This window comes from Cannabis sativa, chromosome 6 (assembly GCF_029168945.1).
Source record: "Cannabis sativa cultivar Pink pepper isolate KNU-18-1 chromosome 6, ASM2916894v1, whole genome shotgun sequence".
Taxonomy (NCBI): domain Eukaryota; kingdom Viridiplantae; phylum Streptophyta; class Magnoliopsida; order Rosales; family Cannabaceae; genus Cannabis; species Cannabis sativa.
Window position 1 is genome coordinate 23,430,777 of NC_083606.1, and position 144,179 is coordinate 23,574,955.

Genomic DNA, 144,179 nt, shown 5'->3' on the forward strand with positions numbered 1-144,179 from the left:
GCCAGTTGTTGGAAATATTTTACCAGGATCTTAGATTTACTAACAAGTATGTTGTTTAACATCTTAAATATGAACTTCTAACACGATTATAAATAAACACATATAAAGTATGAGAAACCTTACAGTGGTTGCAGCGGAATATGATGTCTCCTTCCACTCAGATCTCTAACCCTTGTATCCTTTCTGTCGCAGAGTATCACCAAGATTTGAGTCTGAATGTCCTTCTGTTGAATCTGGATTCTTCACGATCTTCCACACTATGATTGAGGTACCACTTGATGTGTGTGGGCACTCACTCTATCACTCAAGGGGTTCGGTTCAATAGTGAAGAAGAGAGAGGAAGGGTGGCGGCTAGGTTTAGGTAGAAGGCACTCAGGTATTTCTCTGAAGGAATTAAGATGCATCATCTTTTTCTAAAGCCATCACTACCTATTTATAGTATGCCACCTAGGGTTAGGTTAGAATTATTTGGCATTAAAATAATGAAAAAATAAATGATAAAAGCCTACAATAGTGGCCGCCCTGGGCTTTGGATATTGGGCACCACTTTTGTAATTTTGCTGTTTTATCATTTCTACATCTCATTTTATCAAAAATGCCAATTTTCAAATTCAACCATTTAAATGCCAATTTCAAGTATTTAATAACTAAAATTAATTATTAAATAATATTGTCATTTAATATATTTATTAATTAGACTAACCAATGTCTCTTAATTAATAAATGTACCCTAGAAACTCTTTCTTTACAATTTTGCCCTTGCTTAGTGAAAAATTCACAAACTAGACATAGTCTAATTTTAGAATTATAATTGATTAATCAAAATCAATTAACTGAGTCTTACAAGTAGTATTGTCTCAACTAGTATGGGGACCATGGACCTATATATCTGAGCTTCCAATAAGCAGACAAAGAACTTACCAAGTAAATTCACTGACTTATTAATTCTTTGTCGCATCCACGCATAGAACTCAAAATTCCACTCTCAGTCATATAGAATGCTCTATATGTTCCACCATATAGACACTATTAATTATCCATTGTTATAATCCTAATTTGATCAATGATCCTCTATATAGATGATCTACATTGTATATGGATTAAATTACCGTTACACCCTTCAATGTATTTTATCCTTAAAACACTTAGCTCCGTATAAATGATATTTCAGCGAAGTGAAATGAATACTCAACCATTTATCTCTGTTTAGCCAAGCTCGAAGAAAATTATCATTTTACTTTCTATTTGCCAGATAGAAGCCATAGATTCCATCTTTATGTTTAGCGCTCCCACTTAATTGCACTACCATGTTCCCAAAATGTACGTATCACCCTGACCCAAAAGTAGGCTTAACTAACAAATCAAAGAACATGTGTAATACTCCTGAGATTGAACCTAATCATATCAGGATTAAGATCATTTGATCAAGGATCAACTAGGTGATATTGAATTGAATAGATATTTCGGTAAGTTTAATATATCTGAATCAAAGTTCAATATCGGTCCCTTCTGATGCATACTCCATGCATCCAATCCAAGCTTTACTTTAACCAATGCTCTGGAAAGAACATAGAATTTATCCAAGATGCAAGTAAACTATGTTGTAGATTGTCATATCAGTTAAACCCCGTGTTCTAATAAATCTAGGAATATATCTTTAATCACATAATCTTGATTACTTTCCACTGTGCTGACGACACAATAAACAAGAATATAAATGTGAAAAGGGTTTGGATGAACTTATAAATCAAATAGACAAGTAATTGATAACATGAACCAAATAACACACAAATGAATGAAAAATACTTTTGTTTCTTTAATGATATTGAATAATAGAGATTACATTGAAATGGAGTTTTATTTAGGGCATAAAGCCCGACAAGAAGGTGAGGCAGCCTCAGTCAGGGCGGCGCAAGGGATGAACGCTCAAAATCAACCTGAACCTGAACATGTATGTTTCCTTCAATTGGTGGCAGCATAATATTATGGCTCCTTCCATTTAGATCTCTAGCTCTTGTTGCTTTCTATCGTAGAGTATAACAAAATCTGAACCTAGATATTCTTTAGGTTTTGAAATTCTTCACAATCTTCCACACTATGATTGAGTACTGACTTGATATGAGTGGGCAAGATACTCTTCACTATAGGGGTTTCAAATTTATGAGAGAGAAGAGAGAGAGAGAGAGAGAGAGAGAGAGAGAGAGAGAGAGAGAGAGAGAGAGAGAGAGAGAGAGAGAAAGAATTTGAAATAGAGAGAAGGCTCTTTCTATTTGACAAATTAGACTAAGGAGCTTATCAGATTATGAGCCTATCACTATTTATTTAGAGGATTTCATCTAGAGTTATGATTTAAATTATATGGAACTAAAAAAAATTAAATAATAGCTAAATAATCCCTTAAGTGGCCGACCATGTAATGTGCCCCATTAGTTTTAATTTTAGGGGAATTTTTAGTTATATACGTAAATTTAAAATTATTAACAAATATAACATTAGACATTTAAATGATAAAATAAAAGTTAGTTGCACCGTATATAAATAACTATATACAACTATATGCAGTTTTTTCTCTTACTGGCAGAAAATTAATATCAAATTGAGTGCTATTTTTTTTTATGCATTGAATGAGGAATTTTTATTTTGACTTTTTTTTTATTTTTTTACAATACCTTTATTTTTTTTCTATAATTATATATAAAAAAATAACAATTATCTTATTAATTGTTTGATCATTTAAAATTTTAATATGTAGAAAATATATTTAAAATCAAAAATAATATTTTACTTTATTTTATATATTGTTAACAAATAAAAAATTAACAGATGTTATTAAAAAAATATGACATTTAGATACTAATTAGTTTATATTTGTGTTACTTTTTAAGGTGGTCATTTTTAGATGTGTGGAAAGCATATATTTTTCTGTTGGTATCAAAAAATAACTATACTTAAAAGCTACACTTTATTTTTTTTTTTATTTTATTAACATACAAGTAAGTAAATTTAGTTTTCAAAAGAAAAGAAAGTAACTAAATTTTAAACTTAAACAAAATTTAGTATATTGTTAATTTTATAGTAGATTACTATAAATGTCTTATCATTTCATATTTAAAAGTAGCCAAATAGTATCTAAATAAATTTATTTTAACGTGTAATATTTTGATAATTATTTTTTAAAAAAAATTATAAAGAAACAAAATCGTATCTTAAGCATCATAGAATTAGTAATATTACAAAAAAATATTATTTTATGTAACATTATATTATTTTGTTATTTAAGATACTTTTACGTTACTTTTAATTAAAGTAATAAAGTTTATTACCTTCAAAACTTAGTTGCAAATTTAATGATAATGTACAATAAAATATAAGTACTTACTATATAACTTATATTAATAAAATTAGTGGATGTAATATAATGTTTAAGATACTATTTGATTACTTATAGATACATATTAAATGAATTTAGTGTAATTATATCATTTAGTATACTTTTGATATAAAATAACCAAAAAGAGTAGACTGATCTATGATACTAATTTGTATATTAATTTTTTCTTAATTATAAATTTAAGTTACGTTTTGTTAACATTTGTTTTTTAAAAAAATTATAATAATTTATTTTAAAATATATTTTTTAGTAACTCATGAAATTGAATAGTATATTAAATTTTGTTTGAGTTAATGAAAAGAAATTAAAAAGTAATATTTATTATTTTCATATAAAAGCCTATTGAAATGGTTTGATATTAATAAATTTTTTAAAATATGAATAATAAAGTTTTTGTAAGTAATACATTAAAATAAAATTACAAATCTAACTTTGTTGATTTTACAATTTTTATAATTGAATAGAAAAAAAAAATAACAATTTTTTTTATTTGTATATCAAAATTATCATTTTATATAATAGATTATAACTAATAATTTTTTAGCTGGTCAAACTAGAAAATGTTTTTATAATTTTTTCATAAAAATAAAATAAAGAGAGATATCTAAATGTTATTTTAATTAGAAAAAAAGTTGAAAAATAATAAAGAGAAATAAAATAATAATAATAAATAAAGAAGATTGTCATGTCAGAAAAAGAAAAGATGAGGATTTTTTTTTTTAAAAAAAAAAAAGAGTAATTGACACTTGATAGTTAGCAAAAGAAAATATTAGTGACTTCGGTATACGTGCGTAGTAATTTAAATAAAAAAGTCGGCATTAATAGTGTATTAAATTATTAGAGTGCATTTTCATAAATATTTAAAAAAGTAGGTACATTGAGGTAATTTTCTCTTAATTTTACTATTTATTTAACAACTTATCTTTTTTTAACAATGCCATATTTTAATTTAAACCTTTAAATGTTAAATCTATTTATTTAATAATTAAAATTAATTATCAAATAAAATTATCACTTAACTTATTTATTAATTAGATCTTATTAAGTCTTTTAATTAACAAATAAACTCTAAACACTCTTTTCTCTCAATTAAGCTCTTGTTTAGTGAAAATTCATAAATAAGACATAGTCTAATTTATAATTTGAATTAGTTAATTAAAATCAATTAACTGAGTCTACAAGCTAATATTATCTCAACTAGTGTGAGGACCATGGACTTATATAATCAAGCTTCCAATAAGTAGATCTAAAATTTACCAAGTAAATTTCCCAACTTATTCCAAGCTCCACTATAGATTTAGAATTGCACTCTTAATTATATAGAACACTATATATATTCCAAATCTAGAAACGCTATTAATTATCTATTGTTATAATCTTAATAATCAAATATCCTCTATAGGTGACTTGCATCGAGTAGGGATAAATTTGTCGTTCTACCCTTCAATATATTTTATTCTTAAAATACTTAATTTCTTATAAATGATATTTCTGTAAACTAATATAATCACTGAAATAAGAGCTCTTCTATTTATCTCTATTAAGCCAAGCTCGAAGGAAATCATCATTTCACTTCTATGTCAATATAGAAGCTATAGATTCTATATCTATGATTAGTACTCCCACTCAATTTCATTACCATGTCTCGAAGATGTAAGTATTGGGTCAATCTAATTGGTTAGCTTTAATAAACAAGTCACAAAAACATAAATAATATAGTTAAGCTCAAACTTAATATTCTCAGGATTAAGATCTATTGATCTAAGATCAACTAAGTGATATTGACTTAGAAAGATATAACAGTAAGTTTATGATATCTTATCCAAGTTCAATATCGGTCTAGTCCGATGTATACTCCATACATGCGATACTAGCATACTTTACCAATGCACTGAAAATGACATACTACTTATCCAAGGTGTAAGTAAAATTTATCTATAATTATTACATTAGTGTAAATTTAGTGTACTAATAAATCATCTGACTATACTTTGAAGCATATAATCACAATTACTTTCCACTATGATGACATCACGGTAATTGTGAATTACCATATGTTCTAGATTTATCATAAATTATATATTAACCCATAATTATAAAAATAACATGTTAACTTAAATGACTTCTAATCTTCTATTGATAGAAAATAAGATTATATTGAAATGGCTTTTATTTAAGGCATAAAATACCAACAGTATAAACACTAGATGAATGATTATTAGTAGAGGAAGAGTGATAGTCACCTTCGTTTACCTCAGTTTGCAGTTGCACACGACTCTGCGGGTTATGTTGTTTGGGTTCCTCCTCTTGCGGTCTCTCTTCCCTTTGATCAGGTTGCCGACTTGTATTAAGAGTGGTGGGGCCTCTACTACGTGTAGAGTCGCGAAGAGGTTGATTTAAATTAAGACTTCCTGGCCATTCTCATCAACACGTTCCATGTGATTATGAGTATTGTCAGGATGTTCATTACCATGACTAGTATTATCAGTTTCCTGAGTTTCATCTCGATGCCGATTCAAGACTCGTGGCGGACATTAGGTTTGGATCTTGTCTCTTCCTACAATCTCTACCTACAATGCTCGCATTTGTTCCTGCTTGGTTGTTGTATACTGTGAGGTTGTGAGATGAATGATGCCTTCAGATAAAACGACAGGTGTGATCGGTGGAAAATACCCCACTATGGCTCAGGTCTCGAAGTTTCTCCTGCATGTCTAGCGGTTTCAGGGAATAGATTGAGGGGGGTAACATGGGTTTGCCCCACTCCTCCTATGATGACTTAAATGGGGGTTGTTCCTCTTTAAGGCGTTGTTCCTCCACCGAGGATCGTTCCCCCGCCATGAATAGGAACATTAAGAGTCCCAACATTGAGAGATCCAAAATTATTCTTCACAATTGTTTTATTCGTAGCCATGTTAATTCTCCTCTAGAATTCTTCAAGTATATGTGTTTCCCATAGACGGCGCCAATTGTTACCGGGAGAATTTTGACAACACCAAACTCATGTGAGTATTCAATATAAATAAGAACACTCAATTAAAAATGTGCGAGTACTCACTTAGAAAAGTGAGGACTCAAACTATTGGCTACTAAATAGAAGAAATACAAGCATAAAGGAAAGAGAACACAAGAGAATTATAGTGGTTCTGTCAGAGATTGATCTGCTTAATCCACTGTTGCAAAAATTTTAGGTTGGTCTTATCTGATTTTTATCACTCCTTTATATAGAAAGAAAGTGTCCTTTAGATTTACATAACTAATTAGCTTCAGAACCATTTTTACATTAAATAATAAATATTAATTAAAGTAAATGCTCAAAGAATAAATGAAGACCGTCTTAATTCATTCTTGTATTAAGTGTAGCAACGTATGCGACTTGATAAGTTGCGAGTTACCCGTTCATATTCCAACACACGAGCTCGCAGGTTCTAGGGTGTTTGTATTCACACAGTGGCCTTCAAGACTTTTGTTTGGATATCTACGTTTGCCTTTGGTTGCATACACAAACATCCTATGCATTGACAATGTGGAACTTGCGAGTTCTTGACAAGTCGTCGAACAATTTAGTCATTCAGACCAATACTATGTAAAGAAGCAATCTTTATAGGTCGCATGAGAGTTTTACTTGGTCGTTGCATATAATCAGTATATACGCGATCAATATCAAATCTTCTTGGTCTTGCTTACTGTTGACTATGCAATACATAATATGCGACTAGACCCTGTTACAGTTGTATCATCTCACGAGTTCTGATCAAGCAAGGCTAGCCCTATGAGAGTCATCAATTAATAAGTCATCTTTTTCATCAGGAACAGGATCCACATGTCAATTTTATATGAGGTTGCTTTCGTATTTCTAAGCGAGAAATTCATACTATAACAATTTATATGCAATTTTTTTTTTGACGTGGAATTTATATACAATTTAAATGTGTCAAACTTATTATTTATTTTTTATTCATATTTTCATTTATCTTTAAGAAAAAAAAAGAACTTTACATATATATACTTGTAAAAATAATTACAAATACATTACTCTCTCTTTAATGTGATGACAAATGTCATATTTTCAGTAAGAGTTATTTTTACATAATAATTAGTTATGATATTCTAATGTTATTACAATTGTGTCATTACTACTTCTAATATAATTATTCTACTAACTTATAAAAGAATTAACCACTTTAAGAATAAAAATGAAAAAAAAAAAACATATACATATATTTTAAAATAAAACAAAATAATAATTAATATTTAGATAAAAATTGTAATTTTTTTTCCTTTTAAGAAATTATGCAATATAAAAATTAATACAACTTAAATTTTTTTTTTTTTCTGAAAAAGTAATAATTTTTTTTATGATTATTATAATTATATTATTTATCAATATAAATACACCAATAAACCATCTAATATATTTATATATGTAATTAAATATTTTTATTTATTTCTTTTGTGGTATTTATATGTATTTTTTTTTCTTTTTCATATACAATATTACATATATATACTAGTAGAATAGACACATACCATATGGTGTACTCATTCTAATATTAATATTTTCTTATTATAATTTAATATATAGTAAAAATAAGTATATATATAAGATAAATAATAGTTCAAATATTTATCTATATACATAGTCTACTGTAAAACGTACAGCAAATTAAAAAAAAACTGAGCTACTAAAATAATTTTTTTCCTATCATTGACCTTTTTTTTCTAAAAAAAAATACATCATTGACCTAGTAAATTAATATTTTTTGAGCAATAGTATATTAATTTATGATTGTACACATATTTGGTACCGTATGTCTTATTTAAATACAAATTTGGTACCTTGTATTATCAATAATACTTATTAAGTAGTCTGTATTTTAAAAACATACATATTTAGTACCCTAACCTCAAAATTTATTGATAAAATTTTATTAATACAATCAAACTGTCTTTAATTTTACAAAGTTTGGATTCAAATTTAATTATTTAGTTATATATAAATGAGAATTGTTTGGTCAAATTTAAAAAACGATATTGATGAAATTTTACTTTAGGATACTAAATATGTATAATTTCAAAATATAAGGTACCAAATAAGTATTATTGAAATATATTTTCAAAGAAAAAATAGGGTACTAAATGAGTATAATCTCTTAATGTATTGAATCTCGTTTTATGCTATACTAAATAAAAAAAATAATTAAAAAATACTGTATTAGAAGCGGAGTGAATTTTCACTTGTATAAGAAGAATAAAAAATAACTAAAATAGAGTGATCAATCTAAAAACTACTACTGTATAATAAAAGAACTAATAAAATATAAAATAGTACAAAAAGATTAATAATAATAGTATTAAGTCATTGAATTTTTTTTTAATTGTATTATATTTTGTATACATTAAACTTATTATAGTTTTTACTTTTAAAAAAAAAAAACTTGCAATTAATCTATGTATAATTTAAATATATGTATTGTATTATTTAAATTTTTTTAATGTGGTTATTTTTTTCTTCTAAATATATATATTTTTTTGCTTGTAATTAAGTAAAAATAAAAAGTTAATGAAATAATTAAATTATAATAAATAACTAGTTATTATAAAATAATTTAGTTAGAATGATATAATTGTAATAACATTAGAATATCATAACTAAATATTCACTTAAAATTTTACATTTGTCATTACATTAAAGAGAGAGTTTATAACTTAGCAATGCTTGGTAAACAAGCATGGAGGTTGATTTCTAATGAAGGTTCTATAGTTTCAAGAGTTTATAAAGCAAGATACTATCCCCAAGAATCTTTTTTCTCTGCCTCCCTTGGATGTAATCCTAGCTTTATTTGGAAGAGTCTTTTTGAAACCAAAGATCTTATTAAAGCTGGAACTATTATTCATATAGGGAATGGGTTGCACACAAGTATCACTTCTGATCCATGGCTGCCTGATTTAAACAACCCGAAGGTTACCTCTGCACACCCAGCTTTATTTGGCCAAAAAGTGACTAGTCTTATGTGTGTAGGTGAAACTAGCTGGGACTCTGAGATACTTAATGATATGTTCGATGATAGGGATAAAGCTTTAATTTTGGGCATCCCTCTTAGTCAGGCTAGCCGTGAGGATTGTTGGAGTTGGTTGCTAGAAAAATCAGGTATTTATTCTGTCAAAAGTGCCTACAGAGTTTTACAACAATCAAAGAACAATGGCCAACAAAACTCTGCTCTTTGGAAGGATTTTTGGAAAATAGAAGTTCCTTCTAAAGGTCTCCACTTCGGCTGGAAGGCTATCACTGGTTGTCTCCCTACAAAAGTCCAACTCCAAATCAAGCATGTACCGGTCGACAATCTTTGCCCCTTCTGCAATGTTGCAGCTGAGACTATCATTCACATATTGGTGTATTGCCCGTATGCCAATTCTTGCTGGATCAGATCAAGCATCAGTATTTCTACTGATACGTTTGTCTCTTTTAGCTCCTGGTTCGAAGCACAAGTTGCTGGCAAAAATGGCAGCTTGTTGAAGGAGATTTTAATGATCGCGTGGGCTATATGGAACGCAAGAAACAAACTGGTCTGGGATAAAAAGAGTATGCTAGCTGCTGATGTTGTTTTGTCTGCAAGATCTACCCTTAATCAATGGAGTTTTGCTCATCAAAGAAGAATGGATCCTCTGCTTATGTTCAATGAACATAATGTCGAGGTTGAGCATTGGATTACACCCGCGAACGATACGATTAAGGTCAATGTGGACGGAGCAATCTTTGAAGCTACAAATTCTTTTGGGTTTGGTTACATTGCTTGAAGAAGCGATGGTTCTCTTCTTGAGGCAGCTTCGGTTGGAAAGATTGGCCGAGTTGCTCCTGAAGTTGCTGAAGTTGCTGGCATCAAAGAGGCCCTTAGTTGGATCAAAAGCAAAGATTGGCACAAAGTTTCTCTTGAGTCTGACTGTTTAGTAGCGGTTCAAGCTATACACAGTTCGGCTTCCCTCCCATCTGCTTTTGGACAACTGGTTGCTGATTGTCAACAGCTCTTAGCTGCTTTGAATAATGTTAAAGTTTATTTTGTAAAACATTCTGCTAACAAGGCCGCGCATTTCCATGCGAGAAGCTCTTGTTATCCGTCAGTTCGTGTTTTTTATGACTACAACTCACCTGCTGAGTTAGTAGAGATTGTTAAGAATGATTCATATCTCTAATAAAATGATCCATTTCCATTCAAAAAAAAAAAAAGAGAGAGTGCAAAAGAGAATGGGATAGAGGGTCTCCTTAACACTCCTTAATTACTAATTAGTAGGTTTTTTTTTTTAAATGCCACTTGTAATAAAATATATAATAATAAATTGTATATCTTTCATAATAAATAATAATAAAAAATATTACATATCAAAAACCTCAAAATTACTTTAGATGCCAATTAAAATCAAATTATATATACAAACTATACCAATAAATATCATAATATAATACAACCTAATCAAATATAAAAAAGATATATATTATTAAACAATATTTTGAATAGTTTAATTATATATTCCTATATGGCATAAAGAATACTTCTAATTATGAAAAAATTTAAAATTTAAAATTTGTTTGTTTAATAATTATTTTAGAAATATAAGTAAATAAGTAATAAAAAAAGGAAATAGACAGTATTTAATATACACAAAAAAACGTATTCAATTAAAATAGCATGGGTACTAGTAAGATAGAGAGTAACCACTTGAGGCTAGCTCAAGTGGCCATAAGTGGGTATGTGAGTGTTGGAGGTTCTGGGTTCGAGTCCCAGATAAAACATGTTGTAATATATAAACGCTTAAATAAAAAAAAAATAGAGAATAAATTATTAATATGTGTTATTTATGTAATTTATTACAAAAATTTAGGTATATTGAACCTTTTATGACAAATAAGTAATTAATTTTTATCTTATGTCTGTAGATGTAAATAAACAAAAATAAAAATTACATGGTATACTGGATTTTGCTATTTTTTACAAAAATACCGCTACACGGCAGAATTTACTTTTTTACTGTGTATTTTTATAAGTTTTATTTGCAGTATACTGTATTTAATTTTGTTTTTTTTTATTTGTTTGAATGTTGTTTTCCATAATTTATTTTTTTTTAACTTGTGTGGTTCTTTTATGTTTTTCTAAGTGAAAATATAATATATATATATATATATATTTATATATATATATATAGATATGGGTGACTATTCAATGGTTACATTTTTATTGTAACCGTATGGTTACATTTTTTTTTAACCTGTAATAGCAGGTTACTAATAGGTAAACTTTCCTTTTTTAGATTTAATTAATTATAATTAACTATTTTTTTAAAATAATTAATTAAATAGTAGACATTCCTTTTTTAGAATTATTTAATTATAATTAACTATTTTCTTAAAATAATTAATTAAATATTTAACAAGACCTCTTTTAGCAATTAATATTTATATTTAAATCCTTACTTGAATTATTTTAATAATTAAGCCATTTAATTATAATATTTACAATAAAATTAATTTTTTTTACAAAGATTAAACTTCTTTTGACACAAATTAAAATTCTCTTCTTATAATAAATTTTCAAATGATTAATTATTTTTAAATGATATTTAATTATTTTGTAACAATTATATGAACTAAGTATGAGACCTCAAGCTAATCAATCGATAACAAGCGCAGCCATTTTTTTTCTAAAAAATCCTTCAACTTATTTCTTTTTTTACTTTTTAAATATTTAAATAAAAAAATTAAATAATTAAGTGTAATAATTTAAAATTAAGATTACAAGTATAATAAAATTTAAATTATGAAATTATATGTATAAAATTTTAAATTATAAAAAGTTTTGCTATAAAATTTTAAATAATTTAAGTATAAAAAAATTAATTGCTAAAAGATCCTTATATAGTAATAAATTACAAAAAATTAATTAATAATTATAATTAATTTAATTTTAAAATATAATTAATCTTAATTAAAATTTTATATAAGGAAATAAATGATTAGGTCACTTTCAGGTTACAAGTTATCTATTATTTATTTTTATTTAATTTCTAAATTAATCACAACCATTTAATAGTAATCCAATGGTTTAAAAAAATGTAACCATGATGGTTACAATAAAAATGTAACCATTGAAACCTCTTCCATATAGATATATCTGTTTATTGTTTTTCTAAGTGGTTATATCTGCTTATTGTTTTACATTTGATTTTGTGTTGTTTTAGTATTTTTTTGTTTTGAGTTTTTTAAGATTAGACCTGCAAATATAACTGTTATTGCATTGGGTATTGAGGCTGTGCAGAATTTTTTTTTACTTTTTTTTAAACATGTTTTCCTTTCTTTTGTTTGATTTGTTTTACAGTTGTTTTACAGTTATTTTTCCATGATTATTTATTTAACGTGGATTTCATTGTTTTTTTCTCAATCTCACCGGAATTAATGATTGTTTTCCAATTGTTCTGGTGTTCCTGTGGTAGTTCTGTTTGTAGGTGTGGAAGATAGAGACCTTATTTTGTTTTTTTTTTTGGTATTTAAAGTATTAAAGAAAAAAAAAATTGGCCAAGACAGTAAATTTTTTTTTTGCCGTGTGGCAGTATTTTTGTAAAAATAGGAGAAAATGTTAGTATTTTTGTAAGTTTCTCAACAAAAAAAATGGCTTATTTTTTTTTTGTTTTTTGGTTGATTGAAAGCTCTTAATTTGTTGGGATTCTTCTCGGGGTAAGTTGAAAAATACCACTTTTACTAATCAATTAATCAAATTTACCTCTAATTTTATATTTAATTGAAATATACCTCTTTTATATGTATTGTACCCAAAATACCCTAACATAAGAAAGTTATATAAAGAATATCTTGAAGTGACAGGAGCCAATTTGGTACAATGTTTAAAAAAAGAGGTAAAAATGATAGACTTTAAAAAAGAGGGTAAGAATAAAAGACGACAATATAAAAAGGGTATAGAGTGTAATTTTCTCATTCTTCTATGTTTGTCATTAGTTTTTTTTTGGGAAACTATAGTAAATCGCCCCAAATCATAGGAGTATGTTAGTTTATGTCCTCATTTTAAAAAAAAATAGCAAATGACCCTAAATCATAACACTATGTTAGTAAATGTTCTCATTTCAAAATCATTATTTTTGTTTTATTTTTTTTAGAATTAGAAGCAAATTATTTAAACATTATGGTATATCTATATTAGTTTTGTTAAAATCTTTTTTATTTAAAAGTTATGTCAGTTTTTTTAATTTTTTATGAGTTGTTTTGGGTTGTTGGTACATAGATTTTGTTGTACGGTATATTTCTATTTTGTTGTATAGTATATAATTATTTTTAGATGATATTTATTTTTTATTATGATATGTATAATAGTGGTATATAATTTTATTAGCATAATAAAAATATTTTAATGTATGTATATAATTTTATTGTCATGCTACATATATTTAATTATTATTTTTATATTTTTTTGATTTTATAATTATTTATTTTAAATAATATTTAATTAGTTTTTATTTTATTATATCCAATGGTCATGGTATATATATATATATTTTAATTATGGTATATAATTTGGTTAGTATAGTATAGTATATATTAGTAATCTATATTTTTATTATTATTATTATTTGTATATATGTTTTGGTGAGTGGTATATGTAATTTTTGTTATACGGTATATAATTTTTTTTAAATAATATTTAAGTTCTATTTTTTATTGTACTTTTGTTGACATGATATATAATTTTATTAGCATCCTATATATTTTTATTTTTATTTGTTGTTATTATTATATATATATATATATATATTTCTATTGTAAGATATATATTTTATGTTATATAGTATATACGTTTTATTGTATAGTATATCATTTTATTTTAGTTTTTATTTTAGTATACATAAATGTGATATATAATTTTGTTAATATGATATATATAATTATTTTTTAATAATATTATATTACTTTGTTTTATTTTTTTATTGTAGGTATATACGTTTTCTTGTATGGTATATAGTTTTTGTTGTTTGTCATATATCATTTATTTAATATGATACTTAGTTTCTATTTTATTATATATAATTTTTTTGGTATGTATTCATATTTTTATATTAGTATATATAATTTTGTTAGCATAATATATATATTTTTTGAATATTAATTTAGTATTATTATAATTTCTTTGTGGTATATAATTTTATTACTAAGGTATATTAATTTTCAGTACTATGATATATCTAATATTCCTGTATATATTTGTATGATCTAATATATTTATTTATTTTTGTTATAATATAATAATATGCAATACTAAAAAAATTGCATAATTTAATTTTATTATCATATATATTTTTTTTAAAAAAAATATGTGATAAATACATTTTTATAATTTTTATTAGCTAATTTATTAGATTTGACCATTTTCTTAATTTTTCTAAAAAGTAGACATTTACTAATTTAGTTTCTAAATTTACGGTCATTTTGCATCTTAACCCTTTTTTTTTTTGTTTTTTTTTTTTTAAAAAAATGATGTTTGTCATCTTCAAACATTTGAAAAAATAACAACGCTAATGCGAGACCACGCACATATATGGGATTTATGTGTGTACACGCACATATTTTTAGGTCGTCTTTATATTTCGAAACCTTGTTTAAGAAAAAACTCTTGACTCAAACTAAATTAAATTTTTAAAAAACAACTAAATTAAATTTTAATATGGCGTTTAGTGGGAGGAATAATGATAAATAGAAATAGAATTACAATGAAATTAAATTTATAATATATAAAAAATTAATAAAAAAAGTATTAATTTTTATCCTTAGAATTTCATTTCAAAATGGAATAGTCATTCTACTAAAATAATAGAAAAATTATTCCATTAAAATGATATTTCAATACTTGAAAATACAACAAAAAAAAAAAAAATGAAATAAAAATTATTTCCTATCTATTTCATTCCGAACTCCACTTGAATGGTTTATGTTTTCAAATAAATAGTACCTTTTAAAATAGAAGTAGTAATGATAATCCCCATCTCGTTAAAGGTAATGAAATATAATGGAGTGGAAATTAAATAATTTTTATTTAATTCTTTTATTTAGTTGCATTTTAAAGTATTAGAATGTCATTCCAATGAAATAATTTTTCTATCATATTGGTAGAATGACTATTTTATTTTTAAATGAAAGGAATTATCATTCCAATGCAAGATCAAAAAAACTAAATTATTTTTGTATCAATTTTTTTTTCACATTTTCAATTTAATTCGATTGAATTCCTATTCACATTCCCATTCTTATTCTTATATTTTTATTCCTCCCAACTAACATAGGTTTCATATTCCTTCTAAGTTTACTCCCTCCAACTCTATTCTCTCCAACTCAAACTCACATAACAAACACCAAATTAAGTGATGTTTGGTTAAAAAATAAAATAAAAACATAACTAAAATAAGAATATATCATTCAAATACTATAAAATGAAACCAAAAAATAGAATGAAATAAAAGTTGCCTCCTTTATTTTCCATTTCATTTCATTACCTCAAATAAAATGTCATTTTATTGTCAAATATTTAAACAGGTTAATAAAAAACTATGGTCAACTCTATGAGTTCCATTAGTATATTTTATCTTTTTCTTAATATATATAAAACATGTATCAGGTAATTATAATGACATTATAAATAAAAAATAAGAGTTGACAAAATCAATTAGAATATATCAATCTAAAGATGCTTCAAAGGATTAAACATGGACTAGTTCATGGACAGCTCTCTTAACAATTGGTTTCCCACTTACAAAACTTGTGGTATGAGGCAAGTCATAGCAATGATTCTTCTCGTGTCCAAACCATGGTAATGCAAACAAGTCCTTCAAATGATCCTTTTAGTGTCCTTGGTTTTCATTTTCTCCTTTCTAAATATCATCAATTAAGTCAATGTCTAATATGCCCAAGTTTATTGATTTTATAAGGCCTTCAAATGGAGTCCATTGCAATGTTGGTTTTAGTGTGCTTTTTGTTATCATCAATCTTTCAAATCACAAATGGAGCAGACAAAATTACTGCAACTCAATCAATTAAAGAAGGAAGCTCTATAGTCTCAGCTGGTGGAAGCTTTGAGCTTGGATTCTTTAGCCCCAAAAACTCAAAAAACAGGTATTTAGGAATATGGTATAAGAAAATAGCTTCTGGGACAGTGGTTTGGGTTGCCAACAAAGACACCCCTCTCAATGATTCATCTGGAATCTTTCAACTTTCTGGTAATGGAATTCTATCCCTTCTCTATGATGGCAACAAAACTGTATGGTCTTCTAATTCGACGAAACAAGGAACTAACCCTGTTGCTCAGCTTTTAGATACAGGAAATTTTGTAGTGAGAAATGATGATGAAAAAAAAGTAGGGAAATATATATGGCAAAGCTTTGACTATCCAGGGAATACACTTCTTCCAGGCATGAAGTATGGAATTAGCATGGTAACAGGCATAAATCGAGGATTGACTTCATGGAAGAGTGATAATGATCCTTCTGATGGTGAGTTCACAAACATACTTGATCCCAATGGTGTACCACAGTTTTATCTGAGAAAAGGATCAGTAATAAGGTTCAGGTCTGGACCATGGAATGGCCTTAGATTCAGTGGTATGCCCAACTTGAAACCAAATCCCATATACACATATGACTTTGTTTGCAATGAGAAGGAGATTTATTACACATACAAACTTATCAGCAACTCAGTTGTATCAAGGCTTGTGTTGGATCTCAATGGACATCTTCAAAGGTTCACTTGGATTGACAGAACAAAGGGTTGGAATTTCTACTTGAGTGCACAGATGGATGATTGTGATAGGTATGCAACATGTGGTCCCTATGGTACTTGCAATATCAACAACTCACCTGCCTGTGGCTGCTTGGAGGGATTCGTGCCTAAGTCCAAGGAAGACTATAACTCTGGAGATTGGTCGCATGGATGTGAAAGAAAAACATCATTGGGCTGCATTGAAGGAGAGGGTTTTAGAAAATATTCCAGCATTAAATTGCCTGACACAGTCTTTTCCTGGTACAACATGACCATGGACCTCAAAGAATGTGAGCAGAAATGCTTGAAAAATTGCTCTTGTACAGCTTATGCTAATATGGACATAAGAAATGGAGGAAGTGGTTGCATACTTTGGTTCAAAGAACTGATAGATATTAGACAATATGCTGATTCTGGTCAAGACATTTATATTAGAATGGCTTCCTCTGACTTGGGTATGTCTTAATTCTAAATTTCAATATATAATGATTAGTATCTGATTTATTAAATCAAAATGAGAACTAAACCAATATATTATGATTTCTATGTTGCTTATTTCTTTGCTGACACTACTTTTTATTTTTTGAACAATGACAGAAGAATATAGAAGTTCAAAGGGAAAAACAGAAATTATGTATATAGCATTACCAGTAGTAGCTCTAGTAGTGGCTCTCATAGGTCTGTCCATATTATGGTACTATCTCTTGAAGAAGAGACAAACTCCGGAGCTTAAGAGAGATGGTAAGTCAATGGGAGAAGTGCAAAACTACTGATACCAAAATGCATTGTTCATTTATTGACATTGCTTTTTTTATTATTATTATTATTGTCGTTGCCTTCTTTTTCACCCTATTTAGTCAGAGTTCACCATACATAAGTAGCTTAGTCATGTGTGTAGTCCATTAAAATTATTAGCTTCTTATCTCGTTGTTGATTATTTGTATTTAAGGCACTTCAATTTCAATGCATAACCGAGAACAGGACTTCATTGATGAAAACCCAGATGGAGAGTTAGATCTACCATTTTTTAGTTTTGATGTAATAGCAGAAGCTACTAACGATTTTTCTATTGACAATAAGCTTGGACAAGGTGGTTTCGGACCAGTCTACAAGGTATTACACTAAGCAATTATTACTAAGTTTTTCCTTCTTAATCTCCACATAATAGATAAACAAAAAAGTAAATATGTACAAACATACCATTCTACTAAGAAAAATATTTATGATTGATAAGATGGTAATGACACTTAGGGAACATTGAAAGATGGGCAAGAAATTGCTGTGAAGAGACTCTCAAAAAGTTCAAGACAAGGATTGGATGAGCTGAAGAATGAAGTTTTCTGCATTGCCAAACTTCAACACCGCAACCTCGTGAGGCTATTAGGATGTTGCATTGAAGCTGAGGATTTGATGCTGATATATGAATACATGCACAATAAAAGCTTGAATTGCTTCATATTTGGTTAGTACACTTGTTTTAATTATAATTAATGCTCATACACAACTGTTTATGTCAATTTATCATTCTAAAGAAAAATACAACTTTCAATATTACTTTTCTGATTTACATGGACATCTAAAGACCAACTAACATACTTGTGTTATGTGTAAATATCTTGGTAGATGAAAAACAAAGTACACTTCTAGATTGGGCAAAACGTTTCCACATCATCAATGGTATTGCTCGGGGTTTACTTTATCTTCATGAAGATTCTAGATTGAGAATTGTTCATAGAGATCTCAAAGCGAGTAATGTCTTACTCGACCATGAAATGAATCCCAAAATTTCAGATTTTGGCATGGCAAGAGGATTTGGTGGAGATGAAACTGAAGCAAATACGAAAAGAGTAGTTGGAACATAGTAAGTATCTCTAAACAACTCATATTGTAGAGTACCTACTATTACCAATTTTCTCAAATGCTTTGAACTTAATTTTCCACAGTGGTTACATGTCGCCAGAGTACACAATCGACGGCATCTTCTCTTTGAAATCTGATGTCTTTAGTTTCGGCGTGTTGGTTCTTGAGATAGTGAGTGGAAGGAAAAACAGAGGATTTCGCCACCCCAAACACAAGCTCAACCTATTAGGACATGTAAGTATCCTAGTGTTATTTTTTCTCCAGTTAGTCAGAGTATAGAGACTGATGGATCTAAGAATCCAATTGATCATGCCAGACATTCGTTGCGACTGACTATAGCAGCTTTCCATAATGTATGAAAGCAAAAAATATTGATAGATTGAATTACTTACATTATATAAACTTTCCTCTCAGGCATGGATATTATACAAAGAAGGGAAAAGTTTGGAACTTGTTATTGATAGATTGCATGAGGAGTCATGTAACATACCCCAAGTATTGAGATCAATTCAGGTGGCTTTGTTATGTGTTCAAAATAATCCACAAGATAGGCCAAATATGTCATATGTGGTTTTGATGCTGAGTAGTGACATTCCATTGGAAGAACCGAAAGAGCCTGGTTTCTTCACTAATAGGGATCTAATTGATTCAGATTCTATGTCGACTATTCGTGAAAAATCTACTACACTCAACAGACTAACTATTACAATGCTAGAAGCTCGATAAAAAAAGATTTAGTTCAAGTCATTGGAATTGTTGATTGTAAATTTTATTCTACAGCTTACATAAATCGAAAGATGAATTATTGATTGATAAAAAATTTTACATGTTGCACCGTTCTTTTTCATCTTGGCTCAAATTATTTACAAAAATTAGGTTATTTATTACACTTTATTCAAATTAATATTAATAATTATGTATATGGCTTTCAAAAGAAAAAAAATTAAAATAAAATTTTTGCTTCCGAACTTTTTACCCTACCAAATTTTGGCACTCACTTATGTTTAATTTTGCTTATATGGCAGTATTATTTTAAATAAAAAATTATGTGGCAAGACATGTCAATATTAATTTTGAGTGATGTGGATATTTCAATGTAACCTAAATAATTTTTTTTTTATTTTTTTTTACATTAATGAATTAAAACAACAAATAAAATAAAATTATTATAAAAAGATAACTGTAAATAATTAAACCTTAGCTATCCTTTCCTATTCTCTCTTGTTCATGCACGGTTGTGTTCTTCACGCCTAGTGATTTTTTTTTTTTTTTTTTGCAGAAAAAAAAAATTGGGTAAATAAAATCTGGGCTTCACGCACGACGATCATCACGCTTGTGTCATTAACCTATGAGTATCAATAAACAGTAAAAGCAAATCATATAACAATCTTGATGATCCGGAGAAACAGCAAGGTGGAGGAAGCCACCAAGGAGTTAGAATCCGACATGAGGGCTCAGTATCCAAGGTTGTTCAGGTTAGATTTCAGGGACAGAATCCTTTAAGGGGGGGGGGAATAATTGTAAAGACCGCTTAACTTTAATTTAGAAATTAGCATATAAATAAGGTTTAATTATGAAACTTGCATATTAGTTATGATTTATTATTTTATGCAGATTTATTTGAATTCAGGATGCATTATATATGTCATATATGAAATTTTGTGTTTTTACATTTTTGTGCCCAGTAACATCAGTATGCGACGTTTGGCCATTAAAATCACATTTTTGTATTTAGTAGTAGTGGGGTAATATAGTTAGACATTTAGAATGTCGGGATTATAAGGAGTAATGGTCTTTGACCATTTTTTCCTTAAAGCCACTCTACCCTTTAGTTATGTTAGTAGAGGTATTTTAGTCATTTTGACTTAGAGTTTAGGTGGTTGTATGTTAGGGTGGCAGCTTGCCACTATTTGATAAACAGATTTAATTTATCTTTTCTTTGAGTGTGATATTAAACAAAATAAAAAATTGAGAAGAAAAACCTATCTTTGACTTCTTCTTCCTCATCCCTTCCAACCAGCAAGAACCAACAACAAATTAGAGTTTTATTAAGCTTATTTTGAGGAATATCTGCTGTATTCAAGTGATAGAGATCTAAGGTAAAACCCTAGAACATATTTTTGTCATTTTCATAATTTTTCTTTTGTTCAAACATGTAATTTTTGATTAGTTGTTGTTTAGGATTTACATGCTTTGTTGTTATTTTATAGTTATTTATGTTGATTTAAGTTTGTTTTGGAGGCTGTTGTTGTGTTTAAGCAAGGTACTTTGCTCTCTAATGGTGGATTTGGATTCTGGTTATGTTATGTTGTTTGGTTGCATGTTTTCTTTTTATTATGATGTATATAGATGATCGAAAAGTTGTGGTGTGGTTTGGAGTCAAATTGAGTTGTGTAGAAGATTTTGAGTTTTTCTTGCACTGAATCGGTCGACCGGTTTAGGGGGACCTGTAGGAACCGGTCGACTGGTTAATCCCCAGGAAGTCATGCAGAATTGGAATTCCGGTTGGGAACCGGTCTACCAGTTGGGGCAGTTTTGGGAACCCTAGTTTTTCTCATTTTTACGATAATTAGGGTTTTGCCATGTTATTTAATGATAGGAAAACTTTTAGTTTCAAGTTTAAGTCCCCGAAAAGTGATTTAGCGTGTCACTCACTAGTTTTACGAATAATGTGATTTAGGGGCCTGTAATTCGTCGAGCAGCTGTTCCACTCAGGTTGGTCGACACACCTGAATTCGAAAAGAAGGTAAGATTAGTATAATGATATGCATATGTATTTACATATTTAGTGTGCATGTTAGTTAATAAGCCTATTAGATTACATCAGAAATGTATGTTGGCTTATGTACTATTCGACAGTATCACATTGGTATGCCTAGAGTATGACTAGCGTACTAAGTATAGACTGATATTATGGTCGATAGTACTGTACTACTTGACAGTAACACATCAGTACGGCTAGAGTATGACTAGCATACCGAGTAGGTTGGTATTATGGTCAATAGTACTATCGTACGAACGTTCTAGACTCAGTACCGTGTTGGACACGGGAATAGGGTTATGATTGGGGGTATGGGCATCTGATCATAATCTGGGTTATTGTTATGTTATTATTTAAGCTTTTCGTACTTAGTCTATTGACTCACAGTTGCTATTTACATGTGTAGGTAAGGGCAAGGCTAAGGCTGAGCAGCCGTGAGAGCGAGCAAATGGAGATTGTACATGTCGTGGCGGTTAGGCCTGGAGCATACGGTCTTTGGGACATCAGGGATTATTTTGTATAGTCGCTAGGCGACAAACTTTTATATATGCGTAGTGAAACTTTTGTAAATACTTTTGTAAACGAGATCCCGAATTTATATAGGTATATTATTTTAATATTTATAATTAATGAAGCAAAATTTTAATTAATCACCATTTTCAATAAACTCGGTTATTAGCAACGAGCTGCACAGTTAGTTAAAAATTACGTTAACATGCCTAAACTAATAGGGTGTTACAGAAAAACTCACACCTTGATTTTCTAAATCTTTCACAACACACAAGAATTAACGTGGGCTGATTAGGATACACTAAATAATGATATCTATATCTATAACTAAAATTCCCACTCAATTATGCTATCGAGTTCCCAATACGTAAGTATGGGCTACACTTTAGAGTAAGTTGGTAACAAATAAGTCAAAGAAGTCGATTAACAGAATTAGTTTAAGGTTTAATCATGTCAGGATTCAGATCCAATTGATTTATGAGAAACTCAGTGATGTTAACTAAGAATAGATATAACAATAAGATTATGTTATTCGTTAAACTGTTAATATCAATCTAGTTCGATTTAAACTTATAAATCTGATTCAAGTCTATTTTACCGATATCTTGAAAAAAATATACCACTTTGCCTTAGTGTAAATACACTACTACATCGCTCATTACCACATTAGAATAAATTAAGTGCACTGATAAATCTCAAGACGTAAATATTAGAATTGTGCAGTCATAATTATTTTTCACTATGATGACATCACAAAATTGTGAATATTTTCTGAATTTAATAAAATTTAAATAATAAACATATAATCACGTGAAACAAAACGTGTGCCAAGCAATTGACAAAGTCATAAAATATTTTCTATTTTCTTTATTAAATAAATAAATAAGGTTATATAAGATGATTTTTATTTAGGGCATAAAATCTATTATTTATAATTTGAACTCCACAATTAAGCGTGCTTAAATGAGAATAATACTATGACAAGTAACCTCATTAAATTAATTACCAATATATATTTCGGAGAGAACATTATACTCGTAATGATACTCAAAGATTGAAACCTATTTACAACGATTTAAATTATTCAAAGAAAACAGAAACTGGGAGGGTTGTTGTTGATTCGATCCAATCCATATTTTTTTAAGTCAAACAACATCCAATTCGTATTTTTTTGGTCAAACAACATTCAATTTGCAGTAAGTGTAAATTTTATAATTTGGATCCAATCAATCTGCATAAGAGTTTAAATCAAATACAATCTAATCCACAATTGTGCGGATTTGATCGATTATTTTATATCTGTTACTTTTTTTAATGATAAATTATTTTATATTCCATTAAAATGCTAAAAAACAAAGAAAGAAAAAGAAAAACACAACAGTAGCACAATTAAAATTTAACAAACATTAAAAAATAAACTATTGTTTCTTAATCTCCAAAATCATCTATTTCCATCTCCATCTACACAATTATGTCTTTCTATCTCCATTTAAATACAAAACAAACCAATATATATATATATATATATATATTTATTCTATATAAAGTGTGCCTATATAATAGAATTCTTGGTTTATGGGAAATTTATGGGTGACTTTTTATTTATATTAAAAATAAAATAGTTTATTATTAAAAATAAAATGGTTTATGAGAAATTCATGGGTCACTTTTTATTTATATATAATAAAATAAAAATAAAATAAATCTCATTAAATCAAAAAAAAAAAAAATAGGATTATAAATTTTGTCGAATTCATACGATTTTTTTTCTATTAATATATAACGTACGTACGTGTGTACGTACACTCTTAGAATATTGAATATATATTAATTAATTATAGCTAACCTTTTAAAACTACTAACTAATTAATTAGATTGAACTAAATTATATATTACTATATATTATAGTGAAACCATATTTTTATTTGTACTCGTGAAAAAATCTTAGTACATACCTACCTGTGGATATATATATGCACAAATAATCATCATACATATTACATATATATATACATTAATATTATTAATTTTGAATAAAAAAATCCAAATTCATCTACAACATCTATATATGAATGGATATTCAAATAAAATAAAGAAAAATAATTTATTTATATATAGTACTTTTTTATTTGTTATTGGTACCTAAGGTGGATCAACTGATATATAGTGTAAATCTATGTATATATATGTATCGTTATTGATAATGTTAAAAATATTATTTATAGGAAGATGAGGTTTGATTTGTGGGACTATATATATATTTGCTCATATAGCAAAAAAATCATACTCATATAGACATATTATTTTGTAATTTAGATCTTCTTAGTCATTATTTAGTTCACTTAAACCTTTTCAGATTATGGTAACTGAAGTTTTGTTTTTTTTAGGTACTCTATTAAAAAAAATTATTATTACATGTATTATTTATTTTTGACTATGAGGAGGTGGATTTCTTTATTGGAAAACATATAGCGTGACAAATTATTGTTCATATATTGAATAATTATTTTTGATTAATGGGATTCATATATGTAACTGTGTATATTGAATTCTTTATTGTTAGTTTATTTTTTAGTATTAGATTTAAATTAAGTTTAGTATATTTTTAATTGAGTTTTAATCCTGTTTGGAGCATTTTTACGCTTGTTATCTTTTATTTGTGCAGATTTAAAATAGAAGAAGATAAGAAAAGTATGAGAGAAAAAGATGGAAAAAAGATAAAAATATCATGATATTTAAAATAGAGAAAATTGTGCAAGAAAATAAAGTTGAAATTTCAAGCCTGAATTCGACGATGTTCTCATTAGATTTTAGAAAAAGTCAGAACATAAAAGTTCTAGATCTCTCTTTTATCTTTGCAGAACATCTTTAATCGTCCAATTCTTAGAAATATTGAGAGAGTTATGGCCAAAATACTATCAGTGGACGCAGCAGAAAAAAATATCTCGTTTGAGGTCTCCCAAAAATTTAAATCCGAATGGGAATTTAAACATGTGCGTTTTTTTCTATATTTTTAGGCCTTCAATGCCTATATAAAGGGAAGAAGGGAGTTGATTTCATCAAGCAATTTCAGAGAGAAAAAAAGGAGAGAATTCAGATACAGAGTGGAGAGATCAACTGCAAAATTGGAGGCATACTTCTCAGGGTTTTCAGCATTCTTCTCTTCTTCTCTTCTCTATTTTTATCTCTTTTCTTAAAATTAATATGTGTAGTTGTGCTACAATAAACATGAGTCACTAAACACTTTATTAGGGTTAGATGGGTATTGTTTGACATTGTTTATGGTTTTAATATGATTTATTTTTCCCCTAATTTCTATGTATTCTATTTTATTTGTGCTTAATTACTTTTAATTGCCTGATCACCAATTATTTGTCTATGATTTTGATGCGAGATCTGAGTGTCAAATATGCTATAGTAAAATAGAACTGAATTTCGATATAGGACGAGAGTACCTATATGGTTTAGATAGCTTATAAGGTTTCTGTGTTTAATGCCTATTGCATGTTAAATTTATCACGAGAGTAGAAAGTTTGCATGTAATTGAGATTTATATATCTGAGAAGACTATAAATTATCTTAGTAAACCTGCTATTGCATAGAAATTAATATTAGGAAAATAATCATATTAGGCCATATTCAATAGAAATAATTGAAATCGAAGCTCTAGTTTTTATTAACTTTCAATTTTCTTTAATCATTGCTTCTTACTAGTTTTCTTATTTTTCATTCTTTTCTATTCTTTTATTTAACCAAATAGAAGTAAAAGTTTAATTTTAACGTACTTAACTACACTCCTTGTGGGATCGACCTCACTCCTGGTGAGTCTACTACTTGAAACGGTACGTACACTTGCGTGTGCAAAATATCGCAACAAGTTTTTGGCGTTGTTGCCGGGGAGTGATAGTTAATATTATTAAAAATTTAATTTTGTTCTAATTTGGTTTTTCTTTTTAGTTTTAGTATAATTTTTTTTTGTTTCAAATTTTTATCTTTTTAGTACTAATTTAGTTTTATTTTATTTTACTAATGTTTTATTGATGAGCTTGACCTCCAAGATAAATTCAGATGCTATATCTTGAGGATTTTGCCCAACAACACAATGTACCATTCTATTCTGCTTGGAGGAGATTTAAAGAGTATGGAGAGAGATGTTATCCCACTTTCTCAAGTGGGTGTTTTATGTGGCTCTTTTATAATGGACTTAATAATGAAACAAGAAGTTGGGTTGATTATGGAGCAGAGGCAACTGGAGCACCTCTATTAATGAGAGGCTATGATGTAATAAATCTATTGAATAATATGGCAGATTTTGATTACGACTGGTATTAGGATCCATCGCTTCAGGGTTGGAGTCACCAATACCCACCTTATTGCCCAAATTCATCCCAATAATCTGAAAAAGAGGAGCAACTACTAGCACTTATGCAATCACTTCCAGGAGAGATTAATCGCTTAACAAACATGGTGAGATCCTTATGTGATAATTCAGTGGCTCATGATTCAGAATGTAATAACTCCAATAATTAAAATTATGAGAGTTATTGCTACAATGAAAAAGGGTCATTAGTTGAATACAAGGAAGATAATGAGCCTACAATTGAAGATCAAGATCCTTGTGAAGAAGAACTCATTGAATATGAAATCACAAGTGAGGGTATGAATAGCCACGTAGAGAGTGAGCAACAAGAAGAAAGTTTGTTAGATGAAAGAGTAGATACTGTGACATTGGAGGATGAGGAAGCACATGACATCATTGATTCGACTTCATCAATGATATTGACTAATAAACCACCAATGAATCCATATATTTCATCAACACCATATTACATCCTCTGCGAGCTATGAAAGGCTTCTCCCCAAGCACATTATCCAAAGTCTTATGTTGTTAGTGCGGACTTTGGTTCAAAGTCATCGCTTGCCAAGCTTGAAGGCAAGTACAACAACAATTTTCAAGTTGTCTTGCATGATGCTTATTATGGGCGTCAACCGCTTATTGATGTGGCACCCAGGTAAATTTCCTTTCCTTTTTCTTTAATGTCACATTGGGGACAATGTGTCACTTTAGTTTGGGGGGAGGAGTGACTTAATTTTTGTTTTGAGTTTTTAAGTTTTATGTCTTTTAATTTTTAGTTTTTACTTTTTATTGTTGTGAGTCAATTTGCTTAATGTGAGTCAATTTGAAAGTAGGTAGATAGCATGATTTGAAAAGTTTATTTATTCTTTTTTTTGAAAAATCTGCGTGCTTGGTGATATTACATTCTTGACTAATTTTAATTTTATACTTGAAAGAACATAGAATCATATTAGGTAATTTTCTAGTAATTGAATTGATTTATGTATGCTAATTGTGAAATGTGGAAAGTTGTTTGAAATAAATTCTAGAACTTGCTTGCTTGCTATTTGAGGCGAAATAATAAATTATGCATGACTAAGAAAGTGATTTAGGCAATTTTTTTGGATCGATTGTGCCTTTCTAGCCATCCCTGTAATTTTATCATATTTACCCTTTTTGAGCCTTAACCTATTCTTTGTTCTACACATATTGAGCCTAAAAAGATAAACCCATAAATATCTAAAATTTCAAACCTAATCATACCATAAGTAAATCTTTAGTTTGGGGGAATTTAGATGGGAAGTTTGTTGTATGTGTGTGAAAAAAAATGTGAAAATTGAGAGAATATATAAAAAAAAAAATTGATTGGCAACAAATTGAAAAAAAGAAAAAAAAAAATGAAAAAAAATCTGACAATCAATGTCAAATCTAGAAAAAAGTGATAAATGTAAAGTTGTTGCAATCTTGTTGAAAAAAATAATAATAATATCTCTCACACAATTAGGAAAAGAGGTATTGAGATTGTGTGAAAAATATTTTGGGAGACATGATTGGAGAAGCTTATGGTATAGTAAAGCCTAAATGACCATTTCCACTACCTTTACCCTAAGCCTAACATTACAAGCATAGAAAGACCTTCTGATTCTTGGTTGTGAATTAATTTATATTAGTGGAGAATAGTAAGTATTGCAAGCATATGGAATTTTGGGTTAGTGGATTGATGATTGTAATTGGTATGCATAAAGTGGTTTAATTGTTAGTTAATTGCATTCTATGGTTTCATGAGCTAAATGAAAATAAATTGAAATCTGTCAAGGATGTAATTGAACTGAAATTCTGGATTGTATGTATAAGTGAAATTCTTCATAATCATGTTATTGAGGCTACTTGAAATTTACTCATGTGTTGGAGATTGACTTGTTTAATATTTATTTAGTGTCTTACTCGAGGACGAGTAAAAGCTTAGTTTGGGGGAATTTGTTAGGTTATTTTTAGTATTAATTTTAGATTAAGTTTAGTATATTTTTAATTGAGTTTTAATCATATTTGAAGAATTTTTACGCTTGTTATCTTTTATTCGTGCAGATTTAAAATAGAAGAAGATTAGAAAAATACCAGAGAAAAAGATGGAAAAAAGATAAAAATATCATGATATTTAAAATAGAGAAAATTGTGCAAGAAAATAAAGCTGAAACTTTAAGCCTGAATTCGACGATGTTTTGATTAGATTTTGGAAAAAGTCAAAACATGAAAGTTCTAGATCTCTCTTTTATCTTTACCGAACATCTTGAATCGTCTAATTCCGAGCAATATTGAGCGAGTTGTGGCCAAAATACTATCAGTGGATGCAACAGAAAAAAATATCTCCTTTGAGGTTTCCCAAAAATTTAAATCCGAATGGGAATTTAAACATGTGAGTTTTTTTTCCATCTTTTTAGGCCTTCAATGCCTATATAAAGGGAAGAAGGGAGTTGATTTCATCAAGCAATTTTAGAGAGGAAAACAAGGAGAGAATTCAGATACAGAGTGGAGAGATCAACTGCAAAATTAGAGGCATACTTCTCAGGGTTTTCAGCATTCTTTTCTTCTTCTCTTCTCTATTTTTATCTCTTTTCTTAAAGTTAATATGTGTAATTGTGCTACAATGAACATGATGAACTAAACACTTTATTATGGTTAGATGGATATTGTTTGACATTATTTATGGTTTTAATATAATTTATTTTCCCCCTAATTTCTATGTATTCTATTTTATTTGTGCTTAATTACTTTTAATTGCCTGATCACCAATTATCTATCTATGATTTTGATGCGAGATCTGAGAAGTGAGTGTCAAATATGCTATAGTAAAATAGAACTGAATTTCGATATAGGATGAGAGTACCTATATGGTTTAGATAGCTTATAAGGTTTCTGTGTTTAATGCCTGTTGCATGTTAAATTTATCACGAGAGTAGAAAGTTTGAATGTAATTGACATTTATATATCTGAGAAGACTATACATTACCTTAGTAAACATGCTATTGCATAGAAATTAATATTAAGAAAATAATCATATTAGGCCATATTCAATAGAAATAATTGAAATCGAAGCCCTAGTTTTTATTAACATTCAATTTTCTTTAATCATGGCTTCTTACTAGTTTTCTTATTTTTCATTCTTTTCTATTCTTTTATTTAACCAAATAGAAGTAAAAGTTTAATTTTAACGTACTTAACTACACTCCCTGTGGGATCGACCTCACTCCTGGTGAGTCTATTACTTGAAACGGTACGTACACTTGCGTGTGCAAAATATCGCAACATTTATTCAAATAATTATTTTTTATTTTTCCGTGATTATTTATTGTTCATATATTTAGAACCCTATTTGATTAAAGTTAATATTATAAGATTAATTAATTTGTGTTTTCTTCCTATACACATAATAATAATCTCACCTAATAACTAATAATATTTTTTCTTTAATTTTTAATTGTATCACTTTCAAATAACATAGAAAAAAACTAGCATAAAATTTAATATACGTGCCTCGCACGTAATTTTTTGCTAGTATATATATATATACTCATGTCATATAACAAAAAATAAAACAGTCATTACAATATATATTTAGATTTACAATAAAATAATATGTAACTATTACTAAAATAAATAACTAATATATATGTATATGTATTTATCTAAATTTATGTGTATGTGTCTAACCGAATATGAATTATTTTTCTCGGTATCTTCTATCATAAAACATACAAAATACACAAATTCAATTAGGCTAATTAGGATTTTTGCCCCCTGAACTTTGACATGTACCAAATTATGCCCCCTGAACTTTTAAGGCCACTGAAAATGCCCCCTGAACTATTGAGATTGTTCGATTTAATGATTTTTGTCTAATTTTATTTAATTTTACTATTTCAATGATTGTTTATGTACTAAACCATGTTCTCCAGACTTTGATATCTACCAAATCATGCCCTTCAAACTTTGACATGTACTAAATTATGCCACCTAAACTTTCATCCATGTTAGACTTTTTTACTAAAATTAGAAAAAAGTCCTTAAATCTAACAATCTCAATAGTTCAGGGGGCATTTTCAATGACCTTAAAAGTTCAAGGGGCATGATTTGGTACATGTCAAAGTTCAGGGGGCAAAAATCCTAATTAGCCATTCAATTATTACTAGAAACAATTTTAGTATGTTATTTAAATATTACAAGTTTGTGTATGTTTTTGTTTTTTATAATATTACTATAATATTATATATATTATAATATTTTATGAAAGTATTTATAATTAAGTGTTAATTGGATTAGATGGATTACTTTTTGAAATAAAATAGCATTTAATTCACAGAAGGTGCGAATTTCAAAATTTTCAATTCCATCTAATTGGCACAAGCGAAGATATTTATATTTTGGAGATTGAATTGAATTATGTGAATGGAATTAGATTGGACACTTGTGAATAACCATAGGCTGTCATGTTCAATAATTGTGATCAACTTATGGTCAGGTATAATGAAATCTATAATTTGAAATGCATTCATAGATTGCACTACAACAATCATAAGATATTTAATTCACGTAGATATATCAACTACTTAATCTTGCAATATAGGCCATTGATTATTATGTATCCAGTGAATGGGAACTGAGCTTCTAAGCTTTTTATTCCATTGTGAAAGGAACTGATGTAGTCAAAGTCAACATAAGTGGCTAGATATTGAGCTTCAATCAAGTTCAATTTCAATTAGTCGATGAAAAATTTGGTTGTAATTGATAAACAAGACAAAAGAGTTTTGCCAGAAAAGCTATAAGATATAAGAAAAAAGTAAGATGACTTTGACTTGATGGTGACCACAACAATTTTGTGGCTACAAATTAAATTCAATTAGTTGAGAGTTGTACATTTTCGTTTCACCTTCACGCTAACATCCCATACCACAACTAATCTTGTAAAGTGTATTGATTTTTATGAAAAGAGGGATGAAGGAGTGTTTCCATTTTTGTTCATATCATCATCTTTTCTGTATATTTTTGCTATTTAGAGTGTCTTCTGCTGGTGATAGCTTAAGATTGTTGGAGCCCATCAGTGATGGCAGAACCTTGGTTTCTCAAAAGGGAAACTTTGAGCTTGGTTTCTTCAGTCCAGGTAGTTCCAAAAATCGTTACTTGGGAATTTGGTACAAGAACATTCCAATTCAAACAGTTGTTTGGGTGGCAAACAGGTGCAATCCAATAAATGACACGTCAGGATTGCTAACTCTAAATAGCACTGGAAATCTTCTTCTGCTGGGACACAACAAAACGATCGTTTGGTCATCATCCTCAAGCTCATCAAAACAAATCCAAAAGCCATACCTTCAACTTTTGGAGTCTGGAAATCTGGTCATAAGAGATGAGAAAAACAAAAGCGAAGAAGCATATTTATGGCAAAGCTTTGACTATCCTTCTGATACATTGTTACCGGGAATGAAAACAGGGTTCAACGTGCGAACAGGCCATAAGTGGGTTATATCAGCATGGAAAAATGCAGATGACCCTTGTCCTACCGATCTAACTTGTGGGATAGAGCCTCATGCCTACCCAGAACTATCCATTAGAAAAGGAGCCAAAGAGTACTATCGACATGGCCCCTGGAATGGCCTTCATTTCAGTGGCACACTTCATTTAAGGCCTAACCCAAATTCAGAATATGAATTTGTGCACAATGATGAAGTTTTCTTCAGGTATCATCTAAAGAATCCCTCTGTCATCTCAAGAATGGTCCTAAATCCTACAACTAGCACTCGCGAACGACTTCAATGGAACGATGCAGAGAAGACTTGGAGTCTTTTGTCCACAGCTCCCACAGACTACTGTGATAGCTATGGGCTGTGCGGGGTCAATGGACAGTGTGTAATAAGCTCTAACCCCGTCTGTCAATGTCTTAAAGGTTTTAGGCCTAAGTTTCCGGAGAGATGGTATTCACTTGTTTGGGTTGACGGGTGTGTAAGGAATGCTCCACTGAGCTGCCATGACAAAAACACAGATGGGTTTATCAAATTTCCAAACATAAAAGTTCCAGATACTAGGCATACTTGGGTCAACTGGACTATGGATTTGAAGGATTGTCGGGCGAAATGCTTGAGTAACTGTTCATGTATGGCTTATTCTAACACAGATATCCGTGGAGATGGTAGTGGTTGTGCTATGTGGTTTGGTGACTTAATTGATATTAAACAAATTTCTGGGGGTGGCCAAGATGTATACATACGAATGCCAGCTTCAGAGTTAAGTAAGTATAGACTTTAGCCTTATATATTATATACGATTAAGTGAGATATTTACATTTATTTGTTGTGTTTGTCTTACAATTTAGCTTTAATTTTCTTCTCTGTTTCGGGACAATGACAATAAATAAAAAAATTAGAAGCAAAAGGTGATAGTAGATTGAAAGCATTGATCGCTGCAAGTGTTATTGGAGCAGTTTGTGGGATGATAATAGCTGGATATTTCATTCGGAGAAGCTTATTTACAGGTAATTATTGCTCAACCTGTATATTTATATTTATACTAGTTTTAATAGTGTGACAATAACACTTTTTACCCTTTTATTTTTCATGTACTAACTAAGAAGATGAAATTAATCTACTTTAGTATAAAACATTTACATATAAATTTAATTTACTTAATTTGCTATGTAAATATCAATTATCTTAGATTAAAATTTTAAGTATAATTTATTCGAAAAGAAAAATTAAGTATGTTATGTAAATAAAAAAATTACAAAATAATCAGAGTACGTTTATCAATTAATTGTCAAAATTTTATGAAATTTTCTTAGAAAAAAAAAAAAAACAAAATTTAGAAAAAAATTACAAAAATAAAATCAAAATAAATATTTAAATTAATATAAAATAATGTGTGAAAAAAAATTTAAATGTATTAAGAGTAATTTTTAAAAGTTATTTTAAGTTTATTTATTTTTAAATAATAATGTGTACTTCTCATTTTATGGGGTGTAAATAAAACTCCTCTTCAATAAAACGTATAACCTTTTAATGGATTTCCATCTATATCCCTTTTTTTTTTATTGTTATTATGCTTCTTTTATTTATTTTTTTTTTTTAGGGTAAGGGTCTTTATTTATTCTTTTGCTCACAAAATGATAAATAAATAGGGAAATTTTAAAAAAATTTGTAAAAATTGTACTAAAAACATGATAAAAGTAGGAATACATATTTTTCCTATAGTGATAGGACTCTCTGGGGACCCGCCCCAAATAGGAAGGAAATTTCCAATCTAAAGGGAAACGGGGCGGGGACGGAAATTATTTTTTGTCTCCGAATGTTAAACGAGGAGGGGACGGGGATGACACTTCCTGCTCAAACAGGGACCCGTAGTATTTTATTATATATTTCTAATAATATTTTATAATTTATAATTTATGTTTATATTTTTTTAGTATATTAGTATCCTTTTTATGAATTTTATGTTGTGTTTTGAATAATAATCAGTTTATTAAATAGTAATTAATGTGTAATATTTTAATTTTTATGTAGTTTAATATGTTTATATATTGAAATTTTTATTATAAACTTTATTTTTTTATTACGGGATCTCCCACTCCGTCCCCGTTCCTATTAGGGGATTTTCCGCCCCATACTTGATGAAAAATAAGCAAGGATTAGGATTAAAATCCTTAACGGGGATGGGGACAGGAGGAGCACTCCCCACTAATTTCCCGTACGTGTATCCCTAACTACAATAGATCCTCTAAAACCATCTTTCATTTTAAAGTTTCTTTAAAATACAATATTCGTGCTCTACATTTATAGAACACTATTTATTTCTCTAAATATATATATTTTTTTAGATTTTAATAATTATTTTTTTTATGAGGATATGCGTATATATTAATATTATATATTTGAAATAAATAAAATATAATAAAATTTTAAAAAATAAGATTTTGGTGATGTATTTTAAAGAAGGGGGTGTATGGTGTAATGTAAAAGTATATTGTAAAATAATAAAAAAAAAAAAGGTTTTAATGATGTATTTTAAAAAATAGAATAAAGAAACTCTTGGGAGTGTTCTATATGTAATAGTAACAAACAATCTTCTACTATTATATTTATTTCCAATCTCATTCTTGTACTTTTATACTTATTACTTTCACTTAGCTTAACTAATTAATATGAACTTTAATTTACTTTAAGAAAATTGACATTTAGCTTTATTTAATGTAACATCAATCAATGTATGCTTATAATTTCTTAAGTAATTTATTGTTATTTTTAAGTTGATAAAAAGTTTCATCAAATCTCACGAACATATTTATATTATAATTATTTTTTTGGACAAATATTTAAATTATAATTATATATAATTAGGTACAATATATATATATATATATATATATATTCAAAATACTGAAAATTTCTGAATACAAATACATCCATCAAGTTAAAAATATATTTTTTAAAATATATATGACAAATTATTTTATAAGCATCAAAATTCTTTTTAAAAATTTATAAAAATGGGAAGTACATGCCTTGCATGTACATTCCTACTAGTAATCATAAAAACTAAAGAGTAAATAACTAAACAAATAGTTTCTTTTTCTTTCAATAAATGACTTCAACTATCAAAAAAAAAAAAAAAACTAAACAAATAATAATTGAATACATTAAACATGTTAAATTATGGTTGCTTAGATACTTTTTAGGATATACTAGATTAAAGTTACGTGCCTCGCCACGTAAAATTTATTTTTAGTTAAATTTTAGTGATTTTTTTTTTTAAAAAAAAAAAAAATTGGTAACTAATAGTTACATCTTGCTTAAGATGGAGGTAGTCTAGCTGTTCTCTTTTAACATATTACATAACATCACACACCAAATAGGCTAAAAAGCAAGTCCACAATGACTCTATTCTGAATTCATTTTGTCAAGTCAATATATGCAAAAGCCTAAACTCAATAAATTTAAGTACATGAATAAGATTTATTTTTTACCACATTCAATTAATTGAATGTCCAAGAATATGTGGGCAATCAAGAGAGCTACAAATTTATGATAAAATAATGTGCACTGTTTCTATGAACTCTCAAGTCTCACTAAAGAAAAACACATCATACTAAACACAGTGAAGAAAGAAATGAATCTCAAAAGGCACAAACTGAAACAAACACTACAGAGGAATTTCGACATATTTTCAACTGAGATTCCAAATGTTGAATATGCCAAAAAATTCATAAATGTTCCTAAAGACAATTTGAAACAACATAGCAGAATCCTACTGGGGTTTGAGGAGCAGAGTAAGTATAGGAATCACATTTGGTTTGAGGAGCAGATTTCTACATCTGGGCATAAACCAAAAGCCCTTCATTTGGAAAATTATTGCAAATAAACTCATTAATGATGGTGTTCTAAAGAACGATGTTTGGGCGAGGCAAAGTATCAAAGTATCTACTCTTCTCTCAAAGCCAACACCACCTACCGCAACCTCCAAAATCGATATTTAATCCCAAATTCAAATGTAAAATTAGATTATATTATTCAAGCATCATGAAGATTCTAGACTCAAACACATATTAACATTGTTCTAATTAGATAAAATTAAAGAAATAGAAAATAAAAATTACATCGCATGTAAATTAGATATGAACAGTAAGTAACCCACCTTGAACTTCTCCCCTGCCTAGACGTTGTATTGTCATCAATACAGACTTTACCTGAAATTTGAGTAATCAATTTGAAAGCAATTTCTTGCTTCTCCAAACTCTCCACAGTTTCTTTCTCATTGAACACGAAATTCCCACTCATTTGATCTGAAATTTGACTTGAACTTATAGGTGAACTTTGTGATGAAATCAATTTTCATCAATTTCTCAGCATTGGAAGCCGAAATCGAAGGATAGTTCTGAGACAGGGCAATCAAAAAGCCCTATAAAACTACAACAATCGCCTGTCAACTCAGCTATCTCAGTTGCAAAATTCAGCGACGATTCTGCCGCTTTGCATACATATCCCAAAAACTCAGCAAAGAACGAAGCAATTGCATCAGTACCAAATGCTTGCGGCCAAAACGATTTACCGAATAAGTCCGAATAGAACAAAAGAACTCCAAAAACACTGCTATAGGATGGAGAGACCATTGGATTATTGGGGCTTCAGGGATTGAAATTTGGGTTTAGGAGAAGAAAGAAGAATCACAATAAATATGGGGATGAAGAATCGCGATGGAGAATTGTTGGGATTGAAAATTACAGGTTTTGTTAGAGAAGAAATAGGAATCGCAGTAAGTATTTTGGATTGAATGAGATTAATTAAAAGAAGATGGTCTCCGTTAAAGTTAACGGAATAAAAAACAACAAATCGTTAAACCAAGAATTGCCGTTAGATAGACACTTTTAATATATAAAGATATTTGGATTATTCTTAGCAAAATGGATAAAATTTGACTAACTATATGATTAATATTTCATACAAAATAGATTCAAATTAATCATAAAACACCTTAGAATAAAAAAGTAATCATAAAAGTAAAAAAAATAAGCTAATTTAAACTAATTAATTATATATTAAAAATTACACATATCAAATTATGATTGCTAAAAAATTTAGGCTATACAATTTTGTTAGTCCTAAAAAATGACATAATTTAACTTTTTTTTTTTTTTGAAAAAGCAAGTAATATAATTTGACAAACTATATAGTTATTATATTCTACAAAAAGGGAATAAAAACCAAAAGTTAGTAATTTACTTTTTCAAATCTCTTCAAAAACTTTAAAGAAAATGAGAAAATAATAAAATTAATAAAAGATACGAAGTAACATTAAAATGAACGGAAAAGAAAAAATTAAAAAAAAAATAAACAAAAAACCATTAATTAAAATGAATATTAGAACAGAAAAAATGGAAAATGTTTTATTTCTGTATTGAATTAAATTAAACTTACAATAGGAGAACCTACAATATAGGCAGAACAAAGGACTTGAACCAAGAAACCTAAACCAACGAACTAACTAACTGAATATCTAACATAACAAACTTTAATAGGCCCCTTCAAGATAGAGTGTAAAAAATTTTGACACTCATCTTGGATACATTTTCATTGAAGTGAGTTGGAAATAGGAGTTTGGTTAATATATCGGCTAAGTTGGTTTTAGAAGGGACATGGTTCATTTTGATGCTACCATTGGTGACTTTTTCTCTAACAATGTGGCAATCAATTTCCACATGTTTTGTTCTTTCGTGCTGCATTGGATTTTTTGCATTGTGTATAGCAGCTGAATTGTCACAGAAGATAGTTGATTATAGCAGGGGTTGGATGTTAAAGTCTTTGATGATGTTGTGGAGCCAAGTAAGTTCACAGGTTTTATTGGCCATGGCCCAGTACTCTACCTCAGCTGATGATCGAGACACCGTGGGTTGTTTCTTTGATTTCTAGGAGATTAGAGATTGGCCAAGAAAGACGCAATATGCTGACATTGATCTTTGAGTGTCGAGGCAGGCTCCCTAATCAGGATCAGCAAAAGCCTAAAAGTGAGGGGTAGAGCAGGTTGCATAGAAAAAAGTCCTTGGCCAGGGGTGTGATACGAACCACACCAACTTGTGATGAAACCCGACACCAAATATGGAATAGCCACCAAGAACAAACGATGTTGGAATGGAACCTCGACCCAATGCTTAGCGAAGCACGAACCTTGGTATAAGGAAGACGCCACAAACGGGAATGGAAATCCGTTTGATAAGTCAAGTTGAACGCCACAAGGATACCTCCTTGATAAGTTCACAAGTTTCTTCAAGAACTCTAGAAGATAAAACTCACAATTTGCATATATCATAATCTGGTTTTCACAATGGAAAGGTAGTCCCTTTTATAGGACGAAAATGACACCTACAAGACCTTTAGACTTCAACATTAACACACCTAAGACCTTTGGTCTTTCCAATAAAAGCATACTAAATAAGACTCTTGGTCTTCATAATGAAAGCTCCATAATGAAGACCCTTTTGACTCCACTCTTGTAACTCCCACACAAAAGAACTTGTAACTGCCACTCTTGTAACTCCCACACAAAAGAACTTGACACATATAAATGTGACAACTACAACCATATTGTAACGCCCTAATGCTAAGGCACGCTACAGTGCTTTTTCAATTATTGTGCAATCTTTGCTAATCAAAGAAATTTCTCAAAAATACGTGTAAAATTAAAACTTTTACTTTAATTATTAAACTTTATAATATAATATAAAAGTTACAAATTCCGGGATCCCAATTTCAAACTTTGTAAAATTCACTGTTTAAACTTTACATTTCAAAATACATAATTTTCAGGTCGCACAGCGACTTTCAAAATACAACTCCCAGATGTCCCGAGACCGAACACTCCAGGTCGCGCTGCTTGACATGTACAATCTCACCCGAGCTCAGGTTCACTCCTGTTCAGCCTTCGCCTTTCCTTTACCTACGCATGGAAGCAGAAACTGTGAGTCAACAGACTCAGTAAGAAATGCATATAACATACCATATAATTTCCGACCTGTAAATAGGCGCCCATACACCTATTTACAGAGCTTAACAGATGAGTATGAACGTTCTAACTAGGATACGACCATGTACCATGTACCACATGCACTCAGTATACCTTCGTATTAGTGTAGGTAAGGTATGACCGCACCTTGAGTACTATCTAGTGTTGTACCACAAACACCTTGTACCTTCCCGTACAAGTGCTGGTAACACTGTGATGTACTTTCAAACATCCTACACCTTACCAATGCACTTTGTACCTCAACCATACAAGTGTTGGTAGTGTAAGAATCACAACAAATGAGCATGTATACATATTAACACATACATACATTCAGATAATCACATCATACATTATACACAGTTCTTACCTGTTTTCCGAATTCAAGTGTCTTTGGCCCAGGCTGAACGGAATTTCTGTGCTAGATGGATGCCCTAATCACATTTGAAACCGGGTAAGTCACATGATTTAAACCCTAATCCCGGGAAACCCAAAACAAAAACCCTAGGTTCTGTTATACTCTTAATGGGTTATTCTAACTCTGGAAATGGGGAAACACCCAACCGAGGCATCGAAATGGCAAAAATTGAGAAAATGAAAGGCCCGGGGAACCACCTCGCCAAAAGCAAGCTGGCCGGTTTTGTGGCCGCAAACCGGCTAGCCGGTTTGCACCAGTATTCCCCAAACTTTTCATTTGTTGCTCAATCTTCCACCAATTGCCATGAAACCTTCCAGAGCTCCTATACAATGCATAAGCAACAAAATCCAGGCAGTATTTCGCAGAACAAACCATCCAAAATCAATTTGCCATTAATGAACAAAGCTTTGCACTCAAAACTTAAAATTGCATACAACCTAATCCAACAATCAAAACCAGCCACAAGAAGCTAAAACCAACTCAATTAAACCCTATGATTCGAACCTTAAGCAAGCCTAAACCTAACAGCCACTAAATCTCAAAATTACAAGTTCAAACTAACTTTTAAAGTTTCAAAACATAACATTATAGTTCTAGGGTTACCTTTGATTGCTCCTCCTTCAATCCCTAGCTTAAATTCAGAGAATTTGGAAGGAAAAATTGATCCTTGCTCTGGTTTTGTCTCAGCCGAAAAAGAGAAAGAGAGAGTGTTCAAGAGAAATGCAATTTTCCTTTTAATTTTGACTTTTTCTTCAAATAAAAAGAATTAACCTAATCTAATAGCTTGCTGAATAAAATGGATAGGTGTTCCCACCCTATGCAGCCACCAAATCACTTAGCAACAAATTACCAATTTGCCCTTTAAGTTAACCATTTAGGTGCTTCAAAAGCTAGGGGTAAAATGGTCAATTTCCATAACCCCGCTCAATCCCGATAAAATATTTTTCCTAAAATATTTCCCCCTATGAAATAAGGTTTTAAACTTACCCATGTGATCAATCTAGCCATCCATCGCATTTTCCGTTGTCGCCGAGCAAAAATTACAAAAATAACATATTACACATATAAGCTAGATAATACCCCTAGAGTTTAATAAAATCTCCGGAATTGCGAAATTATAACTCTAATATTTATTTCTAAATATTGGGGTCCACAAATAAATTAATTCACAAATAATAATAAAATAATAAAAATTAGTGCTAATTGCCCTTACTAATCCAAATTACTAGAGCGGTCATTACAATTATCCCCCCGTTAATAGGATTTCGTCCCCGAAATCTAACCTGAATAGCTCTGGATGTTGAGTCCTCATATCTGACTCCAATTCCCAGGTGGCTTCTTCCACCTTACTGTTCCTCCAGAGCACCTTAACCAGTGCAATAGTCTTGTTCCGAAGAACTTTTTCTTTTCTATCCAAAATCTGAACAAGTTGCTCTTCATAGGATAAGTCTGGTTGTAGTTCAAGGGCTTCATAACTCAAGATATGAGTCGGGTCTGACACGTATTTCCTTAACATAGAGATGTGAAATACGTCATGAACAGCTGATAAAGCTGGTGGTAAGGCTAGCCGATACGGTACCTGCCCGACCTTCTCGAGTATCTGAAATGGCCCAATGAACCTAGGGCTTAACTTACCCTTCTTCCCGAAGCGCCTAATACCCTTCATTGGTGAAACTCGCAGGAAAACATGTTCCCCTGCCTGAAATGTAACATCTCTGCGCTTCGGATCAGCATAACTTTTCTGCCTGCTTTGAGAAGCAAGCATCCGAGCCTTGATCTTATCAATAGCTTCATTGGTTCTCTGCACTAACTCTGGACCCAGGTACTTCCTTTCTCCTGTCTCGTCCCAATGGATAGGAGAATGACATTTTCTACCATATAACATCTCATAGGGAGCCATCCCTATTGTACTTTGGTAGCTGTTGTTGTAGGAGAATTCAATTAAAGGCAAGTACTTACTCCATGAACCCTCAAAGTCCATGACACAGGCTCGCAGTAGGTCTTCTAAAATCTGGATAGTTCTTTCTGACTGGCCATCAGTCTGAGGGTGAAAGGCTGTACTAAATTTTAACTTGGTACTCATAGCCTTCTGAAGACTCACCCAAAACTTCGATGTGAACTTTGGATCCCTATCTGATACAATAGATTTAGGGGCTCCATGGAGACGAACTATCTCCTTCACATACAATTCAGCATACTGATCCACTGAATAGGTGACTTTCACTGGTAGAGAGTGAGCCGACTTTGTGAATCTGTCCACGATAACCCAAACAGAATCATACATTCCCGTAGTTCTAGGCAAACCAGTTTCAAAGTCCATTGCGATGTCCTCCCACTTCCATTCTGGAAGGACTAAAGGTTGCAATAACCCTGCCGACCTACGATGTTCGGCCTTAATCTGGGCGGGGTTAAACACTTGGACACGTAGTCCACCACATCTCTTTTCATCCCATACCACCAGAAGTAGGGTTTCAAATCCTGATACATCTTGGTGGTTCCCGGATGTAACGAATAAGGCGTGGTGTGAGCTTCATCCAGTATTTCTTTCTTAAGCTCATCAACACAAGGAACACAAACTCGAGCCTTATATAACAACATTCCACTGCTTGAGACTGAAAAGCCTCTAGGCCGACCAGCCACTACTTCATCTCGAACTCTAACTAGCTCGGGATCTTCTAGTTGTGCCTTTCTGATTCTCTCCAACAGATCAGATTGGAGGGTTAAATTATGTAATTTCCCGACCACGAACTCAATTCCTGCACTAACCATTTCCGAGGCTAGTTGAGGAGCTATCATAACCGTAGTACACACTTGACCGAGACCTTTTCTGCTTAGAGCATCGGCCACAACATTGGCTTTCCCGGGGTGATACAGTATTTCACAATCGTAGTCTTTAACTAACTCCAACCACCTTCTCTGCCTCATATTCAAATCTTTTTGGGTGAAAAAGTATTTAAGACTTTTATGATCAGTATAAATTTCACACTTTTCACCGTAAAGATAATGTCGCCATATCTTTAAAGCAAAAAGCACAGCAGCGAGCTCTAAATCATGAGTTGGGTAACGCTGCTCATAATCCTTCAGTTGACGAGAGGCATAAGCTATGACTCTATCAGCTTGCATCAGAACACATCCCAGACCCTGTCTGGATGCATCACAATAAACAACAAATTTCTCTTGATCTGATGGCAAAGCTAACACCGGAGCTGTTATCAAACGCTGCTTCAATTCCTGAAAGCTTGATTCACACTTATCTGACCACACAAATCTCTGATTTTTCTTGGTCAATTCAGTTAGGGGCATAGAAAGTTTAGAAAATCCTTCGACGAAACGTCGATAATACCCTGCTAACCCGAGAAAACTTCGAACTTCTGTCACAGACTTGGGCCTCGGCCAATTCTTCACTGATTCTATCTTGTTTGGATCGACCATAATTCTATTTTTCCCAACAATGTGACCCAGAAAGGACACCTCGGACAACCAGAATTCACACTTTTTGAACTTGGCATACAGCTTGTGATCCCTAAGTCGCTGTAACACCATTCGAAGATGATGCTCGTGCTCCTCTTCTGACTGAGAGTATACAAGGATGTCATCGATAAACACTATAACACAGTTATCGAGGAAATCCTTGAACACCCTATTCATGAGATCCATAAAGGCCGCAGGAGCATTAGTCAATCCGAATGACATTACCAGAAACTCATAGTGCCCATATGTAACACCCTAACTATCTTAGGCGTATTACGTGATTTTTAAACGTACTGTGCAGCTCGTTGCTAATCAACGAGGTTTATGGAAAAACGTGATTAATTAAAATTTTGCTTTTTCATTAAACTTATAAACCATTTTACCAAAAAGTCTCGGGATCCCGATTTATAAAAATATTTACAAACGTTTTCACTGTTCAACTTTTACATCAAAATAAAGTCGTCTAACGACAATTACAAAATCTCAGCCGTGCTGTCCCGAGGATCGTACGCTCCAGGCCTAACCGCCCCGACATGTACAATCCCATAAGCTCGCTCACGGTCCATCAGCAACTGCCTTGCCTTTACCTACACATGCAACGCAAACTGTGAGTCGACAGACTCAGTAAGAAAAGCATAATAATATCATACATAAAACTGACTGCCGTGTCCAACACGATACTGAGTCCCGCTACTGCCATGTCCAACATGGTACTGAGCACTACTGCCATGTCCAACATGGTGCGAGTTTTGAACGTTCGGGGGACGGTACTATTGACACGTAACAACTCGATCGGTCGAGCCGGTCATACTCCGCCGGTCATACTCAAGCACATGTACCGACGTGTTACTATATCCTCTGATCGGGCGAACCGGTCATACTCATTCTTGGTCATACTCCGGCTGTCCCGACGGGATACGTCAATAGCACGGAACCACCAACCAAGTGTCGGCTGATCGGTCAAGCCGGTCATACTCATTTCTTGGTCATACTCCGGCTATGTACCGACGTGACAGGGTTGGATGGTTCGAAGCCTAATACATATCTAATGTAATCTAACAGGCTTCCTACATGCACGCTAAACATGTAATCTACATATGCATACTGTTATACTAATCTTACCTGGATTCCGATTTCAGGTGTGTCGGTCAACCTGACTGAAAAGCCGAACGGCGGACATCGGCTCCTAAACCATAAAAATCACAACGCTATAAGTGACACGCTAAATCACTTCCCGGGGACTAAAACTCGAAACTAAAAGTTTCCCTATCGATAAAAAGCATGGCAATACCCCTAAAAACCCAAAAACGAGGAAAACTCGGGTTCTGAAAAATCCCCCATCCGGAAGTCCGGTTGCCCAACCGAATTCCGGTTCAAAATTCGGGACCCCATCCGAATCGGATGCTCAACCGAATTCCGGTTCCTCGCGAGCGACAAGCAAAAATTCACATATCTTGACCAATTCGAACCCAATTGATCCCAAACTTTCCAGACCTCCTCTATAGGTCCCAAATAACAATTCTAGAGCATCAAACCTACCCAGAAATCCCACATGCAAAATTCACCATTAAAGCTCAAGCTTTGAGTTTCAAACTCAAGCTTGAGCAAAACCAACTAACTAAGCAATCCACTAGCTTAATTCACCTTAAACTAGCATAGAATTACCCCAGAAAACAAACCACAACATCCAGTAATTACACAGAAACTAAGCATAGCATTTTCTCACAAAAATCATCAATTTTCACATATAATTTAAAAGCTTGAACAATCTAGCTACTCATGCATCACACAACTCATTTAACATCAAAAATCATGCTTTGAACAACATAAATCAACAACAAAACACAGCAGCAAGAACATTTCACAATCACATGCAATTTAATCCATTTTCATCATTTTTCTTCAAGAATTTAAAGAGAAAGTGCCTAGGAAACACATACCACACAAGAGATCAAACAAGTTGCAAGTTAGGGCTAGAATCACCAAAGAAAATCCAGCTTTTGAACCTCCAAGCCTCAGCCGAAAGAGAGGAAAAAGAGAGAGAGAGTTTTTTCTATTTTCTTTAAAATTAACTAAGTGTTTGAAATGAGAGAAAAAAGGAATTATTCACATATTATTCATTTACTTTCAGCCAAGAAAAGAATAAATAAAATCAACATATAATTCCATTTACAAGTCACAAAAGACAAAAAGTCATTGGGGCAAAAAGACCATTTTGCCCCTCCTTTCTAAAATCACATAAAAATCACTAAAGGGGTATTTTTGGGACATTCTAAATTCCCGGCCATTCCCGACATTCCCAATGTCTAAAACCCGTCCCCAAAATACTAACATACTAAGTTGTGATTTCTACTGAGCCAAACGCCGCGTTCCAAAATACCGGACACCGGAAATGCGAAATAAAAACTACCGATAACATACTCATGCATATCTGAATTCCATAAATATCCATAATAAATTATTTAAATGGCTATAAATAATTTCCTGATTAACATAAATAACTGCTAATTTCCAAATTAACTAAGCGGGCTTTACACCATATCTGGTTCTAAAAGCAGTCTTCGGTATGTCCTCCTCCCGAATTCTGAGTTGATGATAACCATATCGTAAATCAATCTTCGAAAACACTGTCTTTCCCTGAAGCTGATCGAATAGATCATCGATCCTGGGCAACGGGTACTTGTTCTTAATCGTCAGCTTGTTTAGTTCCCGATAATCAATACACATTCTGAGGGAACCATCTTTCTTTTTCACAAAAAGAACCGGAGCTCCCCAGGGCGATACACTGGGTCGAATAAATCCAATGTCAAGCATCCCCTGAAGTTGTAACTTAAGCTCCTTGAGTTCCGCTGGAGCCATCCTATATGGAGCTTTAGAAACAGGTTCGACTCCAGGTGTCAAATCAATTACAAAGTCAATCTCTCGTTGTGGCAGCAATCCCGGCAACTCCTCGGGAAACACATCAAGAAAATCTTTCACTACCCGGACTACCTCAGGCCCAAATGTTACAGGTCTGCTGGAGTCAAATACCACCGCTAGAAATCCTACACAACCATTGCATAGTAAATCCCTAGCTCTCAGCACAGAAATAACCGGGATCCAAGACCCCTGAACCGATCCAACATAAACAAATGGATCTTCACCTTCCGGCTGAAAAGTCACCATTTTACGCCTACAATCTATACTGGCCGAATACTTGGATAAGAAATCCATTCCCAGTATAATATCAAACTCAGTTAGTCTCAATTCTATAAGGTCAGTACTCAATTCTCTATCTTCGATCCTAATCGGCATAGACCTAACACGCCTATTAGAGATAACCAATTCCCCGCTAGGCATTAGGGTTCCAAACCCTCTTTCTAAAATATCACAAGGTCTACCCATAAGATCAATTACTCTTGTAGCCACATATGAGCGTGTAGCTCCCGAGTCAAATAATACTGTAAACAATAAGTCGTTGATGAGAAGCTGACCTGTCACAACAGACGGACTGGCTGCAGCATCAGCTTGGGTGATGGCAAACACTCGAGCAGCAACCGGTTTCACCTCAGCTTTCGGCTCCTCTTTCCTTGCCTGGGGGCAATCTTTCTTGAAATGCCCCACCATGCCACACAGGAAGCATGTCTTCCGGTTACACTCTCCCGGATGATGTTTCTTGCACCGTGGACACTCAGGGTAAGAGTAACCCTGGCGTCCTCCTCTACCTTGGTTCCCACGGAACCGCTTGCTTTGCCCCGAGCCACCGTGGAAATTTGGAACAACTTTTCTTTTCTGCTCAGTGGTGGAGTCACCACCATCCCTACCATAAACAGGAGTAGGAATAGTGGGGGTTCCACCAACACTCGGAGTCACCCGGGGCTCCTGAAGAAATTTTACTGCACCCTCGGCTCTCAAAGCCTTCTCAACCATATCTGCATACGTGGTTGCTTCAGTAGTGGTAATAACCAGATCATGCCGGATCTTTGCACTCAAACCCGCTAAATATTTTTCTTTCTTACTGAAGTCAGTGGGCACAATTCCTGCTGCCAACTTAGCCAACCGATCAAACTTCGTTGTAATACTTGGAGTTAAATAACTCCTTAAATTCTTCCCAGGTCCTCAGCGTGACGTCCCGAGTGAGGGTTATCAACTCCCACCACACGAGAGCATCTTCCTGAAACTGGAAAGTGGCGCAGGTCACCCGGTCATTTCCAACCACTCCCATAAAATTAAGGATGCGCTCAATCATTGAAAGCCACTGCTCGACCTTCATCACATCAGGGCCTCCCAGAAACACTAAAGGTGCCTGTTTTTGAAATCTTTCGTACAACGGTTCCATACGGTTGCCAACAACAGGTTGTTCTGCTGGCACCGCAGGAACTGCAACAGCCTGAACCACTTGAGGAGGCACGGCAGGAGGACCCTGCTGCCTCAACCTTTGGATCTCTTCATCTTGCTGGCGGATTCTATCTTACATCTCAGCAAATCTTTGCTCCCAATCAGGAGGAGCTTGAGGTGGATTTACAGGGCGACAACCCTGAGCTCTACCACGGCCACGGCCGCGACCACGAGGGTTCCCCTGACCGCCTCCGGTCTCAACCATACCACCCTGACTTCTTGTATTTCGCGGGGCGTCCATTTAATAGGACTTAGCCTGCGAATCCATAAGCCAGGAAGGTTAGACAGCGATCAAAATTAACACCGCTCTTAATAACTTAAAGACAACACACTTTCTCTTTTTTTTTTTTAAGAAATATATTTAATTTAAATCTAATATGCTTCCTAACATGCTTTCACATCACACTTATTTAAAATACTAAACAAGTACGGGCTTACTGAACCGTGAACCGAGCTTTCTCTGATGAAGATTGTACATGTCATAGCAAGCTTCGGTAGACAAACCTGGCGGCTCTGATACCAAAATTGTAACGCCCTAATGCTAAGGCACGCTACAGTGCTTTTTCAATTATTGTGCAATCTTTGCTAATCAAAGAAATTTCTCAAAAATACGTGTAAAATTAAAACTTTTACTTTAATTATTAAACTTTATAATATAATATAAAAGTTACAAATTCCGGGATCCCGATTTCAAACTTTGTAAAATTCACTATTTAAACTTTACATTTCAAAATACATAATTTTCAGGTCGCACAGCGACTTTCAAAATACAACTCCCAGATGTCCCGAGACCGAACACTACAGGTCGCGCTGCTTGACATGTACAATCTCACCCGAGCTCAGGTTCACTCCTGTTCAGCCTTCGCCTTTCCTTTGCCCTTTAAGTTAACCATTTAGGTGCTTCAAAAGCTAGGGGTAAAATGGTCAATTTCCATAACCCCGCTCAATCCCGATAAAATATTTTTCCTAAAATATTTCCCCCTATGAAATAAGGTTGTAAACTTACCCATGTGATCAATCTAGCCATCCATCGCATTTTCCGTTGTCGCCGAGCAAAAATTACAAAAATAACATATTACACATATAAGCTAGATAATACCCCTTGAGTTTAATAAAATCTCCGGAATTGAGAAATTATAACTCTAATATTTATTTCTAAATATTGGGGTCCACAAATAAATTAATTCACAAATAATAATAAAATAATAAAAATTAGTGCTAATTTCCCTTACTAATCCAAATTACTAGAGCGGTCATTACACATATGATAAAAACGTGACACATAAAATAAATAAAACGTGACACATATAATGAAGCTTCAAATTCAGTCCACTTTGATGAGTATGACCAATCTTTGTTCTCCTTCCGTGTTGACCACGGTCTCTTCTTGATTTAAGACTTTGTGTACTAGGCTGTTAAGCTCTTCCTTGAATCTCTTAGCTCATGCCCTAGTCACTGGACCCACTGGAATTGGACTTGATACTTGGTCCTTGATGTCCTCATCATTCCCCCCTTCTTTAGAAGGATTTGTCCTCAAATCTTCACCTGTATCAAATGGACTTAAATCAGAAACATTAAATGTAGCACTAACATTATATTCAGCTGGAAAATCGAGTTTGTAGGCATTGTCATTGATCCGTTCAAGTACTTGAAATGGACCATCTCCGCGAGGCAGCAATTTAGAACGCCTTTGTGTTGGAAATCTCTCTTTCCTCATGTGTAACCATACCCAATCACACAGTTCAAAAACACCTTGTGACGACCCTTGTTAGCCTGCTTAAGGTATTGTTCAGTCCTCCTTTCTATGTTGAGTCGGGCCCTCTCATGGAATTTCTTCACAAATTCTGCCTTCTTCTCGCCATCTAAATTCAAATGCTCAGAAACAGGTAAAGGTGATAAATCCAAAGGAGTTAGAGGATTAAAACCATACACAATTTCAAATGGTGAAAATTTAGTAGCAGAATGCATTGCACGATTATAGGCAAACTCAACATGTGGCAAACAATCTTCCCAAGTCTTAATGTTTTTACTTATGATTGCCCTTAACAAGGTGGATAGGGTCCTATTAACTACTTCTGTTTGACCATCTGTTTGAGGGGGACAAGTAGTAGAAAATAACAATTTTGTCCCAAGTTTTCCCCATAATGTTTTCCAAAAGTAACTGAGGAACTTAGCATCCCTATCTGATACAATTTTTCTAGGCATACCATGTAATCTCACAATTTCCCTAAAGAACAAATATGCAACATTAGATGCATCATCAGTTTTATGACAAGGGATAAAATGAGCCATTTTAGAAAATCGGTCTACTACCACAAAGATTGAATCCCTCCCACGCTTACTTCTTGGTAGACCTAACAAAAAATCCATAGAAATGTCAACCCATGGTGAACTAGGGATAGGTAGGGGTGTGTAAAGGCCATTTGGCTGCACTCTTGATTTAGCTTGCCTACAAGTGACACACCTACCACAAATTCGCTCAACGTCCCATTTCATATGGGGCCAAAAGAAATGCTCTTGCAACATAGCTAGAGTTTTAGCAACTCCAAAATGTCCCATCAACCCTCCCCCGTGGGACTCTCTAACAAGCAAATCTCTCACAGAACAATTAGGCACACACAATCTATGTTCCCTAAATAGAAAATCCTCATGCCTATAAAACTTTCCTTCAAAGAAATTGCTCACAAAGAGCATAAATTTCCCCAAAATCATGGTCGGCGAATACAACTCTTTTATATGTTCAAACCCAAGCAATTTAGCATCAAGAGTAGAGATTAGAGCATATACGCGAGAAAGGGCATCGACAACCACATTCTCCTTACCTTGTTTATCTTAGGAATGACATAAGGAAAGGTCTCAATGAACTCAACCCATCGTGCATGTCTCTTGTTGAGTTTGTGTTGGCTTTTCAAATGTTTCAAGGATTCATGATCCGTGCGAATCACAAACTCCTTTGGCCACAAATAGTCCTGCCATGTTTCTAAGGCACGCACTAGTGCATACAATTCTTTGTCATAAGTGGGGTAATTGAGGGCAGCCCCACTTAGCTTTTCACTAAAGTATGCAAGCGGTCTCCAATCCTGCATAAGAACAGCGCCAATACCAAGCCCAGAAGCATCACATTCAATTTCAAAAGTGTTAGAAAAGTTAGGCAAAGTAAGTAAAGGAGCATGCGTAAGCTTGTATTTCAGCAGCTGAAATGCCTCCTCTTGAGCTTCACCCCATTTGAATGACACATTTTTTTTATTACTTCTGTAAGTGGAGCGGCAATTGTGGTAAAATTTTGCACAAACCACCTGTAGAAGCTAGCAAGTCCATGAAAACTTCTAACATTACCTATCGATGTAGGGGTCGGCCACTCTTGGATGGCTTTGATCTTTTCCTCATCCACCTGAATACCTGTAGCACTTACAACAAAACCTAGGAATACAAGCTTATCGGTGCAGAATGTACACTTGCTAAGGTTAGCGTATAAACTTTGTTTCCTAAGGACTTCCAAAACAGATTGCAAATGCAACACATGGTCATGCAAATTCTTACTGTAAATAAGAATATCATCAAAATACACAACCACAAATTTGCCAATGAAAGCACGCAATACATGATTCATTAAGCGCATGAAAGTACTAGGTGCATTAGTTAATCCAAAAGGCATGACTAACCACTCATACAAACCATGTTTAGTTTTAAAAGCAGTTTTCCATTCATCCCCTTCTTTCATACGTATCTGATGATACCCACTTTTGAGATCAATTTTTGAAAACACACAAGAACCATGCAATTCATCTAGCATGTCATCTAAACGAGGAATGGGATGTCGATACTTTACCGTTATATTGTTGATGGCTCGACAGTCAACACACATCCTCCATGTTCCATCCTTCTTTGGAACTAGAATCACTAGAACAGCGCAAGGACTCATGCTTTCTCTCACATGTCCTTTCTCCATCAATTCTTCAATTTTCCTTTGCAATTCCTTTGTTTCATCAGGATTGCTTCTGTAGGCTGGTCGGTTTGGGATGGAAGCACCTGGAACAAAATCAATTTGATGTTCTATTCCTCTAATAGGTGGTAACCCATGTGGTACCTGCTCAGGAAATACATCATCGAATTCCTGCAAAAGAGACACAATGGTACTTGGCAGCGAAGAATCAAGTTGGTTAGCATTTAAAAGAGCCTCCTTATACACTAGTAAAATCATGGGGTACATTTTGTGCACAATGCTCTCTTAATCTCACTTTTGTTTGCATAAAAGTGTTGTTTTCTCTCACTTGATTCCACACTTTTCTCTCTTTTTCTCTCATTCTGTTTCCTCTCACTCATCTTTCCACTCTCTTTTTGCTCACTCAATTTCTTTTTGTCACTCAATTTTTGCAACCTCGCTTGATCTTCATACACTTGTTTTGGTGTCAAAGGCGCTAGAGTGATTGCCCGTTGACGGAAAGTAAATGAGTACTTGTTGGTGAAGCCATCATGTTGTACTCGTCGATCAAATTGCCAAGGCCTTCGTAGAAGGAGGTGTCCAACTTGCATTGGAACGACGTCACACAGCACCTCATCTTCATACTTGCCAATGCGAAATGAAACAAGTACTTGTTTTGTAACCTTCACTTCACCACTATCATTCAACCATTGCAACTTGTATGGAGAAGGATGCTTAAGCGTTGTAAGCCCAAGCTTGTCAACCATAGAAGCACTTGCAACGTTAGTACAACTACCTCCATCAATAATGACACTACATACCTTGTCCCTCACATGACATCGAGTGTGAAAGATGTTCTCCCGCTGCACTTCTTCTGCCTCTTCGTTTGCTTGAAAATTCAGGACTCGCCTTGTAACTAGTGCAAGCATCTCTCCAGATTCTGGGCCATATTCATTGTCAGAAGCATCTTCCAATGGTGGCATGTCAGCAAGATCATCTTCATCTTCAGAATCTATTTCTCCACTTTCCCGAATCACCATAACTCTTTGGTTTGGACACTGGCTGGCTATATGTCCCCGCCCCTGGCATTTGAAACACCTTATCTCACTAGAATGAGACTTAGTTTGAGTTGTTTTACCTTGAGGTGGCGTGGCTGTATTGGATGGTTTTGGTGTAGATGATGAACTGGGCTGGTCATCCTTCTTTGGATAGTTCGACCTCCAAGGTGTTGTACTTGGCTTGTGTGTGCTCGGCCTTGATCTCGAACTTGAACTACCCTTCTTGAGCTGTCTCTCAACTTTGATTGCCATGTGAACCAAATCTTCTAACTCCACATAATGGTGTAGCTCGATTGGGTCAGCAATCTCTCGGTTCAACCCATTTAAAAACCTCGCCATTGTTGCCTCCCGATCCTCTTCAACATTGGCTCTAATCATAGCCATCTCCATCTCCTTGTAATACTCATCAACACTTCTGTAGCCTTGACGAAGGCCTTGCAACTTAAGATAGAGATCACGATAATAATGAGGTGGTACAAACCGTCGCCTCATTACCCTCTTCATTGCCTCCCATGTTTCAATAGGGCGATCTCCACTCCGTCTCCTGTTAGTGCACAACTGATCCCACCAAACAATAGCATAATCAGTAAACTCAATGGCAGCAAGTTTTACCTTCTTCATGTTTGAATAGTTGTGACAATCAAAGACTAACTCCATTTTCTTCTCCCACTCTAGGTATGCTTCAGGATCACTCTTCCCTTGAAAGGCTGGGATTCTCATCTTTATATTCCCCAAATAATTGTCTACTTGGTTCCTATCTTCTCTATTCCCACCATACCTCCTATTGGTACCCGTCGACATCCTATCAACCTCTTCATCAGAAACTACTCCTTCAAAATCTCCTTCATTTTCATTCCCCCTTTGGTGTACTCTTCTCCCCCTTGGTCTCCGTTGTGCTCCTTCTTCCACCCTATTCAACCGCTCATGTATTTGCTCACACTCCTCCCTCAACAATCTCCTCATCTCCCCCATAATGGCTTGAAGTTGTAGATTTGGAACTGTAGGTGGTGGATTGTTATCACCCGTGTTTTGTGACATGATTAAAAATTCTGCACAACAATAAAGTTAGACAAGTATAGAAAGGACCTCACTACACTCCCTCACGTGTTCCACTCAAAGAAAAGTGGTCACTCAAAGTCACTCGTGTTTCACTCAATGATGGCTTTTACCCTCAAATAAGCTCACACTTCTGCCTTTTTCCACTCTTTATCTTCTTTAAGCTCTTTGAAAACTAGTGAAATGGAGGTTCAAGCAGTCAATTCTACCCAATAAAGTAAACGAAAACCGATGAAAAAGTGGCGAAAAGTGGTGATTTTTTTTATTTTTTTTTTGGTGATTTTGGAACACTAGGGTGGGGTTTAGGCAAAAGGGCCTTTAGACTATAAGGAACAAGAATATAAAAAAAGTGGTGATTTTTTTTTTTGGGTGATTTTTTTTTTTTTTGAAAACCAAAAGCCAACCTGAATTCAAGTACGACTTAATACCAAAACGCTTCAATAACAATGCTTCCAAAACTCTTTGACACTAGAGTAAACAATGGGAACAAGGGAAAACAAATGAGTTGAAATGAAGACAGGTTAGGACTTAGCAATATCAAACAGATTCGAATTTCAAGGAATTTCACAAGGACAAGAAAAAAAAATAAGGAAAAGATTGAACAAGGAAACGAGTGTGACAAAGAAATTAACAACAATGGTTACGGATTTTAAGAAAGAGAACAAGAACAAGACTAACAACAAAAAAAATAATAAAGAACACGAATAGAGTTTTTTTTTTTTGAAATATTGAGACACTAAAAGAATAAAAAGGATAAGCCAAACCGGATGAACCTTTGCTCTGATACCAACTGATACGAACCACACCAACTTGTGATGAAACCCGACACTAAATATGGAACAGCCACCAAGAACAAACGATGTTGGAATGGAACCTCGACCCAATGCTTAGCGAAGCACGAACCTTGGTATAAGGAAGACGCCACAAACGGGGATGGAAATCCGTTTGATAAGTCAAGTTGAACGCCACAAGGATACCTCCTTGATAAGTTCACAAGTTTCTTCAAGAACTCTAGAAGATAAAACTCACAATTTGCATATATCATAATCTGGTTTTTACAATGGAAAGGTAGTCCCTTTTATAGGACGAAAATGACACCTACAAGACCTTTGGACTTCAACATTAACACACCTAAGACCTTTGGTCTTTCCAATAAAAGCATACTAAATAAGACTCTTGGTCTTCATAATGAAAGATCCATAATGAAGACCCTTTTGACTCCACTCTTGTAACTCCCACACAAAAGAACTTGTAACTTCCACTCTTGTAACTCCCACACAAAAGAACTTGACACATATAAATGTGACAACTACAACCATATGATAAAAACGTGACACATAAAATTAAATAAAACGTGACACATATAATGAAGCTTCAAATTCAGTCCACTTTGATGAGTATGACCAATCTTTGTTCTCCTTCCGTGTTGACCACGGTCTCTTCTTGATTTAAGACTTTGTGTACTAGGCTGTTAAGCTCTTCCTTGAATCTCTTAGCTCGTGCCCTAGTCACTGGACCCACTGGAATTGGACTTGATACTTGGTCCTTGATGTCCTCCTCAGGGTGCTTTTGAGATAGTGTAAGATTCGTGTTGCAGCATTCATGTGAGGTTCTCTTGGAGATTGAAGGAATTGGGTGAGTTTGTTGACTGCAAAGCTGATGTCAGGTCTTGTGATGGTGTGATAGAGAAGTTTACCAAAAGCTGGCCATTATTATTGCTGAATTTTATGTTAGGTTCCATAGCTGTTGATGCAGGTTTAGATTCGAGACAGCCTGATTCTTTTAATAGTTTGAGAGTGAATGGTCATTGAGTGACTGATATGCCTTTGGGGCATCGAGCAATTGGAAGCCCAAGGAAGAAATGGAGGCTGCCAAGATCTTTGAGTTTGAACTGTGCATCAAAAGTTGAGATGAAATTGTTTAATGTTGTAGTGTTGTAGGTAGCAACTATTATATCATCAACATAAATGAGAATATCAAGGAAATTTTTGGATTGTTGTCTAATGAACAAGGAATGGTCATTGTGGGTCTGTGTGAAACCTTGTTGCAGTAGGGTATTGTTTAACTTTGTAAACCATTGTCTAGAGGCTTGTTTCAAGCCATATAGGCTTTTCTTTAATTTGCATACATCATTTTTTGGGATCGCTCCTTTTGGAGTATAGCATTGAGGTAGTTTCATGTAAACATCCCCATGTAATTCACACTGGAGAAAGTATTATTGATGTCCATGTGTGTAGGTGCAAATATTTTATGGCAGTAAAGGCAAGAAGTATTTTGAGCGTGTTAAATTTTGCCACAGGGGCATAGGTCTCAAAGTAGTCGATACCAAGTTCTTGTGTGTACCCTTTGGCTACTTATCGAGCCTTGCATCTTTGTAAGGAGCCATCAAGGTTGTATTTCTTTCTGTAGACCCATTTGTTGCTAATGGCATGTTGACCATCAACTAACGTGACTACTATCCATGTGTTATTTTGCTCTGGAGCATCAATCTCATTATCCATTATTGTGTTCCAAATTTCGTGAAGTTTGGCTTCAGCATATGAGGTTGGTTCAGGGATTTAAGCTGTGGCAAAGACAGCTTTTTGAAATTGTGGACTCAACCTGTTATAGGAAATAAAATTTGTAATGGGATAGACTGTGCTCGAAGTGGTAGGAGCACAGGTGTAATCTTGTAGATGAGCATGTTTTGTGATGAGTTTGCAAGATTTAGAGGTTTTTGGGGGCTGGTATGTAGCAGAGGGGTTTAAACCTGGGATGTTAGGTTGTTGTGTGTCTGTTTGAGTAGTAGGAGTAGAATTTGAGGGGAAAAATTGTCAATGTTGGTATTAAAATATTGACTAATAGAATATAACATCTCTAGAATGAAATATGTGATTGGTTTGGATGTCAAGAAGAGTGTAAGATTTCATATTTTCTAGATAGCCAATAAAGGTGCAGGGTCTTGCTCGTGGAGAGAATTTATTGATGTGAGTGACATGTGATCCATAAGCAAGGAAACCAAAGCTTCTTAAATGGGAGTAATTTTGTAAGGTAGTACGCAATATTTCATAAGATGTTTTGTCATTTAGAGTGATTGAAGGGGTTCTGTTAAGCAGGTAAACATGTCTTGATCATGTAACTCCAATATATGATGGGGAGATTAGATTAGAAGGCTAATGCTCGACCAACATTGAGGATATGTTAGTGTTTGCGTTCTACTAATACATTTTGTTGAGGTCTTCCTACACAAGAGTTGTAGTGAATAACACCTTTACTATTGTAAAAGTTGGTTCAGGTGAGTTCTTTTGCATTGTCATTTTGGATAGACTTGATGTTTGTTGAGGTCTTCATATTTGGCCCTTAGTAGGTAAATCTAAGTATATCTTGAGTGATCATCCACTATTTTGAGAAAGTATTTGTATCCTTCAATAGAGGATGTTGGATATGGTCTAATTATGTCGAGGTGAATAAGGTCAAAAATAGCCTTAGAGAAATTATTATTTGATTGAAATGGTAGTTTCTTTTATTTTGCCAAGTGACATGTTGGGCAGTGAAATGGAGTGGAAATATCATGAGGAAAATGTATTTGTTTATTGATTTTATTTGAAATCAGTATAGAAGGATGACCAAGGCAATTATGCCATTGGTGTTTGTCTCTTTGTACATTGCAAGAAATTGAAAATTGAGAAGCCAAACTGGTTTCCTGCTGTAGGTAATATAATTTGCCTTATCTTTTAGCTATCCCAATCTTCAAGGTCTGAGAAGGGGCTTGAATATAACTTTCATCAGCAGTAAACAACATGTAATTAGAGTTTATTATGACAGTGCCAACCTTTTCGATCTTAACAGATGTCCCATTCGGTAAATTAACATTTTTAGCATGTGCATTAGTAGTCAAAGATTGAAAACATGCTAAGTTAGAGCTAACATGGTGAGTTGCACCAAAGTCAATTATCTAAGAATTGAAAGAAAGAGGGTTAATACCAGTGAAGTTGTTTACACCTGGTGCATCGATGGAGGTGGAAGCATCTGTTGTTAGTTGTAGTTGTTGAGTCAACATTGAGATGAGTTGTTGACATTGAGATGCTATTAACTGTGACTGAGAAATGTCAGTATTGGATGTTGAAATTTGCATGTTTTGGTGGTTTTGATAAGATGAAATAATGTCTGGTTTTCTTGTGTTTCTTGACTCAACATGTTTTCAATTTCCATATCTAGGGGAAAGCCATGTAGGAAATAACATTTATCTTTGTAGTGTCCAAGTTTTTGGAAATGTTAACACATTGGTCATGGCTTTTTGCTTCTTGATGTTTGATTTGCTGCAGGAGCAACATCAGTATTGGATGGTGCTGGTGTAGATGTGGTTGCAGTAGAGAAAGTTGGGATAGTGCGATGGACAATGGTTCTTTGTCTTTCTTGGTGTATGGCCATGGAAAAGACTTTGTTGAGAGGTGGACAAGGATGAAGGAGAAGGATTTTGTCACGAATAGCAAGGTAACTTTCATTGAGACCTTTGAGAAATCGGAGAACCTGATCATGATTGAGATGACCATGGTTTTGGATGGTTGTAGCACATGTGCAGGGAAATCTTGGTCTCAGTTGGTTGATTTTATCCCAAATTGGTGTGAGTTTAGTAAAGTAGGATCTCACAGAATCATCACCTTGATGAAGATAGGTCAAGGTTTCATTGAGTTCGAAAATCCATGGCCCATTTCCTTGATTGAATTAGTTGTGGAGGACAGTCCACATCTCAGCAGCAGTGTCCAAATACATTATGCTGCTTTTAATCTCAGGGGAAATAGAATGTAAAATTCAAGACATAACCATTTTGATACATCTAATCCAAGAAAAATAAAGAAGTTCATTAGGAGGAGGTTGAAGAATAGTATCTTCAAGCAATGGTGTCTTGTTACGGGCTCCAATTGAAGTCTTGAACTCACGGCACTAAGGTTGGAAATTTTGACCAGTGAGAATTTGAATTGCAAGAACAAAACCAGGGTGATCAGCATTGCTCGGGTAATATGGACTACAAATGTCTTCATAGGCAGGTCGATCGACCTGTGGTTGCTGGCATTGTGGAGCTGCAGAAGGAGTTCGATTGTTGTTGTTGTCAGCAGAAGTCTGAGATGGAGGAGGATCGAATGGAGTAGTGGCATCAACCACGGGATCAGTGGTTGTAGCAGAGATGGTTGCTTGTGTCCTCACTTGTCAAAAGCTTGGAAAGCTTGAAGATTTAGTCAATTTCGTCTGATACCATATTAGAACAGAGAAAATGGAAAATGTTTTATTTCTGTATTGAATTGAATTGAACTTACAATAGGGGAAGCAACTATGTATAGGCAATAAAAGACCATAACAAAGGACTTGAACCAAGAAACCTAAACTAACTAACTAACTAACTAACCGAATAACTAACATAACAAACTTTAATAATGAAGAAAAAGAAAACCTAGTTTAACTTGTCATATTCATTTTTCTGTTGGATAGATATACATAGATAGATTTACATGTATACTCACACACACATAATATCAGCCAAAAGTAAAAGACTAAGTAAAGGAAAAGATGATCAAGAAGAAGACATGGAGCTTCCTCAGTTCGATTTGTTGACCATAATTACGGCCACAGATAATTTTTCAGAGAATAATAAGCTAGGAGAAGGTGGTTTTGGCTCAGTATACAAAGTAAGCTTTTCATTATGTTCATAGAAAAAATACATTCTAAGAGTGATTTAGCAATTTCTAATAGTGTTCATTGTGTTGGCAGGGAAAACTAAAAGACAAACAAGAAATTGCAGTGAAGAGACTTTCAACGAGTTCGGGGCAAGGAGTCAAAGAGTTTAAAAATGAAGTAATACTGATTGCTAAACTTCAACATAGAAATCTTGTTAAACTTCTTGGTTTCTGCATTCAAGGAGAAGAGAAGCTGCTGGTTTATGAATACTTGTCCAACAATAGCCTTGACTCTTTCATCTTTGGTTAGACTAAATAAATTCTATTTGATAAATATGTCAAAAAAATGGTATTGTTACATATTTTATACTAACACGGCCTCTTGTTTTTTTTTTTTTTTTTTTGATTCAGGTGAAATGGAAGCTAAAAAATTGAAATGGCCTAAGCGCTTCCAAATTATATGTGGTATTGCTCGTGGACTATTATATCTCCATCAAGATTCGAGGTTGAGAATAATACACAGAGATCTCAAAGCAAGTAATATTTTACTTGATCATGAGATGAATCCTAAAATTTCCGATTTTGGCATGGCTAGAACTTTTGGAGGGGAACAAGTAGAAGGAAATACAAATAGAGTTGTGGGAACATAGTAAGTATTAAATAAAATTTTTACATACATAAATACAACTTTTGCTAATTAACAAATCTTGGTGATACGTAATCGTGTTTTTGTAAGCACTGACATTGAATATTTTACTATTATAAATGCAGTGGTTATATGGCACCTGAGTATGCCTTTAATGGCTTATTCTCTACTAAGTCCGATATTTTTAGCTTTGGTATTATAGTTTTGGAGACTATAAGTGGACAAAGAAGTAGAATATTTCGTCCTCAGAAGGATAGCCTTACACTTACTGGACATGTAAGTATTGAATCAGCCAAATCAATTTTTTATTTAATGATTAAGCATTTCAATCATGAAAATCTATTGATGTTAGATATATACATAATATTGAGATATGGTTTGAATAATATTGGATCTATAGGCATGGAAGTTGATGATGGAAGGCAGAGAAGTTGAGTTGCTTGATGAGTGTTTAAGGGATTCACAAAATTCAAGTGAAGTTTTGCGTTGCATCCATGTTGGTCTCTTATGTGTACAACAAAATCCAATGGATAGACCAAGCATGCCATCTGTTGTTATGATGTTGGGTAGTGACAGTGTGTTGCCACAACCTAAAAAACCAGGCTATTTCATGGAGACAGATCTGCCCATAAATGGTCATTCTGAATTATTTCTAACAAATTATGTCACAATATCAATCCTACATGCTAGATGATTATTCTATCAATTAATCAACAAACAATATGCTCACATTGCGATGTTAATTTGTTGACTTTTTACCAAAAAATTACATGTGCGTAATTGATTGGGAGAGCAAATTGTGCTTTTATACCTGTCATTACTCATAATCCAAACCTTCTAAATGTATTCAGTAACAGATCAAGGGCTCGTAATTTGGTAGGCTATATTAAGTCGCATATTATATTATATTAAATTGAGTTATATGTTATACTTTTATATTATAGTGTGTTAAATTTCAATTTACACTAAAATATACTTTTATATTTTGATTCAAAAAAAATATGATATATTTAATTATTTATATGGCCATCAAAATTGCCACGTGTTATTTTATATTAAAATATATAAAATATAATTCAATATAGTACTATACAATATTGTGTAATACGACATATCACACAAACCCCAAATGCAATGTTTTTCGTGTCATGAGCTGAGTTATCAAACATAATTTCTTGTCATTTATTTAACTAAATCACTACAAGAGTTATCACTTTTGCTAGCACATTTAATGAAATTAGTCGATAAAAGTTGTCAGCAAATGGTACTTGTTGACGCTAATAATTGGCCAACACTCGCTCGTTAGATTGGCAAGATAAAATAAGAGGTGAGTAGAGTAAATAGGAAGACACACAAAATTTACAGTACTTCACTCAACATGTCGCGATGGTAATGGAGCTATGTCTGCTTTGAATTTTTATTTCTGACGAGAATTACAAGAAAATTGACTAAGTGTGAAACTTTTAATTTCTAGAGAGAGAAACTAGAGGGAGATACTTTGCCCTTATGGGTATTTTTCTAAATGTAAAAATGAGCTAGAGCTAATTTATCAAATGAGCCCCAAATGTAATATTTTTTGTGTCATGAGATGATTTATCAAACATAAGTACTTGTCATTTATTTAGTTAATATCTACGACTACGAGAATTCCCACTTTTGCCGACACATTTAGTGAAATTTGTTAGCAAAAGTTACCGACAAAGGGTACTTTCTTAGATTGGCAAGATGAAGTAAGAGATGAGTAGAGTAAATGGAGAGACACACAAAAATTATAGTAAATCAGTCCCCATGTCCCGATGGTAATGGAGCTACATCTACTTTGATTTTTTATTTCTCACGAGAACTATAAGAGAATTAAGTAAGTGTTGAAGTTTTAATTTCTAGAGAGAAAAACTAGACAGAGATGCTCTAACCTTATGGGTACTTTTATGAATGTCAAAAGTAAGCTAGAAGAGCTCTCTTTTTATAGGGAAGCGGGTCCTATTAAAATAATAATAAAATATGCAAAAAATGTGAAAAGAATACATTTATGCTATTTTTGGCCTTTGATGATGATCTAACAGTGAAATTTACTCTAGATGTTGGTTGTTAATTTTCGAATCTTGAATCGTGTCCGCATGACATTTTTCGGGTAAGTTGTAGTTTAAGTTTGTAACAGTATTCACGAAAAAGTTTGGACTTCATATCTTTAGAATTGTGATTGGAGTGTAAAACACGACTTAATAGAGCATTGAAATATATTCAAAATGCAAGTTGAATCACATCAATAAAATTAATATTGAGTGAGTTATGACGATTTTACTGAAGGTTGCTCTGATACCAACGCCCAGGTTGACAACCTAGCACCCAAGTTGACATCCAGGGTCCAGGTTGACATATGACGTCAACCTGGATGCTAAGTGAGTGAGAAAACGTGATGGGGATGTGTATTTTTTTTATGCGTAAGTGATATTTTGAACTTACTTAGTTAATTTCTTTATTTTGGTGAAGTCGTTCACTAGTACTCGGAGATGTTGATATTTTGCGAAATCAAGAAACTCGAAACTACCCAATTTGCAAATTAGTCACCTTTGTAGAAAAGTGAAAATATGAAGGTGTGAATTTTACTTGTATGAGTTCATAACTATCGTTTACTATGAAAAACTTGACAAACACTCAAGATGGAATTAGAATCGGATAAGAAAACTCAGCGCATCAGGTCATACATAAACCTGGGCGCTGGGTGCTATCTTAGAGCTTCCTAGATGTCGTTTTGATACTTTCAAGGTTCGTAAAAATTGAGGACTCCCATCTCATTTTTGACCATGCTGAAAAGAATTCTCGGAGCATAATTTGTGTTTGAGTGATCGAATCTAGTGCACTAGGTTGATTGTCAACCTGAGCGTTGGGCCCAAAACCAAGTCAACCTGGCGCTGGGCTCAAATTTCTGCCCTTTGGGATTCTTATTTTGTCCCTGAGTTTACATGTATATTTTTTTTTATGACACAAAAAATTCCTAAAACACTTTTTTGGACAATTGTTTAGAAACTGCTCAGGTTCACAAAATATCAAATGGGTGTTGGGCCAAGCACAAGGTGTGAAACTAGGTGATGGGTCCATTTTCATGCCACCAAAAGGTTTAGTTTGATTTCCTAACACACCTGTATCATAATTTTTGACAAAAACAGAAAATATGCTTAAAAGACTTCCTCTAAATTACTAATGGAAGTGGCCCATGTTGACAAAATGTCAACTTGGGTGTTGGATCCCCCTTCTGGCCTCCTATAGGTTGGTTTGTTTCTTCCCTGAAAGTACTTATTTCCTCGTTTTTGATGAAGAAAATTAAAATACTTTGGATAGTTCTTCAATTTAATGCTTAGAAGTTCTTCATGTTGATAAAATGTCAACCTGGGCACTGGGTTTTAGGCCACCTGATGATTTGGGTGCTAAAAAACAGAAATACTTTGAATTTAATTATAATGCCTGAAATATGTTCATGACATATCTAATTTATTTTTTAGTACAAAGTTTTTTCTATTGTCACTAAGACGATCCTAGAAACTAAAACACTAGTTAGGTTGCCAACTTCGACACTAGGTGAAACCCTAGGCGCCCGGGTTGACTTTTGATGTGCTGTTTCAGGTATTTTTAGCTCACAGATCTTGGAATTGGATTCTTCATGTCTTCGTTACTCAGAATACTAAAAGATTGTGAATTGAAAAAAAAAAATTGATCTAAATACCTATTCCAGAGCTCAAAGTTAATCTTAGCTCAGGGCTAGAGACCCTTTCGTACTATGACTTGAGTTCCTTCACTCCGAGAATGTTTTCCTTCTTGCCACGTGTCAAACATTGATTTCCACATCACCGCAGCTACTTTTGGTGTAAGCATTAGCTACCCAAGTCAACTTTACACTTGTGTGAGGTTGACTTGATGAGGTGAACTAAGCCTGTTTGAGTCATTGGAGAAAATATTAAGAATTGGAGTCAAAAAGCTTTATTTAGACCTATTGAAGCCCACTCGCACGTCTACCAAGCTCCTCATCAGTGCCGTCCATTTGTTGATCTTGTGTCCTAGAGATGTGCGTGCCCCTCACCACCAGAAAAAGGTGCATGGCACCTTCAATACTCTGCTAGCCGCCTGTAGCTTCCTTTACTTGCCTGGGACCTGCTAGCAGCACCTCTTCCCCCCACGCTATCCACCACATCATGCCACGTGTTTGCTTTTTCTCCACAGTTGTCATTCTAGGAGCTCCACAAGCTGGCACTTGTCATCATCTCCTTCCAACCGCCTTTTCCAAGATCTTTGATGCTGCCAAGTGTTCTAAATGCATAAAAAATGAGCTCAAAATGCCAATTTCAAAAATACACTATAATTTTCCATTCTCTTGCATTTATTTGACTCATTTTCCCATCTCACACTTTTTTCTTAGCCAATAAATTGAACATTATCTAGTTTACTTTTCTACCCTTCTCATATCCCACCTACCTCGTTTATGTTAGAAATTTCTAGAAAATATTAAAATAATTAATTTATTGACTATTTTAATTCACTCACTTTGACTATAAATATTTTGAAGATATCATCCCACCACATTCTACACCACCTACACATAACTTACTCCACTACCTACTTTTATTTTCTCTCTTTGTTAGAATGCATTTTTTTTAAAGCGGATCCTCTGTCTAGGATTTCTGTCCATTTTGTTGTCCACCCAATTAAAATAGTCCAAATCATTAATGAATTAATATCACCATTTTAACATCTATCTTTCCATTAACAGTACCGTTAACAGTATAAGTATTAATATATATACATATAATTTGCTTAATAAATGAGGAGCTTTTCTCAATGACATATTAGTCCAGTGGGACCTAGCTATGAAATTTTTAAATTTGATTCAAGTGAAAAATACTTTCTTATGATTTTGTTATTATTTTTGTTTGGCAGATTATTATTATTATTATTATTATTATTATTATTATTATTATTATTATTATTATTATTATTATTATTATTATTATTATTATTATTATTATTATTATTATCAGATTTCTTATTTTTTTTCTTTTTTACTTTATCCAACAAAATCGTTTTTCATATGTAAAAACAAGTTACATGATTTCAAATTAAATTGTATTATATATTTAATTGATGAAAAAATTAATCCTATTATAAGTATATATTGAAATATATATATATATCTATTAAATACATAATAATAATAATAATATATTTGAACCCAAATCCATATTCTTTTTCGAATTTTACTATAATTTTTTACTTCAAAAACTAAGCTATGAAAAGAAATACATAAAATAATATACTAGACTAAAATGCAAACATTTCTCTCTAGTCATTTTAGATATCATGCACATATATCTAGTGTTCTTCATTTTTAAATTGATGAAGTTCAAATATATAATTTTTTTGTAGAGAATAAATTTGCTAGATATCATAAAACAACCAATTTTACATATTTAATTATATGCATAAGTGATTAAAAAATTGAACTATCTTATTTAAAAAAAATCATCAAATCGTTCAATGAGTATACATTACCATGAGTAGAAGTAAGAACAATTCTTACTGAAAAAATAATAATAAAAAGGCTAATTAGGATTTTTGCCCCCTGAACTTTGACATGTACCAAATCATATCCCCTGAACTTTTAAGGCCATTGAAAATGCCCCCTGAACTATTGAGATTGTTAGATTTAAGGACTTTGGTCTAATTTTATTTAATTTTACTATTTCAATGATTGTTTATGTACTAAATTATGTTCTCCAGACTTTGATATCAACCAAATCATGCCCTTCGAACTTTGACATGTATTAAATTATGTCCCCTGAACTTTCATCCATGTTAGACTTTTTTACTAAAATTAGAAAAAAGTCCTTAAATCCAACAATCTCAATAGTTCAGGGGGCCTTTTCAATGACCTTAAAAGTTCAGGGGGCATGATTTGGTACATGTCAAAGTTCAGCGGGCAAAATTACTAATTAGCCTAATAAAAAATATGACTGATTATTGTACTAAAAATATGAAAAAAAAATAGTATTTATAACATAAATATCTAATTTAACTCCTAGATGCAGATAAATACTTAAATTTATTTTTTACAGTAATAATATCAATAAAAAATGAGACATGAATAATAACTTGACACTTAAATATTTACAAGTTAATTTATTTTAAAAATAAAAAAGTAAAACAAAATATAGAAAGTTAATTTATCTTTTTTAAAAAAAGAGAGAATATGAAAAGTCTTAGTTTCATTCTTTCATAATAGAAAGAAAAGTGGGCCCTAAATTAATGTGTATATTTGATACTCAGCATTTATTATTAAATATGTAATATATATTAGCAAAGAAGTTAACAGAATGAATATCTAGAAATTAAGTTAGAGTTTTGCTGTTAATTCATTAATGACATGGAGTATTTTAATTGGGTGGACAGCAAAATGGACAGGAATCCTAGACAGAGGATCCGCTTCCATTTTTTTTTTTTTTTTTGTAATTTTTATTCTAAAAAAGTTATGAGCTTCTAAATGTCTTGAGGTTGTTAAGATGGAAGATGAAGCAATATGTAACTAAATAATACTTATGGTGTGTTGATTTTCCATTTTATGCTTTAAAGCTAATGAAATTTTTATCTTCAAATATGTCTTTCATCTTTAATATCATGTATTTTAGATTGTTAGCACATATTTTCTTTATTGTGTAAAAATTATAATTTACTTTGATTAAGTGTAACGCCCTAATGCTAAGGCACGCTATAGTGCTTTTTCAATTATAGTGCAATCTTTCTTACCAAAGAATTTTCTCGAAAAACGTGTCAAATTTAAACTTTTATAATAATAATTAAACTTTATAATATATTAAAATAGTTACAAATGTCGGGATCCCGTTTTCAAAATTTTTAAAAGTTAATACTCCAAAATACATTTATTACAGGTCGCACAACGACTACCAAAATACAATCCCCAGATGTCCCGAGACCGAACACTCCAGGTCGCGCTGCTTGACATGTACAATCTCATCCGAGCTCAGGTTCACTCCTGTTCAGCTTTCGCCTTTCCTTTACCTACACATGGAAGCAGAACTCTGAGTCGACAGACTCAGTAAGAAATGCATATAACATATCACATAATTTCCAACCTGTAGTTAGGCACCCATACACCTATTTACAGGGCTTCACAGATGAGCATGAACGTTCAATACTAGGGTACAGCCACTATACCACACACACAACGTACCTCACTGTACGAGTGTTGGTAGGGTTTGTTTCGTACCATGAGTACCACTGAGTGATATACCACACACCTCAACACTTTCCCGTACTCGTGTTGGTATCACTGTATTGTACTCATAAACAACACTCACTATATCAATGCACTCTGTATCATAACCATACAAGTGTTGGTAGTGCAAATAACAATCTAAGCATGCATATACACACACATATACATACATTCAGATAATCATATCACACATTATATTCAGTTCTTACCTGATTTTCGAATTCAAGTGTGCTGGCCGACCTGAACGGAAATCTTGTGCTAGATGGGTGCCCTAATCACATTTTGAAACCGGGTAAGTTACATGATTAAAACCCTAATCCCGAAAAACCAAAAACCAAAACCCTAGGTTCTGTTATACTCTCAATAGGTTATTCTACCTTTAGAAATGTGGAAACATCCAACCAAGGCATCGCAAAGGCAAAAATTGAGAAAGTGAAAGGCCCAGGGAACCCTGACAAAACCGGCTAGCCGGTTTTTGTGGCTCTGCAAACCGGCTAGCCGGTTTGCACCAGAGTTCCCAAAGCCTCTCATTACTTGCTCAACTCTCCACCAAATGCAATGAAACCTTCCAGAGTACCTAATAAGGGTATACACAAAATTCCAGCTAGAAAATCACAGAACAAACCATTGAAACTCAAGTTGCCATTAATGATCAAAGCTTTGAACTCAAAGCTTAATCTTGCATAAAACCAACAACACACACTAAAACCAGCTGCTAGGAGTTAAAATTAACGCAAAAGAACCCTAAAATTCGAACCCTAAACCTACCTAAACCTAACAGCCACTATATCACAATTTCACTATTTCAAACTAACTTAAAACTTGAAAATACACAAACTCAAGGGTTCTAGGGTTTACCTTATTTTGATTCTCCTTGAAATCTTGGTGGAAATCACAAATTCAGCAAGAAATCCCCTGGTTCCTAGCTGGTTCAAAGAGAGAGGTGAAGAAAAGAGAGCTTCTCTTGAATTTTTTGGTGTTTTCTTTTGTTTTTTCCTATTTTCTTCCAATGTGAGAAATGCATTACCTATCCATTGATTCAGCCCACAAAGAGGGCAGCTGTTACACCCTCACACAACCACAACATCCTCAAAAAGGAAAAGACTAAAATGCCCTTAATGTAAAATTCTAGGTTATTTTTAAAGCTAGGGGTAAAATGGTCAAAATCCAAAACCCCGCTCAATCCCTTATTTTCTCTAAAATATTTTTCACTAAGAAATAAGGTTCTAAACTTACCCATGTGATCAAACTAGCCATCCATCGCATTTTCCGTTGTCGCCGAGCAAAAATTACAAAAATAACATATTTCACATATAAGCTAAATAATACCCCTAGAGTTTAATAAAATCTCCGGAATTGAGAAATTATAACTCTAATATTTATTTCTAAATATTGGGGTCCACAATTAAATAAATTCATAAATAATAATAAAATAATAAAAATTAGTGCTAATTGCCTTTACTAATCCAATTTACTTAAAGCGGTCATTACATTAAGTGTGGTTCATAAGATTGTTCACACCTTATTCTTAGAATATAAAAATTATATTTTTTCCTAAAACATAATATCTTTGATTTGTTGTAGTTTCTTTAACTTATTTCACAACTAAATTTTTGAAATTATACCCTTATAAGTGAAGAAAATTCCTATCTTTTGAAAATAACATGTGCTTAAATGAAAAATATATTTTGAAAATAATAATTTGATTGGGCTGACTATCAAGAAAACTCGGGAGTCAATATACTATTAAATATTATTAATATATATTGTGGATTCTAAAGTCTTAATAATTTTTTCTCTACCATTTATTCATAAATTCCTTTTACCTTATTTATTTTAGAATCTTATTTATTTTCTTTTCTTTTATGAAACAAATCTCATCAAATATTTAGAGCCAGGTCAGAGTTTAACTACTTTTGAGCTTAAGAAGTCTCTCTTAGATGTAAATCAACTCTTTTGGATTCGACCTCATACTTACATGAACAATGTATTCCATATCCTATTATGCACTTGCGAGTATAAATATTAAGAGCACATATCACCATTGGGTGTACAATAAGTTTTTAGTACCGTTGTCGAGGAGTTGTAAGAATAGAAACATATTTATCTCAAGGTTAGTAAAATTCTTCACTAGTTATTTTATTTTTATTTTACTCTATTATCTAATAAAAAAAATTTAACAGATAATTTTGGGTCAGTCCTACAACCTATTATTTATTTATATTTTTATTAAAAAATTGGGTCAGTTTTAAGCCTAAATATATATATATATATACTATATTTATATATTATATTATTGTCATTCTTTAGTTGGTGGCATGAGTTGCTCCTATCAGCTTGTTTTCATTATCTGCTGATATAGTTGATGGAATTCGTGCCTCCTATTCTCTTTAATTTTTGTTTTTACTATTATTATTATCACTTATATTATATTTTTTTGTTCTTTTTTCATTGTTAAAAAAAGAATTCATTCTAAGTATGTTCTATGGTTGCGGTTCTAATTGATCATCGACATTAGAAATTTTCTCTTGTGATTTTGTTTTTAGTTGTGTGAAATTTGCATGCATCATTGGCAACGAGATTCAAAGATTCATTTGGTTAAAAGAAGACTGTATTTGCTTGAAATTGAAAGTGTTATTGGGAATATTTTACCAAGATCTAGATTTACCAACAAGTATATTGAATTAACATCCTAAATATGAATTCTCTACAACAATGAAATAAATCCATTTCAATATAATCAGATTTACTAATTAATAAAGATCAAAAATCGCTTTTATGTTGCATGGTTCAAATGATTTATTTCATGATTATGGTTAATATATAAATTCTAATAAGTCTAGAACATATGTATTTGTTAATTAATATAGTGTCTTCAGCACAGTGGAATATAATCATGATTATATGTTCAAAAATTTAATTCCCTGATTTGTCAGTTCACTGAATTTAGACTGGCATAATAATCAGCGATAGGTATACTTACACCTTGGATAAGTGTATGTCCTTTCTAGGGCATTGGCAAAGTTTACCAGTATCGGATGTATAGAGTATACATTGGAAGGGACCGATATTGATCTTAGATTAGATATCATAAACTTACCGTTATACCTTTCTAAGCAATATCAATGGTTGATCCTAGGTCTATGGATCTTAATCCTGACTAAGAGCGTTATTTGTGCTCTTTGATTTGTTAGTTAAGTCTACTTTTTGGTCTGGGTGATACGTACATTTTGGGAACATGATAGTACAATTGAGTGGGAGCGCTAATCATAGATGTGGAATCTATAGCCTCTATAGGTATTTAGAAGTGAAATGATGATCTCCTTCAAGATTGGGTAAATAGAGATAAATGATTGAGGCCTCATTTCAGTAATTATATTAGTTTACTGAAGTATCATTTATAGGTAGCTAAGTGTTTCAAGGATAAAATACATTGAAGGGTAGAACGGTAAATTTATCCCTATTCAGTGTAGATCATCTATAGAGGATCCTTGACTATTAGGATTATAACAATGGATAATCATCACGTATCTATATCGTGGTACATATAGAGCGTTCGATATAACTGAGAGTGTGTTCAATTCCAAATCTATAGTGGAGAAATGCAGAATTAATAAGTTGAGAAGTTACTTGGTGAATTCTAGATCTACTTATTGAAAGCTCGGTTATATAGACCCATGATCCCCTCACTAGTTGTGATAATACTACTTGCTGACTCAGTTAATTGATTTTAATTAATCAATTATAATTCTAATATTAGACTATGTCTTATTTATGATTTTTCACTAAGCAAGGGCTGAATTGTGAAGAAAAGAGATTTTGTGGTCAATTTGTTAATTAAGAGACTTTGTATGGTCTAATTAATAAATTACATAAATGGTAATTTTATTTAATAATTAATTATAATTATTAAATAAATAGTTTTGGCATTTATAGGTTTGAATTGGAAAATATGGTATTATTGAAAAGAAGAATTAGTGGTTGAAATAAAGTGGCAAAATTGTAACTACAAAGTGGTCCCTTTGTTTGTACGGCCATGGATTATTTTGCCCAATATTTTATTCTTTTTTCATCCATATAATTCAACCCTAAGCCCTAGTTGAAAAAATATAAAAGGAACATGATACTCTCACTCATAAATTTTTTTGTTAACCTGACTATTCAACCAAACCTTGATGAGAGAGTTCCTTCTTTAGTGTTTTCTCACCTCCTTCATTGTTCTTCTTACTTCAGCCTATAGTGAGTGAGTGTCATGCCCACACATAGCAAGTCAAGTACTCAATCATAGTGAGTAATGTTAATCAACATACTTGTTAGTAAATCTAGATCCTGGTAAAATATTTCCAACAACTTGCCTCAGAGCCACGGTAATGATTTACTTTCATGTAATATGAATTTAAAACGATGAATATTGTTTGCATGTTGATTTGGATGTGTTCATGTTTGTTTATGTGATTATTTGATGATTGTATGTGTATTACGAAATTTTTCCATGAACATAATTTTATTTTATTTCTGAAGTTATTTTATTTGGATTCCTTGTGAAAAATTAAGCAATTTTTATTTTTACGGAACTCAATTCCGATGAAAAACGAAGGAGATATGTTGATTTAAAAATCGGGGTCCATTGGCTGTTGAGGGTGGTGCTCATGCGCACCAGACCCTCGGACAAGGTGGTGCATGCGGGCGGAAATCAGACATGTTTTGTCTGAAGTGCTCATCAACCTCGTTCAGACATCCAGGGACGCGCACGTGAGGACCCTGCAAATGGCGTGTGGTGATGCTGCACCTGCCGAGAAAATCTGCCCATGACACCCTATTTTTTCATCCTACGCGCTTGGAACAGGCTGCAGCCTGTTTCTTGACAGCAAGGGTGATTTCACCCAAAATGCGATTTTTTTGGGTGTTTTCACCAACTTTCGTATTTTTTGATTTTCGAACAATAAATATGAAAAATAAAATATTATTTTAATATATTCAAACTTAAATATCAATTTTGCAAATTAATAATATTTATTTTTAATAAATTATTATTAATTTTTTATATTTTGAGGTTTAAATTTAAAAATTGATTATTTTATTTTTTAAATTATGGTTAAATTCAAAAATTTGTTAATTTCTTTAATATTTATAAGATTAGAACCTAGATATTTTTGTAGAAATTTGAATAATGTTTAATTTGAGATATGTTGACATATAATTAGAGTAATTATTATTTATTTATTATTTTATTCTTAAAATAATAGTTGCCTAACCAAATCTATTTTAAAATTGGTTTATTTTATTATTTTAATTTTATGAAATTATAAGATTAGAAAATGATATTAAAAATAACTATTTTGTTATTTTCAAATCATTTATCTTATTAGATATTTAATTTAATTTGATAAAAATAATTCAAATAAATCTAGATATTTTAAAATAAGATTCATTTTTGAATTTTAAATTTTGATGATATATTTAAGGTTGCTTTTAACAACTCTAAATTTTCAAAATTTACTTGGTTAGTTTAAAATAATAATTTAATTATATTAATATCTTATTTCACATTTGTTACATGAACATTGTTTGTTTATTTAAATTGTTTATTCAATTTTTTTTAACAAACCTATTATTTATTTGATCTAAATTGCTATGATTAACTTGTTGACAGATCCAATGATCTGATTTTAATCATAGGAATTGTCAATAGATCTTATAAATAATTTGTAACAGGTAAATTTTGTAATTTCTTTCATCTATGTAAACCTAGTAACATGATAAGGCCCATATCTAAATCAATTTGACATGTGTGAGCCTATATGTTTGCTTTTGGGCTTAGATGCATATAGGAAGCCCATTTATTTTTGGAATAATTACATAAGGCACAATTTTTTGTAAAATATTTACATTTTTATGTTCATAGAATGTTTTTTTTACATTTTTACAGTTTTTCAAAAAATAACACGAAAACAACATAAAATAAACAAGAAAACAACATAAGAGTAACATCAAAATAACATCAAAATAACAACAAAAAATAACATACATATAACAAAAAATTAACAAGAAATGAACAAAATTTCAACATAAAAAGACCGTATTTTATGTAAATAAAATCAAAAAAATCGTAAAAATGTTTAAAATTCCGTAAAACCGTATTTTTGTTGTTTTTGTGCATGTGTGAAATTAACCCTTTATTTTTAGATATATAAATGGACTAGGTTGCTATAATAAAATGGGAAGTTTTATAAATATGGGAATTGAGGGTATAGTTTATTTTTTTATGGCATAAATAAATAACACTATACGGTTATGGGTTTTTTAATTTTTTGACATTTATATGGGTTTCTTTTCATGTCATATTTTTGTAAAGAAAAAGTAGAAATTCCATATTTGTAAAACAACAATAAGATTTGCCGCAAAAATCATCGGCACCGAGAAAGTCGCCGAAAAAGTCACTGGCACCGAAAAAGTTACCGGAAAAATCACGGTCACCAGAAAAGTCATCGGAAAAGTCGCCGGAAACTCAACAGAAAAGTCAACGTTGCCGAATAAATCAACAGAAAAGTCAACGTCGCTGGAAAAGTCACCAAAGTAAATGTCTCAAATATAACTAAAAATATAATCGGTTATATGAATAAAAATTAATAACTCAAACCAGTTATAATTAAAATATAACTGGTTCCAAAACAGAATTAAAATGAATAAAAATAAATAACACGAAATAACTCAAACCGGTTATAACTAAAATAAAACTGGTTATATAACATAATCAATACAAACAAGTAACATGCAATAACTCAAACCGATTACAATTAAAAACAAAGAAGAAATCAGTTCCTAAAACACTGAAATATAAATTAAAAACAAAACTAGTTCCACAATGAAATAGTTCATAATACATAATACCTCATAAAACCGGTTATAATTTTTTTTTTCAAAAAATGTGGGGATCAAATGTCTCGGATATAATAAAAATAGAACCAGTTCTATAACATAATAAATAAAAATAAATAACACACAATAACTCAAACCGGTTATAATTAAAATATAACCAGTTCTCTCACACAATGAATAAAAACAAAAAACACAAAATAACTCAAACCAGTTATAATTAAAATAGAACCGGTTCTATAATAGTGTTATAATGAATAAAAATCAGTAACACGAAATAACTCAAAACCGATGATAACTATAATAGAACTGGTTATAAAATATAATGAATACAAACAAGTAACACAATAATCTAAACCGATTACAATGAAAAAAGAAAGGGGAAATTAGTTCCTAAAACACTGAAACATAAATTAAAAACAAAACTAGTTCTACAATAAAAAACCTCTTAACACATAATAACTCATAAAACCAATTATAATTTTTTTTAAAAGGTGAGGATCAATTTGAAAAAATACCGAGGACTAAATATGAAAAGAACCAAGTCCATAACAAAATAAACAACACAAATAATAACACACAATAACTAGGTTCAAAAAGCTTTTCCTAAAATTTCTCTCTCTTTTCGGTTTCACCGGTGCTATGGCAAAAAGGGGGAAAATGGCCGGAAAAGGGAATTTGAAGGGGAAGAAGTCGGGGCCTACATCTTTGGATAGGGTTATTAAGACCAGATCTATCGATGCAGTGCTTGGTGTACAGGAATTGGAGATCTCGGAGGAGGATTTACAGGAGGAACAAATCGTGAATCCAATGGAACAGTGCAAAGTGTCAATGGAACAGGGGTCTGAACGGTATGTGGAAAAGATTTACTCACCAGAGGAAACCGAAGCTATTTTTCAGAGAAGAAGTGAGATCAGACATGATTTTTCAGACTGGTTGAGTGTAGCTAATCGTACTACTCAAGATGTTCACTCAGGGAAAAAAGTTTCTCCCCGATCTCGCGATCTGGTATTGTGCGAAACCTGGATAATAGTTTTGCTAGTTCGGCCAAGCAACCTGAGGTCAAAAATGTTTCCAAAGTTAAGATAGATTTTGCAGATATAGAGGATGAAGTTCACTATTGGCAGCCATCTCTGGTGTGCTATGTAATTGGGGCTAATCCTCCAGTATCGATTCTTGATGGCTTTGCTAGAAGATTATGGAAGGACATGGTGGTGAAGGTGGGGCTGCTTGCTAAAGGCATCTTCATAATTAGGTTTCAGAATTTGGAACAAAGAGATAAAGTGTTGCAGCAAGGGTATGTATTTTTTGATAGGAAACCAATGGTTATGAAACCATGGAATGCTATAGATGATTTTACTAAGGAAGAGGTGAATTCGGTGCCAACTTGGGTGCAGTTGCAAGGGTTGGACATCAAGTATTGGGGAGAAACTTCTCTTTTCAAGATTGTAGCACAAGTTCGTGAACCTTTGCAAGTCGATGAGATCACAAAGCACAGAGACAGATTGCAGTATCCGAGAGTCTTAATTCAGGTCAGTTTGGCACAAAACTTTCCTGATAAAATAACTTTCATTGATGAACATGATCATGAGGTAGAGTTAAGGGTTAAGTATGAGTGGATACCTCTGGTTTGCTATAACTGTTCAGGGATTGGGCATAGTACAGATAATTGTAGGAATGTGGAGAGTAAAAATGATCAAGGGAAGCAAGTTTGGGTTCCAAAAAAGACACAGGGTACTCAACTGATTGAAACAGATCCTGAAGGATTTCAAAGAGTTATGAAAGGAAAGAAAGTGTGCATTGAAAAAGTGCCAGGGGGTACTGAAGTAAATAATAGGTTTAAGTACCTGGATAGTGAGAATGAGATGGTTGTAAATGACAATATGAGAGAGGGGGGGAGATCCCTCTACTTCCAATGGATAGATTACTATGTTGGAATGTTAGGGGGATTAACAACCATCAGAAACACAATGAAATCAAGAATCTGATTTATTCAAAAAAAGTTGGGTTTGTTAGCCTCCTAGAAACTAAAGTTAAGAATAAGAGTATGGGTGATTTGTATACAAGTTTATTTCAAGGTTGGTGCTTCACAAACAATAACCCTTGGCTAGGTAAAGGGAGAATAATTGTTGCTTGGCAACCGAATGTTTATACTGTAGACATTGGGCTTTGCACAAGTCAACTTGTTCATTGTACTGTTCTTCCAAAACAGAGAGTGGGAAAGTTACAGGTTACTTGTGTCTATGGTTTTAATGATGAGAAAAGAAGAAAAGAGTTATGGTCTGAACTGGAAAAGTTAGCTATTAATATTGGTGAACCATGGCTGGTTTGGGGAGATTTCAATGAGATACTTTATGCAAATGAAAGAGTTGGTAAGAAAGCCCAAGCTACACCTTCTCAAAGACTTAAGGATTGTATTTTGCAATGCAACCATGAAGATTTGAAGTATTCTGGGGCGTTTTTCACTTGGAATAATAAGCAGAAACCGGATGAGAGGGTTTATTCAAAAATTGATAGAGCAATGATTAATCCAAGTTGGATGAATTCCTTCTCAAGTTCAGAGGCAGTTTTCTTACCCGAAATGTCCTTTGATCATTCTCCTATCTTGGTGTCCATTTACAAGGATAGTAACTCAGGAAAGAAGCCTTTCAGATATTTCAATATGTGGAAACTTGCTCCACAATTTGAAAAGTTGGTGGCTGATTCTTGGAGTTCTGGTGTGCAAGGGTCGAAAATGTATCAAGTGGTCATTAAGTTGAGAAGATTGAAGGAAGTTTTAAAGAAGTTAAATAGAGAGGGCTTCTCAGACATTCACAAGGAAGACATGGTAGCTAGTTCAGCCCTTGCAGAGATACAAACAAGATTGAGTAAAGATCCGATGAACAAGGAATTGATAGAGGAGGAAATAAGAGCTAATCAGCATTACACAGAGGTGCATAAAGCTTTTTCTCTTTTTATTTCTCAAAAGGCTAAACTTAATTGGGCTAAATATGGAGATGAGAATTCAGCAGTCTTTCATGCTTCATTGAAAACTAGAAGACTTCAAAACAAGATATTCTCCATTGAAGATGAGAGTGGGATCTGGAGAGACAATCCAGAAGGTGTTCAAAAAGCTTTTCTAGACTATTATATGGGATTGCTAGGGATGAAATTGACTAACAGAAGACAGGTTCATCAGTCAATTGTTAACTTGGGACCTAAACTCAATGACATACATAAATGAATTTTATCTGCTCCATACTCTGCTGAGGAAGTGAAGGAGGCTGTATTCTCTATCCCTGGAGACAAGGCCCCTGGACCAGATGGTTTTGGTAGTGCGTTTTATCAGGATTCGTGGCAAACAGTTGGTAGAGACACTGAGGAAGCAGTATTATCCTTTTTGAATTCTGGGAAGATTCTTAAAGAAATAAATGCTACTACCATCACTCTCATTCCCAAATCAGTTTGTCCCAAGAGTGTAGCTTATTTCAGGCCTATCTCCTGCTGTAATGTTCTATATAAGGTTGCTACCAAGGTTATCTGCAATAGGCTTAGGAAAATCCTTCCTGATCTTATTGCAGAAAACCAAGGAGGATTTGTTCATGGGAGATACATAGCACATAACATATTGGTTTGCCAGGATTTAGTCAGATTATATGGAAGGAAAAATTGCAAGCCTAGTTGCATGATCAAGATTGATCTAAGGAAGGCATATGATACTATTGATTGGGACTTTTTGGAGGAGATGTTAACTGCTTTGGAGTTTCCTATGCAATTCATACACTTAATTATGAATTGCATTAGGACTCCTAAGTTTTCTCTTCTCCTTAATGGCTCCATGTGTGGGTTTTTTGAAGCAAAAAGAGGGTTACGACAAGGAGATCCCATGTCCCCTCTTCTTTGTGTTCTTGGCATGGAATATTTGTCTCGGATATTTAGGAAGATTGGGGAATGGCCAAGTTTCAAGTTCCATAATAGATGTTCATCTCTCAAATTGAACCACCTCTGCTTTGCTGATGATTTGTTGGTCTTTTGCCATGGGGATTTCATTTCAACAATGCTTATGCTTAAAGGTCTAAAGCTATTCTCTTCAACATCCGGTTTGGAACCAAATGTTCAGAAGACTTCAGTGTATTGCTCTGGGATGCCTGAATTGGAGGTGCAAAGGATTTTAGAAGCATCAAAGTTTTCTAGAAGTACTTTGCCTTTCAGATATTTGGGGATACCGATTTGCTCGAAAAGGCTATCAAGAGTGGAATGCCAAGAGCTTCTAGAGAAAATGACTGGAAGAATAAGAAGGTGGAGCTCTAGAAACTTGTCTTACATGGGGAGAGCAACATTGATAAACTCTGTTCTTTTGGCTATCCATGCTTATTGGGCTCAAATTTTGATATTGCCAAAGAAGTTGTTGAAAGATATAGAAGCGGTTTGCAGGTCTTTTTTATGGAAAGGCACACATGAATGCTCGGGTCCAGGATTAGTAGCTTGGGAAAGCATTTGTCAAACTAAATCTGAAGGTGGTCTCGGGTTTAGAAACATCAGAAATTGGAACGTAGCAGCCATGGGAAGGTATGTTTGGGATATTGCAAGTAAAAAAGACTGTTTGTTTGTGAAATGGATTAATAATGTATATCTGAAAACTGTTAGTTGGTGGGATTATGAACCACCTTCTGATTGTTGTTGGTCATGGAGGAAGATTGTTGGGGTGAAAAACAAATTAAAGCAAAAGATCGATGCTACTGGTTTTGTGCAGCAGAGGTACAAAATCCAGTTGACATATCGACTTCTTTTTGACAATAGGGAACGCATTTCTTGGTCCAAAAGTGTTTGGGATAGATTCATTATTCCTAAACATAGATTTATTTTGTGGCTTGTGTTCTGGGGAAGATTAAACACTAAGGAGAGGATAGGGAAATATAATACAACCATTGATTTAACATGTTTGCTTTGTGGACAAGAAGAGGAATCAAGCAAGCACTTATTCTTTGAATGTGCATATAGCCGAAGGTGCTTACAGGGTATAATCTCTTGGCTGCAATTGAGTTTGACAGCAACTAATTTGCAGCAGATAGCAACATATATCAGCAAGAGTAAGGTTATGCCGACTGCTAGGAGGAGCATTTTAAGGGCTGTTATGGCTGGAATGGTGTACCATATCTGGAAAGCCAGAAATGATGTGTTATGGCATCAAAAATTATGGCATACCAAGGTGGTTATACAGAGAATACAACAGGCTTGTACTCTGAGAATTCTTGGAGTGTCAAGGAAGATCAAAACAGAGGAGAAGGAATGGTTGATAGGAAGCTAATGGGTTCGACTGGGGCTTTGTAATTGGTCTGAAAGTTTGGTTTGTATTTGTAATTAGTTGTAAAGCTATTTTTTGAGACATGACAGTAAACATCAAAGCAGGGAGAATATAGTGAATGTAAATTGTAATAGTTTGGTTGAGCAATACAATGATCTTATTCATCAAAAAAAAAAAAAAATAACACACAATAACTAAAAATATAACCGGTTATATGAATAAAAATTAATAACTCAAACCGGTTATAATTGAAATATAACCAGTTCTGTAACATAATAAATAAATATAAATAACTCAAACCAGTTATAATTAAAATAGAACCGGTTCTATAACAATGTTATAATGAATAAAAATAAATAACACGAAAGAACTCAAACTGGTTATAACTAAAAATAGAACCGGTTATATAACATAATGAATACAAACAAGTCACACGTAATAACTCAAACCGATTACAATTAAAAACAAAGAAGAAATCAGTTCCTAAAATACTGAAACATAAATAAAAAATAAAACTAGTTCAACAACAAATTATTTCATATCACATAATACCTCATAAAACCGGTTATAATTTTTTTTTAATAAAAGTGGGGATCAAATGTCTCAGATATAATAAAAATAAAACCGGTTCTATAACATAATAAATAAAAATAAATAACACAAAATAACTCATACAGGTTATAATTAAAATACAATCGGTTCTGTTACATAATGAATAAAAAATAAATAACACAAAATAACTCAAACCGGTTATAACTAAAATAGAACCGGTTATATAACATAATGAATACAAACAAATAACACGAAATAACTCAAAACCGATTACAATTAAAAAACGAAGAGGAAATCAGTTCCTAAAACACTAAAACATAAATTAAAAACAAAACTAGTACATAATATCTCAAAAAACCAGTTATAATTTTTGAAAAAAATGTGCAGTTCAATTCCAAAAAATATTGAAACATAAATATGAAAAGAACTGTTTCCATAAAAAAAAAAATAAACACAAATAATAACACACAATAACTCAAATATAATATAAAAAATCAGTTACATTTATCAACTAGTTAAAAATTTGAGACAAAAAAACTGGTTTCGTAAAGCAAGTAAGATAAAAACCGACACACAAAAACCAGTTAAATAAAATAAATAAATAAATAATCCAATACGTTGAATTAACTAAATAAAAATCAATTCCCAAAATAACTAAATTAAAAACTCGTTTCTAAACTAAATAATTCAAGAATTATTTTTTGAATTGACTAAATAAAAAAATAGATGAGATAAATTAAAATAGGCTTAGTTCCAAAAAAAAAAAATAGTAACTAAAAACAAATAATACACAATCTCAAACACCGGTTATAATTTAAAAATAAGAGAGAATTAGTTCAAAAATAAAAATACAGAGACATAAAATAAAGTAGAACCGGTTACACAACAAAAAAAAAAGTAAAAAAAAATAACACACAATAATTCAAAAACCGGTTCTTAATTAAAACATAAGAAAAAATCAGTTCAAAAAATACTGATAAATAAATTAAATGGAACTGGATCCACAATAAAATGATGAGGTGACCCAACCACACCTAGAACCTAATACTGATACATAAATTAAAGCAAAACCAGTTCCACAATAACATGAGCAAAATCAAATAACACGACTCAGAGCAGCTGGACCATATCAAAAATTGCCCAAGGAGGACACTCAAAATGTTAGGAAAGTTTTTGCGGAAAAAACTGATATGAGGACGAAGAGAATGGCACAAAAAGCAGGAGCACTAATATTCAATGTTCTTAACCACGATTTTGTCACATGAATTTTTTTTCTTTTTTTATTTTATTTTCAAGAAACAGAACATAGTATTACATCAAAGGGGTAGAAGAAAAAAAAGCATGCTATCTTTGAAATAGAGAGAGGTTGTGAAACCTCAAGAATAACAATAAACAATAAACAATAAGAGTCGTATATTTCTTCTCCAGCCATATAAACAATAAACAAAGAAAAAAAGTAAAAAACAGAGAGAGAGAGTACTAACAAGAAACAATGAAAATAAAATAATGCTGAAAAAGATTATTTTTGTCAGATTTCGGGCCATAATAAATTGAATCTTCACTTATCACCAAACTGTGTACATGCACACTCCTCCAACCACTGAGCAGAGATTAAAATGTTACTCATTACAGCAATTGCAAGTTTATAAAAAAATTTGACAAATTACCTGAATTTTCTTTGGTGAATTTTCAACAATATTCCAGCTTGACACAATATCAACTTCACACTCTTCATGCATGTCTTCATCAGCTTTTGTAGGGATTCCACCATAATTATGCTATCACAACAAAAGCAAACAAAACTGTTGATTTTACCAGAAGAATGGTATACCCTAATCATAGGAAGATCACAGTATCGAAAAAAATGAAAAAATCAAATGGTTATACTAGAACATTAATAGTTGTTGACAAGGAGAAGTGCAGACCTAATCCATAAAAAGCAAGGAATGCCATAACTGCAATGGTTCAAGTTCAATCCACTCAAATAGGTCTCTGTGGTGAAGAAGAAAAAAAATTACAACCAAGATTGACGAAAATTTATAATCTACATTAATAATTTATGAGTAAGACAAACCTAGTTTGCAGGGTCTTTAGTAAGCTATCACAGTAAGCTTTGGCAGCTGTGATATCAAGTTTGCCGGTGTCTATGATAATCTTGGAAAAATTTGCAAATACGATACTAGCACCCAAAGAAACAATAAACAAAGAAAAAAAGTTAAAAACAGAGAGAGAGAGAGTACTAACAAGAAACAATGAAGCAAGACTACTGGTTCCATGAACCAATAATCTCTCAGATGACTTTTTTGTGATACCAATTACTGGTGGGAGCTGCTTCTTCTTCTTAGGCCGATCATTGAAGAAAGCCATAATCACCACCAACAAAAAAAAGCTAATGTAGAAAAAAAAATAAACCCCTTTTAAATATTAAACTTAGAAAATTAATCATGCCGTAGATTAGACGAACTCCTTCGTCGATCCCTGACCGGAGGTCTGGTCTTCCACGAATCTCGGCGAAGATTAGTGGAAGGTGGCTGAGGTGGAATTCGTGGTTTGGGTCTCAGGCGAGGCGAGGAAGGAAGAGAACGAGAGACACAGAGGCAACAGTGGTTCAAAATTGGGAAACTATAAAATATGGTATTTTAAAACTTAATTACAAAACTATGGCATAAAAATGTAAAAGGAACAAAAAATCCATAACCCCACTACATTAAAAAAATATGCCATAAAAAAGTAAAGTCCTTAATTTTTCTCATATTTAGTGTAATTTCTACATAATAAAATGTCACATTTGATAGTTTTATTTAGGCCCAATTAGTATTGTGCTTGTTTAACAATTATTTAATGAAAGGTTAAATTCCTTTATTTTGAGCCTTGTGTGAGAGTTAGGGGGCCAATAGTAGTGGGTACGACATACTGAACCCAAGCGTCCCTCACATGAACAACCCCAATTGTGAAAACTCATTTTCCTTGTTTAAATAATTGTATTAGGCTAATTATACTAGTTTGACCTAATTAAAATTGAATTAGCAACACAATTAATTTTAAAGTAAATGAAATTAATTTCTCATTGAATTATTTTAAAATTAATTTAGATAAATACACTTAATTTAATGAAATATTCTAGATAGTGATTTCTAGGTTCTAATTTATATTTTCTAATATTTAATTAAGTAGAAAAATATATTACGTTGAAAATTATTTTTTTTAATTAATTTTGCACCAACTTAAATTAGAATATTTTTCTTAGAACTTAAATAGAATTAACATATAAGTTGATTCTATTCAAGATACTTAATTATTTGTTTCTATTTCATAAAATTTAATTAATTAGAAAATATATTTAAGTTGAAAATTAATTTTTTAATTAACTTTGGACCAACTTAAATTGAAATATTTTCTTAAATATTAAATTAGAATTAATGATTAAATTGATTTTATTCAAGACACTTAATTATTTATATTTTCATGAATTTAATTAAATAGAAAATTATATTTAAGTTTGAAATTTTTCAATTTCAGATAAACTTAAATTAGAATAATTTTCAGAGTATATTTTATTTTATTTTAATAATGATTTCCACTTAATTTCGAATTGCATTTATATATTTTAAATGCAGATATTTTGAATTTTTTGAATTTTTAAAATTAAATTAAAGATGAAAATTAATTTTAATTAATTTTAGATCAACTTAAATCAAGTAATTTTCATTAATGATTTAATTAAAATAAATAGACTATAATATATTATTTTTTAGTTAGAAAAATAGTAATTAGTTTATGAATGATCTAGATAGATATTTTCTAGGTAGATTTTTTGGTATTTTTCTAGATATATTTAATTAAATAAGAAAATTAATATTTAAGTCGATTAAGTTCAAGATACTTAAATATTTGATATTTTTGTTTAGAGATTTAATTAAATAGGAAAATTATATTTATGTTGACAATTAATTTATTTAATTTTAGACCAACATAAATTAGAATAATTTTTCCATTTTTATTTTATTTTATGTTATTGTAATGAAGAATTTCGAAATGTATTATTTTTAATACATTAGATTTCGAATTCTATCATATATATATTTATAGAAAATTAAATTTGAGTTGAAAATTAATTTTAATTAATTTTGGACCAACTTAAATTAAATAATTTTCATAATATTTATTGGAAAATTAATACTAAGGATGAAAAATTATTTATTTTTATTTTTCAGATCTTCCTAAAAAATAATTTTATAAATATTAAACTAAAATTTATATTTTGAGTTAAAAAAATTAGTAATTTTACTTAAATAAATATATATTAAAATAAATAGATTAAAATAAGTATCAAATGAAAATACAACTCTTTTAAAATAATGAGCTTTAGTTATAAGGATATTCGATCCCCATTGTTGGTCCAACATGGTTAAATATTTTCAATATAACGTCGAGACGCTAGACTTCGTCCCCCTAATGGATGGTTATTCGTTGAAGCATTTCCGTAACGATCTCTTATGATAAGTATTTTGTAAGTTTTCGTCTCTATTAGACTCTCCGCTACGGTGACTACTTAGATATAAATTTATGAAGTATGAAACAATGGTAGAAGCTCATAAAATAAGAATAACCTTGACTCTCACCTACCGGGATAACGTTGGATTCTTATTTTGATCGAATAAAAGGTTGCTAGAATGGTTTCCATTTTAGATGAGCTGACAACTCTATTCAATGAATGATACTTTGGCTCTCGCCTACTGGGACACTGTATCAGTTTGTTGGAGACCTTGAAAATTATTTAAGATGTGCTTGTTTTGTATTTTCACATGTCTTTGTTACTTATATGATAAGTTCTGAATTGTGTGTGAATTTATATTGAACCATGTTGTTTTCTGTTATTAATTGTAGTTGTAAATTTCGTGTAAAAATAAGAATAACTTCGACTCTCACCAACCGAGACATTGTTTGAATTTTATTTTAATTGAAATTATCCTAATTTTTCCTCTTAGCTTATTCATTCTGAATCTACTTAAATAGTATATCGTTGGATGAATGGTTTATAAATCATTTGCTAATAATGTCATTCTGTTTTCTCTTATGAAATCGAATGGCGCATATGATTATATTCTTGACATTCTATCCCGAAATGATATAAATCATCGATCTTAGAAATCTCCTACTTGTGTATGCTTACTTTAGGCATATTAAACTTAGAGTTAGATTAGTAGTGGTGGTCCAAGCTAGAATAAAACTCATTGCATATTTGGTATAAATTTAAGTTTTTGACTTTAAATTTTATATTCCAAATAGAATTTTTTTATTTCTTTTTCTAGAATACAATACAGTTCAACTTTCACAAGCTATTAATATCTATTTTCTATGAATGGACCCGAACTGTATGTTAATGTATGGAATATGAGTTTAGTATTCTGCGACCAGGATCCACTTGGACTATTCTAAGAACTCTTTAATGTAACTAGACCTAAGTCATCAAAAGACCACAACCACATTTTAGTATCTAGAATACAATACAGTTCAACTTTCACAAGCTATTAATATCTATTTTTTATCAATGGATCCGAACTGTATGTTAATGTATGGAATATGAGTTTAGTATTCTGCGACCAGGATCCACTTGGACTATTCTAAGAACTCTTTAATGTAACTAGACCTAAGTCATCAAAAGACCACAACCACATTTTAGTATCTATGACATTTGTATCTTGTTCATAGTGGTTTGACAAGATCATTCTCTGCAAAGAGTCAAGATGCCTATATCCACTTGAAAGTAAGATCATCTATATTCGAATATGGATGTACATTCAGGGGTGGATATGAGTCATCGTTAAATTCTTAAAACAATCACTCTAGATTTTACCTTATGTAAAGAAATTTGAAATGTTTGAGAAATTTCATGAATTTCTAGCAATGTTGAAAACCATTAAGGTAAGTGGTTAACGATCTTGCGAACTGATAGGGGTGGAGAAATATTTGGATATGCAGTTCAAAGATCATTAAGTTCATTTCTTGAATTGTATCTAAACTTACCTCCCTAGAAATTCGATTTGCTTATTGATGATAGTATAAGGTCTATGATTAGTTACTAGCAGTTGCCTAATTCCTTCTAGGGAAATACCCTAGTGATAGGAAAATTTCAGAATGATGAAATGGTTGTGTACTTAGTGTAAACCATTACTAGATTCATGGATGACCTAATCGTGATCATAAGAAAAGCTAGAACTGTTAACTAAGTTTTGCATGTTTGATAGCTATTCTAAGTGATTAGGGGTGGACCATCCCATGTTCATTAAGATAAGAACGTGTTTGTTTCAACAAATACTACTTTTCTAAGAAAATGACTAAGTCTGAAAAAAAAAGTAGCAAAGTAGAGTAGATATTTTTTTTTCTTGATTCTAAAAGTGTTCTATCATCTTATTTTGTATAAGATGGTCCCACTGTCTCTGTTGTCTTGATACAATCAAAGAGGACAATACCCCTTATGTTCTTAGACAAAAGTCACGGTACCTTATTGTAGTGGGAGGATTTCAAGGAACTCACCCTGTTATGACTTGGAAGACACCGGTGATTAAATCCATTGTTAGTTTAAACAAGTAATAGATTGTAAGAATAAGGAACTAAGAAGTAAAGCCAAGAGAACTATGGTTAAAACCATTCATATGGAACAACCAAAAGTTTTCTATTACAAGGAAAATAAAGGAAATTGTGTAACGCCCTAATCTATAGGGACGCCACGTCTGTGATTTTATAAACTAGTTTAATACTAATATAATAATTAATTATTAAAAACCGTGATAATATTAAAAACTTGACTAAAATAAAACACTAAAAATGAACATTATAACGGCATAAAAAGTGTGTTCCGGGAATCCCTATTATAAAAAGTTTTGCTAAAGAAATATATACGACAACCATTTAAACATAAAATCAAAATACACAGCAGATACAGCCAGTCCAAAACAACTCCTGGAAACTCGGCACGCAGGCCGATGAGGTCAATATGTATATTGCTGGAGAAGACTGCCACCTCATGGTTGATCTAGCTTTTCTTTGCCTTTACCTGCACTACATAGCACCCGTGAGTCACAAGGACTCAGCAGAAAAGTAATAATAACATTCATTTAGTTTATTATTCGAGTATTGTCATTTATACACAATAAGAATCAAACCATCACACTTTGTTCATAAGATGAAATCCAAATCACTACTGGCATCTGCCACGAATAAACATCAGTATACAGATATTTGGTAATACAAAACTATTATACCAATAATGGAATTCATACTCCTTTAATCATATAAATAATATATATGTTACCTCATAAAGCAACCATCTTCATTTAATCACGCTGCCTAATCAGGCAAATCGATGCTTTAATCTGATAATCTTGTATTGTATCGCCTAATCAGGTGAGCCCGTGCCACAATCTGGCACCAATATCGCATCGTCTAATCAGACGATCCCATACCTACACTATGTCATTCACTCCCGTACTTATGCCCAGTACGTCGTTAGGAAAATCGCATCTCCTAATCAGGTGAGCTCGTACCTATGCTCGGTACTCATCATATATCACTGATGCCCGTACTTACACCTTGTACGTCGCCAGGAAAATCGCATCACCTAATCAGGTGAGCTCGTACTTATGCTCGGTACTCATCATATATCACTGACATCCGTACTTACGCCCAGTACGTCGCCAGGAAAATCGCATCACCTAATCAGGTGAGCCCATATATGACATGCATAATAACATCACATTATCAATATTCAACTAATTAGTCTTTTCATTATATAACAATATTAACTATACCTCAATATTAATCAATTCATAACAATACTAATTGTATTACATACAACGTACTATGCAGTACAATATACTTTTCTTACCTTTGATCCAGGTTCATATACTTCGGCCAATCCAAGTGGAGAACTATCCCCGATGATCTCGACCCTATGTCACAACAATGATAATCTAATAAATACATTAAAATAAAACTTAGATTTTGGGTCTAAATTATACACCGTATTGTAGAGCTTGTCGCAAGCTTCAAAACGGTATATAGAATGTCCAAAACGGACACTCGAGTCAAAAGTTATGAGAAAAATACGATTTCTGATCTCTTAGGAATTTCTAAAAACTATAAAACTCGAAAATCCCAATTTTCGCACTCACCGAAACACTACCAAAACTTATCCAAATCACTCAAAACTTGATAGGGCGCATATATAACATAAATATTACCATCCTTATGTAACAGAAATAAAAATCGACCCCTTAAATGAAAAATGCCATTAACGTTTGGACTAAGCTTTAAAAAGTTTCAAACTCGATTTCTAACTCAATATCAATTCAAATTCAACAAGAAAATATCGGAACTAGTCCCATGAGTACCCAAGAACAATTCTATAAGGTCAGAACCTTCATAATTATTCTAATTTACAAAACCCCTATGCGAAACCAATTGTTTTTAAACTTAAAATGAAATTAAACCATACCTTAACCTTTCCCTTTCAAGGATTTGCTATCCTGCTACTACCGGAACTTAGATAGCTAAGTTTTGAATTGAAAATCAAAGAAAATGGATATAGGAGGAGAAGGTAATGTCGAAGAAGAGAATGAGGGTTTCGTTTGTTCAGTTTCACTGATAACTTAATATATATATATATAAATAAACTTATTAACGTATAACGTTAACTTATATAGATATAAATAATATTATAATATTATTATTATAATAATATAATATTAATAAAAATTTTATTATTAATAGTTATGTTATTATTCTTTAGCTACTAAGAAATCTCTATTTCTAAGGTATTCGACTAATTTTGAGTACCTTAAAATACCACGATATTTTTAAAATCAACTTATCCTAATAATCCCTTCAATATTTCTAACTAAAACTGTTGTGATATTTTTGGCCTCCAATCGGGTCTCTAAGGTCGCCGAACATGAAAATATTTTTATTTCACAAATAACTCATATTATATCCACGTATTTTAAATAAATCTTCGTAATTAACAAATTACGCTTATATATCCACTTATTGAGTCTTCAGGGTCTCCGAACCTGAAAATATTTTTATTCCACATATAACTCATATTATATTCACATATGCTATATAAATCTCCATAATTAACAAATTACGTTTATTTACTCACTTATAGCAAAATTTAATTTTTATACTCAAATAGATTAGTAAGATCATAATCCCACTAATTACCTGCTGTTGAGTGGGAGTAAATGAGTAGGTATCAGATTAATTCAGGAAAGGAACATCGGAAGACAGTTAAGTAAATCTTAAGATCAAGAAGAGGAACTATATGTTAGTCGATAAGGGTGGTATTTAATACTCTTAGACCAAACCAAATCAAATTTATAGACTTGCCTTAGTGCTAGAAAGTCGTTTGATGAGATGGTGATTACTCTAGGGGTGGAGTAGTAATTTTAGAGTCGTGTAAAAACCAATCTGAAGTCTCTAAGTCTACCAGAGAGACTGGATGTTAAGGTTGCAGGAAAGATACTTATTCAGTCTAAGGAAAGTTCTATGCATTTTTGGCATTGTACCAACATTTATTAACTACTAGTGTTATTTCCTGACTAACATAGAAGTAGTTTCCCAAAAGTAAAGAATCCAGTATCCCTAGAGGAGTAGACATATAGAGAGGAATTTCACAATTTCAAGGAGTTTGTGATTAAGAAAATGTAATGGTGGAGGAAAGGTTGTATACAACCTATCAAATCCTATTACAGAGACAATACTACATACTACACTTGATCTGGATATCAAGGTGTTGAGATTATTTGAAATGCACTTTTTGTTTTATATTAGTGCAAGTGAGAGTTTGTTGGGTTTTGTGCCCTAAATAAAACTCATTTCAATATAATCAAATTTACTAATTAATAAAGATCAGAAATCACTTTTATGTTGCATGGTTCACATGATTTAATTCATGATTATGTTTAAAGTATAAATTCTATAAAGTCCAGAACTTATGTATTTGTTCATGATTATAGTGTCATCAGTACAGTGGAATATAATCATGATTATATGTTCAAAAGTTTAATTTCCTGATTTGTCAGTTCACTGGATCTAGACTGGCATGATAATCAGCGATAGATATACTTACACCTTGGATAAGTTTTATGTCCTTTCTAGGGCATTGGCAAAGTTTACCAGTATCGGGTGTATGGAGTATACATTTGAAGGGACCGATATTGATCTTAGATAAGATATCATAAACTTATCGTTATATCTTTCTAAGCAATATCTATGGTTGATCTTAGGTCTATGGATCTTAATCCTGACTTGGTTAGGTTCGATCTTAAGAGTTTTATTTGTGTTCTTTGATTTGTTAGTTAAGCCTACTTTTTGGTCTGGGTGATACGTATATTTTGAGAACATGATAGTACAATTGAGTGGGAGCGCTAATCATAGATATGGAATCTATAGCTTCTATAGGTATTTAGAAGTGAAACCATGATCTCCTTCGTGCTTGGCTGAATAGAGATAAATTATTGAGGCCTCATTTCAGTAATTATATTAGTTTACTAAAGTATCATTTATAGGTAGCTAAGTGTTTTAAGGATAAAATACATTGAGGGTAGAACAGTAAATTTATCCCTATTCAGTGTAGGTCATCTATAGAGGATCCTTGACTATTAGGATTATAACAATGGATAATCATAACGTAACTATATCGTGGTACATATAGAGCGTTCTATATAACTGAGAGTGTATTCAATTCCAAATCTATAGTGGAGCAAGGTGGAATTAATAAGTTGAGAATTTACTTGGTGAATTCTAGATCTACTTATTGAAAGCTCGGTTATATAGGCCCATGGTCCCCTCACTAATTTAGATAATACTGCTTGCAGACTCAGTTAATTGATTTTAATTAATCAATTATAATTCTATAATTAGACTATGTCTTGTTTATGAATTTTCACTAAGCAAGGGCTTAATTGTGAAGAAAACAGGTTTTGGGGTCAATTTGTTAATTAAGAGGCTTTGTATGGTCTAATTAATAAATTACATAAATGGTAATTTTATTTAGTAATTAATTATAATTATTAAATAAATAGTTTTTGCATTTAAAGGTTTGAATTGGAAAATATGGTATTATTGAAAAGAAGAATAAGTGGTTGAGATAAAGTGGCAAAATTGTAACTAGAAAGTGGTCCCTTTGTTTGTACGACCATGAAGTATTTTGCCCAATATTTTATTCTTTTTTAATCCATATAATTCAACCCTATGCCCTAGTTGAAACAATATAAAAGGAACATGATACTCTCACTCATAAATTGTTTTGTTAACTGTACTATTCAACCAAACCTTGATGAGAGAGTTCCTTCCTTGTGTTTTCTCACCTCCTTCATTGTTCTTCTTACTTCAGCCTATAGTGAGTGAGTGCCATGCCCACACATAGCAATTCAAGTACTCAATCATAGTGAGTAAGACAATGGTAACCAAATGCGAAGGAGAGAAAGAGATCCAAGTTCAGATCTTGATAATGCTCTGCTACATAAATGAATCAATGGCTAGAGATCTTGAACGGAAGGAGTCATTAAATTCCGCTGGAATCAGTGTAAGGTTTTCTTAAACCTTTATGTGTTTATTTCTTTGTTTTAGAGAATTCATATTTAGGATGTTAATCAACATACTTGTTAGTAAATCTACATCCTGGTAAAATATTCCCAACAATACTATCATCAATATGCAAATCGAATTTCTGGGGAGGTAAGTTTGGATACAATTAAAAAAAAATAATCTTAATGATCTTTGAACTGCATATCCACCAAATATTTCTCCACCTCTATCAGTTCGCAAGATTTTTAACCACTTACCTTAATGGTTTTCACCATTGCTAGAAATACATAAAATTTCTCAAACATTTCAAATTTCTTTGCATAAGGTTAATTTAGAGTTATTATCTTAAGAACATAACAAAAACTCATACCCACACCTGAATGTACATCCATATTCGAATAAAGATGATCTTACTTTCAAGTAGATATAGGGATATTACTCTTTACAAAGAATGATCTTGTCAAAACCACTATGAACAAGATACAAATGCCATAGACATATTAGAATTCGTTTATGGTCTTTTGATGACTTAAGTCTAGTTACAATAAAGAGTTCTTAGAATACTCCAAGTTGATCCTGGCCACAGAATACTAATTCATATTTCATAGATTAACATACAGTTTGGATTCATTGATAGAAAATGGATATTAAAACTTGTAAAAGTTGAAGTGTATTCTGTTCTGGAAACTGAAATAACAATTTCTATTTGGAATCTAAAATTTCAAGTCAAAGACTTAAATTTATACCAAATATACAATGAGTTTTATTCTACCTTGGACCACCACTACTAATCTAACTCTATGTTTAATTTGCCTAAAGTAAGCATATACAAGTATGAGATTCTAAGATCAAGGATTTATATCATTTCAGGATAGAATGTCGGGAATATTATCATATGCGCCAGTCAATTTCATAAGAGAATACAGAATGACATCATAAGTAAATGATATATAAACCATTCATCCAATGATATACTATTTAAGAAAATTTGAAATGAATAAGCTAAGATGAATAATTAAAGGATAATTTCGATTTAAAATAAGAATCCAACGATGAAAGTCAAAGTTATTCTTATTTTTACACGAAATTTACAACTACAATTAATAACAGAAAATAACATGATTTAATATAAATTCACACACAATTTAGAAATTATTAAGTATTAGCAAATAACAAAGACATGTGAAAATACAAAAGTATCATATCTTAAATAATTTCCAAGGTTTCCAACAAACTGATACATTGTCCCGGTAGGCGAGAGTCAAAGTAATCATTCATTGAATAGAGTTGTCAGCTCATCTAAAATAGACACCATTCTAGCAACCTTTTATTTGATCAAAATAAGAATCCAACGTTGTTCTGGTAGGCGAGAGTCAAGGTCATTCTTAAATTATGAGCATCCACCATTGTTTATGTTGGGAATATTTTACCAGGATCTAGATTTACTACCAAGTATGTTTCGTTAACATCCTAAATATGAATTATCTAAAACAATGAAATAAACACATAAGGGTTTAAGAAAACCTTACATTGATTGTAGCGGAATATAATGACTCCTTTTGTTCAAGATCTCTAGCCCTTGATTCCTTTCTGTAGCAGAGCATTATCAAGATCTGAACCTGGATGTCTTTCTCTCCTTCGGGTTATGCTACCACCGTCTTACTCACTATGATTGAGTACTTGACTTCCTATGTGTGGGCATGGAACTCATTCACTATGGGTTCAAATAGGTGAAGAACAATGAAGGAAATTTGAATCACTAAGAAAGAACTCTCTCATCTAGGTTTGGTTGAATAGTCAAGTTGACAAAAGTTCAAGTGGACGAGATGAGAGCATCATGTTCCTTTTATAGTGTTTCAACTAGGGCTTAGGGTTGAATTATAGGAATTAAAAAAGAATAAAATATTGGGAAAAAATCACTTCTTGGCCGTGCATATTAAGGGACCAATTTCTAGTTAGATTTTTGCCACTTATTTATCTTTTCAATAATACCATATTTTCCAATTCAAACCTATAAATGCCAAAACTATTTATTTAATAATTATAATTAATTACTAAATAAAATTTTCATTTATGTAATTTATTAATTAGACCATACAAAGTCTCTTAATTAATAAATTGACCCCAAAGCCTCTTTTCTTCACAATTAAGCCCTTGCTTAGTGAAAATTCATAAATAAGACTTAGTATAATTTTAGAATTATAATTGACTAATTAAAATCAATTAACTGAGTCTGGAAGCAGTATTATCTCAACTAGTGAGGGGACCATGGGCCTATATAACCGAGCTTTTAATAAGTAGATTTAGAATTCACCAAGTAAATTCTCAACTAATTAATTCCTCATTGAACCACTATAGAACTTGGAATTGAATACATTCTCAGTTATATAGAACGCTCTATATGTACAACGATATTGATACGTTATGATTAACCATTGTTACAATCCTAATAGTCAAGGATCCTCTATATATGACCTGCACTGAATAGGGACAAATTTACCGTTCTACCCTTCATGTATTTTATCATTAAGACACTTAGCTACATATAAATGATATTTCAGTAAACTAATATAAAAATTGAAATGAGATCTCAATCATTTATCTCTATTCAGCTAAGCTCGAAGGAAATTCTCATTTCACTTCTAAAATTATAGAAGCTATAGATTCCATATCTATGTTTAGTGCTCCCACTCAATTGTACTATCATGTTCCCAAAATGTACGTATCACCCAGACCAAAAGGTAGGCTTAACTAACAAATCAAAGAACACAAATAACACTCTTGAGATCGAACCTAACCATGTTAAGATTAAGATTCATAAACCTAAGATCAACCGTTGATATTGACTTAGAATGATATAACGGTAAGTTTATGATATCGTATTTAAGATCAATATCGGTTTCTTCCAATGTATATACTCCATACATCCAATACTTGTAATGTAATATCCCGAAAAATAAAATGATATTTAAATAGACATATTTTATTAAAGATGTAATTATTTTGGTAATGAAGTAAGATTACGATATTACTTAGGGTAATTAGTGAGGATTTATTAAATGATTATATAAAGCGTAATTGATTAATTACGGAGGTTATATTGGGATATGTGGGTATCAAGGATACCATTTTTGAAATAAAAATAATTTTTTCGGGCCCAATGATTGTGGAATTTAATGACGTGGTCAGAAAAGTCACGACATTAATGGGAGAATTATTTTGACGATATTCCGGACTAGGTTAGAATTTTTAGAATGTCAGTTTAATTGATTAGTAAAATTACCAAAATGCCCCTAGGTTATTTTAAAAGTTGTTGGAGGTGTAGATTAGTCTTTTATTAATTGTTGGATTTTTGCCCTTTTGACTTTTAGGGCTGTCTATTATAAATAAAAAGAAAGAAAAAAAAAAGAAATTAAGATATATATAAACTCATAACTATGAAATAAGTAACCAAAACACTCCATTCTTCTCCTCTCCTTCGTGCAAGCCAACCAGCCAGCAAGAGAGGCTCTCCTCACCATTTTCTTTTGCCTTTGGAGCATATTATTCAACCTAAGATCAACCTAGAGTGATTGAGGTAAGTTTACACCTTATAGGTTGTGAATTTTATGAATTTTTGTTGGTTTTATGGTAGGGTTTTGCATTTCTGTGGCTGTAGGGATTAGACTAAGATTGGGGTGTGTTTAGGGTAGGTTTTTGAGTATGTTAGAAATGGTTTTAAGTGGTTTCTATGGCTGCTTGATTGAGTTTGGTTTGTTGAAGCCAAAGTTGAGTTTTCTTCTTTTTAATGTGTGAATTTGATTCAATGATTGAATTATTGTGTTTTGAAGCTTGGAATATGTTGTATTATGGTTATTATATTGATCTGTGAAGTTTGGGAACAATTGGTTTCGTTTGGTGCAAGTTTTGGGACTTTGAAGAGCTTAAAATTTCGAGTTTCTACTGTAGTGACCTGGAATTCCTAATGGTACAAGGCTGCACCAACCGGAATTCTGGATGGTTAATTTTCAGGAATCCCCGATTTTTCATATTTTAGCCATAACTTTTCACTCGGGCATCCGTTTTAGACATTCTATATACAATTACGAAGCTTATGAAAAGCTCTATAGTGTGAGACATAGATTAGAGCCAAAAAAATGTATTTGATTTTAGGGTGTTTTCACCATAAGATTCGGTTGAAAACTCTTGGTTATTTTACGTGGGTTCTAGATAGTGTTTTGGACTAGATCATTATTGATTTACTTTTGTCGTGACATAGGACCCGAGATTATCAAGCATCTTTCCACACAGGTCAGCCCGCACACTTGAGTTCTGAATTGAGGTAAGAAAAGTGGTAAGCACCGTATGTGGCTAAATGTTAGCGGTTGAATGATTATAGCCTTGAATATTATCAAGATTCTAATTAAATGTTTGTTGAGTCTCGGTTGTGACCGAGGGTTGGAAGCAGTTATTATCATTATGAGTAATTACTCCTGAAACTGCGAATAAGTTTCTTACTTATCGTTTGTATCATCGGGCAACGATAGTGACATATTCAGCTTGTGGTTAACGAGTGGTAAAGGGGTACTTTATAAAGTACCAGGACTGTGTGTTTATGATATTGTGTAAATGTGAAAGCATGTTGATATGAGATTGAATTGATGAATATTACTGGTTATTATTTTATGACTCACGGGTACTTTATGGTATAGGTAAAGGGAAGAAAAAGGTTGAACAACCATGAGTTCTAAGTCGTAGCACCAATGTACATATCAACCGCAGTGGCACGGCCTAGTGAACAGGATACTCTATTACTTATCTTTTATCATAACGCAGTTTTTATATGCTTGATTTTAATTATCAAAAATTTTATTACCCATACTTTTGGTATAAATATATAGTATTTAAATAATAATTTTATAAAAACACACACACGTGGCGTCCCTGTCAGACAGGGCGTTACAACATGGTATCAGAGTGCCAAGGTTTTTAGATCTTGAAGACTGGTTTGAAATGTACATTGGCTGCGAGGACTCGTTCGACTCGTGGTTCGGTAAGCTTTTAATTAATAAATAATTTTTTTAATTATCTGATTGCTTGATTATTTAAATTGTGTTAATAATGGAATTGTGTGGGAAGGATTATGATACATGAAATACTTATCAGTATTGTTATTACCCGAAATGTGACCGTAGGTGTATAGATTATGCACTTGAGGCAGACTGGTAGAGGTAACTGCGAGCTAGCTGGGCTTTGGGTTGCTGGTGATGGCGAGAACCCTCCACCACAACCAAACTAGGAAGAGTTATATGCCGCGATGCAAGAGACTATCCGACAGTAGGGTGACAAAATCTGAGAACTGAGAAAGCACTGAGCTCAACCTTCTCTAAACTCTAATCCTGATCCTCTGGCATCTTTGGTAGTGCCACCGGATGTCGAGAATTGTTTGGAACCGTTGTATGAGCAGTTCAGGAAGCAAAAACCGCCAGTCTTTGAGGGTGGTGCTGATCCACTCAAGGCAGAGCAGTGGATGAGTATGATAACATCCATTTTTTATTTTACGCGGGTCAAGGATAATGACCGGGTCAAGTGTGCTATTTATATGCTACGAGATGATGCCCGTATCTTGTGGGAGATTGTGTCTCAGGGTCATGACATGAATTGTAAAGACCGCTTAGCTTAAATTTGGAAATTAGCAGTTAATTAGGTTTTAATTATGGAATTTATTTATTAATTCTATATTATTAATTTATGATGTTTTATTTGAATTCAGAATGCATTTTATATGTCATATATAAAAATTTCATATTTTTGCATGTTCAGTGCCCGACAACATTGGAACGCGGTGTTTGGCTATTTGAATCACATCTTAGTATTTTTTGTATAGCGGGGCGTTATAGTTAGACATTGGGAATGTCGAGGATAGTCGGGAATATAGAATTTTCCCCAAAATACCCTTAGTACCCTTTTATGTTGTTTTAGTGTGGGAGGGGCAAAATGGTCATTTTCTTCCTATGTATTTTGTAGTGGACTTAGTTACATTTAGTAATCTGAATTTTATTTAATTCTTGGCTGATTATTTTAGATAAAACCAACCTTTTGTTAATTCATTTTATGAAAAATCAAAATTTAGACAAAAAAATTACATTTCCTCTCAAACTCTCTCTCTCTCTTTCGAATCCACCTAGAGGCAGCTAGGGTTTGTCAATTTTCTTCTTCATTTCAAGCTTAATTCAGCAAGGTGTTGGTGGTTTCAAGCTTTGGGTAAGATTCTAGTAACTCCCTCATAGTTTTCTTGAGTTTGAAGTTTTGAATTTTGCATGTTTTTAGGATTGAGTTATGTAGCTGCTATTTGTGTGTGGGTTTGTTTTCAGAAGCTTGTTTATGTTTGGTTATGTTGATTTGAGCATGTTTTAGTGATTGTTGAGTAGTTTAACAAAGTTTTGAGTTTAGAACTCAAACTTGGAGCTTTAATGGCAAGTTTTGATTCAGAGCTTGTAGGGGTGTTTTGTTGTTTTGAATATGTTTTTTATGATCTAAATAGTAGGTCTCGAGTGTTTGGTAGAGATTGGGGTTGATTTGAATGAGTTTGGAAATTTTTGGTTATTCCTGCACTGAACCGAAATTTCGATTCAGATGGGCTTGTAGGAAACGAAATTCCGGTTGGGGAAATTTTGGGAACCCTAGTTTTTCCTATTTTTGTGTTATTTAGGGTATTGCCATGTTATTTATCGATAGGGAAACTTTTAGTTTCAAGTTTAAGTCCTCGGAAAGTAATTTAGCGTGTCACTTACCAGTGCTGTTATTGATGTGATTTAGGAGCCTGTAATTCGCCGAGCAGATGTTCCACTCAAATTGGCCGGCACACTTGAATTCGAAATCAAGGTAAGATTAGTATAATGTCATGCATATGTTTATACATGTTTAGCGTGCATGTTAGTTGCCGTCAGAATGACATATCAGATATATGTTAGGCAAATCTATAGCCGTCAGATTAGCATATCAGGGCAACAGTGAGGTGTACATAGAGTTGCACCGAGATGCCATCAGATATATGCTAGGCTATAAGATAGTATGATTTAACTACTACCACATTAGTACGATTAGAGTACTGAGTATAGGCTAGATTCACAGGTAGTCATACTTTGTCAAGAACGTTCCTAATTCAGTTGGGTTATGGTTAGGTGTATGGGCACCTGATTATAACCCGGGATATTAGTATGTTTATTATGTTATGCTTTTCTTACTGAGTTTGTCGATTCACAGTGCTATTGCTATGTGTAGGTAAGGGCAAGGCTAAAGCTGAGGAGCCGTGAGAGCGAGCAGGTGAAGATTGTACATGTCGAGGTGGTTAGGTCTGGAGTGTACGATCCTCGGGACACCAGGGCTTTTGTTGTTTTGCCGCTAGGCGACAAGTATTTTTTAATTATGTAATAAACTTTTGTAATAGTATTTTGTAAACAGGATCTCAGAAGTTTATCAAAGTTATATGTTATATTTTAATTAAATAAGAAAATTTTTTATTATTCACGTTTTTCCAATTACCTCGTTGATTAGCAATGAGCTACACAGTACGTTAAAAATCACGCTAACACACCTATGCTAGTTAGGGTGTTACAATTTGGTATCAGAGCCGCCAAGTTGTCTTCCAAAGATCGTCACGACATGTACAATCATCATCAGCAGTTAGCTCGTTCCACGGTTCAGTAAGCTTTTATTGCTTTAGTAGTTTATTTTAATAGTATGATTTAAGAAAAGTCTATTAGGAAGCATGTTAGTAGCCTGATAGTAGAATAGGCGCATGTTTTTAGTTTCCAAATAAGCGACATTAGTAAGTTCTCTTTGATCATGATCTGACCGGACTAGCTCTTGGTCACGCAGGCTATTCAGATTAGATGGACACCAGGCGAAATACCGAGAGCTAGGGAAACTCGGTAGGATCAAATGAAGGTAAGGGAGCTCTGATTCCCCTAAATGTTTGTGGCCGTGGTAGAGGTCTCAGGGGCAGGGCACGTGGTCGGGGTGATGCTAACCCACCATAGGTTGCCCAAGCTGCCCAAGCTGCTCAGGATGCCCAGAATTGGGAAAACAGGTTTGCAGAAATACAAACTAGAATCAATGAACAAGATGAAGTGATTCGGCAGTTAACACAGAAGGGTGCTCCTGCAGTGCCTGTTCTAAAAATGCCAGTGGCACCTGCCCCTACTGTGCTAGCCGAATTGGTGGTTGCAATGAACCGGATGGAACCCCTGTATGAAAGGTTCCGTAAACAATCACCTCCAGTTTTCCTGGGAGGCCCTTATGTTATGAAAGTTGAGCAATGGCTAACTGTGATCACAAGGATCTTGAATTTTACGGGCGTCACGGGTAATGATAGAGTGGTTTGTGCCACTTTTCAATTTCAAGAAGACGCTTTAGTTTGGTGGGACATGGTGTCCATGATTCATGACGTTACCGCAATGACCTGGGAGAAGTTCCAGGAACTGTTTAATGCCAAGTATTATAATGAGGCAGTCAAAAGTGCCAAGAGAAAATAATTCACCCATTTGACCCAGAAAGAAAACATGAGTGTTACTGAGTATACGACTCAGTTTGATCGCTTGGCAAGGTTGGCCTCGGGAATCGTGCCAACCAATTTCAGTAAAAAGGAGAAGTACCTAGATGGGTTAAATGCGAAGATTAGACATGATCTAATGATTACTACGGACGACAAAACCACTTATGCGGAAATGGTGGATAAGGCACTACGAGCTGAGGGCACAGTTGGATGCATGATAGAGTCTGGTGGGACTCTAGTTGTTGGCGGGGCTCCTACCCCTCCTGCATCAGGTTTTAGCAGGGGAGGTAGTGATTTGGCCATGGACAAAAAAAGAAAGGCATCCACTGCAACCAGTGGCTCGGGTGAGAACAAGAGGTTTTTGGGGAACCAGGATCGAGGCAATCGCTAGAGTGTAAAAGGCATCATCTGAGGGAGTGTTTAAGGCAGGGGTGCTTTCAATGTGGCATGCCAGAGCATTACAGAAGCCAGTCCTTAAGTGGTAACAAGTCAGCTCTCGATCAACAACTCTTATTTCTCTGTGCTTTTTGACTCTGGGGCCACTCATTCTTATGTGGCAGCCAGAATCTTTAGTAAATTGGATAGATCGCACGATAGTTATGAATCACGGTTTGGAACTCTATTACCTGGCAGAGAGTTAGTTATCTCCAAAAGGTGGATTAGGTTTATGTCGATCAGGATTGACGATACGGAGTTAAGTGCTGACCTAATAGAAATGAGGTTAGCAGATTTTGATATGATACTGGGAACGGATTTCTTGTCCAAATATTCAGCCAGTATTGACTGTAAGAGGAAGATGATAATCTTCCAACCAGAAGGTGAAGAACCGTTTGTTTTTGTCGGTTCGGTTCAGGGATCGCGGATCCCGGTAATTTCGGTCTTAGCAGCCAAAGAATTATTGTGTGATGGATGTCTAGGGTTTCTGGCCGTGGTATTGGATACCACTCGGCTTGACTCTGTTCGACCAGAAGACATCAAGGTGGTTCGGGAATTTTTAGATGTTTTTCCTGATGAACTTCCGGGTTTGCCACCTCAGCGAGAAATTCATTTTGTAATTGATTTGGCACCAATAGAAGAACCAATTTCTAAAGCCCCTTATAGAATGGCTCCAACTGAGCTTAAAGAATTGAAAATTAAACTCCAGGAGTTACTTGACATAGGGTTTTCTCGGCCTAGTGTGTCACCCTGGGGAGCTCCGGTATTGTTTGTCAAGAAGAAAGATGGGTCTCTATGAATGTGCATCGACTATCGGTAATTAAATAAGCTAACAATCAAGAATAAATATCCATTACCTAGGATCGATTATCTTTTTGATGAACTTTAGGGGAAGACGGTCTTTTCAAAGATTGTTCTCCGATCAGGCTATCATCAGTTGAGAATCCGAGAGGAGGACATTCCAAAGACGGCTTTCCGTACTAGGTATGGACATTATGAATTTGTAGTTATGTCGTTTAGACTAACCAATGCTCCCGCAACTTTCATGGATCTGATGAATAGGGTGTTCTAGGATTTCCTCGATATCATTGTGATTGTGTTTATCGATGACATCCTTGTGTACTCTCAATCAGAAGAGGAGCATGAGCAACATCTCCGCATGGTTCTGCAACAACTTTGGGAACACAAGCTTTATGCCAAGTTCAAAAAGTGTGAATTTTGGCTATCTCAGGTATCCTTTCTTGGGCACATTGAAAGCAAGGATGGGATTAAGGTTGATCCAGGAAAGATAGAATCCGCCAAGGATTGGCCAAGACCAAAAACAGTGACAGAAGTTAGAAGCTTCTTGGGTCTGGCTGGTTATTATCGTTTGTTTGTGGAAGGGTCCTCTAAAATTTCAACACCCTTAACCGAGCTTACTAAAAAGAATCAGCGTTTTGTATGGCAGACAAGTGCGAGGCTAGTTTTCAGGAGCTGAACTAGAGGTTGATTATAGCTCCAGTGTTAGCCTTGCCTTCCGACAAAGAAAAGTTCGTGGTTTATTGTGATGCATCCAGACAGGGTCTGGGATGCGTGCTAATGCAAGCCGATCGGGTTATCGCTTATGCCTCCCGTCAGTTGAAAGATTATGAGCAGTGATATCCGACTCATGACCTAGAATTGGCCGCGGTAGTGTTTGCTTTGAAAATTTGGCGGCATTATCTCTATGGAGAAAGATGTGAAATTTATACCGACCATAAAAGTCTCAAATATTTCTTTACCCAGAAAGATTTGAATATGAGACAAAGGCATTGGTTGGAGTTAGTTAAGGATTATGATTGTGAGATCCTTTACAACCCTGCGAAGGCAAATGTAGTGGCCGATGCCTTGAGTAGGAAGGGTCGCGGGCAGGTAGTTAGTATGATTCAGATTTCACCTCAGTTAGTAGAGGATATGGTCAGATCTAGCATTGAGTTTGTTGTAGGCAAGCTTCACAACTTGACGCTGCAATCTGATCTGCTAGAACGAATTAAAGTCGCTCAGATGACTAATCCAGAGTTAGTAAAGATCAGAGAAGAGGTTTCAGCAGGTTAAGCCAAGGATTTTACAGTATCAGACAGTGGGATGTTGTTGTTTAAAGCCAGGGTTTGTGTTCCAAATTGTTGTTGAAGGAATTTCACAACACCAAAAATAAATAATAACAATATTAATTACAATAATAATATGATTAACAAGTGCGAGTATTCGACCTAGAATGGCGAGTACCCAGACTGGGAACACAAATACTTAATGAAAACTGGAAATACAAAGAGCACAAGGGAATATAGTGGTTCAGTCAGATCACGGTCTGCTTAGTCCACTGTTGCAAAGATTCTATAGGTGTCCCATTTCACGGTGGATCACTCTTTTATATACAAAGCAAGTGTCCGATCATTTACACAAGGATTGCATTCATTGTCAATCCATTTGTACATTGATTTACAATAATGAAGCTAAAAAACGTAAACATTAATAAATGAAGAACAATTTCTATTCACTAAATACAACAACGTATGCGACTTCTAATGTGCGAGTTGGCTGTTCATATTCTTGTGTAAGCTCGCAGACTCAGAATACACCTAACACTTAGTTGAGTCTAAGATGTTTGCGTTCTTGTATAGTCGCACTTACGGACATCGTATAACGAGATGATAGAACCCAGTCATGCGAGTCTATATTGGCTTATTGAGGTTGTTGGATCATCAAGACCAGCTCGCTTTATAGAGAATTGATCTCTATGTTTTTTGCAGGAGGATCACGAGGATACTAATGCTAGTTAAATCCGTTCCTTGGTCCTACATAATGCGAGCCTCACGAATGCGACTAGACTTGGTCATATTCGCATCATCTCGCTGAGTTTAGTTCAAGCGAGGTTTAAACTTGAGGCTTCTCTCATTGACATCTCAGCTTTCCTTGGGGAAATTGAGTACACATGTCCTTCAAACAGGAGTCTGGTCTCGAGTTTCTAGGTGAGGAAAAATCTCACTATAACACATGCCCCTAGTTTCGCGACTTGACAGGTGCGGTCATGAGGGAAACTATACGCGAGAGATAGGTGAAAGGTTGTCACGAGGTGGTGACTTTTGGTTGTCCCATTGAGGGTTTCGAAAAATAACGGCTGTAATTATTTCATTTTATCCTATTTATGGTGCCATGTCACGAAACTCTTCGGTTTTTGTGTAGGCATGCCCATGGCTGACCGTTGGATGGAATGACCTTAGGCATTCCTGTTGCCACGTGTCACAATCCCAATTTATGAGGTGTATTGGTATTTAAGCCCCCTGATACGAAATGATTTTCTCATTTCCAACTTCCTCTTTTTCTTTTTTCTCTGAATTTTCACATCCTTCATTCAGATTTTTGCCTTTTCTTCTCGAATCTCTTACGTTTCACAAGTGATCAAAACCAACCACACAGAGAATCGTCAAAACTAAAGGTTAGTTTCGAAACTACTTGCGTATTTGGTTTCTGATTTTGAGACAGAAAATTGCATTTCTGGGTTTTTGACACTTTGAGAAGTTTGAAAATGCACGTTTAGTTGTAGGGAATACACATAGAGTTTTACTCCTTTGTTAAAATTGGATAATCCGCAGGAAAAAACGGACCTGTAATTTGCATAACCGTCAATTAAGGAAGAATACTTTGAATATTCGCATCTTTTTGATTACTCATCTCTGGAATACTCGCGAGTATTTGGATGAACATCTCGAATACTCGCATATCTGCTTGCTTTAGGATTTTCTAGAGACTTTATCAATTTTACCCATTGTTTAGAACTTAGGGCTTTTATATTCTCTGTATATTTTTTTGTGGGAATATTGGATAAGTCTTTCAAATGGTGGGTGTGTTGCCGTATTCCAATGCTCATGCGTGCGATCGCATGTTCCTTGAGGTACTGCGATACACCTAGCCATTTGCGACATTTGCCAGTGTTCCCTGTTCCCATATAACCGTGTATTTCGACTAGTAGGTTTGCTCGAAATAGTGAGGTGTTTCTGTTAGCCCAAGGTTTATGCGAGAGAGGCATGCCCTTTGAGATATAGGAGATTCCTCAACTGTTTCTTGAGATATACCGCTAGTTGGATATGTGTGACACGCTCGCAGGTTGTGATTGGTTAGATTTCTTAAAAGGGTGGGTGTTTCCTAGTAACTTCAGGGTCATGCTCGAAAACGCATGTCCCTTGGGTCACTGGGTAACTCCCAGCCGTTTTTTTAAATATTCGTCTAGTCGCACACTTGCGATTTTACGCCTTGGTGGGATGATTGGGTTTTTGCGAGAATTCCAATTAGCCCTCCAAGAAAATCTTGAATTTACTTTTTTATGCGGGTGAGGTCACTTGTATTATCTTCGCACATTCACCACACTAAACAGATCTTCTATCTTTCACATGAGGGATTTTTCGGACAGCCAAATGCTTGGCTCTGAAGGCAATGCTTTCGATGGCGCCCAGGACAAGGAGGATAGCTTTATCCGAACCTCGATGTCTGAAGAGGAGACCCCAACTGCCAGAGATGCGGAGCTGGGCCCGTTGTCGTCCATAGATATAGAGAGGATGGTTGAGGAGCTCACTGAACCAGGAACCATCGAGATTTGTGATAGCGAGTCTATGGTGTCAGCTCGTGAACACCTTGTTCATTCTAGGCATGCTCCTGATGCTGAAGTTGAGGAGATGGGTGAGGACTGGGAGGCTCCGAACCGCGAGTCAGAGGAAGGGGAGGACGCAGAAGGGAGTGGGACTGACTCGTTGGACAACACTCAACTGGACGAGCCATATGTGAAGACTCAGTTTCGCGAGTCACCAAGTCCGACCAAACTGCTTTTACAAGCCTAAACCTGCTACGCCTCAGCACCATGCATCCTCGTCCTACCCACAGACCGCATCTACCTTTCACCAACCCTGCGATAATACCTACAGAGAATGTTGTTGTTTCTATACCCATTCTCTGCTGTGGGGTATCTCTTCCTTTTCACCTATTCATCGTTGCTATTCTTAAGCAATATGACGTATCCCCCTTTCAATTAACCCGAAACAGCTATTGCATAGCCCTTGGGTTTTATGCGATGTACATGGGGTACGCTCATAAGGAGCCATTCTAACTATTTAATAACTATAAATAATTATTAAATAATGTTGTCATTTATCATATTTATTAATTGAACCATACAAAGTATCATAATTAACAAATATGCCCCTATTAACTCTTTCTTTAAAATTTCGCCCTTACTTAGTGAAAAATTCACAAATAGACATAGTCTAATTTGAGAATTATCACTGATTAATCAAAACCAATTATATGAGTCTTACAAGCAATATTATCTCAACTAGTGCGGGGATCATGGGTCTATATAACCGAGCTTCCAATAAGTAGATCAAGAATTTAGCTCTAAAATTCACTAACTTATTAATTCTTCGTTGAATCCACGCATAGAACTCAGAATTGCACTCTCAGTATATAGAATGCTCTATATGCTCCACCATATAGACGCATCATTAGTTATCCATTGTTATAATCCTAATGTGATCAATGATCCTCTATATGAATGATCTACACTTTAAAGTGATTAGATTACCGTTACACCCTACAATATATTTATTCCTTAAAACACTTGACCCCGTATAAATGATATTTCAGCTTATGTGAAATGAGTACTCTACCATTTATGTTCGTTTGGTCAAGCTCGAAGGAGATCATCCTTTGCCTACTATTCGGCAGATAGAAGCTATAGATTCCATGTTTATGCTCGCGCTCCCACTCAATTGCACTACCGTTTTACCAAAATGTACTTATCACCCTGACCTAAAAGTAGGCTTAACTAACAAATCAAAGAACACGAATAGCCTTTCAAGATTGAGCCTAATTATAACAGGATTAAGAACATTTGATCTAGGATCAACTAGGCGATATTGACTTGAATAGATTTTATGGTAAGTTTAATTAAATCTAAGTCAAAGTTCAATATCGATCCCTTCCAATGCATACTCCATGCATCCAACCTGAGCTTTACTTTAACCAATGCTCTGGAAAGAACATAGCACTTCTCCAAATGCAAGTAAACTCTGTTGTAGATTATCATATCAGTAAAACCCTATGTTTGATAAATCTAGGAAACTTTATTCACATAGTCATGTTTACTTTCCAATGTGTTGACGGCACAATAAACAGGATCAAGTATGTGAAAAGGGTTTCAGATGAATTTATACATTATGTACATATAATCATGAAATAAATCATGCGAATCATGCAACATTAAATGTTATTTCTGATCTATATTAATAAGTAAATATGATTATATTGAAATGAGTTTTATTTAGGGCATAAAACCCAACAAACTCCCACTTGCACTAATATAAAACAAAAAGTGCGTTTCAAATAATCTCAACACCTCGATATACAAATCAAGTGTAGTAGTAGTAAACTCCTCGTAATAGGATCTGAAAGGTTGAATTAACCACAACCTTTGCTCCACCATTACTCTTCCTTAATCACAAAATCATTAATAATGTGAAATTCCTCTCTATATGTCTACTCTCTTGGGATACTGGATTCTATACTTTTGGCAACTACTTTTGGTTAATCAGGAAATTAACACTAGTAGTTTAGGCAATTTGGAATGGTGCCAAAAATCTATAGAACTTTCCTTGGACTGAATAAGTACCTTTCCTGCAACTTTAACATTCAGTCTCTCTCTGGTGGACCTAGAGACTTCAGATAGGTTTTTATAGTTCTCCAAAATCACTATTCTACCCCCAGAGTAATCACCATCTTATCAGAAAGATTTTCTAGCACAAAGGCAAATTTTGAAATCTGATGTGGTGTAGTCTAAGAGTTTTAAACACACCCTTATAGACTAACATATAGTTCCTCTTCTTAATCTTAGGATTTACTTGATTGTCTTCCAATGTTCTTCTCCTGGATTAATTTGATACCTACTCATTACTCCCACTCAACAGCTGGTGTCTGGTCTAAGGCATACAAAAGCATATTTAAGACCTCTCACTGTTGATATAAGAAATTCTTTCATGGCTGTATCTTTTCTGGAATAGTTGAGACTTTTCCTTAGATAAATAAAATTTATGCCTAAGAAGTTGTGAAGCTTCTATAGATTGCCATTAGAAAGAAAATGCTTCAGCATCTCACTAAAGTAAGTTGCTTGCATTAGAGTAAGTAATTACTAGGTATACCACAAGCCATAGGTTTAGTTAAACTCAAACCTATAATGCTAGGAACAGGAAGTTTTGTTAAGTCCATTGAATGGACTTATAATCGAAAATTTCCTTTTTATGTCCTTATAATAGAAAACTTTAGGTTATTCCATGTGAATGGATTAAACCATAGTTCTATTGGCTTTCTTCTTAGTTTCTTATCTTGACAATCCATTACTGGTTTAAACTCACAATGGATTTTAATCACTAGTGTTTCCCAAGTCATAAGAAGGTGAGTTCCTGAATTATGTCTAAGAAAACTAAATGGTATTAACCTCTTTGGTTGTGACAAGACAACAGAGGCAGTGGGATCATCATATGTCAAATAAGATGATAGAACACTTTTGAAATCAAGAAATAAATATCTCCTTTATTTGCTACTTTATTTTCAGACTTAGTCATTTTATCAGAAAAGTAGTATTTGTTTAAACAAACACTTTCTTATCAATTGACTATGGGATAGTCCACCCCTAATCACTTAGAATAGCTAACAAACCATGGTTAACAGTTTTAGCTTTTCTTAAGATTTTGATTAGGTCATCCATGAATCTAGTAATGATTTACATTAAGTATACAACCATTACATCATTCTGAAATTGTATTACGATAGACGGAATTAGGCAACGACTAGTAACTAATCATCAACATGCAACTCGAAATTTCTGGGGAGGTAAGTTTGGATATAATTCAAAAATCAAATTAATGATCTGTGAACTGCATATCTACTAACTATTTCTCCACCCCTATCAGTTCGCAAGATCTTTAACCACTTACCTTAATGGTTTTAACCATTGCTAGAAACTTAATGAAATTTTTCAAACATTTCAAATTTCTTGCTAAAAGGTATAATCTAGAGTTATCGTTTTAAGAATACAACGAAAAAATCATATCCACCTTTGAATGTACAACCATCTGCGAATGAGATAAACTACTTTCAGTGGATATAGGCATATTAACTCTTTGCAGAGATTGATCTTGTCAAATCCACTATGAACAAGATACAAATGCCATAGATTAAAAAAATGGTAGTGTTTTTTGATGACATAGGTTTAGTTACATCAAAGAATTCTTAGAATAGTGCAAGTGGATCCTGGTCACAGAATACCTAACTCATATTCCATACAGTTTGAATCCATTAATAGAAGATGGATATTAAACCCTTGTGAAGGTGTAACTGTATTGCATCCTGGAATTAGAAATATAAGAAAATTTCTATTTGGAATCTAAAATTAAAGTCAAAGACTTAAATTTATACCAAATATAATGAGTAAATCTATCTTGGACCAGCACTACTAATACAAACTCTAAGTCAGATTTGCCCATACAAGTAGGAGATATCTATGATTGAAGATTTATATCAATTGGGAATAGAATTTCGGGATTATAATCATATGCGTCATTTAATTTCTTAAGAGAAAATATAGAATGACAAGAAATGATTTATAGACCATTCATCCAATGATATGTTATTGAGCTAATTCGAAATGAATAAGCTAAGAGGAATTAGGATAATTTCGTTTAAAATAAGAATCCAACGACGCTTTGATTAGCGAAAGTCAAAGTAATCTTATTTATACAATCTTCTTGTTTCATATCGTAAAAATACTAGTCTAAGGTGTCATCAATTGATGAACAGCTAGATGTCGCATATACAATATTTATCTTTCGAGATCTAACACTATTATGTATGTCTAATGGTGAAAATCAACTAGGGAGTTATCTCATTAGATAAACAAGCCAAGTTAGACCAACAATGAAGATTCGAAATTAAACTACAACTTAATAACTGAAAATAACATGGTTCAATATAAATTCATACACAATTCAGAAATTATAAACATATAGCAAGTAGGAGTGACAAGTGAAAATACTAAAACTTACAATCCTAAATAATTTTCAAGGTTTTTCAACAAACTGATACAGTGTCCCGTTTAGGCGAGAGTCAAAGCATCATCCATTGAATAGAGTTGTCAGCTCATCTAAAATGATAACCATTCTAGCAACCTTTTATTCGATCAAGATTGGAATTCAGCGTTGTCCCGTTTAGGCGAGAGTCAAGGCAATTCTATCTTATGAGCTTCCACCATTGTTTCATAATTTGCAAGTCAAGTATGGTCGCCACCATTAGGGTGATCTATACCATACAAAACACTTACAAACTACTTATCATTCGAGATTAAACAGTGTGAAATTGCTAATGAACGTTCCTCCATTAGGGAGGATTACTCACTAAAACAAACGCGGTGTAAAACCCACAATGGAGATCGAATTTCTTTTGATCAAAAGCTCATTATTTAAAAAGAGTTGTATTTTCTTTGATTCTCTTTATTTATTCTATTTATTTTAAATATATATTTATTTAATTAAAATTTCCAATTTAGAATGAAAAATTCTAAATATAAATTTTAATTTAATATTTATAAATTTTACTTAGAAAAATATGAAAATAACATGAATTATTTCCATCTTAGTAATAATTTCCAATAAATATTTAGAAAAATATTCAATTTAAGTTGTTACAAAATTAATTTAAATTAATTTACAACTCAAATTTTATTTTCTATAAGTATATATTGCATTTCGAAAAATTAAAGTATTTAAGAATACAATTTTCGAAAAATGCATATTAAAATAAAAAATAAATCCTGGAAAAATTATTCTAATTTAATGTTGGCCAAAAATTAATTAATAAAATTAATTTACAACATAAAAAATATAATTTTCCTATTTAATTAAATATATATAAGAAAAATTTCAAATATTTAAGTATGATGATGAAAATCAACTTAAATATTAATTTTTCTATTTAATTAAATACACTAGAAAAATACTTCAAGCAAAAATATCACCTATCCAGATTTTCCTTTGACTAATTAATTCAATTTCTAATAATATACTTTAATTCAATTTATTTTAAATTAATCAATAAATGAAAAAATCTTTGATTTAAGTTGATCCAAAATTAAAATAAATAATTTACAACTTTAATCTATTTTTTTTTAAATAAAATTCGAAATTCCAGCATTTAAGAAATGCAATTTTGAAATTTGATTAATAAAATAAAGAAAAAAATATATATTTTGAAAATTGTTTAAATTTACTTGAAAAAATAAATTTCAACTAAAAATAATTTTCTATTTAATTAAGTGTCATGAAAAAGAAATATTTAAGTATCATGATGAAAATCAACTTAGATATTTAATTTTCAAATTAATTAAATGTATTAAATTCAAGAAATAAATAATTAAGTGTAGAGAAGGCTTAATTATTAATCTCTAGTTTAACACTAGAAAAAATATACTTAAAACAAATTGTATAAAAATTAATTATTTAAATAATTAATTTCACAATTTATAATATTTTCCTATTTAATATTAGAATTAATAAGTAGTCTAGAAATAACTATCTAGAAAATATCTTATTTGACTAAGTATCTTTTCCACAAAATTTGAAAAAAATATCTAATTTAAGTTGTATTATAAAAATCTAGAACTTAAATATTTTCAAATTTAAATTTAATTAAATATCAAAAATTAAGTTGTAACCACTTAATTTGAAAATATTTCATTTTAAGTTAATATTCGAAAAGATATTAACTTAAAAAATATCTAAAATATTCCATTTTAAGTTAATATTCGAAAAGATATTAACTTAAAAAAATATCTAAAGAATCTTAATAACCAATGCCTAAAATTCCTCAACTTAATTTTGAAATTTTAAATCCAAAAGATATTCAGATTTAAGTTGGTTAGTTGTAGATAACTAAATATCAACTTAAATTGGAATATTTAATGAAAAATTTAAATTAAGCTGCAGGAAAGAATCTAGATGGTGATAATTCCATATTTAATTAAATACAAGAAAATACATATAGTTTAGCTTAGAATAAAAATTCTTTAAACTATATTTTACTTAAATTAATTTCAAAATAAATGAAATTAATTATGTTGCTAATCAATTTTATTAGGTTAAACTAGTTTAATTAACCTAGTACAGTTATTCAAATCAGGCAAATGGGCCTTCACAATTGGGGTGGTTCATGTGAGGGGGTGCTGGGTTCAGTATGTCATACCCACTACTATGGCTCCCAACTCTCACACAAGGCTCAAAAGAGAGGAATTTAACCTTAAAATGAACAATTGTTATTAATTGAATAGGCCCAAAAACTAAATGGGCCTAAATAAAATCTATCAAGAACTATGACATTTATTTAGCAACAACAACCTATATGCATCTATAATGAAATTAAACACATAGGCTCACACAGGCACACTTTGGATGGGTCCTATCATGTTGCTAGGTCATACACAGATGAAAGAAGATTGTAAATATACCTGTTACAAATTATTTACTTGACCAAGGGAGCCATCAGATCATTAGATCTGGCAAAAAGTAACCATGACTATTTGCAATCAAGTAATAATAGGTTTTGAAAACTTACAAACAAGCTAAAACACATACTCCTGCAACAAGGTTAGGTGGATAGTTGGATGTAGGATTTATTTAATTTTAAATAAATAAATAATTTCGAAATTTTTAATTAAATAAATAAAATATTTATTTTCGAAAATTTAAAATAAAATAAAAGAAATTTCGAAAATTAAAAAGAAATTAAATTTAAAATTAAACCTACAATTTTGAAAAATTAGGTTTCAACCAACCTAAATATCATTTCAAAATTTGCTAACTACTTTTAAAAATTAAATGTTATTTTATAAATAAAAATTAAATAAAAAATTAAAAAAAGATAAATGAATATCTTTTTCAGATTTTAAATGTAATTTAAATAAATAAAATAACAAAATTTAAAAGTTAGCAAAATATATTACATCTATTTAAAATTACATGATTATAGTTATCTTATTTTAAATTTAAATAAGGTCAAATTATTTAAAAAAAAAAAGATTTAATTGAAAAATTTAAAATCTGACCTTAAATTTAAAAATAAGATAGATTATTAAACAAAAAAAGATAGATACTAACTATTTTTAAATTCAAATTAGACTAATATCTTGAATTAAATTTAAAAAAATATTAAATTAATTCATTATGAAAATTATAATTGAATTAGGAATAGTAATAGTATAAATACAGAACTACACAAAAAATCGGAAGTTAATTCCATGAAAAAGCATGAAAAAACGAAGAAAAACGAAAAAATTGTGAGCTGTACGGATAGTATGCCAACCATACTGTCCACGGGCGCACTTGGGGCTGCGTGGGCGTGAAACGTAGGCGCAGGGGGCTGCTTGCAGCCTCTCCGCGCGCGCACGTGGTGCAGCGACACAACCCTATTTTTTCAAAACTTCAAAAAATCATAACTAATTCAAATTAAATCGAAATTGAGTTCTGTAAAAAAGTAACTTGCTTAATTTTTTCCATAATATCGAATAAAAATAATTCCAGAAACAGATATTTAATTTTTTTTTTCACGAAAATTCACAAACATCAATCAATCATCAAATAACACTCAATACAACATGATACCATCCAAAACATCAAACAATCGTTTTAAAGTCCAAATTTCTTACAAGTAAATCAATTACCATGGCTCTGAGGCCAGTTGTTGGAATTTATTTTACCAGGATCTTAGATCTACTCACAAGTATGTTGATTAACACCCTAAATATGAACTTTCTAAAACGATGAAATAAACACATATAAAGTTTAGTAAACCTTACATTGGGTGTAGCGGAATATAATGACTCCTTCCATTCAGATATCTAGCCCTTGATTCCTTTCTGTAGCAGAGCATTATCAATATCTGAACCTGGATCTCTTTCTCTCAATCTTTGATGCTGAAACTCCTTCTTGCTGAAAGTCTTTCTTCACGATCTTCCTCACTATGGTTGAGGTATCACTTGCTGTGTGTGGGCACTACTCTTACACTAAGAATTTTGAAATTTAAGGAAGAAGAAAGAGAGAGTGGGTTCGGCCAAAGATAGGGAGAGAGAGAGAGAGGCTCAGTTTTTTCTGAATCAGAAGTGTCAGAAGAAAAGTGTAATTTTCCTGAAGCCTTCACTATCTATTTATAGCATTCCACTAGGGTTAGGTTTGAATTATTTGGCATTAAAATAATGAAAATATCAGAGGTAAATTCATATAAAAGTGGCCGGCCCTATACTAGTGGATTTGGGCCTCACTTTTTGCAATTTTGCAGTTTTATCTTTTCTGCATCTGATTTTCTCAAAAACGCCAATTTTCTAATTCAACCATTTAAATGCCAATTCTAACTATTTAATAACTATAAATAATTATTAAATAATATTGTTATTTACAATTTCGCCCTTACTTAGTGAAAAATTCACAAATAGACATAGTCTAATTTGAGAATTATAATTGATTCATCAAAACCAATTATATGAGTCTTACAAGCAATATTATCTCAACTAGTGCCGGGACCATGGGTCTATATAACCGAGCTTCCAATAAGTAGACCAAGAATTTAACACTAAAATTCACTAACTTATTAATTCTTTGTTGAATCCACGCATAGAACTCAGAATTGCACTCTCAGTATATAGAATGCTCTATATGTTCCACCATATAGACGCATCATTAGTTAGCCATTGTTATAATCCTAATATGATCAATGATCCTCTATATGAATGATCTACACTGTAAAGGGATTAGATTACCGTTACATCCTACAATGTATTTATTCCTTAAAACACTTGACCCCGTAAAAATGATATTTCAGCTTATGTGAAATGAGTACTCCACCATTTATGTTCGTTTGGTCAAGCTCGAAGGAGATCATCCTTTGCTTACTATTCGCCAGATAGAAGCTATAGATTCCATGTTTATGCTAGCGCTCCCACTCAATTGCACTACCGTGTTCCCAAAATGTACGTATCACCCTGACCTAAAAGTAGGCTTAACTAACAAATCAAAGAACACGAATAGCCTTTCAAGATTGAGCCTAATCATAACAGGATTAAGAACATTTGATCTAGGATCAAATAGGCGATATTGACTTGAATAGATTTTACGGTAAGTTTAATTAAATCTAAGTCAAAGTTTAATATCGGTACCTTCCGATGCATACTCCATGCATCCAACCTGAGCTTTACTTTAACCAATTCTCTGGAAAGAACATAGCACTTCTCCAAATGCAAGTAAACTCTGTTGTAGATTATCATATCAGTAAAACCCTATGTCTGATAAATCTAGGAAACTTTATTCACATAGTCATGTTTACTTTCCAATGTGTTGACAGCACAATAAACATGATCAAGTATGTGAAAGGGTTTCAGATGAATTTATACATTATGTACATATAATCATGAAATAAATCACGCAAACCATGCAACATTAAATGTTATTTCTGATCTATATTAATAAGTAAATCTGATTATATTGAAATGAGTTTTATTTAGGGCATAAAACCCAACACTATCTCCATCACTTCATCTCGACTCACCGTTGGGTGGGTTAGCTTATCTACAGGAATTACATCGAGCAATTCAGCTTCTGTTGTTGAGGCCAAGCGGGCCAAAGCGTCTGCGTGTAAATTATGAGCACGCGGTACTCGGGAGACAACCACTTTCTTAAATTTCTGCAACAAGTTGCATGTTATGGCAAGGTACTTAGCCAAACGACCGCCTCTGGCCAGATGTTCTCCGTTTACCTGGCATACGACGATTTAGGAGTCCCTAAAAGCCTGTAAGTGTTCGATCTTCATTTCAAGGGCGAGCTTTAATCCTGCGATCAAAGCCTCATACTCGGCTTCATTGTTAGATGCAGAAAATTCAAATCGTAAAGCAGCGTGTACCTTAAAATTGCTTGGACTGATGAGTATTATGCCGCCACCGGAGCCTTCGCTATTAAAGGCCCCATCGACGTATAAAGTCCATCCCTCGCCATTTGGTACATCAGTATCAACCTTTTCTTCTACGAGTGCTACATCAATGCTTGGGAACTTGAGAATGAAATCTGCCAAGGCCTGCCCCTTAATCGCAGATCTTGGTTTGTACTTGATGTCGAACTGGCTTAAATCTACTGACCATTTCAACAACCTTCCCGATGCTTCTAGCTTTGCTAAAACTTGCCTCAAAGGGTAGTTCGTTAAAACTTCAACGCTATGGGCCTGAAAATAAGGTCGCAATTTTCTTGACGATATTACCAGGGAAAATGCCAGTTTTTCCATTTGACGCGAACGAGTCTCATCGTCTAATAAACGCTTACTCACATAGTACACTGGGTATTGCAAACCTTGGTCTTTGAGGATTAGTACTAAGCTAATCGCATATTTGGATACCGCCAAATAAATGGATAAAACTTCTCCAGGCATTGGTTTTGACAGGATTGGGGGCTGTCCCAAATGCGTTTTTAGTGCTTGGAAAGCTTCTTCGCATTTTTCGGTCCATTGGAATTTTTTGTTGCCTTTTAAGATTTGGAAAAACTCTTTGCATTTGTCAGAGGATCGTGATATGAAACAATTTAGAGCGACGACTTTACCTGTGAGACTTTGGACTTCTTTCGGCTTAGTCAAAGATGGCATTTCTACTAATGCTTTGATCTTCGCAGGGTTTGCCTCAATTCCTCGCTGATTCACCGTAAACCCGAGGAATTTCCCTGAGCTGACCCCAAAGACACACTTAAGAGGATTTAGCCGCATTTTGTATCGTCGTAATATTTCGAACATTGCTTGTAAATGGTTGATATGGTCTTTCACATGTTGAGATTTTACGAGCATATCGTCAACATACACTTCCATGGTGTCCCCAATCAAATCTGCGAACATCATATTCACCAGCCTTTGATACGTCGCACCTGCATTTATCAAACCAAAAGGTATTACCTTATAACAATACAAACCTCGATCTATAATGAAGGAGGTATGTTCCTGATCTGGTTCATACATCGGCATCTGATTATATCCCGAGTATGCATCCATGAAACTGAGAAGCTTATGACCTGCAGTGGCATCAACAATTTTGTCAATGCTAGGAAGTGGGAAATTGTCCTTGGGATAAGCTTTATTCAAATTAGTGAAATCGACGCATGTGCACCATGAGCCGTTAGGCTTGGGCACAAGTACAGGATTTGCTAACCAGTTTGGGTAGAACGACTCCCTTATGAAGCTGCATGCCAAAAGGCGGTCTACTTCTTCCTTCAGCGCTTGGTACCTCGCGGGGTCTATTTTGCGGAGCTTCTGTCAGACACCTCGCACTTCGGGGTCAATGTTCAATCGATGACACATGACCTGCGGAGATATTCCGACCATATCTGAATGTTTCCTGGCAAACACATCCATGTTTTGTTTGAGAAAAGTGACAAGCTTTTCTCGCTGTTGAAAAGTTAGTTTAGAACCAATTTTCAAAACTTTATTATTATCTATTGGATCAATAGGTACCTCGATAGTGTCTTCCGCGGCTTGGGCGGTTGCAATGTAGTCGAGGATCCTAGGATCCAAATCTGGCTCGTCTTTATGCGGCACTTCTTCTATTCTGAACACCTCCTGATGAGGAGGTGGTGCCTCTAGCAAGTAAATGACGTTAACTGACTTCTTTTCTGCGAGTTTTACTGCTATGTTGTAGCATTCTCGCGAGTCCGATTAGCCTCCTCGCACAGATCCTACTCTAACGGGAGTAGGGAACTTCATGGTGAGATGATATATGGATGTCACGATCTTCATCTCCTTTAGGATAGGTCAACCAATCATAGCATTGTATGGCGAGTATTGCTCAATTACAGCGAAGTCAGCCATCGATTTAGCTACTACAGGTGTGGTTCCCAAAGTGATTGGGAGTTCGATCATTCCCTTTAATGCGATGACATCTCCAGTAAAACTGTATATACTTGATGTCACAGGTCACAGATCCTTCTCATGCAACCCCATTTGTCTGAAGGACTGGAAATTCAAGAGATTCACAGAATTTCCATTGTCTACGAGCACGCGGTGGACATTATCTCCCCCTATATTGGCAACGATGACCAGTGCGTCAGAATGTGGGTGGTGGACCCATCTCGCATCACTTTCCATGAATGTGATGCGTCACATTCCCTTTTGAACAGCTTCTCCGGCCGCTTGCTCAAGTTGTTCACATTGGTGAGCGGCTTATCTTTGGCTTCTCTCCCATATTGCTCCTGCGACTTCCTAGAATCTCCTGCGACATGGGGTCTGCCTATGATAGTCAGGATATTGTGAGGAGTCCTCGAACCACTCACATTTTGATTTTCTTCTTTGTCATCCGCTCATGGATGACTTTCCTCATTTTTGTTGTATTTGCTAAATTTTCCTCTCCTGATTAGTTCTTTGATCTCGTCTTGCAAAAACCAACACTCCAGAGTAGTGTGACCAATATCTTTGTGGTACTTACAGAATTTTTTAGGGTCTCTTTTATCGCGGTTTCCGCTGATTGGGGGAGGCTTTTTGAAGACCCCGTTCTTTTCTTCAATGGCGTAGATATGGTCCCGAGGGACTGCCAACTCTATATAGTTTACAAAGTGTGGGCCACCTTTCCTTTTCAGAGAGGATTCCTTCTTTGGAGGGGACTTGGCTAATTTCGAACTTCGCTGTCTTTGTGGACTGCGTCTTCTCGGACTCCTTCCTCTGGAATTCTTCCCTCTATGACTCCGAGATCGTGATCGTGGCACTGTTGACTTACGTTTATCTTTGCCTTTCTCTAACTCAGCCAGAGAATTCTCAATCCTCTTATGCGGCTCTGCTATGGCAAAGAACTCGACCAACGATTCAGGTCTTTGAGCTTGCAGTTCCTTCCAGAAATCGGTTCTTGGTAGGACACCTGTTATCAACATACACACTAGCGAAGATTCGGGAGCCTTCTCTACTTTTGTTACCTCAACATTAAAGCGTTTAAAATAGTCCTGTAAAGACTCACCAGGTTCTTGTTTGATATTAGCCAGAGTGGTATAGGGGCCTATAGGTCATCGTGGCTTTGAAATGCGTGAGGAACAGGTCGACAAAGGTCTTGCATGTCGAGATAGATGCCTCGGGCAATTGGCTGAACCAAGCATGGGAATTTTCTTCCAATGTTGCCGCAAGAATGCGACACTTTTCGAGTTGAGGTACCTGATCCACTTCCATAATAGTATTAAATTTTTCTAGATAGTCTATGCGATTAGAGGTACCTTTGTATTTTATGGATTTGGATAACTGGAATCCTTGGGGAGTCGAGCTTGTCGCACTTCTACTGTGAAAGGACAGGTCCCATGCAACTTGTATATGGGCTTTCTCTACTGCTTGAGCATTTTTAAGGCCTCCAGAACCATACCTTGATCAATGTTCCGGGCTAGAGGAGTATTGACTTGATCAATGTTTTCTGGGATATTAACCCCAGTAGTTGCAGCTGGTACGGTAGGCAGATTGATGCGATTATTTATACCCTAATCACCCATTCGGGGATCACGGGGCTCTTTGACATCACGAGGCGTCTGGGAGCGCGCCTTGAAGACAACATTAAGGTGATCGCGTAAATCACCCCTGTGAACGTGATATCGTCTTCCTTGCGGTGTTTCCACCGAACCTGATCGAGTATACCTGCTAGGCATGCGACCATGCGAGGATGAGGAGGCAGATTCAATGTCGTTGTCTCGCGAGTGAGGCCTACGACGAGGATTACATCGTTCAGCGTCTTCCTCAGTCTGTGCCTCCATTGGGGTGTCTCGCGAATTGGTCCCTCAACGTTGGTTGGTTTAAATCGAGTCCCTCCAGGTTGGCCCTTCGTTCCCTGCGAGTACGGTTATTCCTGTGTCTAGAGTTAGTTACCTGAGGATTTTTCGTGCGAGTAGCGGGTACTCGAGGAGGACGTCGAGCCCTATTTTGTCCATCCACTTCGACCTGCAGAGCGCGTAGCTAGTCTTGGATTGCAGTGTACTGATCGGTGGTCAGTTGGATAATACCTTCAGACACCACCGCTGGAGTAAAAGGTGGAAAATGTTCCGTCGTGGCTGCCGGTGTAGACGTTTCCCCAACGTGGGGGCCAGTACTCTCAGGGAATAGGTTGAGATGTCTTACATTACCCCGACCTATTCCGCCGTTGATGACATCTACGGGAGGCACTCTGCTTCCCGATAGTGGAACGTTCATCATTCCGATGTTGACGGATTCGTTGTTAAGACCCCCGTTTGCTTGGTTTCCAGCCATTATGATTCTCTCTCTAAATTAGCAAGAAATCACTTCTCGTTCCCACAGATGGCGCCAAATGTTGTTGAAGGAATTTCACAGCACCAAAAATAAATAATAACAATAATAATATGATTAACAAGTGCAAGTATTCGACCTAGAATGGCGAGTACCCAGACTGGGAACACAAATTCTTAATGAAAACTAGAAATACAAAGAACACAAGGGAATATAGTGGTTCAGTCAGATCACGGTCTGCTTAGTCCACTGTTGCAAAGATTATGTAGGTGTCCTATTTCACGGTGGATCACTCCTTTATATACAAAGCAAGTGTCCGATCATTTACACAAGGATTGCATTCATTGTCAATCTATTTGTACATTGATTTACAACAATTAAGCTAAAAAACGTAAACATTAATAAATGAAGAACAGTTTCTATTCACTAGATACAGCAACGTATGCGACTTCTAATGTGCGAGCTGGCTGTTCATATTCTTGTGTAAGCTCACGGACTCCGAGTACACCTAACACTTAGTTAAGTCTAAGATGTCTGCGTTCTTGTATAGTTGCACTTACGGACATCGTATAACATGCTGATAGAACAGAGACATGCGAGTCTATATTGGCTTATCGAGGTTGTTGGATAAATCAGGACCACCTTGCTTTATAGAGAATCGATCTCTATGTTTTCGCAGGAGGATGGTTAGGATACTGGCATATATCGTGGTATATGCGAGTTGAATCCGTTCCTTGGTCCTACATAATGCGAGCCTCGCAAATGCGATTAGACTTGGTCATGTTCACATAATCTCGCTGAGTTTAGCTCAGGCGAAGTTTAAACTCGAGGAGTCTCTCATTGACATCTTAACTTTCCTTGAGGAAATTGAGTACATGTGTCCTTCAAAGAGGAGTCTGGTCTCGAGTTTCTACGTGAGGAAAAATCTCACTATAACACAAATAGTGTGGAACTTAGAAACGCAATTCTCGAGGAGGCTCATACCACTCCATATTTTCCTACATCCCGGCACCACCAAAATGTATCAGGATCTTAAACCTTACATCTGGTGGAGCGAAATGAAGAAGAATGTGGTAGAATTCGTATCGAGATGCTTAACCTGTCAACAGATCAAGGCTGAACATCAGAGACCAGCAGGGTTGTCGCAGCCTTTAACCTTACCTGTGTAGAAGTGGGAGGACATCACAATGGACTCATGTGGTTGGGTTACCTAGAACCACAGGTTTATTTGATTCTAATTGGATTGTGGTAGATCGATTCACGAAGTCTGCACATTTTCTACCAGTTAAAACAACATATACAGTGGATCAGTTAGCAGATTTGTATGTCAAAGAAATAGTAAGGCTACATGGTGTGCCAAAGTCCATAGTTTCGGTTTGAGATCCGAAGTTTACCTCCAAATTTTGGCAGAGTTTGCAACGGGCTATTGGTACAAAACTGAAATTTAGTTCAACATTCCATCCTCAGACTGATGGACAGTCCGAAAGGACAATTCAGATACTGGAAGATATGTTACGAGCCTGTGTTATGGATTTTGAAGGCTCTTGGAGTATGTATCTACCATTAATAGAGGTCTCGTACAACAGCAGTTATCAGAGTACTATAGCGATGACTCACTATGAACTGTTATATGGCCGGAAGTGTAGATCTCCCATCCATTGGGATGAGACAGGGGAAAAGAAATACCTAGGTCCTGAATCTGTGCAACAGACCAATGAGGCAATTGAGAAGATTAAAGCTATAATGCTTGCTTCTCAAACAAGGCAAAAGAGTTATGCAGATGCGAAACGCAGAAATGTTGAGTTCCAAGTAGGGGATCATGTGTTCTTACGAGTTTCTCCAATGAAGGGGATAAAACGTTTCAGGAAAAGAGGCAAGTAATGCCCTAGATTTATAGGACCTTCCGAGATTCTCCAGAAGGTTGGACAAGTGGCGTATCAATTAGCTTTGCCTCCAGCTCTTTCAGTAATTCACAACGTATTTCATGTCTCTATGCTGAGAAAATACGTTTCAGACCCAGCTCATGTACTTAGTTATGAGAGTCTTAAGCTGCAATCAGATATGTCTTATGAAGAACAACCAGTTCAGATCCTTGACAAAAAAGATAAGGTTCTTCGGAACAAGACCATAGCTCTAGTCAAAGTGCTCTGGAGAAATAACAAGGTGGAGGAAGCCACCTGGGAGTTAGAATCAGACATGAGAGCTCAATATCCAAAGTTATTCAGGTTCGATTTTGAGGAAGAAATCCTTTTAAGTGGGGGATAGTTGTAAAGAACGCTTAGCTTAAATTTGGACATTAGCAGTTAATTAGGGTTTAATTATGGAATTTATTTATTAATTCTAAATTATTAATTTATGATATTTTATTTGAATTCATAATGCATTTTATATGTCATATATAGAAATTTCATATTTTTGCATGTTCAGTGCCCAGCAACATCGGAACGCGGTGTTTGGCTATTAGAATCACATCTTAGTATTTTTTGTATAGTGGGGGGTTATAGTTAGACATTGGAAATGTCGAGGATAGTCGGGAATTTAGAATTTTTCCCAAAATACCCTTAGTACCCTTTTATGTTGTTTTAGTGTGGGAGGGGCAAAATGGTCATTTTGCCCCCTATGTATTTTGTCCTTTAGTAGACTTAGTTACATTTAGTAATCTGAATTTTGTTTAATTCTTGGCTGATTATTTTAGATAAAATCAACCTTTTGTTAATTCATTTTATGAAAAATCAAAATTTGGACAAAAAATTTACATTTCCTCTCAAACTCTCTCTCTCTCTTTCGAATCCACCAAGGGGCAGCTAGGGTTTGTCAATTTTCTTCTTCATTTCAAGCTTAATTCAGCAAGGTGTTGGTGGTTTCAAGCTTTAGGTAAGCTTCTAGTAACTCCCTCATAGTTTTCTTCAGTTTGAAGTTTTGAATTTTGCATGTTTTTAGAAATTGAGTTAAGTAGCTGCTGTTTGTCTGTGGGTTTGTTTTCAGAAGCTTGTTTATGTTTGGTTATGTTGATTTGAGCATGTGTTAAGTGATTGTTGAGTAGTTTAACCAAGTTTTGAGTTTAGAACTCAAAGTTGGAGCTTTAATGGCAAGTTTTGATTCTGAGCTTGTAGGGGTGTTATGTTGCTTTGAATATGTTCTTTATGATCTAAATAGCAGGTCATGAGTGTTTGGTAGATATTGGGGTTGATTTGAATGAGTTAGGAAACTTTTGGTCATTCCTGCACTGAACTTGAATTCCGGTTCAGATGGGCCTGTAGGAACCAAAATTCTAGATGGCTCCCAGGAAACCCCACCGAACCGGAATTCCGGTTGGGAACCGGTCTACCGGTTGGGGCAATTTTGGGAACCCTAGTTTTTCCCATTTTTGTGCTGGTTAGGGTATTTCCAAGTTATTTATTGATAGGGAAACTTTTAGTTTCAAGTTTAAGTCCTCAGAAAGTAATTTAGCGTGTCACTTACCAGTGTTGTGATTGATGTGATTTAGGAGCCTGTAATTCGCCGAGCAGTTGTTCCACTCAGGTAAGATTAGTATAATGTCATGCATATGTTTATACATGTTTAGTGTGCATGTTTGTTGCCGTTAGAATGACATATCAGATATATGTTAGGCAAATCTATAGCCGTCAGATTAACATATCAGGGCAACAGTGAGGTGTACATAGAGTTGCACTGAGATGCCCTCAAATATATGATAGGCTATCAAATAGTATTATTTAACTACTACTATATCAGTATGATTAGAGTACGGAGTGTAGGCTGGATTTGCGGTTAGTCATACTTTGTCAAGAACGTTCCTGATTCAGTTAGGGTTATGGTGAGGTGTATGGGCACCTGATTATAACCCAGGATATTAGTATGTTTATTATGTTATGTTTTTCGTACTGAGTCTGTCGACTCACAGTGCTATTGCTATGTGTAGGTAAGGGCAAGGCTAAAGCTGAGGAGCCGTGAGAGCGAGCAGGTGAAGATTGTACATGTCGGGGCGGTTAGGCCTGGAGTGTACGATCCTCGGGACACCAGGGCTTTTGTTGTTTTGTCGCTAGGCGACATGTATTTTGTAATTATGTAATAAACTTTTGTACCAGTATTTTGTAAATGGGATCCCGAAAGTTTATCAAAGTTATATGTTATATTTTAATTAAATAAGCAAAATTTTAATCATTCACGTTTTTCCAATGACCTCATTGATTAGCAACGAGCTGCACAATACGTTAAAAATCACGCTAACACGCCTATGCTTGTTAGGGTGTTACAATTTGGTATCAGAGCCGCAGGTTATCTTCCGAAGATCGTCACGACATGTACAATCATCATCAGCAGTTAGCTCGTTCCACGGTTCAGTAAGCTTTTATTGCTTTAGTAGTTTATTTTTATAGTATGATTTATGAAAACTCTGTTAGGAAGCATGTTAGTAGCCTCAGGTGAGTTTCTTGGGGCATGTGGTAAGTAAAGATGGTATTTTAGTGGATCCAGTGAAGATTGAAGCGGTACAAGATTGGCCTCGACCTAAGTCAGCAACTGAAGTTAGATGTTTCCTTGGATTGGCAAGGTATTACAGAAGGTTTGTTGAGGGCTTTGCAAAGATTTCTACGCCCTTAACATAGCTGACTCGAAAGAATTGCAAGTTCATTTGGACTGATAAGTGTGAAAGTAGTTTCCAGGAACTGAAACAAAGGTTGATTACTGCTCCTGTATTAACCTTACTAGTAAGTGATTAAAAGTTTGAGATTTACTGTGATGCGTCCAAACAGGGGTTAGGTTGTGTTCTTATGCAGTCAGGGAAAGTGATTGCTTAAGCATCCAGGCAATTGAAAGAGTATGAACAGTGGTATCCTACCCATGATATTGAATTGGCAGCAGTTGTTTTCGCATTGAAAGTTTGGCGTCACTCTCTATATGGTGAGAAGTGTGAGATTTATACGGATCATAAAAGCCTCAATTACTTTTTCCCTCAAAAGGACTTATATATGAGGCTACGACGATGGTTAGGACTGGTCAAAGATTATGACTTTGAAATTCTCTACCACCCTGGTAAAGCAAATGTGGTAGCGGATGCTCTATGTCGAAAAGAACCAGGACAAGTCTTTGAACTTAAGAAGATTTTAGCAGAGTTGGCTGAGGATATCACTAGAGCAGATTGAATTGGTGATTGGAAAACTTTCCAATATTACCTTGCAATCTAATTTGTTGGAAAGCATTAGAGTGGCTCAACAAAGAATAAGGAGAAGTTAGAGGCTGGGTCGGAAAAAGACTTTTCATTGTCATCTGATGGGTTATTGCGATACAAGAATAAAATTAGTATATTGGTTGACGAAGATATCAAACAAGAGATTCTTAATGAATCTAATACTACACCGTACTCCTTACACTCGTGGACAACTAAAATGTATCATGATGTGAAAGCTTTATACTCATGGCTGGGTATGAAGAGGGATATTGTTGAATATGTGTCAAGATGCTTAACCTGTCAGCAAGTCAAAGCAAAACATCAGAGGCCGGCAGGTTTGCTTCAGCCTCTAAAGATTCTTGAGTGGAAATGGGAAGACATCACCATGGATTTTGTGGTGGGATTGCCAAGAACAGTAGGGTATTATGACTCTATTTGGGTGATAGTGAATCGATATACGAAGTCTGCACACTTTTCACTAGTGAGAACAGCGTATACAGTGGATCAATATGCTAATTTGTATATCAAGGAGATAGTTCGGCTTCATGGAGCCCCAAAGTCTATAGTTTCAAATCGAGATCCAAAATTTACATCCAAATTCCGGGAAAGCTTACAGCAAGCAATGGGTACTAAACTAAAATTTAGTACAGCTTTTCATCCTCAAACCGATGGTCAATCTTAAAGGACTATCCACATATTTGAGGATATGCTAAGTGTTGGGTTTTATGCCCTAAATAAAACTCATTTCAATATAATCAGATTTACTTAATACTATAGATCAGAAATAATATTTAATGTTGCATGGTTCACATGATTTATTTCATGATTATATGTACATAATGTATAAATTCATCTGAAACCCTTTTCACATACTTGATCCTGTTTATTGTGCCGTCAACACATTGGAAAGTAAACATGACTAAGTGAATAAAGTTTCCTAGATTTATCAGACATAGGGTTTTACTGATATGATAATCTACAACAGAGTTTACTTGCATTTGGAGAAATGCTATGTTCTTTCCAGAGCATTGGTTAAAGTAAAGCTCAGGTTGGATGCATGGAGTATGCATCGGAAGGGACCGATATTGAACTTTGACTTAGATTTATTAAACTTACCGTAATATCTATTCAAGTCATTATCGCCTAGTTGATCCTAGATCAAATGATCTTAATCCTAATATGATTAGGCTCAATCTTGAAAGGCTATTTGTGTTCTTTGATTTGTTAGTTAAGCCTACTTTTAGGTTAGGGTGATACGTACATTTTGGGAACATGGTAGTGCAATTGAGTGGGAGCGCTATCATAACCATGGAATCTATAGCTTCTATCTGGCGAATAGTAAGCAAAGGATGATCTCCTTCGAGCTTGACCAAACGAACATAAATGGTGGAGTACTCATTTCACATAAGCTGAAATATCATTTATACGGGGTCAAGTGTTTTAAGGAATAAATACATTGTAGGGTGTAATGGTAATTTAATCCCTTTACAGTGTAGATCATTCATATAGAGGATCATTGATCAAATTAGGATTATAACAATGGATAACTAATGATGTGTCTATATGGTGGAACATATAGAGCATTCTATATAACTGAGAGTGCAATTCTAAGTTCTATGCGTGGATTCAACGAAGAATTAATAAGTTAGTGAATTTTAGTGCTAAATTCTTGATCTACTTATTGGAAGCTCGGTTATATAGACCCATGGTCCCCGCACTAGTTGAGATAATATTGCTTGTAAGAGTCATGTAATTGGTTTTGATTAATCAATTATTATTCTCAAATTAGACTATGTCTATTTGTGAATTTTTCACTAAGTAAGGGCGAAATTGTAAAGAAAGAGTTTTAGGGGCATATTTATTAATTATGATACTTTGTATGGTTCAATTAATAAATATGATAAATGACAATATTATTTAGTAATTATTTATAGTTATTAAATAGTTAGAATTGGCATTTAAATGGTTGAATTAGAAAATTGACGTTTTTGAGAAAATCAGATGCAGAAAACGTAAAACTGCAAAATTACAAAAAGTGAGGCCCAAATCCACTAGTATAGGGCCAGCCACTTTTGTAGGCAATTTAAACTGATATTTTCATTATTTTAATGCCAAATAATTCAAACCTAACCCTAGTGGAATGCTATAAATAGATAGTGAAGGCTTCAGAAAATTTACACTTAAATTTCTACACTTCTGATTCAGAAAAAACTGAGCCTTCTCTCTCCCTATCTTTGGCTGACCCTTCTCTTTCTCCTTCCCTCTTCAATTTCGAAAATCTTAGTGTGAGAGTAGTGCCCACACACAGCAAGTGATACCTCAATCATAGTGAGGAAGATCGTGAAGAAAGACTTTCAGCAAGAAGGAGTTTCAACATCAAAGATTCAGAGAAAGAGATCCAGGTTCAGATATTGATAATGCTCTGCTATAGAAAGGAATCAAGGGCTAGATATCTGAACGGAAGGAGTCATTTAATTCCACTGCACCCAATGTAAGGTTTCTTAAACTTTATATGTGTTTATTTTATCGTTTTAGAAAGTTCATATTTAGGGTGTTAATAAACATACTTGTGAGTAGATCTAAGATCCTGGTAAAATAAATTCCAACAGCTGGCCTCAGAGCCATGGTAATTGATTTACTTGCAAGAAATTTGGACTTTGAAACGATTGTTTGTTTGTTTTGGGATGGTATCATGTTGTATTGAGTGTTATTTGATGATTGATTGATGTTTGTAAATTTTCGTGAAAAATAATTGCGATTCTGTTTCTAGAATTATTTTTATTGGATAGTATGGAAAAAATTCAGCAAGTTACTTTTTACAGAACTCAATTTCGATTTAATTTGAATTAGTTATGATTTTTTGAAGATTCGAAAAAATCGGAGTTGTGCTGAAATCCGTACAGCTCACAATTTTTTCGTTTTTCTTCGTTTTTTCATGCTTTTTCATGGAATTAACTTTCGATTTTTTGTGTAGTTCTGTAGTTATACTATTACTATTCCTAATTCAATTCTAATTGTCATTATGAATTAATTTAATATTTTTTAAATTTAATTCAAGATATTAGTGTAATTTGAATTTGAAAATAGTTAGTATCTATCTTTTTGCTTAATTATCTATCTTATTTTTAAATTTGATTATATCTTATCTTATTTTTAAATTTAAGGTCAGATTTTAAATTTTTTAAATTAAATCTTTTTTTAAATAATTTGACCTTATTTAAATTTAAAATAAGATAACTATAATCATGTAATTTTAAATATATATAAGATATTTTGCTAACTTTTAAATTTTGTTATTTTATTTATTTAAATTACATTTAAAATCTGAAAAAGATATTCATTTATCTTTTCTAATTTTTTATTTAATTTTTATTTATAAAATAACATTTAAATTTTAAAAGTAGTTAGCAAATTTTGAAATGATATTTAGGTTGGTTGAAACCTAATTTTTTAAAATTGTAGGTTTAATTTTAAATTTAAATTTTTTTTTTAAATTTTTGAATTTTTTTTTTAATTTTTCGAAAATAAATATTTTATTTATTTAATTAATTATTTCGAAGTTCATTATTTAATTTAAAATTAAATAAATCCTACATCCTACTATCCAGCTAACCTTGTTGCAGGAGTATGTGTTTTAGCTTGTTTGTAAGTTTTCAAAACCTATTATTACTTGATTGCAAATAGCCATGGTTACTTTTTGCCAGATCTAATGATCTGATGACTCCCTTGGTCAAGATAATAATTTGTAACAGGTATATTTACAATCTTCTTTCATCTGTGTATGACCTAGCAACATGATAGGACCCATCCAAAGTGTGCCTGTGTGAGCCTATGTGTTTAATTTCATTATAGATGCATATAGGTTGTTGTTGCTAAATAAATTATCATAATTCTTGATAGAATTTATTTAGGCCCATTTAGTTTTTGGGCCTATTCAATTAATAACAGTTGTTCTTATTAAGGTTAAATTCCTCTCTTTTGGGCCTTGTGTGAGAGTTGGGAGCCATAGTAGTGGGTACGACATACTGAACCCAGCACCCCCTCACATGAACCACCCCAATTGTGAAGGCCCATTTTCCTGATTTGAACAACTATACTAGGTTAATTACACTAGTTTAACCTAATAAAATTGATTAGCAACATAATTAATTTCATTTATTTTGAAATTAATTTAAGAAAATTATAGTTTAAAGAATTCTTTATTCTAAGCTAAACTATATGTATTTTCTTGTATTTAATTAAATATAGAATTATAACCATCTAGATTCTTTCTGGAACTTAATTTAAATTTTTCATTAAATATTCTTATTTAAGTTGATATTTAGTTATCTACAACTAACCAACTTAAATCTGAATATCTTTTCAATTTCAAATTTCAAAATTAAGTTGAGGAATTTTAGGCATTGGTTATTAAGATTCTTTAGATATTTTTTAAGTTAATATCTTTTCGAATATTAACTTAAAATGGAATATTTTCAAATTAAGTGGTTATAACTTAATTTTTGATATTTAATTAAATTTAAATTTGAAAAAATATTTAAGTTCTAGATTTTTTCTAATACAACTTAAATTAGATATTATTTTTTCAAATTTTGTGGTAAAGATACTTAGTTAAATAAGATATTTTCTAGATAGTTATTTCTAGACTACTTATTATTTCTAATATTTAAAAGAAAAATATTATACATTGTGAAATTAATTATTTATATAATTAATTTTGGTACAATTTATTTTAAGTATATTTTTCCTAGTATTAAACTAGAGATTAATAATTAAGCCTTCTCTAGACTTAATTATTTATTTCTTGAATTTAATACATTTAATTAATTTGAAAATTAAATATCTAAGTTGATTTTTATCATCATACTTAAATATTTCTTTTTCATGACATTTAATTAAATAGAAAATTATTTTTAGTTGAAATTTATTTTTTCAACTAAATTTAAATAATTTTCAAAATATATTTTTTCTTTATTTTATTAATCAAATTTCGAAATTGCATTTCTTAAATGCTGGAATTTCAAATTTTATTTGAAAAATAGATTAAGTTGTAAATTAATTATTTATTTTAATTAATTCTTGGATCAACTTAAATCAATGATTTTTTCATTTATTGATTAATTTAAAATAAATTGAATTAAAGTATATTATTAGAAATTGAATTAATTAGTCAAAGGAAAATCTAGATAGATGATATTTTTGCTTGAAGTATTTTTCTAGTGTATTTAATTAAATAGAAAATTAATATTTAAGTTGATTTTCATCATCATACTTAAATATTTGAAATTTTTCTTATATATTTTATTAAATAGGAAAATTATATTTTTTGTTGTAAATTAATTTTATTAATTAATTTTGGGGCAACATTAAATTAGAATAATTTTTCCAGGATTAATTTTTTATTTTAACTTGCATTTTCGAAAATTGTATCCTTGAATACTTTAATTTTTCGAAATGCAATATATATTTATAGAAAATTAAATTTGAGTTGTAAATTAATTTAAATTAATTTTGTAACAACTTAAATTGAATATTTTTCTAAATATTTATTGGAAATTATTACTAAGATGGAAATAATTCATGTTATTTTCATATCCATCTAAGTAAAATTTATAAATATTAAATTAAAATTTATATTTAGAATTTTTCATTCTAAATTGGAAATTTTAAATAAATATATATTTAAAATAAATAAATTAAATAAAGAGAATCAAAGAAAATACAACTCACTTTAAATAATGAGCTTGATTATTATTAAGATATTCGATCTCCATTGTTGGTCTTACAAAAGTTAAATGTTTTCAATATAACCTCGAGACGCTAGACTTCGTCCCCCTATGGATGGTTATTTGTTGAACGCATTTAACACCGTAAGATTTCATTTGATAAGTGTTTTGTGAGTTTTCGTCTCTATTTAGACTCTCCCCTACGGTGACTACTTAGAGATAAACTCATAAAACATGAAACAATGGTGGAAGCTCATAAAATGAGAATAACCTTGACTCTCGCCTACCGGGACAACGTTGGATTCTTATTTTGATCGAATAAAAGGTTGCTAGAAAGGTTTCTATTTTAGATGAGCTGACAACTCTATTCAATGAATGATACCTTGACTCTCGCCTACCGGGACACTGTATCAGTTTGTTGAAAACCTTGGAAATTATTTAGGATTTTATGTTTTTGTATTTTCACTGGTCATTCCTACTTGCTATATGTTTAATAATTTCTGAATTGTGTATGAATTTATATTGAACCATGTTAATTTCTGTTATTAAATTGTAGTTTAATTTCGAATCTTCATTGTTGGTCTAACATGTAAGTTTATCTAATGAGATAAATCCCTAATGGATTTTCACCATTAGACATACATAATAGTGTAAGATCTCGAAAGATAAATATTGTATATCTAGTTGTTCATCAATTGATGACACCTTAGACTAGTATTTTTACAATATGAAACAAGAAGTTACATAAATAAGATTACTTTGTCTTTCGCTAATCGAAGCATCGTTGGATTCTTATTTATAAACGAAATTATCCTAATTCCTCTTAGCTTATTAATTTCAAATTAGCTTCAAAACATATCATTGGATGAATGGTCTATAAATCATTTCATGTCATTCTATATTTTCTCTTAAGAAATTAAATGACCCATATGATTATAATCCCGAAATTCTATTCCCAATTGATATAAATCCTCAATCTTAGAAATCTCCTGCTTGTATGGGCAAATCAAACTTAGAATTAAATTAGTAGTGGTGGTCCAAGATAGAATTACTCATTATATTTGGTTGAATTTAAGTCTTTGACTTTAATTTTAGAATCCAAACAGAAATTTTCTTATATTTCTAATTCCAGATACAATACAGTTATACTTTATCAAGTGTTTAATATCCATCTTTTATTAATGGATTCAAACTGTATGGAATATGAGTTTGGTATTCTGTGACCAGGATCCACTTGCACTATTCTAAGAACTCTTTGATGTAACTATACCTAAATCATCAAAAGAATCAACCACATTTTTCATTAATCTATGGCATTTGTATCTTGTTCATAGTGGATTTGACAAGATCAATCTCTGCAAAGAGTTAATATGCCTATATCCACTGAGAGTAGTTCATCTCATTCGCAGATGGATGTACATTCAGGGGTGGATATGAGTTTTTCGTTGTATTCTTAAAATGATAACTCTAGATTATACCTTTTAGCAAGAAATTTGAAATGTTTAAATATTTCATTAATTTCTAGCAATGGTTAAAACCATTAAGGTAAGTGGTTAAAGATCTTGCGAACTGATAGGGGTGGAGAAATAGTTAGTAGATATGCAGTTCAAAGATCATTAAATTGATTTTTGAATTATATCCAAACTTACCTCCCCAGAAATTTCGAGTTGCATGTTGATGATTAGTTACTAGTCGTTGCCTAATTCCTTCTATGGTAATACAATTTCAGAATGATGTAATGGTTGTATACTTAATGTAAATCATTACTAGATTCATGGATGACCTAATCAAAATCTTAAGAAAAGCTTGAACTGTGAACCATGGTTTCTTAGCTATTCTAAGTGATTAGGGGTGGACCATCCCATTGTCAATAGATAAGAAAGTGTTTGTTCAAACAAATACTACTTTTCTAAGATAATGACTAAGTCTGAAAACAAGTAGCAAATAAAGGAGATATTTTTCTTGATTCCAAAAGTGTTCTATCATCTTATATAACATATGATGATCACACTGCCTCTGTTGTCTTGTCACAACCGAAGAGATCAATACCATTTAGTTTTCTTCGACATAATTCACGGTACCTTATCGTAGTGGGAGAGTTTCTAAGAACTCACCTTCTTATGACTTGGGAGACACTAATGATTAAAATCCATTGTGAGTTTAAACAAGTAATAGATTGTCAAGATAAGAAACTAAGAAGAACGCCAGTAGAACTATGGTTTAATCCATTCACATGGAATAACCTAAAGTTTTCTACTACAAGGACATAAAAGGAAATTTTCGTTTATAAGTCTATTCAATAGACTTAACAAAACTTCCTGTTCCTAGTATTATAGGTTTGAGTTCATCTAAACCTATGGCTTGTGGTATACCTGGTAATTACTTACTCTAATGCAAGCAACTTACTTTAGTAAGATGCTGAAGCATTTTCTTTCTAATGACAATCTATAGAAGCTTCACAACTTCTTAGACATAGATTTTATTTATCTAAGGAAAAGTCTCAACTATTCCAGAAAAGATAAAGCCATGAAAGAATTTCTTATATCAACAGTGAGAGGTCTTAGATATGCTTTTGCATGCCTTAGACCAGACACCTGCTGTTGAGTGGGAGTAATGAGTAGGTATCAGATTAATCCAGGAGAAGAACATTGGAAGACAATCAAGTAAATCTTAAGATTAAGAAGATGAACTATATGTTAGTCTATAAGGGTGTGTTTAAAACTCTTAGACTACACCATATCAGATTTCGAAATTTGCCTTTGTGCTAGTAAATCTTTCTGATAAGATGGTGGTTACTCTAGGTGTGGAATAGTGATTTTGGAAAAGTGTAAAAACCTATCTGAAGTCTCTAGGTCTACCAGAGAGGGACGGAATTTTAAAGTTGCAGGAAAGGTACTTATTCAGTCTAAGGAAAGTTCTATACATCTTTGGCACCATTCCAAATTGCCTTAAACTACTAGTGTTAATTTCCTGATTAACCAAAAGTAGTTGCCAAAGGTATAGAATCCAGTATCCCAAGAGAGTAAGACATATAGAGAGGAATTTCACATTATCAATGATTTTGTGATTAAAGGAAGAGTAATGGTGGAGAAAAGGTTGTGTTTAATTCAACCTTTCAGATCATATTACGAGGAGTTTACTACAACTACACTTGATTTGTATATCAAGGTGTTGAGATTATTTGAAACGCACTTTTTGTTTTATATTAGTGCAAGTGGGAGTTTGTTGGGTTTTATGCCCTAAATAAAACTCATTTCAATATAATCAGATTTACTTATTAATATAGATCAAAAATAACATTTAATGTTGCATGGTTCACATGATTTATTTCATGATTATATGTACATAATGTATAAATTCATCTGAAACCCTTTTCACATACTTGATCCTATTTATTGTGCCGTCAACACATTGGAAAGTAAACATGACTATGTGAATAAAGTTTCCTAGATTTATCAGACATAGGGTTTTACTGATATGATAATCTACAACAGAGTTTACTTGCATTTGGAGAAATGCTATGTTCTTTCCAGAGCATTGGTTAAAGTAAAGCTCAGGTTGGATGCATGGAGTATGCATCGGAAGGGACCGATATTGAACTTTGACTTAGATTTATTAAACTTACCGTAATATCTATTCAAGTCAATATCGCCTAGTTGATCCTAGATCAAATGATCTTAATCCTAATATGATTAGGCTCAATCTTGAAAGGCTATTCGTGTTCTTTGATTTGTTAGTTAAGCCTACTTTTAGGTCAGGGTGATACGTACATTTTGGGAGCACGGTAGTGCAATTGAGTGGGAGCGCTATCATAAACATGGAATCTATAGCTTCTATCTGGCGAATAGTAAGCAAAGGATGATCTCCTTCGAGCTTGACCAAACGAACATAAATGGTGGAGTACTCATTTCACATAAGCTGAAATATCATTTATACGGGGTCAAGTGTTTTAAGGAATAAATACATTGTAGGGTGTAACTGTAATTTAATCCCTTTACAGTGTAGATCATTCATATAGAGGATCATTGATCAAATTAGGATTATAACAATGGATAACTAATGATGTGTCTATATGGTGGAACATATAGAGCATTCTATATAACTGAGAGTGCAATTCTAAGTTCTATGCATGGATTCAACGAAGAATTAATAAGTTAGTGAATTTTAGTGCTAAATTCTTGATCTACTTATTGGAAGCTCGGTTATATAGACCCATGGTCCCCGCACTAGTTGAGATAATATTGCTTGTAAGACTCATGTAATTGGTTTTGATTAATTAATTATAATTCTCAAATTAGACTATGTCTATTTGTGAATTTTTCACTAAGTAAGGGCGAAATTGTAAAGAAAGAGTTTTAGGGGCATATTTGTTAATTATGATACTTTGTATCGTTCAATTAATAAATATGATAAATGACAATATTATTTAATAATTATTTATAGTTATTAAATAGTTAGAATTGAGATTTAAATGGTTGAATTAGAAAATTGGCGTTTTTGAGAAAATCAGATGCAGAAATGGTAAAACTGCAAAATTGCAAAAAGTGAGGCCCAAATCCACTAGTATAGGGCCAGCCACTTTTGTAGGCAATTTAAACTGATATTTTCATTATTTTAATGCCAAATAATTCAAACCTAACCCTAGTGGAATGCTATAAATAGATAGTGAAGGCTTCAGAAAATTTACACTTAAATTTCTACACTTCTGATTCAGAAAAAACTGAGCCTTCTCTCTCCCTATCTTTGGCTGACCCTTCTCTTTCTCCTTCCCTCTTCAATTTCGAAAATCTTAGTGTGAGAGTAGTGCCCACACACAGCAAGTGATACCTCAATCATAGTGAGGAAGATCGTGAAGAAAGACTTTCAGCAAGAAGGAGTTTCAGCATCAAAGATTCAGAGAAAGAGATCCAGGTTCAGATATTGATAATGCTCTGCTATAGAAAGGAATCAAGGGCTAGATATCTGAACGGAAGGAGTCATTTAATTCCGCTGCACCCAATGTAAGGTTTCTTAAACTTTATATGTGTTTATTTCATCGTTTTAGAAAGTTCATATTTAGGGTGTTAATAAACATACTTGTGAGTAGATCTAAGATCCTGGTAAAATAAATTCCAACACTAAGGGCATGTGTAATGGATTTTTTTTTTTATGAATAAGGATACTTTGTATTGCTCAAAACCATCAATTACATCCCTTGTTCTCTGTACAAAACCGACTGCTTTACACTTTAAAACTAGAACTTTACAAAAATTACAAGTTCATCACCCATTGCTTTTCCACTTCCTTTGTCTTGCATGGAAATACCCCTACTATTCTTCTTTTACTCTCCTGTTGTGCTCTGTTTACAATTACCTTAGACTTGCCATTGTTTTTGGTTCCACAGTACATCATTTCGTGCCCCCCAGATCTGATACACCAAGGCAGCCAGCATAGTAATCATCATGCTTCTCCTTGTTGCTGAGACTTTCTTGAATTTGATGATATATTGCAGCAATTTCTGCAATTCTACTGCCTTTGTTCCCCACTGCAGCCTCTTCTTCAATTGTGATAGGCATTCGCTGCTATATTAACATTTTAAAAAAATAAATTCTCTATAGATTCATTTCCCTGCATGTCATACTTGCTTATTCTGTCATTAGTATTCAATCTACCCCACATAACTAGCTATATGATGAATTTATGCTTAGGAATAACAAGTCTATCCCACACATGTTTGCACCATGCCTTCTTCTCTGGCTTGCTGTATAATAACTGATAGCTATTTGATATTATAAATTTCTGCATAACAAAAGCAACCAGATCAGTCTTTAACTTTATTCTGTGTAATGGATTTTGAAGGTTCTTGGAACAAGTACCTACCTCTCATTGAGTTTTCTTATAACAATAGTTGTTAGAGTACCATTGGTATGGCTCCTTATGAGATGCTTTATGGAAGGAAGTGTCGTTCACCGATGCATTGGGATGAAGCTGGTGAACGCAGGTATCTTGGACCTGAAGCTGTCCAAAGAATGAGTGAGGCTATTGAAAAGATTAGGGCTCGTATGCTTGCTTCACAAAGTAGACAGAAAAGCTACGCAGATCCAAAGCGTAGAGATGTTGAATTCTCGATTGGGGATTTTGTTTTCCTTCGGGTATCCCCAGTGAAAGGAATTTGAAGGTTCAAGATGAAAGGAAAGTTGAGTCTCAGGTTTATTGGTCCGTTGGAGATTCTTGAGAAAGTAGGTCAGGTAGCTTATCGGTTGCCTCTACCTCCTGCTTTATCTGGGGTTCATATCGAGTTTCATGTTTCGATGCTTCAGAAATATGTATCAAATACAACTCATGTCTTAAGTTATGAAGACATTGACCTTCAGACCGACCTGTCATATGAAGAACAACCAGTACATATTTTAGACAGGAAGGAAAAGGTGTTGCGCAACAAGACTATTCTGCTAGTTAAAGTGCTGTGGCGGAACAGCAAAGTTAAAGAAGCGACTTGGGAATTAGAGTCACAGATGCGGGAGCAATGTCCCGACCTTTTCAGGTAAATTTCGAGGACGAAATTCCTATAAGGGGGGATAGTTGTAATATCCCGAAAAATAAAATGATATTTAAATAGACATATTTTATTAAATATGTAATTATTTTTGTAATGAAGTAAGATTATGATCTTACTTAGGGTAATTAGTGAGGATTTATTAAATGATTATCTAAAGCGTAATTTATTAATTACAGAGTTTATATTGGGATAAGTGGGTATCGAGGATACCATTTTTGAAATAAAAATATTTTTTTTTCGGGCCTGACGACTGTGGAATTAAATGATGTGGTCAGAAATAGCATGACATTAATGAGAGAATTATTTTGAGGATATTCCGGACTAGGTTAGAATTTTTAGAATGCCGTTTCAATGGATTAGTAAAATTACTAAAATGCCCCTAGGTTATTTTAAAAGTTGTTGGAGGGGTAGATTCGTCTTTTAGTAATTGTTGGATTTTTGCCCTTTTGACTTTTACGGATGTCTATTATAAAACAGAGTAAGGAAAAAAAAAAGAAACTAAGATATATATAAATTCATAACTTAGGAAACAAGTAACCAAAACACTCCATTCTTCTCCTCTCCTTCGTGCAAGCCAACTAGCCAGCAAGAGAGGCTCTCCTCACCATTTTCTTTTGCCTTTGGAGCATATTATTCAACCCATGATCAACCTAGAGTTATTGAGGTAAGTTTACACCTTATAGGTTGTGAATTTTATGAATTTTTGTTGGTTTTGTGGTAGGGTTTTGCATTTCTGTGGCTGTAGGGATTAGACAAAGATTGGGGTGTGTTTAGGGTAGGGTTTTGAGTATGTTGGAAATGGTTTTAAGTGGTTTCTATGGCTGCTTGATTGAGTTTGGTTTGTTGAAGCCAAAGTTGAGTTTTCTTCACTTTAATGTGTGAATTTGATTCAATGATTATATTGTTGTGTTTTGAAGCTTGGAATATGTTGTATTATGGTTATTATACTGTTCTGTGAAGTTGGGGAACAATTGGTTAGGTTTTGAGCAAGTTTTGGGACTTTGAAGAGCTGAAATTTTTGAGTTTCTATTGTAGTGAACTGGAATTCCGGATGGTACAGGGCTGCACCAACCAGAATTCCAGATGGTCAATTTTCAAGAATCCTCAATTTTCGTATTTTAGCCATAACTTTTCACTCGAGCGTGCGTTTTAGACATTCTATATATCGTATCGAAGCTTATGAAGAGCTCTATAGTATAAGACATAGACTAGAGCCAAAAGATGTATTTTATTTTAGGGTGTTTTCACCATAAGATTCGGTAGAAAACCCTAGGTTATTTTATGCGAGTTTTAGACAGTGTTTTGGAATAGACCCTTATTGATTTACTTTTGTCGTGACATAAGACCCGAGATTTTCAAGCATCATTCGACTCAGGTTGGCCTGCACACTTGAGTTCTGAATCGAGGTAAGAAAAGTGGTAAGCACTGTATGTGGCTAAATGTTAGCGGTTGAATGATTATAGCCTTGATTATTATCAAGATTCTAATTAAATGTTTGTTGAGTCTCGGTTGTGACCGAGGGTTGGAAGCAGTTATTACCGTTATGAGTAATTAAACCTGAAACTGGGAATAGATTTCTTACTTATCGTTTGCTTCATCGGGCAACGATAGTGACATATTTAGCTCGTGGTTAACGAGTGGGAAAGGGGTACTTTATAAAGTACCAGGATTGTGTGTTTATGATATTGTGTTAATGTGTAAGCATGTTGATATGAGATTTAATTGATGAATATTACTGGTTATTGTTTTATTCACTTTTCTTGCTGAGTCTCTATGACTCACGAGTACTTTATGGTGCAGGTAAAGGGAAGGCAAAGGTTGAACAACCATGAGTTCGATGTCGTAGCACTAATGTACGTTTTAGCTGCAGTGGCACGACCAAGTGAACATGATGCTCTATTTTGAATGTATTTTAGGAATGCAAAGTTTATGCTGTAAAACAAACACTATTAAACAAGCTTGTAAATATTTTTAAAATAGGGGGACCCAGTAGTTAATATTACTTATCTTTTATCATAAAGCAGTTTTTATATGGTTAATTTTAATTATGAAAAATTTAATTACCCAGAATTTTGGTATAAATATATAGTATTTAAATAAGAATTTTATAAAAACACACTCACGTGGCGTCCTGTTGGACAGAGCGTTACAGGTAAACTTTGCGAATGCCCTGGAAAGGACATAACAATTATCCAGTCTAAATCTAGATTATCACGCCAGTCTAAATCCAGTGAACTGACAAATCACGGGAATTAAACTTTTGAATAGGGATGTTCGCGGTGCGGGTGGTGCGGTTTTTAACCATTTTTTCAAACCAAGCCGCACATGCGGTTTTTCCAATTTTCCAAACTGCACTCGCATCGCGATACTAAAAAACTGCAAAAACCGCACCGCAAAAAATGATGCGGTGCGGTGCGGTTTTTGCGGTTTGAACTATCACAATTTTTTTTTTGAAATCATCATAAAATAATTAAACTATCATTAATATAATTATTCCAAAACACTTGAGAAAATACAACAAACTTGAGACTAATAAAAGTTATAACAACAACAATAAGTCAATAATCTCTTTAAAATTTCAACAACACACCTAAATCAAAATAACAAACTTGAAACTAATTAAGTTCCAACAACAATATAAATGTACAACTAACATACTTACATCAATAGATTAAAAATAAAACAAACACAAACTTCCAACTCCAAATTTTAATACACATGTATGGGCTTGGGTTTGTTGCTAAGAAGAGAGGGTTTGTGAAGAGTTATGGATTTTGCCCTAAGATTTATAGGCTTGGGTTGGGCTCATATGTATGGGCTTAATAAAATAAATATAAAAATTGAAATTTTAAAAGATGGAGTGCGGTGCGGTTTGAATCGCGGTTTAATAATTCAAAACCGCAAACCGCAAACCGCACCGCGCGGTTTAGGAAAAATTCAAACCGCAACCGCACCGCGAAGAATTTCAAACCGCATTTTTTTTGCGGTGCAGACGGTTTGAGCGGTTTGATGAACACCCCTACTTTTGAACATATAATCATTATTATATTCCACTGTGCTGACGATACTATAATCATGAACAAATACATATGTTCCGGACTTAATAGAATTTATACATTAAACAATCATAAAATAAATCATGTGAACCATGCAACACAAAATGCAGTTTTTGATCTTTATTAATTAGTAAATCTGATTATATTGAAATGGGTTTTATTTAGGGCACAAAATCCAACAAACTCCCACTTGCACTAATATAAAATAAAAAGTGCATTTCAATTAATCTAAACACCTTGATATCTAGATCAAGTGTAGTATGTAGCATTGTCTCCGTAATAGGATCTGACAGGTTGTATTCAATACAATACAACCTGTCCTCTACCATTACATTTCCTTAATTACAAAATACTTGATATTGTGAAATTCCTCTCTATATGTTTATTCCTCTAGGGATATTGGATTGTTTACTTTTTGGCAACTAATTCTGGGTTAGTCAGGAACAAACACTAGTAGTTAATAAATGTTGGGACTGTTGGAAATTATTTTACCAGGATCTTAGATCTACTCACAAGTATGTTTATTAACACCCTAAATATGAACTTTCTAAAACGATGAAATAAACACATATAAAGTTTAAGAAACCTTACATTGGGTGCAGCGGAATATAATGACTCCTTCCGTTCAGATATCTAGCGCTTGATTCCTTTCTATAGCAGAGCATTATCAATATCTGAACCTGGATCTCTTTCTCTGAATCTTTGATGCTGAAACTCCTTCTTGCTGAAAGTCTTTCTTCACGATCTTCCTCACTATGGTTGAGGTATCACTTGCTGTGTGTGGGCACTACTCATACACTAAGTATTTCGAAATCTCAATGAGGAAGAGAGAGAGAGTGGGTTCGGCCAAAGATAGGGAGAGAGAAGGCTAAGGTTTTTCTCTGAAGGAAAAATAGAAAATTTTAGTGTAATTTTCCTGAAGCCTTCACTATCTTTTTATAGCATTCTACTAGGGTTAGGTTTGAATTATTTGGCATTAAAATAATGAACATATCAGAGGGAAAAACACTACAAAAGTGGCCGGCCCTACTTACTGGATTTGGGCCTCACTTTTTGCAATTTTGCAGTTTTACCTTGTCTGCATCTCATTTTCTCAAAAACGCCAACTTTCTAATTCAACCATTTAAATGCCAATTCTAACTATTTAATAACTATAAATAATTATTAAATAATATTGTCATTTATCATATTTATTAATTGAACCATACAAAGTATCATAATTAACAAATATGCCCCTATTAACTCTTTCCTTACAATTTTGCCCTTACTTAGTGAAAAATTCACAAATAGACATAGTCTAAGTTGAGAATTATAATTGATTAATCAAAACCAATTACATGAGTCTTACAAGCAATATTATCTCAACTAGTGCGGGGACCATGGGTCTATATAACCGAGCTTCTAATAAGTAGATCAAGAATCTAGCACTAAAAGTCACTAACTTATTAATTCTTCGTTGAATCCACGCATAGAACTTAGAATTGCACTCTCATTTATATAGAATGCTCTATATGTTCCACGATATAGACACATCATTAGTTATCCATTGTTATAATCCTAATTTGATCAATGATCCTCTATATGAATGATCTACATTGTAAAGGGATTAAATTACCGTTACACCCTACAATGTATTTATTCCTTAAAACACTTGACCCCGTATAAATGATATTTCAGCTTATGTGAAATGAGTACTCCACCATTTATGTTAGTTTTGTCAAGCTCGAAGGAGATCATCCTTTGCTTACTATTCGCCAGATAAAAGCTATAGATTCCATGTTTATGCTAGCGCTCCCACTCAATTGCACTACCGTGTTCCCAAAATGTACGTATCACCCTGACCTAAAAGTAGGCTTAACTAACAAATAAAAGAACAAGAATAGCCTTTCAAGATTGAGCCTAATCATAACAAGATTAAGAACATTTGATCTAGGATCAACTAGGTGATGTTGACTTGAATAGATATTACAGTAACTTTAATAAATCTAAGTCAAAGTTCAATATCGGTCCCTTTCGATGCATACTCCATGCATCCAACCTGAGCTTTACTTTAACCAATTCTCTGGAAAGAACATAGCACTTCTCCAAATGCAAGTAAACTCTGTTGTAGATTATCATATCAGTAAAACCCTATGTTTAATAAATCTAGGAAACTTTATTCACATAGTCATGTTTACTTTCCAATGTGTTGACGGCACAATAAACAGGATCAAGTATGTGAAAAGGGTTTCAGATGAATTTATACATTATGTACGTATAATCATGAAATAAATCATGTGAACCATGCAACATTAAATGTTATTTCTGATCTATATTAATATGTAAATCTGATTATATTGAAATGAGTTTTATTTAGGGCATAAAACCCAATAAACTCCCACTTGCACTAATATAATGAAAAAGTGCGTTTCAAATAATCTCAACACCTTGATATACAAATCAAGTGTAGTAGTAGTAAACTCCTCGTAATAGGATCTGAAAGGTTGAATTAAACACAACCTTTTCTCAACCATTACTCTTCCTTTAATCACAAAATCATTGATAATGTGAAATTCCTCTCTATATGTCTACTCTCTTGGGATACTGGATTCTATATCTTTGGCAACTACTTTTGGGTTAATCAGGAATTCAACACTAGTAGTTAAGGCAATTTGGAATTATGCCAAAAATGTATAGAACTTTCCTTAGACTGAATAAGTACCTTTCCTGCAACTTTAACATTCTGTCCCTATCTGGTAGACCTAGAGACTTCAGATAGGTTTTTACACTTCTCCAAAATCACTATTCCACCCCAAGAGTAACTACCATCTTATCAGAAAGATTTACTAGCACAAAGGCAAATTTCAAAATCTGATATGGTGTAGTCTAAGAGTTTTAAACACACCCTTATAGACTAACATATAGTTCCTCTTCTTAATCTTAAGATTTACTTGATTGTCTTCCAATGTTCTTCTCCTGGATTAATCTGATACCTACTCATTACTCCCACTCAACAGCAGGTGTCTGGTCTAAGGCATACAAAAGCATATCAAAGACCTCTCACTGTTGATATAAGAAATTCTTTCATGGCTTTATCTTTTGTGGAATAGTTGAGACTTTTCCTTAGATAAATAAAATCTATGCCTAAGAAGTTGTGAAGCTTCTATAGATTGCCATTAGAAAGAAAATGCTTCAGCATCTTACTAAAGTAAGTTGCTTGCATTAGAGTAAGTAATTACCAGGTATACCACAAGCCATAGGTTTAGATAAACTCAAACCTATAATACTAGGAACATGAAGTTTGTTAAGTCCATAGAATAGACTTATTAACTAAAATTTCCTTTTATGTCCTTGTAATAGAAAACTTTAGGTTATTCGATGTGAATGGATTAAACCATAGTTCTATGGGCTTTTATTCTTAGTTTCTTATCTTGACAATCCATTACTTGTTTAAACTCACAATGGATTTTAATCACTAGTGTCTTCCAAGTCATGCGAAAGTGAGTTCCTAGAAACTCTCCCACTATGACAAGGTACCGTTAATTATGTCCAAGAAAACTAGAAGGTATTAATCTCTTTGGTTGTGACAAGACAACAGAGGCAGTGGGTGTTGGAAATTATTTTACCAGGATCTTAGATCTACTCACAAGTATGTTTATTAACATCCTAAATAAGAACTTTCTAAAACGATAAATTAAACACATATAAAGTTTAAGAAACCTTACATTGGTTGCAGCGGAATTAAATGACTCCTTCCGTTCAGATATCTAGCCCTTGATTCCTTTACGTAGCGAGCATTATCAATATACGAACACGGATCTCTTTCTCTGAATCCTTGATGCTGAAACTCCTTTGCTGATGATCTTTCTTCACGATCTTCCTCACTATGATTGAGGTATCACTTGCTGTGTGTGGGCACTACTCATACACTAAGAATTTCGAAATTCAAGAGGGAAGAGAAAGAAGAAGTGGCAGCTAAAGATAGGGAGAGAGAAGGCTCAGTTTTTCTGATTCAGAAAGTGTCAG

The 144,179-nt window shown here is 33.1% G+C and overlaps 2 protein-coding genes and 1 long non-coding RNA gene across 5 annotated transcripts; 2 read left to right on the forward strand and 1 right to left on the reverse strand.

Annotated features, from left to right (window-relative positions):
• Positions 1 to 15,999: 15,999 nt before the first annotated feature.
• On the forward strand, positions 16,000 to 19,899 carry LOC115724907 (G-type lectin S-receptor-like serine/threonine-protein kinase At4g27290). The gene is made up of 8 exons (XM_030654277.2): positions 16,000 to 16,248; positions 16,367 to 17,647; positions 17,790 to 17,933; positions 18,142 to 18,305; positions 18,444 to 18,654; positions 18,816 to 19,053; positions 19,136 to 19,286; positions 19,467 to 19,899. Exons 2-8 carry the CDS (start codon positions 16,375 to 16,377, stop codon positions 19,776 to 19,778), a joined length of 2,493 nt encoding a protein of 830 aa, XP_030510137.1. The 5' UTR covers positions 16,000 to 16,248; positions 16,367 to 16,374; the 3' UTR covers positions 19,779 to 19,899.
• An 11,657-nt stretch (positions 19,900 to 31,556) lies between these two features.
• Positions 31,557 to 60,741, forward strand: LOC115724908 (G-type lectin S-receptor-like serine/threonine-protein kinase At4g27290). The gene is made up of 7 exons (XM_030654280.2): positions 31,557 to 32,939; positions 33,075 to 33,182; positions 59,013 to 59,161; positions 59,244 to 59,454; positions 59,561 to 59,798; positions 59,921 to 60,071; positions 60,196 to 60,741. Exons 1-7 carry the CDS (start codon positions 31,637 to 31,639, stop codon positions 60,487 to 60,489), a joined length of 2,454 nt encoding a protein of 817 aa, XP_030510140.1. The 5' UTR covers positions 31,557 to 31,636; the 3' UTR covers positions 60,490 to 60,741.
• A 12,337-nt stretch (positions 60,742 to 73,078) lies between these two features.
• Positions 73,079 to 82,428, reverse strand: LOC115694805 (uncharacterized). 3 transcript variants are annotated; one of them, XR_009688614.1, is made up of 5 exons: positions 82,102 to 82,428; positions 81,864 to 81,968; positions 81,715 to 81,781; positions 81,457 to 81,567; positions 73,079 to 73,636 (listed from the first exon to the last, which is right to left on the reverse strand). It is a non-coding gene; the product is annotated as an uncharacterized LOC115694805 (long non-coding RNA). The 3 variants fall into 3 exon arrangements; XR_004007474.2 differs by lacking the exon at positions 73,079 to 73,636 and adding an exon at positions 80,496 to 81,389; XR_004007473.2 differs by lacking the exon at positions 73,079 to 73,636 and having other exon boundaries at positions 80,496 to 81,567.
• Positions 82,429 to 144,179: the final 61,751 nt, after the last annotated feature.

Coding starts and splice junctions, on each gene's coding strand:
- LOC115724908 (XM_030654280.2), top strand. CDS start 31,637: ATGAAAAGAGGGATGAAGGAGTGTTTCCATTTTTGTTCATATCATCAT. Junction 59,455..59,560: donor CCTTGACTCTTTCATCTTTG/GTTAGACTAAAT, acceptor TTTTTGATTCAG/GTGAAATGGAAGCTAAAAAA. Junction 59,799..59,920: donor AATAGAGTTGTGGGAACATA/GTAAGTATTAAA, acceptor TTATAAATGCAG/TGGTTATATGGCACCTGAGT.
- LOC115724907 (XM_030654277.2), top strand. CDS start 16,375: ATGGAGTCCATTGCAATGTTGGTTTTAGTGTGCTTTTTGTTATCATCA. Junction 19,054..19,135: donor AAAAGAGTAGTTGGAACATA/GTAAGTATCTCT, acceptor AATTTTCCACAG/TGGTTACATGTCGCCAGAGT. Junction 19,287..19,466: donor AGCTCAACCTATTAGGACAT/GTAAGTATCCTA, acceptor CTTTCCTCTCAG/GCATGGATATTATACAAAGA.